This window comes from Notolepis coatsorum, assembly GCF_963971535.1.
Source record: "Notolepis coatsorum genome assembly, chromosome: 1".
In the NCBI taxonomy this organism is placed as follows: Eukaryota; Metazoa; Chordata; class Actinopteri; order Aulopiformes; family Paralepididae; genus Notolepis; species Notolepis coatsorum.
This window is the reverse complement of record NC_140165.1, coordinates 50,717,922-50,862,100: the sequence shown is the minus strand read 5'-3', so window position 1 is coordinate 50,862,100 and position 144,179 is coordinate 50,717,922. Positions and strand designations below refer to the sequence as shown.

At 42.7% G+C, this 144,179-nt stretch overlaps 2 protein-coding genes across 4 annotated transcripts; one reads left to right on the top strand and one right to left on the bottom strand.

The window, feature by feature from the left end:
• Window positions 1-45,692: 45,692 nt before the first annotated feature.
• Window positions 45,693-100,968, bottom strand: LOC311242903 (MSL complex subunit 3-like). Of its 3 annotated transcripts, none has more exons than XM_084331966.1 (14): window positions 100,780-100,968; window positions 97,764-97,846; window positions 95,509-95,604; window positions 89,079-89,212; window positions 87,966-88,063; window positions 86,596-86,724; window positions 85,572-85,732; window positions 84,300-84,458; window positions 80,249-80,511; window positions 79,631-79,723; window positions 75,982-76,091; window positions 75,201-75,300; window positions 70,361-70,445; window positions 45,693-47,832 (listed from the first exon to the last, which is right to left on the bottom strand). In XM_084331966.1, exons 1-14 carry the CDS (start codon window positions 100,876-100,878, stop codon window positions 47,733-47,735), a joined length of 1,710 nt encoding a protein of 569 aa, XP_084188092.1. In that variant the 5' UTR covers window positions 100,879-100,968; the 3' UTR covers window positions 45,693-47,732. The 3 variants fall into 3 exon arrangements, with proteins under 3 accessions (XP_084188092.1, XP_084188093.1, XP_084188094.1); XM_084331967.1 differs by having other exon boundaries at window positions 89,079-89,182; XM_084331968.1 differs by lacking the exon at window positions 45,693-47,832 and having other exon boundaries at window positions 70,414-70,546.
• Window positions 89,423-93,820, top strand: LOC311242892 (uncharacterized protein). Its single transcript, XM_084331956.1, has 6 exons — window positions 89,423-89,469; window positions 89,918-89,953; window positions 90,441-92,331; window positions 92,455-92,514; window positions 92,716-92,787; window positions 93,496-93,820. Exons 3-6 carry the CDS (start codon window positions 90,444-90,446, stop codon window positions 93,696-93,698), a joined length of 2,223 nt encoding a protein of 740 aa, XP_084188082.1. The 5' UTR covers window positions 89,423-89,469; window positions 89,918-89,953; window positions 90,441-90,443; the 3' UTR covers window positions 93,699-93,820.
• Window positions 100,969-144,179: the final 43,211 nt, after the last annotated feature.

Below are 144,179 nucleotides of genomic sequence, written 5' to 3'. Positions count from 1 at the left end.
TAATACAATATTCGTACGTAATACAATTATGTAGATGTAGATTACATTCCTGTCTGCAGCTTCAACACGCTAATATGTAATCTGTAGTGGATTACATTTGAAAAGTACCTCTTCCCAAACTCAACACCACGCTTGCTTAGCGGCTCTGCGGCTAGAGCGAGAGTGGCGGATTAAGGATTGGACAACTGTTCCCTGCGCTCAACTCAAAATGATAATAATAATAGTATTAAATTAGGTCATGTCATCCGGGGCGCATTATAGAATACTATGCAGTATGCACTATTTTTCACACTTTCACTTTGTGTTGAAATATGAGAATGACAAGATAATTCTTACCTATATATATATATATATATATATATATATATATCTGAATAGCTGCATACAATCATTCTAAATTATATACCTATACTGTACTTATACACCTGCATATAACCCATATAACAATATGATCGCATGTACAATAATGCTGTATACTATATATATATATTTATTCTTACCGTATATATTATATATATATACATCCACATCTGTCTGTACATACCTGCATATCATCTTTTTTTACATATCTGTAGAGACTATATATGTCACGATCAGGGCTCGGGCCTTCCTCTGCCCTCATCCTGCCGCGCCCATATACATTTTACATTTACATTTAGTCATTTAGCTGACGCTTTTATCCAACAACGACAAGCCATCAGGAAGGGCACAACTCTATCAGCTGAGCAACAATGTTCATCAAAGTGTTGAGTGCCATATATGGGCAGCTTCCTGCTGGAGCGTTCCCACGCTGCCAGATGAACATCAATCAGCGCGGCTGTGAGGGATTCCCTCATCAGGCAGCTCCTATATCACCTGGCAGATCCTGTCATCCCTCGTCGCAGTGTTAAACTGCCTACCTAGGTACGACCCTTCAGTCCGAAGACCTGCTAGACACTCACATTATTATTCGCTGTTCTAACCTACCTTCTCTTGTGCCCAAGGACCTCCGTTCCAGCGAGCCCGTCTGGACCCCCCCTGGAGCTTGTCTACGGAGTTCCTGCTCTCACCCCCGACACGGCCGGTGTCTACATTCTCCCGTACGGAGTTCCTGCTCTCACCCCCGACACAGCCGGTGTCTACATTCTCCCGTACTGCACAAGGAGTGCACCTGACAGAAAGAACATTCTCCCGTACTGCACAAGGAGTGCACCTGTACTAACCCCAAGAACATTCATATCTGTCTGTCGTACATTTTCTGTATGTAATTTCTGTCTGCTTGGGAAGAACAATTAAAGCACCCTAAACCGCTCCATTCTCTCTGTGTCTGCTATTGGGCTCCGCAAAAACCCCATCTTCACAAAATATCATTACATATCCATTACCTACTCTTACTATTTACGCTACTGGCCAGTATGACTTACTATAGTGTTTTATACCTGTATTAATACTAAAACTCTGTATTAATCTGTTATCCTTAATTATCTGATTAGCACTATTACTCAGTAGTAACACATGTATATTTTATACCCAGTCTAATCACATTAGACACACACACATATACATTGTATATTATTATTGCACTTACTACATACTGTTACATTTGCACTCTGGTTGGATGCCAAAACTTATTTTCGTTGTACTGTACTTATGTGCTGTGTGATGACAATACATTTACATCTAATCTAGTATCACTGACAATATTGTCAAGAAGAATTCGGTTCACCGTCTTGGTGTGAAATGAGCACAAGTAATCATGTACGAATTTACACACCACACAGCACATACAGTGATACACATGCGCATAATGCAGGCAGGCAGACACACACACACAGACACACACACACACACACACACAGAACGCATTCTCTCAGCAGCAGCAGCAGCAGCACACACACACACACACTAAATGCAGTGGGATATTCAGTTACATGGGCGCTCAGCTGACAGGTTGGGGCACCGAAATTAGGCAGAGAGCACAATAACACAGAGAGGGTAAAACACACTCACAAACCACACTGTTCTCCAGCCACACACACACACAGACACAGACACAGAGACACACACACACACACACACACACACACACACACACACACACACACACACACACACACACACACACACACACACACACACACACACACACACACACACACACACACACACACACACACACACACACACACACACACACACACACACACACACACACACACACACACACACACACACACACACACACAGGAAAAGCTGATGAAGTAGTGTATCTTACCTCATAGCTCAGAGCAGCCTCCTGTGCCAGGCTGCCAGGCTGCCAGGCTAACTCCCTCTCTCCTCTCTAATCCTCCAGGCTTCTGCCCAGCGTTCACAGGGGCCACGCTCACGTGGCAACAACCCAACAGCAGCGGCAAAATCACTCTGCGCCCCGGGTCAGCGACAGTTACAGAAAGTTAGGAAAGGGCGGGGGGTTGTTCTGTGAACTGTGAGGCGGGAGGGAGGGAGGGAGGGAGAGAGGGAGGGAGGGAAGAGGAAGTGTGCTGTCCTCTGGAATTGGGGTCTAGGGCCAGGTGATTCAGAGAGCAAGATGGATCGCTAGTGGCAAACATTTATTTGGTGTTTCTCTCTCTCTCTCTCTCTCTCTCTCTCTCTCTCTCTCTCTCTCTCTCTCTCTCTCTCTCTCTCTCTCTCTCTCTCTCTCTCTCTCTCTCTCTCTATTTTTATTAAAAAATATTGCATCACCTTGACGTTCCGAGTCAGCGCTCGCCGGGCCGCCCCAGCGGACCCAATCAGGACTAAGCTTCCCTAGCCGCTCCAGCCAATGGGGTTTAAGCTTTGGCTGCTGGCCACTATAACCCCTTTAGACTTGAAGTACAGCAGAAGATGAACTTGAAACTTGTTTGACCCCTGTGTTTAGAAGCATTACCAACGTAAACAAATATTTTACAACATTAAACCACAAGACAAAAAAATATGTATCTAGTCTAGTGTTGTTTTATTTTTTAAAGTAACCTCCCCTTGCCTGCTAATCATCAATCTACTGCATTTAGATTCCGCTTGGCTTCATTATTCAGTCTGAAAGTGCTTATTAATTCCATTCAACCTGAGTATATATACAATAAAAAATATATATAATATAAACAAATACCAATGTTTCTTATACAACAGGTAGTTCCCACCACGCATTGTGATTGGTCGAGAGTGTTCTAAACAGTGAGTATATTCATGATATACTCACGGTTAAATCACCAAGAATATACAACTGCGCTGGCTTTAGAATGTTGTGGAAAGATTCAACTGCCATTCATCAAACGGAAATTGTGTCAACATGACCTGCTCCTCGGACAACGTTACGTTTTATTTAACGTACTGTACCCGTTAACCAGAAAAGAGTGGATAGATAAAGAAGATGGACCTACGTCTACCCGGTATTCAGAAAAACAGCATTATTAGACATGCCAATCCAACGAAAGACGAGCTGGAGAAAAGCCGCAATGAAATCAAGTTTATTCCAACTCGATATAAATGTGTTAGTCAGTAATCATTTTGAGCTCAGAAGGCCTGTGCATGGAACAACTCCCAGAACTGTCCAATGTGCTGATCCCCCAAGGTGCTGATGACATTCTCCGACTTTCTCTTGCATTAGACTAATACGTCATTAGTTTGCGTTGCCAAGCTTGTTGATAGCCTACTCCATTTGAAATTCCATAGCAACGAGACATCTTTAGGACAAAAAATTCTACGCCAAGTTCACTGAAATCGATATAAAAGACCTTAGAATTGTCTGTATTCATCCTATATTCTTCCCGACGGTGCAACCTGCTGTATAAATGCAATAATACACTGAGACCTTTGATCACTTGGTTTGATGCTCAAGCAGCTGTATCTTGGCGACCATTGGAGGAGAAGTTGGTGTCCCCATATAGACTTCAGGATATTGTGTATACCAACATATCAATTAAACAATGTAAATTAAGATTTGGCCCTTTAATCACACATGTGATCCAAACTTGGCGTGACACTCAGAAAGTGGGTACAAACCGCCATCAATGGCACACGCATTCCCCTCTATTTAATAACAATCTTCTCCTTATTGAACAACAACCCTAGATGGGAAAAGAAAGGTATCCACACATTGGGGGATATCTTTGATAACTCTGGCCTCCGATCTTTCCAGGATATATCCAACGGATATGATCTCCCCGGAACCTCCTTTTTCTTTTATTTACAAATAAGAGCAGCTCTGAAGGCTCATGGTGTGCCATGGGATGCTCCACTAGTGCATCACCGCTTTCACAAGTTCTTTTATGACAAGGAGACATCGAGAAGCTTTGTCTCTGATTTTTATCGCCATTTACTCATGACCTCGTATAAAGAGCTCCCCCTGGATACGATTTGGAGAAAGGATGTTCCGGAGTTGGATGTAGATTTTGATTGGGATGCAGTCTGGGAAAATGTTCGGTTATCCTCACACAACCCAGATCACCAACAGATTCATCTAAATTTTATTCACAGGACTTATTTAACCCCTAGACGATTGAATTCAATGGGTCTCAGACCTGACTCTCTATGTACCTTGTGTCCAAATGGCGCCACAGGTACATTTATGCATATGTACTGGGAATGCCCTCCTGTTGTGATTTTTTGGGAAAATGTTACATATCAGCTCTCAGACATTTTCTCTCTAACCATACCTGTATCTCCTTCTGTATTATTACTGAATGATCTCTCTAAATTACCGACCTCTATACAGGTGAAAAAACTCATTTTGGCCGGCCTCACAGCCGCAAAAAAATTTATTGCCTCACGTTGGTTTCATCCAGATAGACTCTGTCCAAAGGTATGGTTTCTCACCTACCTTGACGTGATCTATTTGGAGATATCCACGGCACGTGTTATAGGGGTTAGGGAATCTGATATCGTAATTTGGTTGGCTACAGTGGCAAAGTTGAGGGAACGCATATAAGTTTGGAAATGTTTGTTTTGATTCTTGTTTTTTTTGCTGAGTGATGTATTGTGATGTATTATGAGTGTGACTCATGTTGAGGTCCTGGGGTGAGCGGGGGGAGGGGGGGGGGGGAGAGAACGAGCGAGTGTCCATGTTAGGATGATCACTGTACAGTTGTATCAGTTGTTGTCTTGTCATGTGGTGTTGAGTTACTGTCTTGGGAAGTCTTTTTATGTATTGTTGTTGTTGTATTGTGATATGTTTTGTTTCATGTTGGAAAAAAGAAAAGAAAATAAAGATATTTGATAAAAAAAAAAAAATACACTCGAAGCCTGTGGTATGTCATGAATATTGCCACGGCTGTGATGCCTACGGGCACAAAAAGATTGGACCTCATGATCGAAAGTGTACGTAACTATCTTCGTAAGTAATTTCATCATAAATCATCAACGCATTAAGTTACTCCTGTGTATCAGTGTTACATCTACTGTATGGCTGCTTGTTCTTTTTCTTCATTATATACTGCTCATATGTTATTCTCCTCTCCTTTGCCTTCTTATACTTAAAAAAAAAAATAATAATAATAATAATAATTGATCTTGTTATTGACTCGTGTCAATCTTCCATGTTTTCGCTACAGTATCTGCCTTATGTCTCTCATCTTGTTTTGAGTTTATTTTCTAGACCATGTTTACATGTATTTCGTTCATATATGTTTATGGACAATGGGATGGGAGTGGAACTTTGTACAAGCCCTTTGGGCTTCGTTCCCTCCTAGCACTGTTTTTTTTTTTTTTTTTTTTTTTTTAATAATGTGCTAAATAAATAAACTAAACTAAACTAAGTAGTTTGTATGAACACATTTATGAAAGTCCTCCTCCGGATGACTGAATGTGTGAAACGGTGTTCGTAAATTACCAGAGTGTTCTCAGCTGAATGAAGAATGTCACTCATTCTTAAACTGAAAGCACGTTCTCGTACACCTGCATTTGCATACAGAAACGCCCCGCCAGCTCCTTATAAGGAGGCAAAGCATTGCACTCTGAGTTGTGCTGACCCCTGTGAGGACCGTGTGCACAGTACCAAGTCCACAGGCAATGCGAAAGCAATTTGGGACTGATCAGAATTGTATTCGATTAGATTCAAATGTATTGTCATTATACAGCACAAGTACAATACAACAAGCATCTAACTAGAGTACAAATGTAACAGTAAAGTGCAATAGTAACATACAATGCACAGGTGATTAAACTGGGTATAAAATATATAAATACTACTGAGTAATAGTGCTCATCAGATGCATGTACAGAGTTGTAGTATTAATATGTACAGTGATACAGGTATAAAGACCCTATAGTAGTAAGTCATACTGTAGAACACGACATCTTAGTGTGACATCTTGTTTAGTAGTGTCAATACGGGTACAAGGCCATACCCAAAAAAAGCGGCATGGGACGAGTTAACAGGTGAAGTTAACGTGGTGTCAGGAGAGCAGGAGGTCCAATATCAATATTTGTAGAAGGGAATCCAAGATCCACATCCTCAAAATGTAGCCAGGTGCAGCAAAATGGCTTTTCATTTCACATTGATCATACACTAAACAGTCTTCATATTTGAGAGATGATAGAGAAAGAGGGGGGGGGAGACAGTCACAGAGGAAGGAGAGAGAAAGAGAGAGAGAGGGAGGGAAGAGAAAGACAGAAAGAGAGTGGGGAGAAAAAGAGAGGGAGGAGAGCGAGAAAGAAAGAGGCAGAGAGACAGAAACAGAGGAAGGATAGATAAAGAGAGGGGGTGAGGGAGGGAGGAGAGAGAGACAGAAAGAGAGGCAGAGAGAGAGGAAGGATAGAGAGTGGGGGGATACAGAAAGAGAGAGGCAAAGAGAGAGAGGAAGGATAGAGAAAAAGAGAGGGGGAGGAGAGAGAGAAAGAAGGGTGTGAGATGTGTTTATATTTCTCTGTGGGTTCTGACATGCTGCTCAGTCACATTGTAATCAGTCAGCATGTTCCAACACATCAGAGGAGAGAGAGGTGATTTAGGGGCGGGTGAATAATAAATTAAAGATGCATGCATGTGTGTGTGTTTGATATATGATCAGACTATGTGTCAAATGTGATGTGTGGATGCTAATGAATCTTTCAAAAAGAAGTGTATGTGTGTGTGTGTGTATTTGTGTGCGATAATCTGAGTATGTGTGATATATGATGTGTGGATTCAAATTAAGTATTTAAAATGTTTGTGTGCATGTGTTTATATATCTGTGAAAGCATGTTTTCATTGGAGATAGTTGACATATATATATTTATTTATTGATATATATTGCATAGTATTTGTATATCGTTTGATATCCCTTGTATATTCCTTGTACATATACACGGAATATCCCTTTAGTCCAGCCCATAATAGTTCATTCTCCTATTGGACAGCGGTCCACCGGCGCCAGGGACCGGCCCCCGGAGCCAAGTTCAAAGTCACCGACACGACATGTCTGTACTTGCCCGGCCCTGCCCAGGGATACGGCGACAGAAATGAGAGTGGCACTATTTTGTGCACCGTGCGTATAAATACGGCGCAGGGGAATGTAGAAGACCCTTAGCCCCTTACCTCCGTACCCTTCGTGCACTTAGCATGTTACCGATAAGTTGAAGCCTCACCCACGATACAACGTGCGGTGAAGTATGGCCTGTTTGGCCTCAGAGTAGAGCATCGAGACCGCGTGCGAATTAGTAACTGAATTGTCAGAGTTTGGCACTATACCGTCGAGTGCGACATATTTCTATTGAGTCTTTAATAGTCTATTTGTGTATAGTGTATCGTGCGGTTAGAATTCTATAGTGACCAGCATCTCCAACGCTTTCTCGTATTAGCTAGAGTTCTTATCCAGGCTGGGCCGACTGCATGGCGCCTTCACCCGAGGAGACCTAGGCGAGAACCGTATGGACATGTACACTGGATTAATCTACCCGACGACTACATAGCCTTTGCGGCTGGAATATATTTGCTTTGGTCCTATGATTTATGGAGCGGATAATCGCCGACGCTGCACGTGTTGGATTTACCCCGAGAGGAGTCAAGTCGAGTCGGCGCTCAGAGAGCCTGAGGCCGCCTAGCTTTCTTCACTGTAGAGCTACAGTCTACCAGAGAACCAAGCTGTATTCGTCTGTGGATCAAGAGACTACTGCACCGGCTTCTGTACCTGAAGTCTCCCTAGTCATCGTTGACCAGACGTCCTACTACCGACAGATCTTCTACCCCCTTGCTGGCTTACAACCAGTGGGAACCCTTTCCAGTATCTCCCGCTATTACTAGTGTACCATAGATATAATTCCCTAAGATTCAGGTTGTATAATTACCTCCTGCGTAACCAGAGAATGGACATTCGTTATTGATTTGCCTACGCTTACTCCTTTGCCTTACAAGTGCATTCAAAGAATAATGTAAAGTATCCTATGTACCTTTTGCTCCATTAAATACTTGATTATACCTTTGACTGGAACCGATTTCATTGTGGGAAGTGTTCATCATATTCATATATCGTGTACTGTATGGCCAGTAATTAAAGTACATAAAGCGGTAGTGGTTTAATGATACCATACTTATCAATACAGTCAGGGAATTGTACCCCTCAGTTACAGTCATGTTGCTCATACTAATGTAAGAACTTGTCGGAGGCGTCGATGGTGATACATGTATGTTTGCCTGAGGGGGGGGGGGGGAGAAGATGGAAGAAACATGGATGAGAAAGAAAGAAAGCTCTAACGTCCATGCTATATAGCACATAAACCTGCCCTCCCGTCGTGAATATTTAGACCAACCAACGACCCACCGAAACAACCAACACACAAACAAATGAAATCAAACAAACCTCCAAAAAAGATAATTTAACGTGAAGAGAATGGCCCTACTCCCAGACCAATACCTCAAACAATTAGAGTGTCCACATCATATCACTCATTCAAGTGCAGGGTTAAGGAATGGCTCATTGAAAACCAGAATTATCAACACTGAGGTGTCTGTGTGTGTATGTGTGTGTGTGTGGATATGGTGCGTTTGTCTATGTCTGGGTCTTCTAATATGTCATGATGTGCTCTGTCCTTGTGTCCATGACTGTATTGTGCCCTGTATCCCTATCGTATGTTCTATGTGCTTTTGTTGTGTTTTTAACTTTTTATTCTAATGTTATTTATCTTGATTTTATTCTGTTTTTATTGCTAACCCTTTTTCACACAGGATTTTAGCCTGTACCTTCTGGCAGGGGGACTGCCAATGGAAATTTGCCTTTTGGCTAAAATTGGGTGCATTTACATTTGTTAAATGTTGTATTAATGTACGCTGTCCCCCTTGATCAAATAAAGTCAACCTAAACATAAACGCCTCATGTGGAGACCTCGCATCCAACCCTAATCTAAAACAGAGATGAAACTTTATTTTGTTTTAGATTAGCACATAAACCTGCCCTCCCGTCGTGAATATTTAGACCAACCAACGACCCACCGAAACAACCAACACACAAACAAATGAAATCAAACAAACCTCCAAAAGAGAGAATCTAACGTGAAGAGAAGGGCCCGACTCCCAGACCACAGGACTCAGGTGTTTGGGTCTCTGGTTCCTAATGGCTCGGATAACTGATATCAGCAGGCCTGGTTTCGAGACGCGGTGATGAACACCCTGGCCCCTGCGGTTCCCCTCCAGGGATTCGGAGATAGTGGTAGTGGTGGTGGTGATCTATGTCCTATCTAAAACGCTGTGGTGTTTGTTTTCTCGCCCCAGACAGCCCTACCGGGAATCGCGGGTTATGCGGGTATATGGAGCTGAGCGCGATTAGAACTCAGATGAGATGGATAAACATTAGTGCCACTGTGCAGTTGTGGGTGTGTCTAAAAACCCTTCCTCTCTTTTCCTCTCCCTTCACTGTCTTGTCTGCCTCCTCCTCATCTCCTCTCTACTAGCAGACAGGAGTAATTGTCACTTTACATTTCATTTCAAACTTTATAAAAAATCGTAAGCTTCTGAGGTTTCCCTTATTTACAGAAATGACGATTGTACAAAATGTAAACAGTACATAATACAAGCAATATTCACAGAAAATTAAACACCAGAGTAAAAATATATATACAGTCAGTGGTGAAAGTATTGGGACAGTGAGCTCAATTTAATTGGGGGGGGGGCTTGAGATAAAGAGGCCAACCAGTAACCAAAAGGTCGCCGGTTCGATCTCTGGCGCCGACAGGAGGGTGTATTCCAGCTGTGAGCTGCTGGCTGAAGGGTAGACAGCAGGGTGTATTCCAGCTGTGATCTGCTGGCTGAAGGGTAGACAGGAGGGTGTATTCGAGCTGTGAGCTGCTGGCTGAAGGGTAGACAGCAGGGTGTATTCCAGCTGTGAGCTGCTGGCTGAAGGGTAGACAGGAGGGTGTATTCCAGCTGTGAGCTGCTGACTGAAGGGTAGACAGGAGGGTGTATTCCAGCTGTGAGCTGCTGGCTGAAGGGTAGACAGGAGGGTGTATTCCAGCTGTGAGCTGCTGACTGAAGGGTAGACAGGAGGGTGTATTCCAGCTGTGAGCTGCTGACTGAAGGGTAGACAGGAGGGTGTATTCCAGCTGTGAGCTGCTGGCTATAAGACTGTTTAATACCCCGCTGATATCCTGTAGTTCCCCGTTTTTCAGTTGTCTTTGAATCTGGCAAACTGGAAGAATTTGTATTATATATATGTTTTACCAGCTGCTATTGCAGCATTGTCCAATTGTCCGAAAAGGGCTAGGGAGCAGCACTAGGCTTGTTGGGCCCTACCCCTGAAGACTTACATTTATTTTCTTTTTGTTTTTTCATTTACATACATACATAGTACATACATGTATATAGTACACATTACAGTACACACATATTGTACACATTACAGTACACATTACAGTATAGTATATAATAGTATACAGCACATATATAATGTGATGTGAAATATATAGTACATGATATATACAATATAGTACCATAATATAATAATATACTGCAAATATAGTTCAATATAATATACAAATGAATTATAATATGATTATATAATGTAATATGATATAACGTACAATACAGTATCATACTTTTTTTTATTATTAATATGCAATTAAAGCTCTTCTTCCCTTCTGTACCTATCAAAAATTGATTTTTTTGTGTCTAGATTTGAATTGATTTATGTTTTCACAATATTTTAGTTCATCCTGTAGCCCATTCCACAGGGTGGCTCCGTAAGAGGATACACATTATTTTCAGGTTGGTTTTCATCACAGGTTTTTTGAAGTTCAATGGTCCTCTGAGGTTGTATCCCCCCTCTTTATCCAGAAATTAGCTTCTTACATTGACCGGTAATTGATTATTTCTTGCTTTGTACATAACTTGCAGAGTTTTAGAGTTTACCATATCAATGAACTTCAAACTGTGTGATTGTAGAAACAGTTTGAGTGTGTGGTCCCGATATCCTGCATTGTTTATTACTCTTATTGCTCTTTTTTGTAGGATAGTCAATGTATTTATGGTTGTTTTGTATGTGTTACCCCATACCTCTGTGCAGTAATGCAGGTAAGGCAAGATCATTGCACATACAGAGTGTGCAATGAGTTGGGATTGAGTACATGTCTCACCTTACTAATAATTGAGATCTCTTTGCCATCTTAGCCCTCACATATTCTATATGGGGTTTCCAGCAGAGTTTCTGGTCTAAAATCACTCCCAGGAATTTATTTTCATATACTCTTTCTATTCTATTATTATCTATTATCAACTGAATGTCTGTTTTTATCCGTTTTTAACGTCTGAATTGTTTTGCAAACAGATGCCTCTTACAGGTTCCAGCTGAGAGGCATTAGCTGTAAAACACAATGGGGCCACAGCCTGAAGTCTTATCTAGTACAGGTCCAAAGTTGATAACAATACCAGAGAGAATTAGTGTTTTACACATGTTTTTCTAATGGTATGTACAGTATAGGTATGTTTATTCAAAATGGCCATTGGCACCAATGAAGTAATGCGTGCAACAGATTTCGAACTATTCTGGACCTTTACACAGAAAGAAAACCATATATATCCTGGGAAAATCCGTCAAGTGAGGTATCCAGAATTATTTTTTTAATTATGTTTTTGGTAGGTTTTTATTGTTTTTACTACCGGGCAGGCCGGTAGAGAGAGAGAGAGAGAGAGAGAGAGAGAGAGAGAGAGAGAGAGAGAGAGAGAGAGAGAGAGAGGAAGAACGGGAGACAGAGCGGGGGAAAGACATTCTGCAAATGACGCCGGGTCCTGGAATCGAACCCGGGTCGGCTGCTTCGCGACGCAGCGCGTTACATGGTTCGCCACTTGGGCGCCCCGGTATCCAGAATTTCATTGGCTACAAACACGGTCAATCATTTTCACCGTCAGAGGTGATTGGTCCGGTCACCGGGAGGCGGTCACTTTTTCAAAACTGGCGCTCGTTGGCCATTTGGTCTTATAACCCGAAATTGGTAGCACGTAATAGGTGTGTTAGGTCACCCTCTCCGAGCACAGCCAACTCTCTGTAGGCTGAGGGGGCGTGGCCTTCTGTTCACTAGACACTATAGATCATAGGTGTCAAACTCACGGCCCGCGGGCCAAATGCGGCCCTGCCACGTCATTTGATGTGGCCCCCCCAAGAGCTCAGGTAAAATTTTTTTTTTTTTTTTTTTTTACATTAATATTGGGTTAAAAAATAGCAGTGTTAAAATAATTGTGGGTTAATGCGTTAATAAAGCTTTAACTTTGACAGCCTTAGTTATTACACATTCTTACACATACATGTATGTTGAACATCTGAGGTATTGATGAAGTAACAAAGGAAAAAAGCCAAAAGCACTTACTCCTCAGACATTCTTTGACAATTTTACAGCCCAAAATACAAAAAAGATCCAGGCGGAATAGGTAACAAAGGGTTGAAGAAATATTGTCTGAACTGTCAGATGCAAACTGGCTGTGTGACATAACCGAGCATCTCGCTCAATTGAATAAGAAGCTGTAGGGACGCAAACAAGTCCCACCCAAAACTTGACCAATATAGTTGTGAACTGAGACAACCCTTATTTTGTTATTTTTGAGTACAGTTCATGCAGACACATAATAGCAATTTCATTACGAATTGAAAATGGGGGACCCTGATGTAAACAAGTCGAAAGTCTTTCTCTGGTCTGCATCCCCTTAACAATTGTGTGTATTGAGCTGTACTGTACTGTACCCATTCTGCAATCTGTTAATTAAAGTTAATTAAACTATCTTCCATTAGTTGGATGTATGGCCTCTGCAAGGTTGTGTGCAGCCATTTGTTTTTGTAACATCTGCTACATCTGTCCCACGTGTTCTTTGCAGCTCACAGTTGTTACTTCTGCCCCTCTTGACTGTGACAAAAAGGTTTTGAACAAACTTGAATGGTTTGATCATTGATTGATGGAGTAATATGGGGTTCTGATAAACTAAAATTATTTGTTAAAATAACATAAGCTAACATATATTTTTACATTTATGCAAATGCATATGCAATATGTATAACTTGAATAAGTAATAAATACAGAAACAACATGTTTAACAATATGTAAATGTGTAGCTACATTTATTTTACATTACATTAACATTTATACGGTCTTTGGCCCTTTGAGGGCAACCATAATGCTGATGTGGCCCTCTGTGAAAATGAGTTTGACACCCCTGCTATAGATGCTTAACTCTCAGTAGGCTGAGGGGGCGTGGCCTTCTGTTCACTAGTGAACTATAGATGCTTAACTCTCAGTAGGCTGAGGGGGCGTGGCCTTCTGTTCACTAGACACTATAGGGTCTGACGTCACTGGTTGTTCCACCCATATAGGGATTTATCATTGGGAAAATGGATTATCGGCTATGTAACAATTCTGCCGCATGAACATTGGCAAGCTTTCCATGGGGGGCATGTAGAGGAGTTTCGGGAACAAGTAAAATGTGCAGGTCCTCTTCTCAGACCTGTGGGGCAAGTAGCCCCTTTCGTGACTGTGATGCACACCAACAAGGTTTGGCCGAGTGTATTCACTCGGCCAAACCTTGTTGGCGTGCATCACAGTCATGAAAGGGGCTATGGGGCTAGCACTGCACGCATCATGCCGGCTAGCAAGCTAGCTAGCTAGCTACACGCCATGGCTTGTTGATACCACGATAGCTAACGTTACAAGCTCAAACCCCTTATAACTACTACTACTACTACTGTTGTGTCCATAAGTTCCCTGGCAGAATACTTTGTTTGTGAGGACAAAGTCAAAGGTATACAAAGAGGAGAGAACCATTTTAAATCGGGGCATGTTAGGAGTTTCGGGAATGCTGGCTAGCAAGCTAGCTAGCTACTAACGTTATAAACTATACACAATATGTACAACGACACAATGATTTACATTAGTATTTACAGTGATTTAATATGCAGCGAAATAACATTATACGATTTAAATTATAAATACAAATATGGTAACGTGGTTGTGGCTTTTACAAATAGTGGTTAGCTTTAGAGATAAATGGCTATGATCACGGAGCACTAGTGTTGGGTGAAACAGATACTAGCCACAGATTCAGGGTCAGTTATTTTCCCATTGTACGAATTGTTAAGCTTATGGAATCTGATCCTATAGGTCTGTGACTAGTAGGCAGGAGGCTACGCTGTGGTGACGTTAGTCAGCAGCGCCAAATAGCAGTGTAGTTTCCCAGCGAACTAAAACACATACGTTGTTATTTTGCTACCTTTACGATTAATTGCGAATATTTTCATGTTGAGCTATAGATTGTTGATAAATACGCATAGAAAGGTACACCATGCCAACGTTAATGCTTTATTTATCTAAAACGAGCCGATTTAGAAATGGTCAATGGGGAAATACATTGCATTCCACAGAGGGTGGAACAGGAAAAAAACGAAAATGATGTAACCACTACACCTCCCTATAGATGCTTAACTCTCAGTAGGCTGAGGGGGCGTGGCCTTCTGTTCACTAGACACTATAGATGCGTAACTCTCAGTAGGCTGAGGGGGCGTGGCCTTCTGTTCACTAGACACTATAGATGCTTGACTGTTAAGCATTGTGTCCTCTCAGCTAGATGTGACTGATGAGCCAATCAGACATAGTGGGGTTGACTGATGGGCCAATCAGAGCAGCTAGAGGTGACTGATGGGCCAATCGGAGTAACTTGTGTGTATTATAGGATATTTCAGAGGAAGCAGACTGGATATCTGCAATGGCTTTGATTCTGTTGATATCCAGGGGGATAGACATCAAAGAGCTTTAGTCATCATTTCATTTTCATTGAACAGTTCTTAATTTTTTATTGGTCTTTTTCCCCCTCCATTTTCCTCCATCCCAATGTTAGTCGTATGCCAATTCCCAGTCCCTTCCTGGTCGCTGCGCACTTACCCCCCACAGTCAGATCATCTGGGAGAGTGGAGGCTACCACGTGCTTCCTCCGACACACGTCCAGCCAATCACCGCTTCTTTTCACCTGGCAGCGCGGATTCTCATCGAGAGGGCGTAGCGTGTGGGAGGACCACACTATCCCCCTCAAGTCCTATCCGCGCTTAGCAGGCGCCCCGACCGAACTGTAGGAGTCGCTGTTTACAACGACCCGGACCCACCCCGCCAGCTTCTCCCACCCTCTAATACAGCCAATTGTATTAGTGCAGACGGCCAGCCAAGCTGGTGACAACCCCGGAGCTGTGAGCTGGATTCGAACTCCGGGGTTGGTGACGAACGCAATCTCCGCTCGGCCACCTAACCGCCAGTTCATTGAACAGTTCTAACATTTTGGGTAATTTTACGTCAACATACCTTCTGTAAAAAGAAAATGCAACAAGATTGAAAAACAATGTTTTTCATCGCAATTAATCTTTAATGGGGTAGGCCCAATGTTATATTCTAAACAAGTGCACTGACCAGAAAGTAATTCTAGATTTGAATAAAGTAATTATAGTCGAGAAACTGCAATGGTGGATAAAAACAATTAAATCAGAGATGAAGAAAAATAATGAGAAAATAGGAGAATCATTTATTCATTAGATTGATTGTTTGGGTCCTGGACCATCATCAGAGCCCTATGATTATAAACAGAATACTGATTTAAAATAAAGTCTATTAAGTATGGCAGTGCAGCAGCAGCAGCTCATATTGACGTTGGCAGCAGCGACAGCAGAAACACATGGATCATTAGTGTCAGCGCTGGGGCGCCTCTCTGTGTGGCAGCTTGGTGAAACCAGGGGAACATTCAAGGGGAACATTCCAGGGGAATATTCCAGGGGATGATTCCAGGGGAAGATTCCAGGGCACACAGCAGCAATATATGGATATCTTCAGAACAATGCAGAGAAAATTATAAATTCCAGTGTAAATAATAATGTTTTATGTATTTGTGTTGTGTGTGTTTGAATGAATGAGTGTCAATTTGATTTTTTTTTTACATTCAGTCATTCAGCTGACAATTTTATCCAAAGTGACTTACAAGTTGTGTACAACAAGTCAGCAGGAAGAGTACAACTCTGGCAGCTAAAAGTAAGTAACATTGTTTGTCGAACAGTGTCGAACTTGAGTGCTACAGACTTGTAGTTTACATAGTAGTATAGTACATTTTACATTTCGATGTGATGTCAGTGTGACACATGCACGCACACGCACGCACAGACACACCATACAGATCTGCAGCTGGGCAGTAAAGAGCATTGGTCTGAGGGAGCAAGCATTGAAAGCCAGCTGGGATTTGGAAGTGAGCCTAGCTGTCGTCCGCCTTGAGCCTGGATCAAGGGGTCCTTGGGAACGGGGCCAGTAGAACCTCTCCAGGGTGAATCTATAGGTCTCATCTGCATCAGCTAATTGCATTGGACTTATCAGGGGGTGTCATCTACATCATTATACGGAGGCCATACAAACACTATGACGAGTCCAGAGCCACGGCGCACTGCTGCTATTCCTAGCATTCTGTCCTTGGAACTATAGGTAAGGGGACCTCAGTGGAAGAAGTTCCTTTACTTAAGTACAAAGTAGAAATACTAAGGTAACTATAGGTATTGTAACTATATTTATTGTAGGGCAAATATAACTGAGAGGGCATACATACCCTCATCTTGCACATTAACCTTTTTACACTGCCTACTTGCCCATATGCACATGTCCAGAGTTAATTATATTGTCATATTGTTTACACTGCCTATTTTTATTCTATTTTTATTTTCACTTCTCCACTGTACTATAATTCTATGACCTGTATCATGTCTTCTACTACCTGTACCTCCCCTCCCCCTCCCCCATGCTGCTATGATGCCTGAATTTCCCCAAGGGGATCAATAAAGGAATATCTTATCTTATCTTAAGGGGGCCTCAGTGGAGGAAGTTCCTTTACTTAAGTACAAAGTAGAAATACTAAGGTAAAATAGAACTCTGGGGAAAGTCAAAGTCAAAATTCGACTTGTGGAGAAGTATTTGATATTGAATGCCAAAGTACAAGTACACGTTATATAATGGTGTTTGTGTATTCCAGTGCTTGGGAATGTTCAAACCTTGACCCGTTGACCTATTTTTTTTTATCCACTTTTTCTCCTCCTGTTTTTCTGTGTTTTTCTCCCATCCCAATTTAGTCGTCATGCCAATTCCCCCCTCCCCTTCCTGGTCGTTGCTCGCATGTGCCCCCCACTGGTCGGTCTAGGGAGGGTTGATAGATACTATCACATGTCCCCTCCGATACATGCAGAGTCAGCCAGCCACTTCTTTTCACCTGCCAGCTCTCATTGGTGAGGTGTAACGTGTGGGAGGCTAACACTACCCTCACCATCTCCCTTCCTCGCTGTGCAGGCGCCCTGACCGATCTGTAGGAGTCGCTGTTTACAACGACCAGATTACCACCCACCAGCTTCCCTCCCGCTGAATCTGCCAATTGAGCCAGTATGACGGCCGGCCAAGCCGGAGGCAACGCTGACAGCCGGATTCGATACCAGTGTCTCTCGCGTTGGTGACAAGCGCTTAGTCCGCTGCGCCACCCAGCCGCCCTACCCGTTGACCTCTAAAGGTTATGTTAAAGTGGTATGTGGTCCAGTTCTGCTGCTTTGATTAATGGTTACAGTATGTTAAAGTGGTGTGTGATCCAGTTCTTCTGCTCTGATGAAAGGTTATGTTAAAGTGGTATGTGGTCCAGTTATATTTCGTATAGCATCGCGTCCCGCTCTGAGCCTTACGAGATACTCTATATCTCCTGTGATACCTAATGTATCTCCCACGAACAAAAAACACATGCACCCCACCTGTATGGGGCCCCGCCCCTTATGGTGGTACCACCCATATAACCATGACTCTGGTCATGAAACACCCTTCCTCTATTTTCGTCCCAGCGTACTGGATGCTTGCACCATACGAGCTAGCGGAATGAAAAGATTAAGGAAGATTAATAATGTTGGAAGCTTACCGGAGGTTGCTGGCCCCTGGCATCTTCGACGCATGTTTTCGGCGACACGACGGGCCTGTGATGTTCCTCGTTTGATGACTGCACATCGAGGTTCAGCTGTACAAGGCTGGCTGTCGGGCCAGCTTGTACTCAGGTAGGCCCTGTGTCTTCAGGCATGGGTATTAGTGTTAGTAATGCTGGTTTGTGTTGTTAACACAACCTTGTTGTGTGTTGGCGCCAGGGGCAAGATGGTTTGGTGAACGTTCTCTGCAGGGAACGGTTTCCAAGCTGTCTTGGGCGTGCTGCTAAAACATCTAAAGCTATGCTAACATGCTATCGCTACTGCCGCATGCTATCACTACTGCTAATTGCTATGCTGTTTTAATGTCTCCGCCGTGAGATGTTGTCACTCTCCCGCCTCTTGCCCGGTTCATCAATGAAGGTCAGTCGGTAGCTGTTGTGGGGTTTTGAGTTCTATTTACCTTTTTCGGGTAAATGGGTTGACAACGGGGTAGGTCGTGGCTAGGTTCTAGCCAGGTATTACCTTGTGTTCCGGCGGGGTTTGTTGAACGGTGTTCCCATCTGGGTTGGCGTCGGGTAGTGGGGCTATGGGTCCAGCCGACATGGTAAACATGTTGCGTGTCTGTGCACAGGCAATTGTTGTCTTGGGTTCCACATTGCCTGGCGTTAGGCGGCAGTAGTGTAAGGGCAGGGCCGCTTGGGAGAAATGTGAGGCCCTGTGCGTTTTTAGACGCGAGGCCCCCCATCTCCTGGGGCGGCCCTGTGTAGGGGGCTATTGTTTCATTTTGTCACTCTGCTATGAGAAGGTCTGTCTTGCTACAAGCTTTCTCTCCTCTCAAACCATTCATACTGACGGTCAATCGGTATACTGGGGGAGTAGTGCGGGGGGGGGGGCTTTGTTTACCTTTTTTGGTAAATGGGCTAAACTAGGGCTGGTGTTCTGTTGTGAATATTTTGAATGAAGACGGGTCTGGTCCGTCTCCCCTTAAACTTTGTGTGTATGGGTTTGCTCATTCTACAGTTTTTGTGGTTTAGCTCTTTTATTCATTTAACCTTTTCATGGTCCACACCACAGTGGAGGGTGCTGTTTGCAATCACCACTGGTGCTCCATGTTAACGTCAGTCCTTTGTTTTTGATATATTGAAACAATGCCCCGCCCGGCCGACACCATGGGTCGGCCTGGCGAGTGGCTGGTGGGCTGTTAAGGCTTGTACCGCCACGGTATGGAATTGGCAACGATTAGAACTGTGTTCGAATTGGTGTTTTTTCTATTACAGAAATGGTGTCTGGTGGAGGGGCCTTGAGGGCCGGCCGACGTCGACACATCGCGCACGGTGTTGGTAAACCACTCCGTCGAGGATGTTGACGTTATTAGCTTTGACCCAGCCGCAAGCTATAACCGCTCAGGGTTCCCCTCTCCGCAGGGGATTTTGGTCTTCTGCTGGAGTGCGGGCGGTATTGTCCTAGGCCCTACACCGCCTCACACCGCGCAGCCAGAAGAAGAGAGAGCACGGCCTCGTCAGCGGCGATGACGGGGCCCTCGACAGGCGGCCATGTTTCCCCCGCCAGTGGTGCCCTGGTTGGAGAATCGACAGGGTATCGCGAGGCCGACAGTCTTGGCGGCCGAGGGATCGGCCATTTTGGGTGATTTCGGTGTTGGTAAACCACTCCGTCGTCATTTTGCCGCGAGCAGCCCGCTCCCCGCTCAGTCCGCTTTCTGTTACCCTCAGAAGCGGGGCTCTGGGTGTGTTCCTTTGGCTGCGGGCCGCGGACCTTCTTGAAGCGTATGCGGCCCCATTCTTCGCTTCTCATGGAGACAGGGGCTGACACCCAGTTGATGGCTGAGCCTGGGTCTGTCCGTGAGAATGTTGTGCTGTCAAGCGGCTCCCACACCTTGAACTGTGTTGGTTGAGCCTGGTGTTACGTCTGTCAACTTAAGTGTTGTCAGCAGGGGGGCTCGAAACCTTTTGAGGCACACAGTGCGGGCTTCCCCGGCCTCGCCTTCGCCAGGCCAGGTATCATGTTGGTGCTCCCACTCCTGGAATATTGGCAAGTGGTCGCAGCTCACATGGTTTGGGGTGGTAGTGATATCACTGCAGGGCTACGGTGTGTAGGAACCCATGGGGGCCTTACACCTTGCATGTCCGGCTGCAGAACAACTCCTTCAGCATGTTCTGGAGGGGTGTTCAGTGGGGGGGCTTTTTTGATCGGAAGCCCCCCGTATCAGACAGGCCCTTTTCTGTCGGGGTTCCCCCTTGGGTGCGATTGCCTCGTGGGTGGTGTCAGGGTCAGGTGTTCCGACACGGAACGCGCTCCTCGCACGATTCCAGGGTTGTCTTCGCACAGCGGGGGGGACCGGGCCAACTATCTACAGTTCCTGGCGGACCTGCGCCACGTGACGGCGGGTGCGTTGGGAGTGTCGTCACATATGACTACGGCAGTACCATATGTCGAGGTAGATGGAGAGAATGGTGAGGCGGGGACTTGTGTTTACACAACCCCACCCGTTTTCAGGTTTGGTACAGACCCTGTTGTCGGGGTCTCCAGCAGGGACAGCTCTGGTCGACGAGATCCAATCTCTGTGGACGAAGCAAGCCATCGTCGTGGCGTTCTCCTCCCGGTGTTCTCTGCCCGAGAAGTCGGGAGGGAGGGGTGTAAGACCCAGGCTGGACCTGTCCCATGGGAAGGTTCAGCATTTTTTGGATCGTCTCCTACCTGTTGAACACTGTCAGGTGGGGGTCTGGTTCTCCTCCATAGACCTGTAGGATGCGTATGCGCATCCCCGATCTTCCATCCTAGGGCTTACCTACGCTTCCTTTGCAGGGTTAGCGTATGAGTACCAGAGGCTGCCGTTCGGTTTTCTCTGGCTCCCCGCATCTTCACCAAGTGCGTGGAGGCCGCACTGGGGCCTCTGCGTCATCCGGGGTTACGAAGTGTTCTGCCCTGATGACGTTCTGGTCCTTCGCGGTCAAGGTGGATCGTCAGGTCTCGTACCAGGCAGGTCTCTACCAGCCTGGGGTTGCTGTAGACTGGATGTAGAGTATTCCTCCTCCCAGTCAACGGTTGGAGGGCTATGGGCATCCATCTCAGAGCGTGTTGTCAACACGCTCGGGAGGTTCCGTCCTAGGACGGTTACGGCGCTGTCTCACGTCGCGTTTTCACCGACGCCTCCCTCGCTGGTGACGCGTCGGGCCAACGCAGTAGGGGGCAGCTGGCAAACCATGCTGCCCGGTCTGCGCTACGTTCAATGTGTTGGTGTTGAAAGCGGTCCTTCTGGTCCACAAATGGTGTTGATCAGGACGGACGATACGACGTCAGTGTCGTGTATCGACAGACAGGGAGGAGTACGCTCCCCCTGTCTGCACCAGGCGGCGGGCGGCTGGCTATGGGCGTCCTCCATCTGCGCGGCCTAAGGGCTCCCCACATCCCCGGCAGGGAGAATGTGGGTGCAGGTGTACTGTCGCGGGGCGGCCCTCATCCTGACGGGTGAGGATTGCGTCTGGACATGGCCAGGCAGGTCTGGGACCGATGCCGTGCCGCCAGGGATTCTTCCCCATACATCTGTTAGGTCAGTTGTTGGGACGGGTACGTTGAGGGGCGCAGGTCCTTGATCCTGATGGTGTTGCCATCTGGAATGCGCATGCTCCCTCCACTGTCGCGCTTACGCGGGCAGATGACGTATGTTCCAAGTGTGGTGCAAGGCGGGGGGCCAGGACTCAGTCTCCTGCCCCCTGGTTGCTGTCCTTAGTTACCTCCAGTCTCTCCTTGATAGACTGTCGGCTTCGACGGTGAGGGTATATGCAGCAGCTATATCCTCCTATCATGAGGGGTTTGAGGGGATGTCTTGTTCAGCCACCCTCTTGTGAAGCGTTTCCTGCTTGGCACTCGACGCGTTAAGCCGGTGCAACGCTCCTTGGCTCCGACTTGGGATCTTCAATTGGTCCTCGGTCGGTTGTCCTTGGCCCCGTTTGAGCCGCTCGAGCGGGCGCCGTTGGGACAGCTGTCCTTCAGGACCGCGTTCCTTCTGGCTGTCACTTCCGCTAAACGCGTAGGTGAGCTCTGTGCTCTCTCGGTACGTCCAGAGTGCCTGTCTTTTCGGACCGATTGCGGTGTCACTCTGCGACCTAATCCTGCTTTCGTGCCTAAGAATATCCGGAGTTCCTTCCGCTCCCGGGATATTGTGGTTCAGGCGTTTCGTCCTCCTCCTCACACTGGTGAGTTAGATGCGGGCCTTCACCTGTCATGTCCAGTCCGTGCTTGGGGATTTACCTCAGCCGTACTCAGGATTTCAGGGTTACCGACCAGCTTTTTGTCTGTTACGGTGGGGCTCGTGCTGGTAAGGCACTGTCGGAGCAGCGCCTGTCCCATTGGTTGTGCGAGGGTGTTACCCTCTGCTACACGCTGGCTGGGCAGGATCCCCCTGGGGGCGTCAGGGCGCACTCCACTCGTGGGGTGGCTGCCTCTGCCGCTCTCCTGGGTGGGGCCTCGGTGGAGGCCATCTGTGCTGCAGCTTCATGGTCCTCACCGGGCCCCTTTGTAAGGTTTTACCTCATGGACATGACCGGGGGTTCTGTCTCCCAGGCGGTTCTGGGGTCTGTGGCCTTTCCTGCTTCCCGTCCTTTGGTCGGGTAGCAGGAGTGTATGGGTATGGGCCGCAGTGTGTTGAGTCACACGTGGTTCCGCCTGTACGGTGTGTTCAAGGGGTTCTGGCTCCCTCTTGTTCGCATTCAGGTGGAGTTGACTGCGCCCCCCCTTCGTTAGGAAGGATGGGGTGACAGGGCTCCCCGCACCCCTTGATGTGGGCTTACGGGTCCTCAGGGGGTACATCTGTCGGGTCTCGCGCCCGCTCTTCCCCATTATCTCGTAAGGCTCAGAGCGGGACGCGATGCTATACGAAATATAACGATAGGTTATGTAGATAACCTAGTTATATTAGTATTGGCTAAGCGTCCCGCTCTGCGCGCCCTGAGTTCCCTCTTGAGGGGTCTTTTCCTGGGACGGGTTTTTGGCGAGGAAGGGTGTTTCATGACCAGAGTCATGGTTATATGGGTGGTACCACCATAAGGGGCGGGGCCCCATACAGGTGGGGTGCATGTGTTTTTTGTTCGTGGGAGATACATTAGGTATCACAGGAGATATAGAGTATCTCGTAAGGCTCAGAGCGGGACGCTTAGCCAATACTAATATAACTAGGTTATCTACATAACCTATCGTTATGCTGCTCAGATTAAAGGTTATGTTAAAGTGGTATGTGGTTCAGGTATGCTGCTCTGATTAAAGGTTATGTTAAAGTGGTATGCGATCCGGTTATGCTGATCTGATTAAAGGTAATTTTAAAGTGGTGTGTGATCCAGTTATGCTGCTCTAATTGTCCTCTTGTGGTCAGTGGTCAGGCTTCATATTTGAAAGTACATAAATATTTTCCATGTTTTCTATGCAAAATCTTTTTCTCCAAGTAACTAACAGACTGATGATAAACTAACAGACTGGTGATAAACTAACAGGTAGTGATGATAAACTAACAGACTAATGATAAACTAACAGACTGAAGATAAACTAACAGACTGGTGATAAACTAACAGACTGATGATAAACTAACAGACCGATGATAAACTAACAGACTGATGATAAACTAACAGACTGATGATAAACTAAAAGGTAGTGATGATAAACTAACAGACTGGTAGTGATGATAAACTAGACTGTTAATGAGCCATAATGAGTCATTATCCAGCGTCACACAGGGCTTCAGAAGCCATTATATTGATCACAGCACAGTAAGCTAAATGTGAACTGTAATGAGAGTGTGTGTGTATGTGTATGTGTATGTGTATGTGTGTGTGTGTGTGTGTGTGTGTGTGTGTGTGTGTGTGTGTGTGTGTGTGTGTGTGTGTGTGTGTGTGTGTGTGTGTGTGTGTGTGTGTGTGTGATTTAATTTGGTTGTGTTGATGTTTCCATTTTTGCAAAATGGGTATATTCTGTTTGGTTTTACGCAATAAGTCTATCGGTGTGTTGTGTGTGTGTAGGGGCAGGTATATATAAGAATGTTTCTTCTTCATGTTCCTTTCGGCCATGGGATTTGGTGAATTATATGAATATGTGGTAATTCCATGTACGAATAAATAAATGATGATGATGATGATGATGATGATGATGATATAAAAAGTAAAAAGTACAATGTTTCCTTTAAAATGTAGTGGAATAAAAGTAGAAGGTTCCCTCAAATCAAAATACTCAAGTAAAGTACAAGTACCTCATGCACAATTCTTGAATACTAATACTTGGTTACTTTCCACCACTGGGGGGTTCATACTGTGAAGCTAAGGTATATACAGAAGGCAAATGGAGGTTATACAGACAGCTCTTTTACAGACTGGCTCCTGCACTGTATGCAACCAGATAATGGCACTCGGTATATCAACGTCAATCACACTTCCACACAACGTCATCTAATGGCTGACTGTTATCTATAGCACCAAGTTACTGACATTCTGAACCTTGTTTAGCTTTTGGTGATTTGGTGATTTGGAGGAGAGGGAGAGAAAGGGCTCAGCCTCTCGCTCGTCCCCAGGGCGTGTTGTGTAACATCTATGACACTGTGTGTGTTTACATTCTCCTAAAGATTCAGAAAACATACACTGCACTTGGTCAAACTTCATTCAGGGCTGCTGCTGCCAGTGACTGGAACAACCTACAGAAAACACTCAAACAGGTCACCTTTATGCCTAAGTCAGCATTCAAGCACTCTCTGATGAACATTCTCACTGATTCCTGCGACTGTTTCTCAACCCAGTAACATCCCCAACCCCCTGTCTGTCATGGTGCCCCTCTCACTGCTATTATTGCTGTATGCCTCCCGCTTGTCTGTCTTAATGCATGGGTGTGTGCTACTCTCTGTTCTCTGTGCTTGTTTCTATTGTTCCGCTTGTTGTCATGAGTAAGTGGAAGATATGCAGCAAATGTTATCTGTATATTGCTTGACTGGTATATTTGGTCATGTTCCTTTGTCCTTTAAGTTTTTAAGATTGTTGTGCTTTTAGTTGGGTTTGTAAAAGTTTGCATTGCGGCTGTTGTTTAGCTACAGTATGTCGGAAATGCTTAACCTGAATTATTTTTCAACCCCCCCCCCCCCCCCACCTCCTCCTTTCAAGAGGCATTGTCTCTTGCCAGGCCATCATTGTAAATAAGAATTTGTTCTTAATTGATTTGCCTGGTTAAATAAAAATAAATAAAATAAAAATGATTCACTGTGTTTTCTCACTCAAACACATGAATGCTCTGTTGATAAGAATTACATCTAGCTGCTTGTTCGGGGGAGTTCGGCGGTCTCGTGGGAGGGGGAGGAGGAAATGTCTTGTCTGTCTTGTCTTTTGTCTTGTCCTTCTTAACTTTAACTGGGGGAATTTTATTGGGGGGGAGCTATTTTGCTATTTTGCTATTTCTTCACTGTTTGGGCACTTTTGCACGGTTCCTGTGAGTCTATGGAACACTCTGTAGGTTTTTGTTTTTCGAAAGGTTCATTGTTTTGTATTTCTGGTCGGGTACTCAGGGGCAGCGTTTTTCTACCTCAGGATCTTAAGCCGTTTTGAGGCTGGGGCCTGGGCTCCAACCACTGTGTGGCCTGGTGACAATTGCCACCTTGTTATGCAGCTGGAAATCTCTGACATCACTGATATGCACGTTTTGAGATGACTCAGTTTGGTGAGGGTGAGGGATGTGAGGGGAATTGGAAGAGTGCACCAATATGAGAATTAGAGACATAAGTCTTATTGATATAGAGCCACACGGCCGGGAAACGGCACTGAATACTGGGAAAGGCCAATTGTAAGATAGTACCCCTTTGAAATGAAAATGTTGTACTCTGTTTTTATAAATTGTTGTTTCTTTTATTATTATTGTTCTGTTATCTCCCTGTGAAGTTCTGTGTATTGTTATTATGGTTATTGTATTGTGTTGTCTTGTTTTCATGTTAAGTAATAATAAAAAATTTGTGCTCGTACAGTGTGCAAGTATATTATTACCATGCAGCATCGAGCGACTGCTCAGTCATGTCTGGGCTGACGTATGGCTCTGTATGCGTGAGGCAGTGTCTCTAGACGTGGTGGATCAATGCAAGAATCTCTTTGTTTACACTACAGAGGATTAAGCTACAGCTCTCTTCAGACGTGTGGAACACAAGAGTTTTACTATTGCAAACACGGCCGTTATGTTCACTGTGCAAGACAGATTCGTTTTCTTTTTTATACATTTGAAGACTTTAAAGGTCGAATTTGTAATGCTGTCACACAGCAACACAGGCCTGCTCTGTATTGTACCTTGTTTACATTTATTTTGTTTAGTAACTTAATATACAACCCATCCCCAACTATAATAATAGCAGTTGTGTAGTCGATCAAAATCATTTTGAGTGTGAATGCAATACCTCAAACCTAGTAAAGTAAAACATAAAATAAAAGCAGAGTGCCACATAAAAGCGGGATGAGTTCAATAATTGAAGCAAATAAAATCGGGCTTTTATGGTATAATATGGTTCCTCGGAAAAGGTTTCATTTGTCAAACGATGTCAGCCCTGCTATTGCACAGGCAGTACCATCCAGCAGCATCCAGACCTACTAGATTTACAGTTTCTCTCCATTACCACACTAAACAACATTCAGTTTACATTAGACTACGCTTTCATTTACATTTAGTCATTTAGCTGACCCTTTTAGTGACTTACAAGTTCTGTGCAACAAGTCAGCAGGAAGGGTGTACAACTCTGGAAGCTATCGTCAAACAGTGTTGAACTTGAGTGCTACAGTCTTGAGTGCATAGGAATATAGATATATTAGCATGGTGGTAGGTAGTAATATAGGCAAAAGTAGATTACTTAGTAGCAGAGTGCATAATAGTAGAAGACAGTACAAAGGTTAGTAATTCTTAAAAAGAAATCTTAATTTAAAGAAATTGGGTGTGTTTCAGCTGTCCTGACTGTGGTGGGAAGTTCGTTCCACCATTATGGAGCGAGCACCGAGAATAGGCTGCAGTTTCATGAACATAACTTTTCACTGCACTGCACATTATTACCAAAACAGAAACAATTGGCAAATTGCTGTGTAAACGTTGTCTGTGATGCGGCAGTCAAGAGTTTGCTTTCGTGTTAAGGCTGCTGACCGACAGTGTCACTCACTCACTCACTCACTCACTCACTCACTCACTCACTCACTCACAGTTAGCCTCTCTATGTTTATGTGACAAGGCTTTGATTTAGGGAAAATGGGAGTTTATTTACAGAGGCGACCTGGGACAAGGGGTGTAAGAAAATATCGACACTTGAGTATCGCGATATTGTGTTTTGTGATACTGTATCGATTTTCAAAAACACTCCTGTCTCTCAGAGGCTGTAGTAAACTTGCTTGTCGGTAAGCAATAACGCTCCAAATTGGGTAAAATCTTGTTGAGGGGTAAAATGGCAGCCATTTTAGAAGGGGTCTCTAGACCTCTCAACCACCTCTCAACTACCTATCAACTACCTATCAACCCGTTTCGTGGTACATAATCATATAGCCAGATCCTTGCCAATACACAGCCCTACCGTGGCCCTCTAGTGGTCAGAAAATAGTTATGGGCATAGTGGCATTAACCCTTTCACTACCACACTACAGAAGGTTAAGGTTAAGTGAAAGGGTTAACCTTCTGTATTGTCACAGTGACCATTTGGTACCGTGGTAGTGAAAGGGTTAAACAAAATCACAAAGTTGAAACCGTCCGAACCGAACGTTATTCACTCGTCTACTTACACGTGCTGCTTGGTAACCGTAGCTGTACTCACACGTGCTGCTTGGTAACCGTAGCTGTACTCACACGTGCTGCTTGGTAACCGTAGCTGTATTCACACGTGCGGCTTGGTAACCGTAGCTGTACTCACACGTGCTGCTTGGTAACCGTAGCTGTACTCACACGTGCTGCTTGGTAACCGTAGCTGTACTCACACGTGCTGCTTGGTAACCGTAGCTGTATTCACACGTGCGGCTTGGTAACCGTAGCTGAACTCACACGTGCAGCTTGGTAACCGTAGCTGTACTCACACGTACTGCTTGGTAACCGTAGCTGTACTCACACGTGCTGCTTGGTAACCGTAGCTGTACTCACACGTGCTGCTTGGTAACCGTAGCTGTACTCACACGTGCTGCTTGGTAACCGTAGCTGTACTCACACGTGCTGCTTGGTAACCGTAGCTGTACTCACACGTGCTGCTTGGTAACCGTAGCTGAACTCACACGTGCAGCTTGGTAACCGTAGCTGTACTCACACGTGCTGCTTGGTAACCGTAGCTGTACTCACACGTGCTGCTTGGTAACCGTAGCTGTACTCACACGTGCTGCTTGGTAACCGTAGCTGTACTCACACTTGTTGCTTGGTAACCGTAGCCGTCTCTTGTGGTTCGGCGTCCGAAGCCGAGGCGTTGGCGGAGGCGTAGGCGGGCCGCTTCTCCGGAGCCCGGTGCAGGTCCACTTTGACTTTGGCGGCCCTCGGCAGACGAGGCGGAGAGGTCGTGACCGATGGCGGTGTGACCATTTGGTTAGTGCGGTCTGATCCTTGGTCGGCACTGAGGGGAAGGTTCGACCAGTAAAAGTCGGTGAAGAAGCCGTCGTCCATGTTGTCCTCCATCATGTCAACGAGGTCCATGATGCAGGTGTAACAACACATGGGGGGAGGAGAGGAGCGGACAAGAGGATGCGGGACAGAGAGAAGAAGAAAATGGGGGTTGTGGGGAAAGAGTGGATGAAGAGAGAGAGAGGGGGATGGAGATGAAGAGATAGAGAGGAAGAATGGAGAAAGTGTGAACCGAATGGGGAAAAAGGGGGGATTTAAACAGAGGTGAAGAATGGAGAGAATTCAGGGGAAAAGAGTGGAGGAGGAACAAGGGAGATGTGGACGAAGAGAGGGAGGGAGTGAAAGTGACGGAAGTTTAGACGCAGAGAATATGCGATGAGAGAAGTTGGAGGGGAAGAGATGGAGAGGAGGGAAGGAGACAGAGAGTGAGTGAGAAAGAGAGAGCACAACAGAGTAGAGAAAGAGCTGTGGATGAAGAGAGAAAAAGCCTGAGATGAAGAGACAGATGCGATGGACGAAGAGACAAAACCAGCGAAGTGGGAGAGAAGGCGCTCAGGATTGAGATGAGACGGGAGGCTGAGACACAAATGGAGAGGTTGAAAGAAAACAAAAGAGAGAGAGAGAGTTGTGGAATCGGGTGAAAGGTGCAGGCGGCGCCACTTTCCATGGTTGATATCCCCCCCCCCCCCCATCTGATTACATCACATCCTTCCCTCGAATTGAATCAGGTGGTAAGTGGACAGGGAGAGTGCTGGCCGGGGGAAATGGATTTACCTCGGGCCCGGGGAGAAGAGAGGCTCCGGACAGACTTCAGCTGGTTGCTCCTGTGGCTACGCGATAGGAGGCTGAAGTGTGCGCTCTCAGGTTGCAGTGATAAGTGGTTAATTACTGGGAGATTGTCTAAATTGCGTTAGTGCTTATCACTAAAAACCCATTACTAGGGCTACCTAGTCTAGAGGTGTGAACATGACTCTTTGATACAGTGGGTCTGTATCAGTGGACTGGACGATTGAAACTCAGTTATATGGCAACTTCCAGGATATTACTGGGGGCATTGATCTACTCCCAATTTTCTCCAAAAACTCATCATGTCCAGCCCGAGGCCTCCTTTGCCAAACAAGAGTTTTTAGTCCGTAATGAATTGTTTGTTCATCTGCGCACTTGAATTATACCCTCCCCCAACAACACGGTCGACATCGAGCGTTTTAGGCAGGATGTCTTCGAGGTGTGCATGCGCCACATTAAGCAGAAGCGTGTGATCACGAAAGCGCCAACTAGTTCAAATGATCTACAAGGACTATGTAATAATATAGTACTACTCCGCCATAAATCAAATCAAATCAAATCAAATGTATTTGTAAGGTCCGACAACACATGTTAACCTCTTATCTTGACTTACTGTGTTACCATGTATTTCTTTCTTCTTGACTTGTTTAAAGAAGACGTGTCTCTGTTAAGCACTTTGAGCTGCACTCCGTGTATGAAAGGTGCTATATAAATGAAGATTATTATTATTATTAACAATCGCCCCTGTTAACACTTTGATTGCCTATTTGTCTATGGAGAAGTTCCCCTTCTTTGCAGGGCTATAACTTTTTAAATTCTATTGCTAAATTGCCATTATTAGGGCCCATTCAAGGTCCTATATGTATTGTTCATTGTGTAGCAACGTTAAACTTTTTCATTCACATATTCATAGTAAAATATGGTCTAAAGTATAAGTATGTTTTCATCTCTTTCTGCAGCTTTCTCCAGAACATGATTTATAGCCCCAAATGCATTATATTGATGATGAAATACAGTTTGGTAGGAATCTGTGCGAGATAAAAAATTTCAATTGGACGTACTTCTAGAAGTTTCTACGTATGATCTGATGATGACCGGATGGGCGGGGGATCGTTTATAATTCCGTGGGCAGCGTTATATCATTCATCTAGTGTGGGTGATATGATCATCAGAGCAGTTTATATCGAACACGTTCAAAAATAACACTGAATCTTACCGTATCTTCCTCGCGCCGTTGGACGATGAGCGTGGAACTGAAATATTCCTATTATGGGATGTAGAAATACGTGATCTGACTTCCGGTTACGCTACAACATGTAGCACACGCATTTTGCAATTGCTCCGCTCCCACTAACGCTAATTTCGTTTAAAAACATTATTTGGACAGTAAAGAAAGAGAATAGACCACATCGTATGTATTGTTAAGACCCTCTACTAACCATATCAAAAGACAATATGGTTAAAGGTGGAAAGAAGGCAGAGAAAATAACTACGGCAACTTCAACGGCGCAGGACGTAAAAAAACGAGATAGACGCGTCCTAACCGTCGCTGGTTCTGAGCCGACGGCGACAAGCTCCGAGGAGGAGAAGGAAGAGGACAACGTACCGGGATCATCGATTACGGTCCCCGAAAGAGAGTCAATAGAGACCAACATAAAAGAAGGTACAGATTCAAGCTCCGTGAGAGGGAGAGCAGCCAGATTTATGGATTCCAACGTCACTGCATCTATCTACCATATGCCGTCAACTGGAGAAAGCAGAAATCCACCCGATTTCAACACATTGTCTAACCTGATGGTAGAACAGTCTAACCTGATGAAAGAACAGTTAGAACAGTCTAACCTGATGAAAGAACAGATGGTAGAACAGTCTAACCTGATGAAAGAACAGATGGTAGAACAGTCTAACCTGATGAAAGAACAGATGGTAGAACAGTCTAACCTGCAGATTACACACATCAAGGCGCTCGAGGCAAACGTCGAGGCTAAATTCGATCGCATCGAGGCTAAATTCGATCACATCGATGAGAAATTAGAAGAAGTCAAGAAAGCGTTCGATGCACAGTCAGAGCGAATCACGACAGTGGAGATTTCGGTGACAGAAAACACAAAAGCAGTCAAGGCGAACGAAGGTATCATGACAGAGATGGGAGAAGAGATGGAAAAAGTTAAAGATGAATACCGGAGGGAAATAAAATTGCTTAAAAACGAAGTGATGGAGAGGCAACTAGAAACCCATCGTTACCACAGGCGGAATAACATCCGCATTGTGGGGCTTGATGAATCAGTGAACTGCGATGACATCAACTTTCCAAACGAGTTATCAACGATTTTGAATAACTCCGATCCAAACAAAGTGCCAGAAGTGGAACAAGTTTACAGAATTGGTTCCCAGGGGCAAAATATCAACGGGCCGAGAGTCATCATTGTCACTCTGCGGAAAACTACAACAAGGGATGAAATCATCAAATATGCTCGCAACCAACGTGGGAAGCTGAAGTATGGTGATAAACCAATATTTATCTACGAAGATTTGAGCAGAGAGGCCATCATCCGACGTCAACCATACAAAGTTGTGATGCAAAAGCTGTACACAGCCGGCCACAAGCCAAGGCTAGCATATCCGGCGCTGTTATCATTCTTGGACAATAACGGCCGCAGGTCAGGTCCATTTACACCCTTTGATGCTGAGGATTTCCTGATTCAAAATGCAGCAAATAACCCAAAGCATGACGGAAATGCCGGAATCAGTTAAGCCTCTCTCTAAATATATACCAGTGTTGGAATGACTTTATTGTGTTCATCAATGAGGTCATTCCACCAGTGTTGGAATAACATTGCTGTGTTCATCAAAGTAGCAAACGATATGCAAGTCGTCTATAACAATGTGTACTGTGTATAATACGATTCATAATACATTATAATTTCAGTCTCTGGTCTCTGAGGGGACAAATAAATATCAATGCAAAAAGATCTATCTGGAATATTCTGGGTTTATCGCTCAAATGCCCTGGGTCTCTTAGATCATTCTGGAATGTAAAATAGTCTAGGCACTAGTATATTCTACAACCTTCTAGAATATAAGGCACCATGACAACGAAGCATACAACTCTAACAATAACATTCGGTGTGCATACACATAGCATATATAAATTAAATGAAGTGCAATCAGCCCTTAATAATACTTTAAAATTATCCACACATAAACGTATGAGCACAGCAAGGTTATTCTAACAATTTAAGTAATCACTCCATTAAAGGCACATTGAAGCGCTAAAAGGCGCTGCTTTTCTATCTTATCTAATCAGTTAAATCGGTTCTAGTGGCTTCTCCACGTTGATAATTATTTATCTCTTATTCCTTATCTATATCTTTCCATTGATTTTTATTTTATCAAATTTTTTCTTCTCATCACCCTATATTTTTTAAATATAATTTAACTTACATTGTTCTTTTCCAATGTTCTTCACATTAAGGTGTCAATATTACTATATATTTTTTAAATATATTGTAACTTACATTATTCTTTTCCAATGTTCTTCACATTAAGTGTCAATACTGATCTACAATCTTTTCCTTTTTTTTTTTCCCTCACACGTTGGTGGAGGGTTCAAAGGAATATGTCGATAAAGGTTTATTCTCTTTTTATTTTATTTTTTATTTTTATCTTTAGGTTATTTATCACAATACTTCATTACAGTAAGGGAAGGTGCAAGACCAAAAGCGACATTCTATTGCAATAGAATGGAAATGTTAGATCCTATGGCAATGAGCATAGGAAAATTAGGATTACAATGCTCAGGTTGGGCAATCCGGTGGACCATGGGAGAAAGTCAATCGCGGAGGATGTGTTCTTGGAACACAGGCATGTTCGACTTTCTGGGAGAGGGGAAAATAGGGGATTTTTATTTGTATATATATATGTTTTTAAGCTCAGCTCTCAACGGGACCTCATTAATTGGATGTGCATCTATTGTAGCTTCATACTCCAGAAACATTACCAAAAACTACACGAAAACATGCATAGACTATGGCTAGTTTGAATATAATGGTATGGAACACCGGTGGGATAAACAAACAACACAAGCGCAAAAGCGTGCTTACACTGATGAAAAAAGAACATGTGGACGTGGCACTATTAAGCGAAACGCACATTTTAGAGGGAGACATAAATACGTTAGCGGATAACATATACCATAATATTGGTCACTCTTCTTTTGCTACGAGAACTAGAGGGGTAGCCATAGTCGTCAGACGCAAATTAAATATCGAATTGAAAGGGGTATGGTCGGATGCTGAGGGGCGCATAACTATAGCTAGGATTATACACAATAACAGGAAAATTGCATTGGCAGCGGTATATGCCCCGAATTTGTACGAAGTGGGTTTCTTCACTTCACTAACAGGAGAAATGTTAAACCATCCCGAGTACTCATACATAATAGGTGCGGATTTTAATGCCATTTGGAACCCAAGGATGGACAAAACTTACCTTTCCTTCTCCAGCGAACAAAAGAATTCATCTAAAGCATTAAAAGATTGGTCGAAATCAACAGGAGTAACTGATTTATGGCGTTCACTTAACCCCATGACCCGCAAGTACTCCTGTCGTTCGGCGAGACACAACACACTATCCAGAATTGATTACGTCTTTGCATCCCCGAGAATATTTGATAAATACGAAGTGGAAATGACACCCAATGCGCTATCAGATCACTGCTACTTAATCCTGAAAGCAACATTTGGTACATTATCTACCCGGGCCCCAAGATGGCGTTTTAATTCGATGCTGCTTAACAACAAGGAATTCATTACACAAATTAAAGAAGCTCTCACAGTATTCCTACAAGTTAATGCTAACTCGGTGCAAGATCCCAGAATATTATGGATGTCGGTAAAGAGTATGATCAAGGATTTCTCGGATAGATTTACCTCCATATTGCGCAAAAATCAAAACACAAAACTGTCTGAAATGGAAACGCTTTACTCAACGCTTTTTAATTCTTTAAAATACAACAACTCTACTAGACTAGATAACCAAGTTAACATTCTAAAGACCGAGATCAAAGCAATGTACAGACAAAAATCGGAATTGCAAATACGCAGCACTAGACAACAGCAGTACTTCCAAGGTTCTAAACCTAGTCACCTATTAGCCATGCGACTAAGAATTAATGCAAAATTTGCAGATATAACTGCCATTAGGAAACAACAAGCTCTAGTAACAGAACCCAAAATAATAAACGATACATTCAAAGAATTCTACTCCGATTTATATAACTCAGAAACGACCTTTGATCAAGACAAATTAGACACATATCTTAATCAAATTACTCTCCCTAAACTTACGGATGAAGACGCTAAACAGTTAGAAGTACCGATCACATTAGAAGAACTCAAGAAGGCCATATCCGGAATGAAAAACGGCAAAGCTCCGGGAATTGACGGTATCCCATCAGAAATGTACATTTCTTGCTGGGACATATTTGGACCCTTATTACTAAATATGATCTTATACTCAGTCAAAGAGGGAAGCTTCATCGAACACCAAAATACCGCACTCATTTCAGTTCTTCACAAAAAAGACAAAGACCCCACTGAATGCGGTAGTTACCGTCCTTTAAGCCTCCTCGGAACCGATGTCAAACTGTACTCTAAGATATTAGCCATCAGATTGCAAAAGCATATGACGTCTTTAGTTCATACGGACCAAACAGGCTTCATAAAAGGTCGCCTGATCAATGATAACATAAGGCGAATACTGCACGTACTAGATACAGACAAAGAGGACATCACACCTAAGGCGATACTATCCCTGGATGCTATGAAAGCATTTGACAGGTTGGAATGGTCGTTTCTATGGGCAGTATTGGAAAGGATGGGGTTAGGAAAAGGTTTCATTGATATGATTAAAGTACTATACAAGGACCCATCGGCCATGATTACAACAGGCACAATCATCTCCAAAATCTTTCCGGTATCACGCTCTGCCAGACAGGGTTGCCCTCTTAGTCCCGGACTATTCAATTTATCATTAGAGCCTTTAGCACAATATATAAGACAATCCCAATCCATAGAACCAATCGTAATCAAGGGCACACAACAAAAAATTAGTTTATATGCGGACGACGTAATATTGTTCATGCAAAACCCCAACACCACATTGCCTCATCTGCTCAAGTTGATTGAGAACTTTGGTGATTTATCGGGATTTAAGATAAATTGGCCGAAGTCGGCTTTCCTTCCACTTAACACCCCTGCAAAAAAAGATATAACCCTCCCAGGTGCGATACCGATGGTAAAACATTTCAGATGCTTGGGAGTGGAAATATTCCCCACCATAAGACAAACGGTGAAGCACAATTACACAAAAATACAGAACAAAATCAAGGACGACCTGGACAGGTGGGCAAAACTTAAAAACTCAGTACAGGCAAGGGTATCAATAGTTAAGATGGATGTATTACCAAGAATCAATTTCTTCAGCTCAATGCTTCCGTTACCTCCTCCAGAGGGCTACTGGAAAAGATTACAAACCTCCACATACAAATTTATTTGGAATAACAAACCACCTCGCATAAAAAGATCCACCGCACAGAGAAGTAAAGCAGACGGTGGCATGGCAGTCCCAGATTTTTTACAATATTTTAATGCCTTCACATTAAGACCATTGAAGAAGATATGGTTTGACCCCGAGGCTTTGGTATCTTGGAGAAAATTAGAAGAAAACATAGTAGCCCCACAGAGATTGAAAGACATAGCATACACTAAACTTTCAATCAAGCATTGTGAGCGAGAATTTGGCCCAATAATAACCCATGCAATCAGGACATGGCGGGAAACTCAAAGGAAATTTCCTAACAGTCAAGTATGGCATAATCACACTCCCATATTCAATAACAATGCTCTCTTAATGGGAAAACGACCTATAAGATTCCCTGTATGGGAAGAAAGAGGCATACACTCATTAGGGGATATTTTTAATAACAAGGGCCTCTGTAGTTATGTCGAAATATGCATAAAGTTTAACCTCACCGAGTCCACATGGCTTTTTTACATACAGTTACGACTTTGTATGAGATCTCACGGTGTTCCATTACACATACCAATTGAACACCACAGATACCACAAATTTTTCTATGACAGAGATACATTGGGAGGTTTTGTATCAGGTTTTTATTCACAATTACTAACGTCCTCATACGAAACCCTTCAACTAGACAATGTCTGGAGGAGGGATATACCAGACCTGGAAAATGACTTTGATTGGCAAGGAGCCTGGGCAAATGTCCGACTTACATCAAGGAACCCGGATCATCAACAAATCAATCTGAACTATATTCACAGGACATACTTGACTCCTATAAGGCTGTGCAAAATGGGGCTTATACAAGACTCCAAATGCTCCCAATGTACAAATGGGGACGAAGGAACATTTATGCACATGTATTGGGACTGCCCACCAGTTAAGGCATTCTGGGAAGATGTGTCCCAACAATTATCAATACTCGTATTTTGGAATATACCTGTACACCCCGCGGTATTGCTATTGAATGATGTTTTTGAGTTTGCAGTGAACCCACAACTAAAAAGATTGGTTTTATCGGGTATCACAGTAGCTAAAAAACTGATTGCATCACGTTGGTTTCAACCGGAAAAAATGTGCCGGAAAGTGTGGTTTCTTACATATCTTGATGTGATATATCAAGAAATATCAACAGCAAGAATTCTAGGGCTCAATGAATCCAAAATGTTAATGTGGTTAGAAGTGGTGGAGAGAATAAAAGCTAGCCTATAATGGTGATGTCTGGTTAGGAGTGAGGGATAATGGAGGTACTATCCAAGAGGGGGTCCGGGAGGGGGGGATTTGAGCTGGAGCATATGTGTGTAGGGTTTTAGAAAATAGGTATTCGGGGTATATTATATACTAACATTTATATAATTGTAACTTCGCTGGATATACACGGTATACGGTTAAAATGTTATTATTGACTATTTTTGTTTTATCCTGTTTCTGTACTTGCATATATTTTAACCACCTTTACTGAAAGTTTCATTATACATTGTGTGTTGAGTACTGACTTTTAATAAGTTTTGTTTTGCAATAATAAAAAAAATTAAAAAAAAAAAAAAAAAGAAATACGCGATCTATTTCCAGGTTGTATAATAGTATATACGTCCAAATCATGTTGTTTATCGAGTTATTGGCAACGGATCGCTATGTATTGTGTCGAGATTGAGTCCCGGGACCTATAGAGAGTGCCCAGAAGTAATATGGACGATCAGCACTTCATCCACATAACTTCCTGTTTGGCGCTTCTGCCGATCTGCCACCAGATGGCGCTCTTGAACCGCTAGAGGATTGAGAGGAGCTCAGAACTGTGTGTGAAGGCTGCAGATGGAAAATATGATTCCGATCACAGATTTTTGAAATATTGATATTAAAGACGAGTTACGGCGTCCTCGGCAACTTGAGCATGGCGGGGAAGGACGCCTAAACACGTTTTCGGCACTTAAAGTGTTAACAGAACTCGCTTTAGGGCGTCAATAATGTGGTCAAGAGACATGGATTCTATCTTGTGCCTGAACTGGCTTGGCTTCTTTTATTCACACATGAGCAATAGTTATACAACACTCTACTCTCTTTGAGAGCCGTTGGAGGAGAGAAAGAAAGGGGTGGGGACCTTCCCTTTTATAGTCGCCCCTAAGGTAGAATACCTGGGTAGCTACGCCCAGAGCGCCCTCCAGTGGAGACAGATATATATGCACCAATGGCAATCTCTGGTGGAGACAATGATCTACACAGGTAAACAGCTACAAGTGTAAACAGTCATATGTACAGTTGGACAGTCACTAACAGCCCATACAGTCTCTTATCTCAACAGCCCCCAAAAGTGGTAATTTTCGTTTTCGGACTGCATACTTTTATACTATACTTTATACTTATAGCACATGCATGAGCCTGGTTTCTTTTGAAAGATAACATTCTGAAGTTTCTGATACAATAAAGAATATTCAATGTTAGTGCTAATGAAATAGAGTAGCATAGGCCTGACCTTGAGTTGTAGAAAAACTTGTTACTCATGTTTTTCTGTAGTAGTTAGTAGTCCAGAAGTAGTATTTCCCCAAAAATTGGTATGGCTGAAAAGTCCATAGCCTGAAGTCTTGTGTAGTACATGTCCAAATTTCATAGAAATCCGTTCAGAGGACGCTCTAGTAGCACACCATGTAATGCGCTGCGTCGCGAAATGGCTGACCCGGGTTCGACTCCCGGACCCGGCGTCCTTTGTATAGTCCTTCCTCTCTCTCTCTCTCGCTCTCCTGGATTGCCCGGTAGTAAAAAATAATAAAAAATAAAATAAAAAATAAGAAATCCGTTCAGAAATGAGTGATTAGGAGCGATTTTGGTCAACTGTGTAGCGTTCCTGGTTTCCTTTTCCTCATAGACTTCAATTTATTCTGTGTTTTTTCTCTTCCTGTTTTGGCTTGTGACTTTTCACCTAGATCCCTGATTCGTACTAGAGCCCCGGGAGTCGGGAGTGGTATTTGCGCAATACCGTGTACTTCGGCGCACGCAATCACATATTGGCTTGTAACTTGAGAACCGCTGAACAGATTTTGTCACCTGAAATGGCTATCGACAGGCAACAAATAGGGCTTTAATTCGATATATAAAGTGTATTACAAATATGCACAACCAAGCCACTAGAGGTCGCCAAATTGCCTGTGGGAAAATCATCCTCAAGAGGGCCCACATGTAGGCCGTTGCATGTTTAATGGGCCACTACGGACACGTCTTCTTTAAACAAGTCAAGAAGAAACATCACAATAAATCAAGAACAAAACAAAAACACCATGAAGTTCAAAATAAAATGTAAAATACATTTTTTTATAAATTAATGCAACACTCCCAGACATACCCCACGATGGCGAAACAGTTGGTAAGCATGTACATATACTGTACGTGTAATGAAACACAAAGTACATGCAATAGTGAAGATGTAAGCAGACAAACCAACAAAATAGGTCTCATGACTAGGGACGGGTACTGAACCGAACCGAATTAAGGGTACTGACCGAATCACGTCGGTACTACCGAGTACCGATTCACGTGAGATCCACCGGTGCCACATTTCGGTACTGTTCACGTCAACGTTCAGGCGCACAATACCTAGGATTTTACTTGATTCAACAACAAAGCAGTCTGGGCAATGGCAAGCCGAAAACGGTCGCAAATGTTGTTACTTTACAAAGCTAGATGCAGACAACGCTCGCTGCAATATTATATACAGTATATATTAACAAATTATTCTAAATAAATAATAATGATAATAAATTATTTGAAGTTTGGAATATATTTTTTTCTTTTACAACTTCATCATCATTAGGTGGCTTCTTCGTTCCGAAGGTTGCCTATCACTCTCCAACCCATTCTGTCCCCACTTCTTCTCTCCAACTCCGTGACTCCGCCTCTCACTCCGCTCCAATCACAGACATCGTCTACCCAGCCTCTTCTTGGTCTTCCACTTCCTCTCTTTCCATCCACCTTCCCCATCACCACCTTCTTGAACATCTCCCCGCTGGATCCTCTCAGAACATGCCCGCACAACTCCATCTTTCTCTTTTTCAACCTCTCCAGCAGCTGTCCTCCTTGCATATCCGCTCTTCTCAGTACCTCCTCATTCTTGATCTTATCCTTCCATGTTATCTTCAGCATCTTCCTCAGCGTCCACATTTCAAAAGAGTCTATCATCCTCTTTGCCTCTTCATTCAGCGTCCATGCTTCTGCTCCATATGAAAAGACTGACATAACATACGTTTCCAAAATCCTGGTCTTCGTTTTCCAACTTATGTTTCTTCTCAATAATTCCTTATGGTTCCAGAATGCGCCCTTTGTCCATGTTAGCTCTTCCACCTTCACTGATCCAGCTTCCAAGGTACATGTACTCCTTCACTTGTTCAAGTTTTTCTCCATCCACCTGTATTTTACAAACAGTTCCTGGTGTTTTTTCAATGATCATTGAAAGTTTTCTTTGTGTTTAGCGACATTCCATAGTTTTTGCATTCGACATTCAGCTTATTCATCATGTCCTGTAGATCTTCTTGACAGACTATAGCAGTGTCATCCGCGTATCTTATATTGGTGATGTTTTCTTCGCCAAGTTTTACTCCTTTCCCTCCTCTCAGACCTTTTTTCATCAGTGATTCACTGTACATATTAAAGAGTAAAGGGGACAAGATGCATCCTTGTCTTACACCCTTCTCCACCGGGAAGTCTCTTGATTTCTCCTTTCCTATTCTAACATTAGCCTTCTGCCTCCAGTATAAGTTGGCAATTATTCTTCGGTCAGAAACTGGTATTTTGAATTCTTCCATTGTTCTCATCAATGTTGTATGTTCAACTCTGTCGAAGGCCTTTGTGAAATCGATGAAGCAAATATACAGCTTCTTCTGTTGGTTTATCGATTTTTCACCAATGATTCTGAGTTGGCAGATTACATCTCTTGTTCCTTTTCCTTTGCGAAAACCCATTTGGCTATCCGAGAGCTGATGTTCAATTATGGGTTCTATTCTGTTCTTGATGATTTTCAGGAGTACTTTTGATGCATGAGATATCAAACTGATAGTCCTGTAATTGTTGCATTCTGTGGCTCTTCCGGTCTTTGGGATCGGAATGAACATTGATTTTAGGAAGGTAGGTAGGTAGATTACATTTTTAGAGACTAAAGTATCGAAAAAAAGGTACCATTGGGTACCGGTATCGATTCATATGTGAAAGGTACCCAACCCTACTCATGACGCAGTCTTTAATACATCTCAAGAAGTTTGTTATAAAAGGCTCTCAGGGCAACTTCTGCCCCACTAGATTTCTACGGTGAAGAGATGCAAGGAATAGGAGACGACAAGGCAATTGGGCTAGATGTGAAACCTCAATGTCACAAAGAGGTGACGTATGCCCAGTTCTTCCAGATGAAGTCAGGATGAAGCCAAATGCACCGTTGTTTTTTTGGAACAACGAATCCCCCCCGAGGACATTTTCAGTACAGCGCTTAATTGGGAAGGGCCTAATTGGCCTTCTTCGCCGCTGCCAAAAAAAAAAGAAACGTCCCCTGCATCTGTTCAAGACAGCGGGTCCACAGAAACTCATCCATCTTCTTCGGAGACGTGGGTCCATCGATCTTGACCTGGTGGGGGGGGGCAGGCATGCCTAGTGGTATTCTGACGATGAAAAACAAGGCGATACAAGCTAAATGTACGAAAAAGACAAGTCTTTATTCAAACACTGGGTCAACGAATGGGCTTAAACTTTCCAAAGTGTGGAGAATACACAAAAGACTACTGAAAGTCACAATGTCAGTCGTAGCTACAATCTAAAAGTGGTCAAGATTTTAAACTACGGAAACTCATTGTACTACCTTTAGCATCAACAATATATGGAACTTGGATAACCAACTAGTTTTGTCCCAATTCAAGGGGTTTACAGATGGCATTTTTTGCACTGCCGTTACAAATTCTGAGTCATAAGAACATTACATATCAGTTGATATGGAGTACCGATTATGATCCATTACTTTTACTAACAGCAAAGTGCAGACCCTGGGTTTGAGGTCACTGGATTAAACTGATTTGAGATACAGGACATGTTTCTAAATTCAGGAGATCTAACATGCTTCTGTGTGTCTAAGCTGTGTGACTAAGGTACCCATGTACATGTCAAAATACTTCCCAAAGGTCAGTGAATACCACGACCACAACACCAGAGAAAGCTCAACAAATCATGTTAAACCCAGATTCGGCTCAAACAAGGGACTAAACACGTGACGTTTCGCAATTATGCCACATCAATGTGGAACGCCCTACCCAAAGCTGTAAAGGAATGTGAATCCCTGCCCACATTCAAAACCGCTCTAAAAGAGCACCTACGGGAGGCTGCAATTCGAAACTGGCCACCGTAAATGTCCAAACCCCCCCACCCCCTCCTAATAGACAGTCTCCTCCCCACCATATGTATATTTCTCTCCCACCCACCCACCCCCTCCTAATGTACAGTCTCCTCCCCACCGTATGTATATTTCTCTCCCACCCACCCCCTCCTAATGTAGTCTCCTCCCCATCATATGTATATACTCTGTCAGGATCTATGGGTAACAGTACTGTATATTTGCATATCATATATGTCACAAATGTAACAGTACTATATACCTGTATGTCATGATGTCATGCATGTTGTGTATGTCATAAATGTCACTATGAATTGAAAATGGGGGACCCTGATGTAAACAAGACAAACGTCTTTCTCTGGTCTGCATCCCCTTAACAATTGTGTGCATTGAGCCGTACTGTATTGTACCCATTCTGCAATCTGTTCATTAAAGTTTTCATTCATTCATGTCAAGAATGTAGCAAATCAAGTCGCTTTTCATTGACTGGAAAATGAAAACCTCTGATACATATACCATATACTAGAAGTTCTCTCTCAGTTCACACACACCACTCCTGATATCAGCACCAATACACAATACCAGTATTGGCATCAGTGCATCGATAAATAAAATATACATCAGATATGGATACATAACATCAGACCCGGCCCAAGCCTTTATGGGGCCCTAAGCAGATTTTGAGTTGGGGGCCCCCCATTGCCTTGGCGCTGCCAATACTATTGACTATTGTCAATGCCTGATCATTCACACACCTACAGCTCCCAAGCTTCTGTGTGTGTGCCTTGTTTTGCTTGTATCCTGTTAATTGTATAGATTTCTGTAAACCATATCACAAAAAAACATTTCAAGCCCTCTTGGGGGCCCTCTGGTGGCCCTAATGAGGTGCTTATGCCTTTATACTCTGATGTCAAAGTGGTTGCAAAGGTTGCGGTGAGCCTGCAGAGGTCCCGCAAGCCTACCGGCGACACCTACATGCAGCTGGCCAATAATGTAACTGCGTATCAGATCGACGCAAGCTGACGTGGACAGCGCAGAGCTGTGATTGGCCACTGCCGTGGCCCGGTATACTTCCGTATTTACCATTCATCATCTCGGCAGTTTGGTCGGAGCATTCCGTTATCGATCGTGATTAATAACTACATCAGATCATGGCTACAGACCTCTCAACACGTTTCGACGAGCCCCAGTGCCCAATGGTGACAATTAACAATGTTTTCCTTTCCCGTTTACCAGTGATTTTGTCCTTGATGCTGCATGTGGGGTTAATGGGGAAATTGCACCTCACCAAAAGGAATTTATGTTTTGTTAACATTCCATTTACAAGCCAAATTGCTAACACTACATGACCGGATGTTGCAGAGAATACACTGGGCGCTGGTGACCTGATCTGCAATGCTAAGCAGTAAGCTATAGTTTTGGCTAGCAAGGTTAACTGCCGCATCAAAATGGCCTCATTAGAGAGAAATGTATATTATAAGGCCTTGTTCACGGGACCACAGCCTGCATGAACAGAGAAGCTAGGAGTGATTTATTAATAGTCCATTCATTTTCCTATAACTGCAGCAAAGACTGAGATGGGAGCAGCTGTAAATAAGTCCCCTGTGAGAGGTCTATTTACTAGAAATGACAGTTCTATTGCCCATTTATACATTACAACAGACCATAACAAATTGTAACAGAGTTGGGTTACTATTTGACCAATAATCAATCTGAACAGTGGGCTATTTCACGAACCAGGATTAGCAAATTAGCTGGATAACTTTGAACAAAAAGATGTACATCTGTAAAACCTGGGAATTTTAGGTTTGGGAATGCGAACAAATTTGCAATAGCTGCAACCTATTTGTGATAAGCCACTCCCATTGCCATGACCCCTTTTAGCCACTTGGCATGAACACACACACTTGACCTCCATGCCCGGTGTCAGCCTCCTACAGTGAAACACGGGGCAGCGAGGATTTTAGCCTGGGAATGCGTTTCAGTGAGTCATATTGATTATGAACAAAATGTCAGAAGTTATTCAGTGATGTTTTTGGAAAATCACCTGGCTAACTGCTTAATCCTACTTTGTAAATATCCACTGAGCCTGGTATTACTGCTAAGATTGGGTTTGGACCTGGTCCTCAGAAAAATAAACCATTGAGAGTGAAAAACTGTTCAAACCACTTGTGTGCTTTCTCTTTTGCAGAATAAGTAATAGGGCTGGAATAGGGCTGGACGATAAAACATAAATTTATAGATACGGACATTATTAATCCCATACCGACCACATTTGACCCACATTGTTACATTTCATTCTGTGCCAGTTTAATTCAACTGAATGTACAACAACCAATCCCACATTGAATGAATCCAATGGAGAACGTGGTATATTTGTGCAGGTCCCATCAGCAAATCTTAATGAGTAGTATTAACAATTAAAAGGTCCACTATGCAGTTTCAGAGGGTGGGGGTGTGTTTACAGAGCCTGCGAAAGGCATTTACTGTAATTCTTAGCATATATCTTGTGTTATAAATTAAAACAAAATAATCTTTAGGCACTGTGAAGCAAACGGAAGCCTAAAATGCGTTTCTTTTTTACAAAATTGAGAGCCCTGCCATTGTAAACGAAATAGTAACTTTTCAGGAAGCTTTCTAGCTTTAAACAGTGTTCCAAGGATCCAATTTTCCTCTGATGACAGTTTGTTTATTCAGTTACAAAAATATACCTTAGAAATTATTCACTTCTCTGACTTTCACAAAACGTACATAGAGCACCTTTAATTAACCCTTTCACTGCCGCACTACCAAAACGGTTAACCCTTTCACCGCAACAATACACAGAAGGTTAATAACCCTTTCACTGCCACACGACAGCCGGCAACCATCGGTTGTGTGATAGTAAAGGGTTAACCTTCTGTCGTGTGGCAGTGAAAGGGTTAAATATATAAATGTATCTGGTGAATCTAATAACACTGTAGTAGTGGAACCGAGGGAGCCTCCATTTAAAATGGTACAAACCGTCTCAAGGAGAAGCTTTAATACTAATCTAATGAGCATCTAATAACCAATTCAGCTTGTTCAGAGTACATTGGATTGTACACTGTATGACTAAGTATTAGGTGCTATAGATAACACTAGTATGTAGATTAGTCATTTAAAAAATAATAATACATCCACAGAGCTTTTAGAAAGGTGCGGAATAAAATAATTGCTTTCCACCCCCCCCAAAAAAACATTATTGATTAATGAATTTATCATTTAAAAAATGTTGGCGGGTCAAAAATGAATTGTTGTTTACTTCCCATTTCCTCATGTGGAATGCACCTGAATGGAATGACACGATGGTGCTCTAGGGTGACATCTAGTGGCTGAATGTTATCTATAGCACCTTTAACAAGAGGATGCAATGGGCCTAGAAGTGGCAGGGAGATGAACAATTTATTTTTTCCAGTGTTTTGTTTTTTATCAACATCCTCATCCAGACTTTTTTAGTCACAATTTACAATGCCACACATAAATCTAAGAACAAAAAAAATAAAGATTTCCAAAACCAGGAACAACTTTGTTCCATTGTAAACCAACTTCAAAAGAATAGTCATAGAGCTACCGTTTTTTTTTGTGTGATTTAAAAGTTTAAAGTAAGTTTGTATATTTAACATACAAATTCAACTCTGGTATGTAGAGAGATACCCAATAACAGACAGACATGTAGTTTGGAGTAGCAAGAGAGGGGGGGGGGGGGGTGTTGATGCTTTCTCTCCAACAGTCATACACACGGCACTCATACAGTGTGGCATATAGTCAGTCATCATCCCTTGTTCATTCTCTCATTTCTTTTCATCCTTTCGGGCCAGAAAAGAGTGGACGGAGTGAGAGAGGGAAAGGCAGGAAAAGACAGAAGTAGCTGGAAAGAGAAACGCAGGTCTTTAGAGCAGAGGGAGTTTCTAAGAGTTAGTGGCTGTAGAGAAGCGTGACACAAAGCGAGGAAGCGTCCATGTCACCTGACCAGGGGGGGGGAAGTGGATCCGGGGACGAGACGTCCTAATGGCCGTAGGGAGGAGCTTTGCCTCGTGCGCCTAGCAGCAGCACAGAGGATGGGTTAGGAAAGCAATCAGGAAGGTTGATTGGCAGGGCAACAAGCAAGGGGGGGGGGGGCTTTTCATGAACCCACTACCGGCCAGAGTGGTCTGAGACATGTTGAGCTTGAGTTTGGCAAAGCCTGACTGCTGTGTGGGCTTTGAGGGTCCTCAGAGAGAGAGAGTGAGAGTGAGAGAGAGAGGGGGGAGAGAGAGAGAGGGGGGGAAGAGAGAGTGTGACACAGAGTCAGATGGCCGGGGGGGGGATGGGTTGCCAGGCAGCTTTTTCTTTTGCCCATTATTGAGGTTGGGGCTGCGCAGATAGGAGCCAGAACGTTAATTGTGAGAGTAGGAGCTTGGAAGCAGCTCTCTCTCTCTCCACGGAACAGGGGTTAAATCAAGGTGGTGGGAGGAAGGGGGGGAGAGGAGGGGGGTCAGCATGGGAAATCCAGGGTAAAGCTCAAGAGGAGGAACAAGGAGGGGACCATGATCCTTCACAGCCACTCAGGAGCGGTGGATACAACACATGCAAATTGAGAACCTCCTGATATCCAGCCCGCTGACATCACTGTCCCAATGTGTCATGTCCCCAGTTCTGATTGGCTGTGATGACATGGTCTCCGTTCTCGCTCCTCCTCCTCCTCCTCCTCCTGGCGGGGGAGGTTGAGCTATGATGGCGTAGCGTCGTTTAACTCCAGGGTGCATATGGTCCAAACGCATGGAGCGAAGATTTTTCCAAATAATTTTTTATTATTCCATCGTAAACCCAGGATTAATAGGGAAAAGCAGGGAATAACAGCAGGGAAGGCAGGAAAGTGGGAATCTCCATAAGAAATTAACATAGGGTAAAAAGAAAAATCCTGAAACATCACAGGTCTGTCTAAATCCATCCGAGCGAGGAGAGGTAGGCCAGGTTAGCGTGGGGGGGAGGTCAGAGGTCAGAGTACATGGCACGGTGGAGGAGGTAACATGTCCATGTGGACTTCAGTAGATCGGTCGAGGGTATTTCATGTTGTAGTACGCCTCCGATGACGACACGTATGCAGACTCAGGGAAGAAGTCCTCGTGGAACTCAGCCAGGAACCTGGGAAACCAAGAGGGAGAGAGAGAGAGATAATATGTATCTATTAGATCAGATATGGTAATAGTTTAGATTGCAGTTCTATTGCCCATTTCGACATTACAAACAGACATTAACTAATTGTAACATGGTAAATGGACTGCATTTATATATAGATTTGACCCAAAGAGCTTTTACAACTCACCCGTTCACTCACGGAGATAACCAAGCAAGGTGCCAACCCGCTGATTGGGAGAAGTTAGGGGTTAAGTGTCTTTTTGCTCAAGGACACTTCAACACGCTGCTGGGAGGAACCGAAATCGAACCGGGAACCTTCCGATTAACAGACGGCCGTTCTACCTCCTGAGCCACCGTCACCCCATGTTGGTTCTGTTGCTAAACCATTTGGCCATAATATCCTCTGAGAACAGTGGGGCTACTTCATGAAGCAGGATTAGCGAGTTGACCAGGTAACTATTGCTGTATGGGACTGCGATTCAGTCAGACATATTGCTAATTATGAACAAAAAATATCAAAGTTATTAATGGTTTTTTTCAGTTTCTTATCTTTTTATTATGTGACTAGCTGCTTAATCCTACTGTGTAAATATCCCCTGAGCCTGGTATTATTGGTAAGACTGTTGGGTTTCGTGTGCTTTCTTCGTGCAGTTTAAGTGGCTGAGCGATGAACTGAAGATTTACAGAGAGCGACATCTGAATGAATCTCTTACCGACATGTTGACAGAGGGCCAACAAAACCATGGAGAGGGAGAGAGAGAGAGAGAGAGAGAGAGAGAGAGAGAGAGAGAGAGAGAGAGAGAGAGAGCGAGAGTGCTATGTGGAATATATGAAGGCTATTTGTGTGTGTGTGTGTGTGTGTGTGTGTGTGTGTGTGTGTGTGTGTGTGTGTGTGTGTGTGTGCGCGTGTGCATGTGATAGAAAGACAGGGTATCTATAAGTTCAATTGAAGACATTTTAAGACCTTTTTAATACCACTTAGAGCAAATTGTATACAGATTTCACGATCATACTAGCAAAAAAAACCTAAAAACACATAGCGACACTGAACTGACGGCTGCACTTGTGCGGCAATTTAAATTCTTGCACGTTCCATACAAGCTCTCGCCAGACGCACCAAGCTCCCGGTAGCCCCGCAAAAACAATGACTTGAATACAAAATCATCCCCCGACAGCCGGCAGCCCCTCCAAAAAATGTAATGCTGTGCAAATGAAATGTAAGACCTTTTAAAACCATAAGGCCTTAAATTGAGAATTATGAATTTAATACTTTTTAAAACTTTTTAAGACCTTTTAATACCCTGCATATACCCTGAAAGAGAGAGGGCGAGGGGGATGAGTGATTGCTATAGATAGAAATCTTTATTGATAATGAACATAGGTATATACAAGTATACATATAGAGGCCCACCATTATCAAAAGGATAGAAACTAGGGCGGTCAAAGTTAATGCTTTAATTTAGGAGATTCATACAAATTATTTAAAGCATTTAAAAAAAATTATCTAGATTAATCGATAGAGTGAAAAATGGTCAACGTTCTGAACTTTCAGCAGTATCTTTGCTTGTTCTTTTTTTGCATAGACTCATGCACTTTTTTGAAAGGATGGAACACATTTTTGTCGTTAATATGATTTATATTACTGGTAGTTCATACAAGAAATGATCGTCCTCTAAGCCAATCTGCACTTTAACATAGGTCTGGGTTGTTTTTATTTCTGTTAGCGCCACTTTAAAGCTGAGTCAATGTTGATGGTTTTGTTGAACATTTGTATTTCACAGGAGAGAAACTGTATTCAAAGATCAAAGAAAGCTATAAAAATAGTCTTTGAATCTAAATATACTTTCTTTGTGTTGATTCTACATTAATTCCATGATTTTACTCAAGTAAATATGTTACAAGCTTCGGTCTTAAGTAGAGAATTGTGCGATTAATCGTGATAAATGTATTGATAAATTAATCTAGATTAAATACAAAAAATTGTGCGATTAATTAGTTAAATTTTTTTAATCTAGTGACAGCACTAATAAAAACGCAAGAAAGCTTACAGCTTATTTCCATTGCGGTCCTTCAGATTTCTGTGAGTAATATGTACTGGTGAGTGTATGCCTGGATGTGTGTAGGTGTATGAGAGTAAGAGTGCATGATACAACATGCTATGTATCATGTGTGTGTGCATTAGAAAGAGAGAGAGAAGTGTGTTGCTAAATGTCCCTGTGTCCGACCTCACGCCCTGCCAAAATGGCCCATTGGACATCATGCAGTATATACAGAGTTAGTCCGTCACATCAGGTCACAACCACTTCCCCATTCAGTAGCCAAATGACGAGGAACACAAGGGACGACCTTGTGGTAGACCGCGGGCTCATGTGGTTATCAGATACTGAGCAGATACCAGGCAAAAATAGGGCGTCGAGGAATTTACGCAAAATACAAAAATCCGACACCAAGATACAAGATAGTTTAAATGCCACACAACGATGGTTGGTGGTAATTGTTTGCGGTACAGTTTGTTAAAAGCACTGGGACATCAACATGAAACATCAGACACCCCATCGCATCTCCCAATCCCCACAATAAATACATATATACATAAATACATACAGGACAGTCACATGCAACAGTGCCAGTGTGTAACGTGTCAGAGATTAATCCAAAGCCACTTGATTCTCTGGCCTGTTTCAAACTTGGAACAACCGCGCAGCTCTCCGATGGAGAACAATGGATTGTATCTTTATCGTTTCCCCCCCCGCCCCCCCCAGAACGACTCAGAACAAACGGTCCGGGTATATATCGCTGTCGTATAGTAGCGAGTGGCGTTGGTACCGTCATCAATCAATACGTACAGTTTAGCGGTGAGAACTGGGCCAGTATTGGCAGTGAAAAAGTGGTATCGATGCGTCCTTAATCGAAGCTGAGTCATACGGTATGGACTGCAGGCTGCTCTAACTACATTGATTCTTGGTGTGAAATGTTAATTAAGTGCACTGTCCCTTTAACCTCGTGGTGAGATATATATTACGGTATTTCACCGTAGCCTTTTCTCACCAGTGACTCTGCTGAGGATGCAATAGCACCGAAATTTTAAGTCACTGCACCCCAAATAGAAGAAAATACCACCGTCAGACGATATATATATCCGCCAAATTTTGCTCATCGGAGCGATGCTGATAAATAAAGAAGAATCAACGTTAATCCTCGACACAGACATGGTCACAGACATACCATGCATCCCTGAAATGAAGTGGAACCGATTTGCAAGTGTTACGTCGACGCACACATGGCCATTAGTCAAAACGTATTCTGGTTTTCCTCGAAATCACCAGCTAGACTCTGGTAAACTCCCTACCAGAGAGAGAGAGAGAGAGAGAGAGAGATAGAGAGAGAGAGAGAGATAATGCACACGAGAAAGGAAATAGACAGAATGAGAGAAAGAGCATAAACACATACTGTATGACACAATCAACTAGAAGAAGAGAGAATGATGGAAAGAGAGAGGGAGAGACCAGAGAGAGAGAGAGAAATCACCCTCCCCCTCCTCATCTAATCAGTAACAGGGAGGACTAATCCAGGATCTTCTCAGTATCCGCTACTCGGCCAAATCCTCTAAATCTTGCCATCTCATCCGAGCTCCACTGGCCTCCTAATCTCAACGCACACACAAATTATCCTCATCAGAGGGGACATTAAGGCCTTGTCCAGACTAAAACGATTTTGATCTGTTTCGTTCTCGTTTCGTTTTAAGGTTTCCGTAAAAACTAAAACTACTCAAGATAATAAGTGCATGCCACAAATTTACTAAATAAATGTCTTTCCTGTTTCTTTTATTTTGAAAACCCCAGACCGGAAGTGTTATAGTGTCTATTGCTAACAGCTTAACTTGTCGGCCGGTTCTGTGCTTTTCGAGCTAACATAACGTCATTAGTTTCCAAAGGAGAGGAGAGAAAGACTGCGGCTCACATGCAGCTCAAACTACCTGTTGGAATAAATTAATTGATTGATGTTTAACTTGTCCCTGTGTGTGTCCAGTCATTTTTAGACTAGCAAACGTTGTCATAACGTTACCTCAGGATACCACTGTCTATTGTATTTAGTTGGTTAGCTATTTAGCCAACAGCTTTATTTACTAAATTATGGAGGCTTTTTAATCGTCAAGGTAAGAGAGGATTTGTCATGATCAACTGAAGGCGTATGCTATGGAACAATATGTGCTTTAATTTTCAGAAAAAAAGGCCAGCTATGTGACGCTAATCTCTAGTTCGCTTAAGTTTAAGTCTAGCTTCTGTAACACAAATGCAACTACTCTGATGCCATTGTTGTTTAATAATAACTCCCGGTGTTTAATAAACACTTCTAGCCAGGACATATAAGACATATATGTATCATGTTTATTTTTTTTGTCTGGGTTTGTATGCGGATTAAGGGAGATGCGTCATCGGTTCAGGAGAAGACGCGTATCGCTTGTAAAGATGGTGACGCAATGGGGGGCGTCTTCAGAATTGCGCACTCTGGGAGCTGGTATCAGAAAGTATCGTCTTCAGGCTGCCAGAAGGCAGTTCCGTGTGGCAGAACGGTGGAAACGGTCAAATACTTTGCCTAAAATGACCAAAATCGTTTTAGTCTGGACATGGCCTAAGAACGCTTCCAAACGACCCCACAACGAGACGGCGGCCCACTGGCCGTCACGTCGGTAGTGTGATAGTAAAGGGTTAACCTTCTGTGTATTGTCGCAGTGAAAGGGTTAACCTTTTGGTAGTGTGGGAGTGAAAGGGTTAAGATTTGAATCATGTTAAACTGGACGAATCACTACCAAACCTACCCTAACTAAACTTACTGTCATGCACTTGTCCTAATATACTAACCTACACTGTAGCACTCAACACTTTGATGCACATCGTTACTCAGCTGATAGAGTTGTACCCTTCCTGCCGTCTTGTTGTACAAAACTTGTAAGTCGCTTTGGATAAAAGAGTCAGCTAAATGACTAAATGTAAAAAAATAAATTATGTACCAAACTTCAGCTGCCACAGCAGGGAAAACAAGATCCTGGACCTGCTGTACAACGTCAAGGAGGCAGCTCCTCTCTCCACTACCACAGCTGGGCCGGTCAACCACAACATGGTTCACCTCAACCCCCGTTATGTGCCTCTGGTCAAAAGACAGCCTGCAGGGGCGGCTAGGTGGCGCAGTGGACTAAGCGCTCGTCACCAACGCGAGAGACACTGGTATCGAATCCGGCTGTCAGCGTTGCCTCCGGCCTGGCCGGCCGTCATACTGGCTCAATTGGCACAGTCAGCGGGAGGGAAGCCGGTGGGTGGTAATCTGGTTGTTGTAAACAGCGACTCCTACAGGTCGGTCAGGGCACCTGCACAGCGAGGTAGGGAGATGGTGAGGGTAGTGTGACCTCCCACACGTTACACCTCACCAATGAGAGTCCGCGCTGGCAGGTGAAAAGATGCTGCTGGCTGTCTCCTATGTCTCGGAGGAAGCATCTGATAGACTTCAGGGCTCCCTAGACCGACCAGTGGGGGGCACATGTGAGCAACGACCAGGAAGGGGAGGGGGGAATTGGCATAACGACTAAATTGGGATGGGAGAAGAAAAAAAAACAGAACAGGAGAAAAAGTGGGTTAAAAAAGAAAAAGAAAATCAGCCTGCGACCAATAACAATGAGAAGATGGTCTGAGGAGGCCCAAGAGTCACTACAGGGCTGTTTTGAGGTTACCGACTGGCAGGCACTCTATGAGCCCCATGGAGAGGACGTCGACAATTATATTGAAAGAAATCCTAGTTCAATGTTTCTGGAAGCGGTAGATGAAAATGAAATTATAGAAACTACTAATAAATGTAAAAACAAGACATCTACAGACTGTAATGAAATAGATATGAAAATAGTAAAACATTTCATTAGTGGGATTTCAAAACCACTCACGCACATCTGCAATTTATCATTCAAAACTGGTCGATTTCCGAATAAAATGAAAATAGCAAAAGTCATACCTCTGTTCAAGACTGGAGATAAACACCACTTCACAAATTATGTTTCTCTACTTCCTCAGGTTTAAAAAAATATTAGAAAAACTCTTCAACAACAGATTAGATAAATTCATTGATAAACATAATTTACTCACCGATAGCCAGTATGGATTCAGAACACACAACACACCGGTCAACATCACTAGCATTAACACTTTCAGAGCCCAAGCTTAATCTTGGTTTACCGCTTGAATGCCCACCATCCACTTCAATGTTAGAGTTAATAATGCCTAATCTATGTTTTAAATTATGGCTATGTGTCTAATCTGCCCGTCGCTTACCAATGACTCGTTTTCCAGTCAACATTGTCGAAGCGGATCGTTTTTTTATCGGTTCATTTTCGTTTTATAGCATTTTGAAAAGCCCTCGTTTTCAAGGAAAATATAAATATTCCATGATAATCGCCCTTTACCGGAATATTCTAGAATACACAAAAACGTTGTAATTTTTCGGCCTTTTTATGAATCATTTTCAAATAAACGCTAGATTATCGATAGTATATGTGTACGTATGCACGCTATATAGGCGATCTGAAAAATCGATTCTCTGATTTCCTCAAAGCGATCGCCCACACACACACACGTAGGGCGAATGCTGAGATCTCAGAAAATACAACTCTGAGTATCCCAAGACTTGTAAAATAGATTCCTTACCTCAGATCAGATGTTCTCCAAAAAGATCATTCCAATTCCTGATCGCCATTCCAAAAATCGATCGCTTTTATTGATCCAATACTACATACTGTACATACCGGTATGTATTCCACGCTGTTCTGAGGCTCCACAATGAATCCAATCCGATCGGCTCGGGTTACATGCCTGAGAAGTAAAATGTGGATTCCGGATTTTTCTTTTCTCATTTTCATTGAGTCCATTCCAAAAGGGTGCATTACCATCTGGGAGACGATAGGGGGCGGTTTTTTTCCACATCTGAGCTCCTACAGGGGCTGCATACCAACGGGAGACTCGGTTGATGAAATATGAATTCAGATCGCTAATAAACAAATTAAACGATAATTGTCGTCGTGGGCATTCAGGCATTGGGCTGATAAAACGTCTTATCACGTTTTGGGCATTGAAAGTGTTAATAGAACTCATTGAAAAAAATCACAAATTCCATAGATAAAAGAAATATGTAGCTGGAGTATTCATTGATCTAAAAAAAGCATTTGATACTATTAATCATGATATATTAATCAGGAAATTGGAAAGTTATGGGATCAGGGGGGTAGTATTGGACTGGGTGAGAAACTATCTAAATAAAAAACAATTTGTGACGATGAGAGATTATTAGGGATGTCCGATATTATCGGCCTACCGATATTATCGGCCGATATCGGCATTAAAATGTGATATCGGAAAATATCGGTATGGTTTTTTTTTATTTTTTACATTTCTATAACCTTTATTTACCCAGGCAAGCAAGTAAGAACAAATTCTGATTTTATTTATTGTCAAAAGTATGCATAATGTTGTGTTAATTCCACAACAAGAGATATGAAATGTTAATTACCTGAAATACCTGCATATATCGGTATCGGTTGATATCGGTATCGGAAATTAAGAGTTGGACAATATCGGTATAGGTAAAAAAGCCAATATCGAGCATCACTAGAGATTATAAATCTGAACGTTTGGACATTGCTTGTGGTGTCCCCCAGGGGTCAGTGTTGGGTCCAAAACTGTTCATCTTGTACATTAACGATATATGTAAAGTATCCAATATATGTATTAATGTATAAAGCAAAAGGTCATGTACTTCCAGGAAACATTCAGGAACTGTTCTTTGATAGGGAGGGGGGTTATAATCTGAGGAGAGAACTCAATTAAAAAGTTCTAAATGTACGCACTACCATGAGAAGACACTGCATCTCAATATGTGGAGTGAAACTGTGGAACAGTCTAAATGTCCAAAGCAATGTCCAAACATGAGACAATTCAAACTGATGTATAAGGAAATGATGTTCACGAGGTACAGGGATGAGGAAGGGACTTGATATTCACGGGTGTTTACATTTTATTTTATTTCTTTCATGTTTTATATAGTTTTTTTTGTTTGTTTTGCATATATATATATATATATATATATTTTTTTTTTTTATATTTTAAATTAGTACACTCATTTGAGTAGTGGAAAAGGGGTAGGATTAAAATAAGTGTATACTTCTTCCTACTCCTTTCCGAACATGTAAATTGAGTTATGTTTTGCTTTTGTTTAGTTATTTATTTTGTTTGTATTCATTTACATGTTCGAAATAAAGATAAAAAAATTTAAAAAATTTAAATCAGAGTGCATCAAGGACTACATCAACTTTTGTGTGGACTCCAATGTTCCACCAAGGACTGTTACCTGCTACCCAAATAACAAGCCATGGGTCACTAAAGACATCAAAGCCCTACTGAATGATAGGGGTGGGGGGAAAAATCGATACGTAGTAGTATCGCGATACTTTGTGTGGCGATACTGTATCGATACAGGGACGCCAAGTATCGATATTTAATTATTCATAAAAAAAGTAGTCCACACACACATGTGCATTCAGTTAAGTTGGAATATGACTAATACAAACAGTTCAGTTTGTCAGGTACATGCAACACAGATTACAGTATTTACATCTGTCTGCTTGAGAAAATACCATGTTCTGCAATACAAATTATTGAAGTGAGATGAACAGACTGAACTTTATTTTATTAGATAAAACATGTTGACAAAGTTGTACTTTGCAGTTGAAAAAAGGTAATAAATAAAATGTGATAAAAAAATAAATTAAAAAATCTTTTTTGCAATACTCAGCGTATCGCGATATATTTAGTATTGCGATACTATCGTATCGTGACGCAAGTATCGCGATAGTATCGTATCATGAGGTCTCTGGCGATTCCCACCCCTACTGAATGACAAGAAGGGGGCCTTCAACGCAGGTAACAGAGAGGAGGTGAAAAGAGTTCAGGGGCTGCTGAAAATCAACCTTAGAGAGGCCAAGGATAATTAAAAAAGGAAACTGGAAGAGCAGAATTTAATACAAATGTCACAACCATTACTAGCCAAATAAAAAACACATAGCAACACTTTAAGACTTTGTAATACCCTGCTTACATTGAGAGTGAACACAATTTTTTTAATTTTTTTTATTATTGTGGTCCCTTATGGCTCATTATGTTGTGGCAAGGCTGGGGGGATCTTTTCTGTGTGCGCCACAGAATAATTAAACGTCCATCCCCATGGACTGGGACAGTGCAATCATACCAAAAGCTGTAAGGTGAAACTGACTTTTTAAGAGAGCACATGGATACATTTGTCTGAACTTTAAAAAGGAACACTCTAAACACTTTGGGAGATACACTTATTTGCCATCTTCCCCAGAGTCGGACGAGAAGATTGATGTCAATTTCATCTCTGTGTGTCAGTTTTGGATCCGTTGGAAGTTGTATTTATTCACTTTTGTCGGAGGCTGAGCTAGTGGACCCCTCCGTCTTACTGGACACACAGCGATGAAACTTCTATACATGTTCTTGTCCGACTCTGGGGGAGATGGCAAATAAGCGTTTCCAAAAATGTCAGGGAGAGTTATTGAGCTGTACTGTATTGTACCCATTCTGCAATCTGTTAATAACATTTTCAATCAATCAATCAATCTTTAACACCCAAATGAGCTCTATATTAACTCATTCAACGCCAGTCACGATGATAGTCGGGTTAACTCGCCATCGCTTGAGCGCCAATCACGAGTATAGTCGGGTTTTAATCGTTATTTCTTTTATTAGCGATATCATTTTCATCCATCCAGCCTTATGTTATCGTTGGGAATGGGTCTGAGCTCGCAAAAGGGCAAATACCGCAGCCTATCGTCTCCCGGATGGTAATGCACATCATTGGATTGGATTGGGTGAGCATGTGCCTCAGAAAAAAAGTCAGGTCCGGGGTTTTCCCTTCTTTGGCAAGCAGTATCGTGTTATCACATTCACTGGCGAGGCTCGGAGCAGCGTCGATTATGTGTTTTGGTGCTATAACGTTGGATCAATAAACGCGATCAATATTTGGAATGGCGATCAGGAATTGGATTAATCTTTTTGCAGAACATCTGATGTGAGGACTCTATTTTACCAGTATTGGGTTAATCAATGTTTTTTTTGCATTCCACTAAAGAGCTATTATCGCGGAATTTCTCTGGAATTACTAGAACTCTCCAAAACTATACTCGTATTCAAAACGGTATAAAATGGAAATGTACCAGTGAAAAAACAATCCGTTTCGTACATGTTGACTGCAAGCAAGTCATTGATAAGCGAGGGGTGTTTTAGACCCATAGCCATAATTTAAGATATAGTTTAAGCCTTCGCAAATTTCCCCGACCTCCCATTGACTTCAGTGCTGGCACTCTAGCCCATATATGGTCAAAGGGGCGTGGCACTCAATGTGTTAATGTACCCATTGTAAAAAAAAAAACTTTAAAAAAAGTGCTTTTCAGCTACTACGCCCCAAAACTTTGGAACGCTCTCCTGCAGGTCATTAGGACAGCAGACTCAAGTTGACACAAAAAACACAAAAACTGCTCAAAACGTACCTTTTTAAACTAGCTTTTAAATTAATTAATATCTTTATGGTCTTATTTAATATGGATAACATTTTGAGGACATGATTATTGTACTGCATTATTTGTGTCCAGTCTATCGTATGCAGTGGTGCTTGGGGGTGTGTGGGTCCCTTTGGGGTGGTCAGTTTTTCAGGTGTTTCACACATTGGTCTTCGTTGCATCTTCATCTGGGATGCAGTTTCTGGTGGGGCGTGTCGTGGTTGGAGGAGGGGGACGTGGGTAGTTTGAGTGTACTTGGATTGTTTGCTGGGTACGGTGATTGAGCCACCATTGTGGCACTGTGCCTGTCATTGTGCATGGTGATGGGGGTGTTGTTTCTGTGGGACGCTTCGTTGCCTCTGAACACCCTCAGACTGGGCTCTAGTCTATGACAAAATACCCTGCTGGAATAGCACTCGGGTAAAAAAAAGTAAGTCATCCATTTGATTCAACATTCTACTTAATGTCGAAAGTATGCGGTCCGGAACGTATCTTAAGCTGCTTGACACAAGAGAGGGAAAGTGGTTACGTAAGCGTTCTATATGGTAGTTAGATGGAATAAAACCATGCAGGGCAGCCTCATGGGAACATATGGGTTGATGACCACTATAACCTTGACTTTAAGGATGGATGGATGGACACACACACACACAAACACTTAATCTCAATCATTCTTGCAGAGAAAAGAGAGTAAAAGTGAGCGAGAGAGAGAGATCAGCTCTGTGTCCAATCCCAGAATGCACTGCACCTCTCCTCTCTCTCCCGCTCTCTTAAAGCATCAATCAGTTTTTCGCCCACTGTGCACAATCTCACAATTTGCCCCCGATATGGTACTGATCCAAAAAGCGCGGGACGGGTGAAAGTGAAGTCCTTATCACAAGCTTTCACCTATCCTGAATGTTGAAAAGCCAATCAGATGAAGTGAGTGGAGACTACTCTAGTAGGAGGGGGATCGTTACAGCGATATATTGCAATATATCAATTATATATGCGATATATAGCGATATATGCATATATAAATGAGTACTACTGAGTAATAGTGATAATCAGATGTATGTACAGAGTTGTAGTACTAATATGTACAGTGATACAGGTATAAAGACACTATGGTAGTAGTCATACTGGCCAGCAGCGTAACTAGTAAGAGTAGGTAAGGGTATAGTGATGCACGATATATCGGCCGCCGATATAATATCGGCCGATATGGCGTTTTTTTTACACATCGGTATCGGTCCGATATCAAGAATAGGGCCGATATGGGCTGATATATATAAAAAAATAAAAATAAAAAATATTTAAAAGAAAATATATATATACATGTTTTGGCCTTAAATAGTTTCAAAATATCAGTCATTTCTGAAAATAAGTTACAAAAGTAAAGAAAAATAATAAAAAATGCGTTTTGGAAAATAGCTCTATTTGATTATCATAAAAAGTGTTTTCTATACAGATATATAGACATCGGTAAATATCGGTATCGGCCAGAACAGCAATATTAATATCGGTATCTGCCACAATTTTCACATCGGTGCATCACTATAAGGGTATATAGATATAGTATCAACAGATATGTAAAAATTATTATATACAGGTATGTAGACAGATGTGGATATACATATACACTACAGTAAGAATATATATATATATATATATTCGGTATATACAGCATTATGATGTCCTTGTATGAGAAGAACTGATCTTCAAAATGTATGTTGGATTATAATTTCTACAAGCTATTTCTAATGCAGGCACATTTTAGTTTCATATAAATTTCTTCCAGAGTACCATTACATTGGGAGTATTTCTACTTTTAATTAATTAATTGAAACCCTCATTGATATTAGTTTATTTTTAAAGCCCTTGTTTGTAAACTTCCGTCTTACATCACAACACCGTTGGAATGGAATCTTGGAACCTATTCTACACGTTTAAATGACAAATTCTAATGCTTTGCTCTGAACTAGGAAAAACTGCTTTTTCCTTTGATGCTTCAAACACCTGGAATGCCCTCTGACTGACTCTGAAGGTTCTTCCTCCTCTTGCTGCATTCAAAAGTATGATCTCCGACCACTGTGTGTCGACTTGTAACCGTCTCAGCAGATTTTTTATCGTTTATTCTTATTTATTGTGCCTATATGTATGAAATTGCTGATAAACTGTGTCTTGCTTTGTAAGCTCATAAATGAGGGTAACATCAGTGTCTTAAGAGTTGAAATAAAGGTTTGAAATTAAGTACAATTTGGCATAGATAGATCTATGCAGTGTTTCACAAGTATGCAGTGTACATAAATCTGTGAGGAGACTGTCAGTTTGGACTCATTCCGGGCTCCTTAGCAAAGATATAGCCGGGGTGGAGGGGCCAAATCATCCTGCATTAACTTTTACTTCAGTAAAAAGGAATGGTGTTAATCTGCCATCACTATTTATTATGCAGTAAGTGCTTTCTGGAGTGGGTTATCTGCATGTACAGATCATCCTCAGCCCTCAGATTCAACAAGAGCATATGGGAAAGTACTTCATGTTCAGAATTTAGTGCTCTGAATTTTTGCACCGCCCCCCCCCCCCCCCCCCCCCCCCTTGGGACACTCTCCTACCCCAGTCTGTAGACATGAGTCATCTCACTAATCTACGCAGTTTGCAGGGAAAATTTTACCCATTAGGAAAAAGATTTAAAATTAAAATTCAGCACAGTCTGGCACCAGCGTTTGCTAAAAAACAAAGACAAATGGCCAATTAAGAGTCAATATATCATGACATAAGTATCCAATTAAGAGCCGCTGCCACGGCAACAGGTCCTGGAACAGACCCAGGTGTGAAGGTTTTCCAGAAACGAAGCTAGTCAAAACTAAACTATCCATCTATCCAGCCATCAATCAATCAATCAATCTATTCAGCTATCCATCTATCTATCCCATCCATCTATCCCATCTATCCATCCCATCCATCCATCCATCCATCCATCCATCCATCCATCCATCCATCCATCCAACTAACTAACTAACTAACTAACTAACTAACTAACTAACTAACTAACCATCTATCCATCTATCCATGTTGCTCCACAGTGACCCTCTGTGGCCGGGTGAGGTACTGCGTGTGTTTGATTACAGAGCGAGGGGACCTAAATCCCCTAGGGTTTGGTAGCAGCTGAACTGAAGATCGCTGGGTGGGATTTAAAGATTAGAGTCCCTGGCATTGTGTAACACCCACACATCTCCCTCCCTTTCGACGCCCTTTCTCTCACTCTCTCTCTTTCTCTTCTCCCCCCCCCCCTTTTCTCAATGCTCCACTCACTGTCTCTTCTTCTTCCTCCTCCCTCCCTTTATTCACTCATTTTCCACGGTCACTTCCTTTTAATCCTTCAATTAACGTCTCTCTCTCTCTCTCTCTCACTTTCTCTCTCTCTCTCACTATATTTTTCTCCCTCTATCCCTCACTTTCGCTCTCGCTCTCTGTCACACAGCAAAGGAAATCGGACTCTCGGAACAGATAACACCTCAATCCATCAGCCCACTCGCACGCACAGACACACACACACACACACACACACTTGCATGCACAGACACACACATGCACACAGACACACACTCGCATGCACGGACACACACACAGACACACCCATGCACATGGAGGGGACAGTGGATGCTTTTCCTATTCACTGGGTTGTACAACAATACAATATTGCAACTAGTGAGCATGACAACTCAATTAACTGTCAGGGACAATGAAGTAAGATATACCTTAACAATCTAATAAGCTTCACCCTCAGCCGAGCCACTCAGCCAGTGCTCCATTAAACCCAGAGGTTCCCTACACGTACAACGTATGTATTGCCAACTCATCATCTTCTCTCAATCATTTCAGACCTAGATCGGGGGTCAGCCTGATGAATCAAGCCATCAACTTGCCTCCACCTTAATGTAGCTATACTCCCCCAGGCTGATATGAGTGTTTTACAAGACATGGATGTGATTGCTATTTTAACAAGGGTGAGTGTGTGTATGTGGGCAAGTATCAGTGTGTGTGTGTGTGTGTGTGTGTGTGTGTGTGTGTGTGTGTGTGTGTGTGTGTGTGTGTTTTACAAGACACAGATATGTTAGACAATAACAAGTGTTTGTATTTGGGGAAGTGTGTGTGTGCCTTTTACAAGACATATTTTATAGACAAGGCTGTGTGTGTATGTTGTAAATGTCAGTGTTTTACAAAACCGATATGATTTTGTTAGTTGAATAAGGTTGTGAGTATGTACAGTGTCACCATGTATGTGTGACAAGATAGATGCGTTTTTAGTGTGTGTACTGTAAGGTGTCAGCATTGTGTGTGTGTGTGCTTTTTTAAGTGTGTGTGAATGCGTTTTTGATTGATTGATGTCTTTATTGAAGCAATAAAACAAGGATTGTGCAATACAATAGAGATATTGATCAAAATGATAAAAACACAATAAAGGCCTAGAGCTCGTTTCCATTGTGGTCCTTGCAACGTTGTCTATATGCGTGTACAGTTGACGTTATTTTCGTGATTATATCTCACGGGTCGGGAGACAAACCTGAACGCTATTGCCATAAAATACAACATATATCGCGTCTTACCTTTCTGTGAAAAAAAAAACACGTCGCAATTTGGTGAAAATCGCGGCAGTAGATTTCATTCACGTTCTTTGCTGCCCTGTAACGTGAGCCTGGTGGTACTAAATCCAGATTTAACTCTGCCATTGGAAAGAGGAGATTTGACCCGATCCATAGATGTATGACCATATTAATAATATTTTTCATTCAATCAATCACCGTGCAGATTGATTGATTGAATGAATGAACGTTTTATTAACAGATTGCAGAATGGGTACAATACAGTACGGCTCAATACACACAATTGTTAAGGGGATGCAGACCAGAGAAAGACTTTCGTCTTGTTTACATCAGGGTCCCCCATTTTCAATTCATAATGAATTATAAGTAAGGGTGCAACTTGCTCCGTGCAATCCATTCTTTGTGGATCTAGCCCATTGTCTGCCATGCAGTTTGCCCATCTTATACCACTCTCTGCCAGTGCTGTAACCCTATGGAGTCGCTCACCTTCTTTGCAGGGCTATAACTTTTTAAATATTATATCTATATCGACATTACTATGGCCCATTCAACATCGGGTATCTATCGTTCCGGATGTGGGAACGTTATATTTTTCCATTCATACATTGTCGTGTTAGTACCGTCATGAATATAAGTATGTTTTTAGAGTGTAGAGCAGTAATTCCTAGAACGCGAGTTATAGGCCCTGACGCATATTATACATAATCGATTGGCGTTTCGTTCCTATACACGCTATATAAAAAAATTCAAATGCATATGATCGCTATACATTATGCTCCATCATGCGTGAAGGAAAGGGGGGGGGGGGGGGGGGTCGTTTATGATTCCTTGATCGTCAGTAACGGCTTTTTTTAGTACGACATCATACGTTGATCGGATGGATTGCAATGAAATAAATGCACAATCGAGCTGGAATTAACGTTAGATTCCTCTTACCTGTGGCCGATGAGCCTGGAGAAAAAAAATTCCAATTATTTGATTTCGATCTGCTAGATCCATTTTCCGTTTGTACGACGCAATAAACGCCGAAAGCATATTGATTCTTGCGTCTCAAAAGCGATCCAATGCACTCGAGTTTGTTTGGATCCACGTAACAAGATAGCTCTGCCGGAGCTTTTTCCCCGATGCACAGAGCGCCACATCCAGTTTAGAGTGGAGTGCAACTCGCCCGAAATCCACCAGGCGGCGGTATTGAGGCATTGCAATATCAGACTGAGTCCAGCTGGCTTGCGGAGCCTTCCTGGATGAATTATGAATGCCAACAGCGAATAAAGGAAATAACGATCATAAAAACTAGTAAACTCGTTATTGGCGTTATTAGATTGGCGGGCAATAACGAGTAAACTCGTTTTTGGCACAGGATGTGTTAAAGAAACACGCCAACTTTTTGGGAAATTTGCTTATTTGCCATTTACCCTGGAGTTAGACAAGCAGATACATACCCCTTTCTTCTCTATGCATGCAGTAGGCTTAGAGAACAGATGCACCGTTAGCCTAGCATAGCGTCACTGGAAGTAGGTGTGCCAGTGTAGCCTAGTTCCCAACAGTCACGAAATACACTCCAAAACTTCATCACCTCAAAAGCCCTGTTGCTTTTTGAAACATGGGACTTTTGAAGTGATGAAATCACTGCACCCAGGCAGCAGTGGTTCGGCAAAAAAAGATTCATTGTATATATCGGCTTAGAAAATAAAATTTTAAAAATGTTCCCCCTCCACGTGGTAAATACACAGGTCACAACATGTTTACAGGAACGTTTGAGTTGTATTTGGAGTGTATTTCGTGACTGTTGGGAACTAGGCTACACTGGCACACCTACTTCCAGTGAATGACGCTAAGATAGGCTAACGGTACGGCTGTTCCCTAAGCCTAATGCAATAATGCATGCACAGAGAAGAAAAGGGTATGTATCGGCTTGTCTAACTCCAGGGTAGATGGCAAATAAGCTAATTTCCCAAAAAGTTGGCGTGTTCCTAGAGGTTATGTGCAGACTCAGAGCTTTAATTTGAGGGTATTTACATCAAAATCAAAATGTGCCCCCCCCCCTTTTGTAAGGGACCAAAAGTAATACAATTGGCTGCTCAGCTGTTCCATGATCAGGTGTGTGTTATTCCCTCATTATTTCATTTACAAGGAGCAGATAAAAACTCTAGAGTTCATTTCAAGTGAGGTATTTGCATGAGGTCCAACGAGCTGTCACTATCAGTGAAGCAAGCCATCATTAGGCTGAATAAACAAAACAAACCCATCAGAGAGATAGCAAAAACATTACGTGTGGCCAAATCAACTGTTATTCCCAAAAAGAAAGAACACACTGAGCTCAGCAACACCGAAAGACCCAGAAGACCATGGAAAACAACTGTGACAGAAGAATGGGTCTGATGAAGAAAAACCCCTTCACAAGGCTGGCCAGATCAACAACACTCTCCAGGAGGTAGCCGTATCCGTGTCAAAGTCAACAATCAAAAGAAGACTTCACCAGAGTGAATACAGAGGGGTCACGACAAGATGCAAACCATTGGCGAGCGTCAAAAACAGGAAGACCAGATTAGTTTGCCAAAATAAATCTCACTTGAGATGTAATTTGACCAACTGTTCAACTTCTGACAGAATGTTTAGAATCTTTCTTCCAGCAAGGCAGCATGTAACCATGGAATCCACTCCCCAGCATTCCAAGCAAGGCAGCACACTCAGCAGTTTATTGTTTATTAGACTCCGTATATCATTCAGCCATTAGATTTATCACCAGTGATGGTTATGGTGCTCAACATTGTGACCTGTATAGTAGGGCTGGATGGTCCTATTAGCACAGACGAGAGCTGCATTGGCATCTGTTTCTATACAAAGCCATAATTGGAGATTGCCCAAATAATATTACTTCACTATCGGAGTGGACGTCTGCACCCTGTGGTACACGTCCCAATGATTGTTTTAAGACATTTAAAGCGACCTAGAGTTTGTACTGCACTTGGGAAATGTGCTTTTAGCTTCTGTGCTCCCGACACATCATACTCTAAAACTCAATACGTCGGTATCCTTTGGTCAGTAATAAATAAAATCCTTAATCCCCAACCATTCCACCATAATCTGTAATTGTTTTGATTTATTGTACACATTCTATCGTGATTGCATTTATTGTATATGTATTGTATTTATCATTATATTTATTATGTACAGTCAGGTCCATAAATATTTGGACATTGACACAATTATGGCTCTGTAGTCTGTACAGCACCACAATGGACTTGAAACAATCAAGGTGTGCTTTAAGTGCAGACTTTCAGCTTTAAGTTGAGGGTATTTACATCCAAATCAGGTGAACAGTGTATGAATTACATCAGTTTCTACATGTGCCCCCCCCCCCGCTTTTCCCCCCCAAATCCATTGTGGTGGTGTACAGAGTCAAAATTATGAAAATTGCGTTGATGTCCACATAATAGATATAATTTTCGAGTTGAAATAAAGATTGCCCAGGTGCTTCCCAGGGTGGATGAGGACGGGTCAAAAGCAGAGGAATCATTTCCCCCACGGGGACAATAAAAGGACAACTGTCTCTCTCTTAATTCATCTGCGGACAAATCAAACAATGGCAGTGAATTCAACGATGGCAGTTAAAGCAACCTGATGAAGGCAGCTTGAAGCTAGGGGTGGGGGATATGGCCAAACATTTGATCACAATAACATTTTTCATATCACTCGATATCGATAATTATCTCGATATACATGAAATCATTATTTCTGTCAAGTTTAAAGGCTCTTTTTGCTTCTGAATGAAAGATGAAGAAACCAGAACAGAAGGTTAATTGTGGTTCAGAATATTATTTATTGTCAGAACATGACAAACTAGGCCTACTTGCCAAACCACAAATCTGAGGTAGAACATGAACTGTATAACAATAAAACTTTTATAACTGGCATTAATAATGAAAAATAAATTAAATCTCAAGTCTGATTAGCACACATAGCCTACTGTGTACAGACGGTTTCAACCTGTATTTAAAATTAGAAAGCAAACAGAATAAATGGACAAGAGAAAAATAAATCTCAATTTGGTCAGTATTGTCATTTGGACAAGCAAAGCCATTACTTTAAGTTGCAGGCAAGAAAGACAAGTCTGTCCACTGTTTCTGGTTTTAAAGCTGCCCTGTTGCAGGTCACAATAAAAAAAAATATATATATATATTATAATTTTTTTTTAAACTACGTTTCATATTTATATTGAGGAAAAATATATCGCGATAATTATCATTATTGTTTTATCGCCCAGCCCTACTTGAAGCTATTGTATCGTTTATTTTTACAAAATTGCAGATATAATGTTGCTTGTATCAAAGCCTTTACAGCATTCCCACACATCTTCCAGACTAATTCGTAAACTAGACTTTAAGGTCCCAACCCAATTCCCTCCCCTTGGCCCTACCCCTAGTTTTGGAGCGCCCTCGACTGAGTAGTGGCATTTCAGGAGCTACAAGGGGAAGGGGTTGAAATCTTTACCTAGGAAATGAGACACTCCTTGTTACCTCACCAGTAGTAAAAATAATAAATATTTTGTACGCATCAGCTTACCGGTATTTGGTTTTTGAGATTACGTTAATTGTGTGCCTTTTTTATTTTTATTTTACTGAAATGTCAGGAACTTAAATGTTTGGAATGGTGTGCGTCTGGATAGAAAGGAGAGCACAAGAGAACACAATTCACAATTTTTCCTCAACATCTCGGCAACACCTGCAAGCTATAAAACACCACCGGTTCTCTGTAACCGGATGGGTCTTCTCCTACATTTTGACATGGAACTGGCATTCTATACGACCGTGGCTGCGGAGAAAACTAATCTGGAATGAGGAGCGGTACTGCCAGGTTCATCCGGTGTTGCTGTATCAGATTGTTGAACTAACATAACCATCAACAAGTTGTCAAACAATATATATATGTCCATACATTTTTTCTAGACTTGGAGCAGTGTAAATAGTTATAATCATTTTTGGAATGGTGTGTGTCTGGAGAAAAGGGAGATCGGGAAAAAAGCAACACGCGGTTCAGTATATTTCCTCCAAGGGAAATGTGTTGTGCAAAACCCAAATAGGCCGATACGTACAAAATAAGGCCCTCCATAACTTAGCCCCACCTTATCTTACAGAACTTCTTCAGTCTTACGCTCCCTCTCGGTTACTCAGATCCTCCTCTTCCTTCCAACTTGTCACTCCCCATTCCCGTCTGACTACCATGGGATCCAGAGCCTTCTCCCGCTGTGCCCCCCCGCCTCTGGAATTCCCTACCACAAGACATCCACGCGATAGACAACCTCCCCACCTTTGTTTGCCGTCTCAAAACACATTTGTTCATTCTGGCATATTCACTTTCATTTGAAGTTTATTAGAACTGCTCCCCTATGTGTAAATTTGTAATATTGTGTTTTTACTGTGTGTAATGTTTTTAACCCTGTATGGCGACCTTGGGTGCTTTGAAAGGCACCTTCAAATAAAATGCATTATTATTATTAAATATACTGATCATGTACATGAAGAATTTACATATTAATACAGAAATGTAAGTCCTTAACACTTTGAATGCCCAACCCGAGTTTTCTCGGGTTTACCCCCCGCGGGGGGGTATTTTTTATTAGCGATCTGAATTCATATTTCATCAACCGAGTCTACCGTTGGTAAATCAGCCACACCAGGCGCTCAGATGTGAAAAAAGCGCCCCCTATCGTCTCCCAGATGGTAATTCACCCTTTTGGATTGGACTCAATGAAAATGCATGGGGGAAAAAAACCCGGACTCCACATTTTACTTCTCACGCATGTAACCGGGGCCGATCAGCTTCATGTTGGACCCTCAGCACAGCGTGTATACGCTGTTTTACAGTATACACGTGGGATCAATAAAAGGATCGATTTTTGGAATGGTCGATCAGGAATTGGAATAATCCATTTGGATACCATCTGATCTCAGGTAAGGAATCTATTTTACCAGTATTAGGATAATCAGACCTTTTTTCACAGAGATATAAGCTTTCCCCCTATATGTGATATGGCTGTTTTGACTGTGCGAGTGATCAGGAAATACACATATACTATCGATAATCTAGCGTTTATTTGAAAACTATTCATAAATAGGCCGAACAATGACAACATTCTAGAATATTACAGTACATCAGCGTTTATCAGGGATTTTTTCTTCTTCTTGAAAACGAGGGCTTTTCAAAATGCTATAAAACGGAAATGAACCGATAAAAAAACAATCCGCTTCGACAATGTTGACTGGAAATGGGTCATTGATAATGCGACGGGCAGATTAGACACATAGCCATAATTTTATACATAGATTAGGCGATATTAACGTTAACATTGAAGCGGATGGTGGGCATTCAAGCACTAAATGTATTCAAAGTGTTAATGTTCTCTACCCCTCATTTTGAATCAGCATCTCTCAAAACACTTTGTTTGGAGGAGCAGTTGGAGAGCTACATGGCCACTACTACCCCTAGATCCACAAAAGAATCGGAACACCCTACACTACACAGCCTTGCTCAAAACAGAGAGGTAGCGCCAAGGGGGGGGGGGGGAGGATTGGGAGTGGGACTTTTTCATTGACTTCAGTGTTCTATATGAGGTATCCTGACAGCGGCTGGACTATCTGATGGTCAATCAGGTAATATTACTCCATAGCCGACCATTATTCTTCACAGCAAATATATACTTTACTGGACTTTCTCAAGAGGCAACATTAAGTCAATTGGGCTACAGAGAGCCTGGCGCCCAGATGGCAAGAGTCTGTGCTAATCGGACCAGAGATGCACTAAATGCATGTCAAAGTGTCCTTGAGCAAGACACTTAACTGCTCCCGATGAGCAGGTTGGCACCTCGCATGGTTGCCTCCGCCGTCTGTGTGTATGTGTGAGTGAATGGGCGAATGCGAGGCCTAAGTTGTAAAGCGATTTGGATAAAAGCGCTATATAAATGCAGTCCATTTACCATCTCAGTCTACACATATTCCGTAAACAGTAAAGTACACTGTTCAGTAAAAGCGATGGATGGGATGGGTACTCAGTATCGACCAATGGGTGAAGTGAAAGGGTCATCGGTGCATCACTAGCAGGGATGGGCACTCAGTATCGACCAATGGGTGAAGTGAAAGAGTCATCGGTGCATGACTAGTAGGGATGGGCAGTCAGTATCGACCAATGGGTAAAGTGAAAGAGTCATCGGTGCATCACTAGTAGGGATGGGCACTCAGTATCGACCAATGGGTGAAGTGAAAGAGTCATCGGTGCATCACTAGTAAGGATGGGCACTCAGTATCGACCAATGGGTGAAGTGAAAGGGTCAAGGGTTTACCTGAGGAACTGCTCCAGGTGTTTGACGAGGGCTCGGAGGTTCCTGTCCGGGATGTGCATCTTCCCGAGGATCTCTGGGAGTTTCACTGGACAGAGGGCAAGACCAGAGATGGAGGGGAGGGAGGGAGGGAGAGAGAGAGAGAGAGACAGACACGGAGGGAGAGAGATTTCAGAGCACGAAACCAACCTGTAAGACAATAAGATCGAGCTGTAGGAACGGCCTGAGAGGGTGTTACATAAGTAGAGATATCAATGTTTCCAAAGTGGATTTATTTGTGGCAGCCCACCACAATATTAGACAGACCCACAGCAATGTATTTTAGCTAAACTGATTCATTAACACATCACGATGCTAGTTGCGTTCATAAGCAATTGTTTTCTCTCCTCCACTCTGCGTCTCTTGCCACAAATAAACTAAGAACGCTGGAAATTGTGATGTCCTCGACTTCAAAAAAGAAGAATTCTGTCCTTCTGTGAGTGAATGCAGTCATGCAGAAAGATATAGTGCCCGTAAAAAAGATCAAAGCATATTCATCGATAATTTATTCAGCGTGAAATAAACGCAAAGAACACAAAAAAACAAACAAAAAGTCTTCAGCTGAGAAGACTAATAGTCTAAGGTCCTAACGTGATTAGTCTACTAACTAGTAACCTAAGATCATTACGGTGATTAGTCTACTAACTAGAAGCCTAAGATCATTACGGTGATTAGTCTACTAACTAGTAACCTAAGATCCTTACGACAATTAGTCTACTAACTAGTAACCTAAGATCCTTACTTGATTAGTCTACTAACTAGTAACCTAAGATCCTTATGTGATTAGTCTACTAACTAGTAACCTAAGATCCTTACTTGATTAGTCTACTAACTAGTAACCTAAGATCCTTATGTGATTAGTCACTAACTAGTAACCTAAGATCCTTACGGTGATTAGTCTACTAACTAGTAACCTAAGATCCTTACTTGATTAGTCTACTAACTAGTAACCTAAGATCCTTACGGTGATTAGTCTACTAACTAGCAAACTAAGATCCTGGACCTTAGTTATTAGTCTACTAACTAGTAACCTAAGATCATTACGTGATTAGTCTACTAACTAGTAACCTAAGATCCTTACGGTGATTAGTCTACTAACTAGTAACCTAAGATCCTTACGGTGATTAGTCTACTAACTAGTAACCTAAGACCCTTACTTGATTAGTCTACTAACTAGTAACCTAAGATCCTTACTTGATTAGTCTATTAACTAGTAAGCTAAGATCCTTACGGTGATTAGTCTACTAACTAGTAACCTAAGATCCTTACGGTGATTAGTCTACTAACTAGTAACCTAAGATCATTACGTGATTAGTCTACCAACTAGTAAGCTAAGATCCTTACTGTGATTAGTCTACTAACTAGTAACCTAAGATCATTACGTGATTAGTCTACCAACTAGTAAGCTAAGATCATTACGTGATTAGTCTACTAACTAGTAACCTAAGATCATTATGTGATTAGTCTACTAACTAGTAACCTAAGATCCTTACGTGATTAGTCTACCAACTAGTAACCTAAGATCCTTACGGTGATTAGTCTACTAACTAGTAACCTAAAATCCTTACTTGATTAGTCTACTAACTAGTAACCTAAGATCATTACGTGATTAGTCTACCAACTAGTAACCTAAGATCCTTACAGCGATTAGTCTACTAACTAGTAACCTAAGATCCTTACTTGATTAGTCTACTAACTAGTAACCTAAGATCCTTACTTGATTAGTCTACTAACTAGTACCCTAAGATCCTTACTTGATTAGTCTACTAACTAGTAAGCTAAGATCCTTACGGTGATTAGTCTACTAACTAGTAACCTAAGATCCTTACGGTGATTAGTCTACTAACTAGTAACCTAAGATCATTACGTGATTAGTCTACCAACTAGTAAGCTAAGATCCTTACTGTGATTAGTCTACTAACTAGTAACCTAAGATCATTACGTGATTAGTCTACCAACTAGTAAGCTAAGATCCTTACGGTGATTAGTCTACTAACTAGTAACCTAAGATCATTATGTGATTAGTCTACTAACTAGTAACCTAAGATCCTTACGTGATTAGTCTACCAACTAGTAACCTAAGATCCTTACGGTGATTAGTCTACTAACTAGTAACCTAAGATCCTTACTTGATTAGTCTACTAACTAGTAACCTAAGACCCTTACTTGATTAGTCTACTAACTAGTAACCTAAGATCCTTACTTGATTAGTCTATTAACTAGTAAGCTAAGATCCTTACGGTGATTAGTCTACTAACTAGTAACCTAAGATCCTTACGGTGATTAGTCTACTAACTAGTAACCTAAGATCATTACGTGATTAGTCTACCAACTAGTAAGCTAAGATCCTTACTGTGATTAGTCTACTAACTAGTAACCTAAGATCATTACGTGATTAGTCTACCAACTAGTAAGCTAAGATCATTACGTGATTAGTCTACTAACTAGTAACCTAAGATCATTATGTGATTAGTCTACTAACTAGTAACCTAAGATCCTTACGTGATTAGTCTACCAACTAGTAACCTAAGATCCTTACGGTGATTAGTCTACTAACTAGTAACCTAAAATCCTTACTTGATTAGTCTACTAACTAGTAACCTAAGATCATTACGTGATTAGTCTACCAACTAGTAACCTAAGATCCTTACAGCGATTAGTCTACTAACTAGTAACCTAAGATCCTTACTTGATTAGTCTACTAACTAGTAACCTAAGATCCTTACTTGATTAGTCTACTAACTAGTACCCTAAGATCCTTACTTGATTAGTCTACTAACTAGTAAGCTAAGATCCTTACGGTGATTAGTCTACTAACTAGTAACCTAAGATCCTTACGGTGATTAGTCTACTAACTAGTAACCTAAGATCATTACGTGATTAGTCTACCAACTAGTAAGCTAAGATCCTTACTGTGATTAGTCTACTAACTAGTAACCTAAGATCATTACGTGATTAGTCTACCAACTAGTAAGCTAAGATCCTTACGGTGATTAGTCTACTAACTAGTAACCTAAGATCATTATGTGATTAGTCTACTAACTAGTAACCTAAGATCCTTACGTGATTAGTCTACCAACTAGTAACCTAAGATCCTTACGGTGATTAGTCTACTAACTAGTAACCTAAGATCCTTACTTGATTAGTCTACTAACTAGTAACCTAAGATCCTTACGGTGATTAGTCTAGTAACCTAATATCCTTAGGGCGATTAGTCTACTAACTAGTAACCTAAGATCCTTACGGCAATTAGTCTACTAACTAGTAACCTAAGATCCTTACTTGATTAGTCTACTAACTAGTAACCTAAGATCCTTATGTGATTAGTCTACTAACTAGTAACCTAAGATCCTTACTTGATTAGTCTACTAACTAGTAACCTAAGATCCTTATGTGATTAGTCTACTAACTAGTAACCTAAGATCCTTACGGTGATTAGTCTACTAACTAGTAACCTAAGATCATTACGTGATTAGTCTACCAACTAGTAACCTAAGATCCTTATGGTGATTAGTCTACTAACTAGTAACCTAAGATCCTTACTTGATTAGTCTACTAACTAGTAACCTAAGATCCTTACTTGATTAGTCTATTAACTAGTAAGCTAAGATCCTTACGGTGATTAGTCTACTAACTAGTAACCTAAGATCATTACGTGATTAGTCTACCAACTAGTAAGCTAAGATCCTTACTGTGATTAGTCTACTAACTAGTAACCTAAGATCATTACGTGATTAGTCTACCAACTAGTAAGCTAAGATCATTACGTGATTAGTCTACTAACTAGTAACCTAAGATCATTATGTGATTAGTCTACTAACTAGTAACCTAAGATCCTTACGTGATTAGTCTACCAACTAGTAACCTAAGATCCTTACGGTGATTAGTCTACTAACTAGTAACCTAGGATCATTACGTGATTAGTCTACCAACTAGTAACCTAAGATCCTTACTTGATTAGTCTACTAACTAGTAACCTAAGATCATTATGTGATTAGTCTACTAACTAGTAACCTAAGATCCTTACGTGATTAGTCTACCAACTAGTAACCTAAGATCATTACGTGATTAGTCTACCAACTAGTAAGCTAAGATCCTTACTGTGATTAGTCTACTAACTAGTAACCTAAGATCATTACGTGATTAGTCTACCAACTAGTAAGCTAAGATCATTACGTGATTAGTCTACTAACTAGTAACCTAAGATCATTATGTGATTAGTCTACTAACTAGTAACCTAAGATCCTTACGTGATTAGTCTACCAACTAGTAACCTAAGATCCTTACTTGATTAGTCTACTAACTAGTAACCTAGGATCATTACGTGATTAGTCTACCAACTAGTAACCTAAGATCCTTACTTGATTAGTCTACTAACTAGTAACCTAAGATCATTATGTGATTAGTCTACTAACTAGTAACCTAAGATCCTTACGTGATTAGTCTACCAACTAGTAACCTAAGATCCTTACGGTGATTAGTCTACTAACTAGTAACCTAAGATCCTTACTTGATTAGTCTACTAACTAGTAACCTAAGATCCTTACCGTGATTAGTCTAGTAACCTAAGATCCTTACGGCGATTAGTCTACTAACTAGTAACCTAAGATCCTTACTTGATTAGTCTACTAACTAGTAACCTAAGATCCTTACGTGATTAGTCTACTAACTAGTAACCTAAGATCCTTACGTTGATTAGTCTACTAACTAGTAACCTAAGATCCTTACGGTGATTAGTCTACTAACTAGTAACCTAAGATCATTATGTGATTAGACTACTAACTAGTAACCTAGAGGAACTAACCAAAGAGGCGTAGCAGATGCTGTGATCCATACAGGTAGGAGGCGGGAGGGGGCTGGTCACTCAGAGGGTAGTTATCAGGAGTCAGCTTCCAGCTCAGGACCTGCTCAGGGGAGATGTGAAAAATAAGTTTATTATTGATGACTTCAACTATATTACCAATTTAAATATAAATTCAAGGATATAAGTTTGTTGTAAAAAAAATAACTACTTGTGTTACTCCATTATAGATATCATCAAGGATTTTACAAGTACTTTCTAACCAAGGTCCACATTGTCCACATCAGTCTTTTGTCCCCATAACACAAAAGATAGGGCTGCCCTGACTTTGTTGATTAATCAGTCCGTTTGTTTAGTTGACCAAGACTTTCGTAGTTGGTCGCTAAACCTTTATGCTGAATGACTTATTTCCTGAAAGATGATAAGCACATCTCTGGTAAGCACTACGTTTTAAAAGAGGTCCTTCCCTATTATTGCACGTGGGAAATTCTAAATGTATGGAGGAGTTGTTGATGAAATCGATAATTATTAGTCAACAAAGAAGTTCTCCCTGATTACAAAAGCCCTTCTGCAAATGAATACAAGAACCTCTACTAGAAAAACAAAGATTATTATTATCTCCGTCGCAACCTCACTGTAGTGGGAAAAAGGACGTAAAACGAAGATGATGATGATGATCCCTCCACTGTATGTTATCATATAAAAACTGAAATAAAAACAATATAATCAAAATAATTATAGAATAAAAATAATAAAATCACATTTGATAAATAGAAGTACTGACCTCGTTGAGTTCGTTGTTCCGGCGGCTCTCCAGGCCAGAGAAGGGCCCGGCGCCCTCCTTGCTGGGGGTGAGGGGCAGCGGGGACGAGGAGCCACTGTGCACCGGGGTCTCTGGGGACGCAACAGAACCATTAACATGAGGGGCAGCGGGGACGAGGAGCCACTGTGCACCGGGGTCTCTGGGGACGCAACAGAACCATTAACATGAGGGGCAGCGGGGACGAGGAGCCACTGTGCACCGGGGTCTCTGGGGACGCAACAGAACCATTAACATGAGGGGCAGCGGGGACGAGGAGCCACTGTGCACCGGGGTCTCTGGGGACGCAACAGAACCATCAACATGAGGGGCAGCGGGGACGAGGAGCCACTGTGCACCGGGGTCTCTGGGGACGCAACAGAACCATCAACATGAGGGGCAGCGGGGACGAGGAGCCACTGTGCACCGGGGTCTCTGGGGACGCAACAGAACCATCAACATGAGGGGCAGCGGGGACGAGGAGCCACTGTGCACCGGGGTCTCTGGGGACGCAACAGAACCATTAACGTCATCACACTAGGACCAGTAGACCCCATACACCAGGTCAAGTCATGTATTTATATAGCTAATTTAAAAGCTCAAAGAGCCGACCAAAGTGCTGCACAGTAACCACAAGATTAAAAACTGTAGACATAAGTCACACAGTGGAATAATTTACCCAAATACATCAAACTGAGTAAACATGTGGCACAATTTAAAAAGCAGCTAAAAAAATACACATTAGAAAAATACAGAAATGAGTATTGAGGATAAACAAAGTTATGTTATATTGTGTATGTAGTGCTGTACTATATTCACTGCTGTCAAGTGAATCAAGTTTTTTCTTTTAATATAAGTAAAAGTATATTCTATATTGTAATATACTAAATTATGTTATATCTAGTAAAATTAATGTAAGAACAAATATAAATGTAAGGGGGTAGGGATCAATAAGCTTAGCTTCCCTCTACTCCTATTTTGGACATGTCTGCTAACCAAACACATTGCTCTTGACCTTTTGTTTATAATTCCTTTTTTTTCTTTTTTTTTATGTTTTTTAATTTGTTGTTATGATTGTTTGGTTTGACGGAACAAGATACCGTGAGTTGTTTGGAGAAATATGGAGAATAACATGTTCAAAAATAAATTCATTCATTCAGTGTAACGGAGGACAATACAACATGACAGAAGACAGTCGATACAGTAGGACCACAAGACACTAGGAATATAGAACAGACGATACACGATGACATAGGACAGTAGACAATACGTTATGACAGACTATACAGCAGACAATATAGTGAGACATAGGAGACTAGACGATATGTTAAGTATTAACATGTGATCTGTATCTGGGGTATCTTATATCGATTGGATAATTAAAAATGCATGTTAGGTCTTAGATATTATGCTTCATACATGACTAACATTTCAAAGATGGTAAGATATCAGACGTCTTCAAGGAAACCAATGACGGTTGAGTGCATTTATCTAGACTAGACTTTCTTATGTCGGTTAAGTCATTGACAAAAAAACATTTCTCACATGACCGCTGTATTCCGAATGCCTACATGAAAAGAGGATCATAAACAAACTAAAACCTTCAAAATATCTAATGTAGTCTCAATCTGCACTAAAGTGAGAATAGAGTAATGATGTTATACTATGAAAAGAGATAGTGACATCTACAGGGCATGGGTGGTAATTACAACAACAGAAACCATGTGCGACACCATGCCTCACCAAATAATGACTTGTTATAGATACCAGTGTGAAGAAGATATATATACAAATAAGGTAAATAAATACAACTCACAAGCTATGTTACTCCATTATAGATATGATCAAGAGATTTGTTTTTTATGGCATTTATGCTATTTATTATTATTATTATTATTTTTATTAATAATTTTCCATTAGACAGTACGGTGAGTGACAGGTACATGTACCGCTACGCTTTGCTTGCTTCATATCACAGCCGAGCAAATTAACAGAGACTGAAATTCACTTTTAATCTCCTGGGTCGACGGTATGTAATGTAATTTTATTTTACTTACTCAGAAGTCTGTGTTGCATAGTATGTAAATTCTATGGTGGTTTTTGTTCTGGATCTATTGTGGTGTTTCTTTTTGACTTGTAAATCTCGGGCTATACAAATACATTTGATTTGATATGACCCGACGATAAAAAACAGGCCACTTATTTATCAAACACCCCGTTTGTTGTTGAAACGTATAAGAATTTCTATAAAGAGTCTTTCTGTTTGAATAAAATGCTTCTGAGTGAGTGCAATAAAAGTACATGACATACCATCACCTGGGAGATCAAAAGTAAAATTCAGTCTAGTTCGTTTTCCCAGCTGTGATATGAAGCGGGCGAAGCGTAGCGGTACATATACAGACGGGAACCAGGCAGGGGAGAGACATTAAAAAAATCATAAATAGTCATTCCATGGACAAAAGGAGCAGGAAGAAGAATAAATCTTATAGTTATATAGCTACCTGCCCCTTATTCCTAAACTAACATGTATTTTCTTAATGGTCGGCGTATAACCTTATTTACACAAATAATCATTTATACCATATATATATATGTGTGAGTGTGAGTGTGAGTGTGAGTGTGAGTGAGTGAGTGAGTGAGTGAGTGAGTGAGTGAGTGAGTGAGAGAGAGAGAGAGAGAGAGAGAGAGAGAGAGAGAGAGAGAGAGCTATGTGGAATATATGAAGGCTATTTGTGTGTGTGTGCCCCTCCCTCTCTCTTCTTTTTTTTCTTTCTATCACTCTCCCGTTCGGAGGTGTGTGTCGCGCGGACCTCCGTGCGGCAGGTCCCCCCCCCCCCAAGTGCCCCCTCTCTCTCCCTCCCTCCTTCTCTCTTCCTTTCTCTCCTTTCTCTCCCACTCGGCTCTCGCTGATGAGACGAGGCAACTTTTTTCTTTTCTTTCTTTCAATCTCCCGTGTGGCGCGCGGCCGGCAGGTTGTTTCCACATCTATGTAAATGTGCCAGAATTAGCTAATCAGCTAGTTTTCATCTGTAGTCCCTGCCTACCATGCATGTCTTTATGGTGTGGGAGGAAACCCACGCGAACACAGGGAGAACATGCAAACTCCACACAGAATGGCCCCCTGCTGGGGTTCGAACCACTGTGCCACCATGCTGCCCTTGTGTAACGTCTTAGGCCAGAGTTGAACCCAGGACGTTGTGATTACATGTGATGGTGAGCCACCGGGACGCCTCAAACATGACGTTATAGGGAGGTGTAGTCCAACGTCACTTTGGACCGCCCGCGAGGTCCACCTGTATAGGGATTTTCATTGGATTATCGGCTATTGTAACAATTCTGCCTCATGAACATTGAAAAGCTTTCCATTTTTGCACAAAATGAGTTCCCTTCTATTGCTAACATTATTGTTTAAGCATTTTTGGTTGAAATAAAATGTGCCGATTTTTTTTTACGATTAATTGCAAATATTTTCATGTTGAGCTATAGATTGTGGATGAATGCTTTATTTGTTTTAAACGAGACGATTTAGAAATGGACAATGGGGAAATACGTTGCAATTTTGCGAGGTGGACCGGCCGGAAACAGCAATGACGTAACCACTACACCTCCCTATTGTGAATGAATGTGAGCTTACTCCGGTCCAGGTTGAGGAAGAACTTGGGAAGCTGAGACGAGGCGTCAGCCAGGCGCCGCTTGGGCTGCGGGGATGCTGTAGCACTGCCCCCACCTGAGTGAAGACATAAACACAAGATCAATACTACACATATAAAGACACATACAACAAAGATTCCAGAGATTTATTTATTACAAAATGTATACAAATAATTTTGTATAGAATGGTTATAGTATAAAAGTACGTGCAATAAAAAAAATTTAAACAACGCAGATTGCAAATATTCTAGCGTCTTTGGACATTTTAAACTAGAGCCTGACAGATACTGGATTTTTGGGGCCGATAGCAATGTTGGGTAGTAAAAATATTCCAATATCGATATATCAGCCTAAATGTAAATGTATATTATTAAAAATATATATATATATATAAATTACATACATAAACTGATTTTATCTTTATATTTAGGTATTATATAAAAGAGGTATAAAAACAAAAGGTATTTTATATTTAGGTCCTGAGTGAGGGAGTGACCTGAACGTGCCACTGTTAGCAGACAACCCTGCACTCTGCGCACACACACACAAAATGCGGGAAAAAAAAAAAAAAAAAAGAGAATGAGAAAAGAAAAGTAAGAACCTCCGCTGCCTCCCTCGGTCCCCGACGTGTGCCTGGTGGAGCGCCTCAGCGACTGGGGCTGGCCGTCCGTGTCGGGCTGCCGTCTGCGTTTGGGGGTGGTGGTGGTGGTGGTGGTGTTGGTGGTGTTGGTGGTGTTAGTGGTGGTGGTGGTGGTGTTGGTGGTGTTGGTGGTGGCTACGGACACTTCGCTGGGCTGGCTGTCCGTCGACTGGGGCGTGGGGGGGTTGTGGCCGAACGGGCTGGGAGAGCGCTCGCGCTGGGTTCTGGGGAGGGAGGAGGGAGGGAGAGAGGGTCACATGTAGGGGTGTAACGATGCATTGATTAATCGAAATAAATCGATTCTAATGTGTTTGATTCAATGCATCGATTTAAATATGTTAGAATCGATTATAATCGACATACATTTTTTTTTTGTGTATTGTTTTTATTGACCTATAGTCCATTCATGCCGAGTGAATCAGTTCCCCCAGCCACATTTGTGTATTCAACATTTTTGGGGGAAATAACTGATAGAAAATGTATAAAAAATGTATAGAAAATGAATCGAATCGTGGTCAAATGAAGAGATTTCATGATGCATTGAATCGTTGCCTGAAGAATCGTAATCGAATCGAATCGTTGCGAGGTTGAATCGTTACACCCCTAGTCACATGATTAACAGCGACCTCTGGGGGAAAGAAAGTGCACTTGAATTTATTGCACTTTGTTTACATTTCTTTTGTTTTAGTCTGATGTGTGGGTTGGAGTTGGGTGGGGATAGTGGAGGGGTTGCTGTTGCTGGCCAGACCTCAGACTCTGCCAAGAGAGGTCTGGAGAAATTCACACTAATAAATTACTATATAGATATAATATATATATTATATAATATAATCTTGGAGCCGTTTTGGGGTTCGGTGGCTTGGTCATGGGCACGTGAGCAGAGATGGTGGGCACTGTAGAATCCCCCCCAGACAACCTTGAGGAAAGGCTTGGAATATACTGTGGCGAAAAATGAGTCGCATGCATGGCCAGTGGTTCTCACCAGAAAAATGGGGAAGAAAGAAATCTAATAGATGGTCAAATGTGATTTTTTGTTTTCATCAGCCGGGGGTGCCATAATCCACTCCTTAGCTGCAATAATTAATATTACAAATGCTATGAAAAGTCATATTTATCTGTGACACAGACAATATAACTCACTTCGCCCACTTAAATAACTGACAAGTAAGCTAGCTTGCAAATACATAACGTTTATTGGTCAGTTTACCATTGCAAATTACTTCAAGGGAATGATCCACACTTAATATAAACCATTTAATGTAACGTTATGTTTGGCTAATGTTATCGCCACAGTCGAGGAACCAGCCGGCCGGAGTGAGTTGAGGGAATGAGGGATAAGGCCGCGGGTGAAGGCGAGGGGAGCGAATCCAGTGCCATGATTGAGGGAACTCCTCTTCTTCTTTTGCTTTTGTTTTAAATCTTTTAATTTTCATGAGGTTTCACATTCAATCAACAGATCTATAGAATGTTCAGTGCCACTCTCATGAACAAATCATGAACAAACACTGTGCTCCCCACTCAATCCATTCTCCCATCTCTCACTCACGCTTGCACACACTGGGACATACACGCACACACACGCGCATACAGGCATACAGGCACGCACACAAATAAACAAACAAACAAACAAAGAAGACAATAACTAAATCATAAGTAAATAAGTAATAAGAAATAAAAGTGCAAATGTCGGTATTGTAAACAGTGACAGGTTATAGCACCCGGTTGCTCACACCCGCTTCTTATACTTTTAAGCTCGTAGACTTGAGTAGACTGGGATAACATTACTGCACAATTGGCCAAAGTCACTTTAACCCTCGTGGCTTCCTGGTCATGAAAACTACTTTCTTGTGTGTGTGTGTGTGTGTGTGTGTGTGTGTGTGTGTGTGTGTGTGAGCACAGCGGTGTCTGTGTTTATTATTATTTCATGAAATTGGGAAAATATCTTCATTTTACATACATGTTCATTATGTCAAAGGCTTATAATTTGAAACTCTAAAAAAAAGTTATAGTGGTTAGAACCAACGGTGGGCCTGGTCATGTTTTCATCTCCAACCGCTCCCATGTTAAAAAGGCATTTTTAATCTGCTCTCATTCGTTAAATTCTAGATAGAATTACCAAATGTAGGGGTGGACAGTATAAACGGTATACGGTATAAACGGTATGAATTTGCTCTACGGTATGGATTTTGACTATACCGTGTAACCGGTAGTGCAGCTCTAAAATAGCAATGACGTCATGTAACCACAGCGCGACTATTTCACTCGCATTTGCCCCTAAAAATAGATAGAATTAGTCATAGATAATAGATATGTGCGAACTGGAAAAAGTTATTTAGGAGGCTTCGCGCAGTGGGCGTGCCAGCCCCTACCGCACGCATGTAAACACGGGTCTAGTAGTCTAGTGGGACGGGACACGGGAGCTGTCAGGAGGACGGCGGCGTCTCCCTGAGCTAACGTTAGCTTAGCTACCGTTACAAAATGACCCAGTCAACTATTCACTTTTAGTTTAATACATGATGGGGCATTGTCTAACCGAACGGTATCTAGTCGGCCAGCTACCGATAGCTCCTGACATCAACAAACGCTCCACAAAGTCTAGTACTAGAGACGTGTATGCTACCTGTTAGCTCACGTTAACGCAAGTTAGTTCACCGTTCAAAACGAAATGTCCCATTGAACTAAATAATTCACTGAGGCGTTGTATTAACGTTATATATGCAGTAGCTACAGATAGCTCCTGATATCAATGTCTTATAACACTGATTCGATGCGTATTCGAGCTGAGGGCTTGCTAACGTTATACCAATACAATAGGGTCCAGGTGCAGCGCCGGAGAATCCTGGCCGTAGCTCTGCTCGAGGCTACTCGAGTATAGGTCCAGGTGCAGCTCCGGAGAATCCTGGCCATAGCTGGAGGCTACTAGAGTACACACAGACAGTGGAGCTTGTTGCGTGGTGGCGATGTCTCGCAGATAATACAAGTACAAGTCTAATTATATAATATATATATTTTATATAAAAAAAAAAAAAAATCAAAAACGATGATACCGTGATATATACCGTTACCGTCTATGCTTCAAATTATACCAAATGCATTGCATAATTCACAACCTCAGGACTCGGTCGAATTTTAAAATGTGCTGTTACCGATGTAAAACACAAGGTGGCGTAATTCCTCTACAGCTCACTTTGCCACAACTCAGGGGAAGGTGGGAGGTGCTCAAGCCGGCCAAAGTGGCTGAATGTGGGGATATAGGCAATCGGCGCGGGGGGGGGGGGGGGGTGCGAGCGAATTTTCAACACAAGTGCACCATGAGAACCACCTCTGATCCACTCCCCCTGGTATATAGGGGGAACACGAGCCCCCCTGGCCCGCCTCGCTTCTATGAAGAAGTACATTTCACGGAGGAGCTGTGGTCGTCTGCCGACCAGCGACCAGTGTTCAACATTCTACCGGGAGATTTACTAATGATCGCCCGCAAGACTTTCTGGTAATAATAAGCGCCTACTAACGTTTAGCGTCTCCGCTATTTCTGACCGAATTAGTCAACCTTTCTTCTTTCTAATGGCAGATTCTTATTCAGAGGTATTTTGTCGAGTTTACATACGCTGTAATGTGGTATCAGAAATGTATAGAAATATGATAAATATGGCTATTTATCCAGGTTTTTTTCGATAAAAACGGACGTGGTATCAAACAAACACAGATTTGTTCCGAAATATATGTAATTTGTTACAGATATATTGAGATTAGGCTATTACTGTTAATCATGGGGAATTTTTTTTTTTTAAATAGTAAACAGTTAAAGTTATATGGCTTTGATCCAAGGCCCATTTTTGTCAAAATCCTTCAAAATCCTTAGGGAGTTACAAGGGTTAAGTGACAAAGCGCACCAGTGTACTTTGATACCTAGTATGCAAAATGCATAGAGAGGCTGGCAGGTCTGCAGCGACCTTACAGTCTGCCTCGAGGCCATCCTCACCCCTCTCATCTTTACTCGCGGGATACGTACTTGCTAGAGCTGGCGGTGGCGTCCTTGATGGGCAGGAAGAGCCGCGAGGAGCTGACTTTCTTGAACTGAGACTGTTCGCTGGGGTAGAGGAGGATCATGGGGAGGGAGAAGTCGAAGGTGATCCTAAGGCCGTCCACCATTTCCTTACAGAGCTCCTCACTGGAGAGAAGACGGAGCAGGGACACGGTCAGGACGACGAGGGGGGTGAGCTTAACCCTTTCACTGCCTATTGTGTGATAGTAAAGGGTTAACCTTCTGTCGTGTGGCAAGTGAAAGGGTTAAGCTACACACTGTACCAGCTAAATATACGACTGTGCACAGTTTAGGCTATGCATATTATACCATCTAAATATATCACTGTGCACAACTTCGGCTACACATATTGTACCAGCTAAATATATGAATATGCACAGTTTAGGCTACACATATTGTACCATCTAAATATATGAATATGCACAGTTTAGGCTACACATATTGTACCATCTAAATATATGAATATGCACAGTTTAGGCTACACATATTGTACCATCTAAATATATGAATATGCACAGTTTAGGCTACACATATTGTACCATCTACCGTACTTTTCGGACTATAAGCCGCGCCTTTTCCCCCCATTTTTCGACCCTGCGGCTTATATAACGGTGCGGCTTATATGTGACTCGACGTGACCAAACCCGAAAATGTAAAAATCTAAATATTGCTTTTTTGACTGCATTGAAATGTTATTCATCTGTTTCCTTATTTGCTAAACTTAATACAACTTGTAAATGAGTTAATTCTTGTTATTTGTCCGACAGTATTGTGTCCCAATGCTAATTACATATGGTAATTAAACATTAAAACACCTGCGGCTTATAGTCCAGTGCGGCTTATATATGTACACATCATTCAATTTAGCTGCTGCGGCTTATAGTCAGGTGCGGCTTATAGTGCGAAAAGTACGGTAAATATATGACTGTGCATAGTTTAGGCTACACATATTGTACCATCTAAATATATGACTGTGCATAGTTTAGGCTACACATATTGTACCATCTAAATATATGACTGTGCATAGTTTAGGCTACACATACTGTACCATCAAAATATACGACTATGCACAGTTTTGTGTTATTGTGGCGACGTTGAAGTACGCCATTTTTCACGATGAACAGTACACTCAACATTTCAGGTCCAAGAGGACTACTGAGAAAAAAACAACAACAACAACAACAACAACAACAACAACATAGAAATCACATCAATGCCTCCTGGTGTCTACAGACTCACTTCTTCTCCGGAGGGACGTAGTGGGGGTTGAGGTTGGACTGGGCGGGGCTCTGGTGGTGTCTGTACCTCTCGTTGGCCGAGAAGGCAGCGTTGATGGCGAAGTGCTTCACATAGGACTCGAGGATGTTCACTATGTTCATCTGACAGGGAAGCATCACCAGCTACAAGAGTCAAAGAAAGTCATCAAAGTGAAATAAAATAAAGACGTATAGACAAGAGTCCTCTTCATTAGGCGTATACACAGTGCCACCGATTTGAATGGAGATGAGGCTGGGGTGGGAAAGACCAGAAGAACCACATTGACTCCCATGTTACAACTACAAGTCTCGTTAAACATGGCTAATTCTGGCATTAACAAGAGGTGGGGGGGGGGGGATCGATACAGCAATATGTCACCATTGTTACACTTGAGTGTTTCACACATAGCCAGACCTCTCTCCACACTACGTTAGTGCTGTGCTAGCAGAGGCAACCTGAAGTGCTGCTAACGTTGCAAGTTGTGATAGCCAACTATATCTGTCCACCGTTGAAAGCGGTGCACACATGACCAGTGATGTAACGTGAGGTCCAGACCAGAGACTCTGCTTTGCTAACACAAACGCATAACGTGAGGTCAGAGCAACAGGTTGTGCGGGCTGAAAAACTCTTCGGATTGACGATTCAGACAAGTCAAGTCACCCAAATTGACATGGAAAAAGCAGCATGGCGCCCAAAGAAGAGCCGTTTGCATCGCCGAACTTGAAAACATAAACACTCCGAATGGACCCAAGTTTATGTCCTGTTGCAGTGTTTGCTAATATAATAGCCGACAATAACTTGGGTCCAAGTTGTCCCCCCTAGCAATACAATTCCACTGGAACCGTTCTATACCGTTCAGGTGTGCTTTTTTGGGGGGCATGTTTTGTTAGAATTCTATCTCAGAATTGACCTGATCTCAAACCCGCCCTCTTTCGTCCAACCACATTATGTTTTCGTTTACTCCTGAAAAGTTCACAACACTGTGGCACTGTTGGCCGACGAGTACCTTCTTCCTCTTGTTGACGTAGAAGCAGTCATCCTCCAGCTTCCTCTTCAGGATGTCGGGGATGTCGATGTCGATGGTGACGGCCCTGTCCTCGCTCTCCCTCCTGGTGTGGGCGTCCTGCTCCTCCTTCTAGAAACACACACACAGACATGCAAACCTGTGGTTAGTTTTCAGATACAAGGACAGCCACTGAGACGGCAAACTGAAAATGACTTCTCTTCCGTCTGTGATATAATCATAACCCATAATGAAGCAGACCTCATTTGAGTTACAGATTTAAGGGGTTAAACAACTACTACTACTGTTACTATTACTATCACTTAAAGGTGGACGGTATAAACGGTATGAATTTGCACTACGGTATGGATTTTGACTATACCTTCATACCTTGTGACCGGTAGACTAGAGCAGCTACCGGTAGTCACAGCAGTAGCAATGACGTTAATGTTACTTGACGATTCACTCGACGTTTGCAGTGGTCGTTGCATAGTGTTTAATTGTACTGAGTTTTTCTCCACTTGCTCATGGACCTTGCCATATAGTTTGGGCATTTCAATTTGGCTAAGGAGGCTGAGAGGAGACTTGCTTTAGCGCTCTAACGTGACTCTGCGGCACCAGTTTTACCCCTTCAGAAGCATTTATATAGACATTTTAAGATAAATTAATATACCGTGATATATACCGTTACCGTCTATGCTTAAAATTATACCGTGATATACATTTTAGACCATACCGTCCAGCCCTGCTATCACTACAACTACTACTGTTACTATTGCCATCACTACAACTACTATTGTTACCATCACTACTACTACTGTTACCATCACTACTACTACTACTGTTACTATTACTACTACTACTACTAATGTTACTATCACTACTACTACTACTGTTACCATTACTATCACTACTACTGTTACTATTACTATCACTACTACTAATGTTACTATTACCATCACTACTACTGTTACTATTACTACTACAACCGTTACCATTACTATCACTACTACTGTTACTATTACTAATACTACAACTGTTACTATTACTACCACTACTACTACTGCTACTATTACTATCACTACTATTACTATCACTACTACATGTTGTTGTCTTTATTGTTATCCAATTTATTTTACATTATAACAAATATTGTTGTTTTTTTCTGGATATACAACGACAAAATTATAATCTTTCAATTAGTCAAGATATTTTATATATTTTATCATATAGTATCAGCGTGTATATTATATCAATACAAATGTCAATAAAAATGGTAAATTAAAAAAATGAAAGGAAAAAAAGCACTTGTCATGCTTTATCCAAGTATTCAAAATGTATTTAAATGTATATGTATGTGCGTTTCAAGTTACCATTTTGTCAAGATCTTCGGAGGAGTCACTCTCCTCGCTCTTTAAAGATTCAGGGTCAGAGTCGTCCTCGTCACTGTTGTCCGACGACGAAATCAAACCTGGAAGAGTCAGATGAAAGGTTTAATAGGGGAAAGGGGGGGAGAGAGAGAGTGACAGAAATAAAAAGAAAGACAGACAGAGACAGAAAGGACAAAGAAAGACAGAAATAAAGAGATTGGTATCCAATAGCTTCGTTTTAATTCAGATATTCTTAAAATCCCAAGATCGATATTTTGATTTGATATCTTTATTTCGAACATGCAAATGAATACAAACAAACAAATAACTAAACAAAAGCAAAACACAACTCAATCTACATGTTCGAAAAGGAGTAGGAAGAAGTATACACTTATTTAATCCTACCCCTTTTCCACTACTCAATGAGTGTACTATTTTAAAACATACAAAAATAAATATATATATATATATATATATGCAAAACAAAAAAACTAAAACTATATATGTAAAACATGAAAGAAATAAAATAAAAATGTAATAAAATAAAAATGTAAACACCCGTGAATATCAAGTCCCTTCCTCATCCCTGTACCTCGTGAACATAATTTCCTTATACATCAGTTTGAATTGTCTCATGTTTGGACATTGCTTTAGCACCACATTTAGACTGTTCCATAGTTTCACTCCACATATTGAGATGCAGTGTCTTCTCATGGTAGTGCGTACATTTACAACATTTAAATTGAGTTCTCCCCTCAGATTATAACCCCCCTCCCTATCAAAGAACAGTTCTTGAATGTTTCCTGGAAGTACATGACCTTTTGCTTTATACATTAATTGTGCCGTTTTAAATTCCACAAGATAATTTAACTTTAATGTTTTTTACTTTAAAAATAATACGCATAGATTAATAATTTAATCTATGCATTTTTGCTGTGGATATGTGAAAATGTTTGCTAAACGGTTTTTCTAGCGTTGTGTGCCGACGCCTGGCCCCGCGTGACACAGCAACATGAGGACACTATGAAGGACACCTTGGGAGACAAAGACAGAGACAGACACCCAGGGACTGATAGGAGAGGAGGAGAGGAGAAGAGGACAGGAGGGGTGTCTCACATGCGTCGTCACTCTCATCCTGGTCCTCCTCAGGGAGAGTCTTCAGAGCAGCGGAGTCAACACCCGGAAGACGGCGGCGTCGCTTCCCCCATCCCTTTCTCCTCCTGTCAACAGGGGGAGAGAGCAAACGCACCCTGCCTCAGCATCAGTGCCATCATTCATGGATTACAATGAAACCCTTTCCAAATTACACTTGGCCTGGTCTGAAGAGGAATTAATGTGGTTGTATATGAATTCAGCCTTTTTTCATTCACCATCAATTAACGGAACGTAAACCAATCCCGGTCACCCTCTTTATCTGGGAACGCCCAAACCCAACTTCGGTCACGCCCCATCTTGCGCGGCATTCTGGATCTTTCCTCACAGCCCCACCAGATTTTCACGTCGAAAGGTAGGTGATATGAAATCATACTTATTTTAGAGTATATATATCAAATTTCATGAGTATTCATCTATATTTAGTCATCTAAAGACTACTAGATGTGAACGTTTGTACCACTGCAACGTTATAATTGTTCGAATGTGTTCGGGGCGACGCTGATTTCCAAGTAAAAGTAGCTTCCTGTTCCTTAAACACGAACTCCCACTCGCCCCAAGATGAAGTCAGATTGTTTGGTTATGTTGCTAGCATATATAGCCAGTGTTTTGTCCGACGAAATGTGTTGTACATTTGTAATCTTAATAAGAGATCTAAGTTTGTCTGAACGAGTGATGAACTGAGGTTGCGCGAAAATAATCGAAGGGAGAACAATAATTTTCGCGGGGAAAATAATGAACTGGTTTTCTCTCTCCCTCTCTCTCTCTCTCAATCTCTGTATAAAAAAACATCTGAAGCATAGACAGTGACAAAGTCCAGAGACAGCACAGCAGACACGGTAGGTTTGTGTGTGCTTGTTTGTTTCTCTACAGGTGAATGGAGGTGTGTGTGTGTGTGTGTGAGGCTGCCATGCTGAACTGGGTGAAGGTAAGGTTGTGTGTGTGTTTGCATGTCTGGTAATATTTCAGCATAATCATTTTAGTTTCATGCTCATTCATATTCAAGTTCATTAACAAAAGGCAAGATGTTCTTGATACCTTCCATTGTTCTGCATCTTTTCATCAGAATTTCACTCATATCCAACAAACCATAGCAATAAACTAAATTCATCATTGAGGTCAACAACCTCCTTATCCATATTCAAAAAAACAATTCAAATCTAATTTAATTTCATCATAAATCACTCACATAAGTTCCCTCCTAGCACTGTTTTTTTTAAATAATGTGCTAAATAAATCAAATAAAATAAACTTGTCAGTCGTACAATAATAATAAAGTTCATATTATTTTACTTTCTTGTTTAAAATATTTTTGTGTGTTTGCAGAGCATGCCTAATATCCGGCAAATGCGGAAGAGGGAGAGGAAGGTGCGTCTGTGGACCCAGGAGGCCATGGATCAGGCCATTGCAGAGGTCAGAGCAGGCAGGTGGAGTGCGAGGCGGGCAGCCACGTTGTTCGAGGTCCCTAAGTCCAGCCTGATCGACCGACTCAGCGGAAAGGTGTCTCTGGCCTGCAACATCGGCCGGGGCACCTATCTGACCCCTGAAGATGAGAGTTCCCTGGTGGAGTACTGCTTGTACTCTGCCAGTTATGGGTTTCCGCTGACGAGGTCGCAGGTCCTGGCCCACGCCCTGGCCATCTATAACCTCCGTCACCCAGGGAACCTAAAAACATCCCTTGGCCAGGGGTGGTGGATCAATTTTAGGGAGAGGCAACACCATCGCCTCACGATCCGGATCCCGGACACCATTGACCGTGGGAGGGCAGCCTGCGCTAAGAGGGGGGCCATAGAAGAATACTTCAAGCTCCTCACCAGCACCATGGAGGAGCACGGGCTGAGGGAGAAACCCCGTCATATTTACAACTGTGACGAGACGGGGTTTCAGATGGACTCCAACCGGAGGAAGGTCGTTGTGCCCCGTGGGACGAAGCACGCCTACAGGCAGGCCCAGGGAACCAGGGAACACATCACGGTCCTGGCCTGCCTCAACGCGGCTGGGGAGGACGTCCCCCCTTTTATTATTTATAAGGGGGGCTACCCAGGAGGGCCCTACAATAGGGAGGGAGTCCCCAATGCCCTCTACGGGAAGTCGCCAGCGGGGTACATTGACTCAGAGCTTTTTAGGAAGTGGTTCACCGACCACTTCCTGAAGTATGCCACGGAGGAGCGCCCGCTGCTGCTTGTGATGGACGGTCACCAGTCCCACCTGGATCCAGAGCTGGTCCGGACGGCACAGAGGGAGAGGGTCATTCTCCTGTGCCTACCGCCACACACCTCTCACATCCTTCAGCCTCTGGATGTGAGTTTCTTTGCACCCTTGAAGGCAGATTTCTCCGGGCTTGTGGGAGATCTGTCGGCAGTTAGCCACTCCTTCATGATTTCTAAAAAGGAGTTTTCAAGGGTGTTCAGAGACACCTACCAGAGGCAGAAAGATCGGAGGGTGGTGGTGGCTGGCTTCAGGAGGTGTGGCCTCTACCCTCTGGACCCTGCGGCTATTGATTGGTCGAGGGTCATGCCGTCTGCCCCTCCCCCTGCATCTCCTGGTGCCAACCCTGCTGTTACCCCCCAGCCCAGCCCCCCACCCAGCCCCCGTGCTCCTAGCCCCCGACCCAGCCCCCGTGCTCCTAGCCCCCCACCCAGCCCCCGTGCTCCTAGCCCCCCTCCCAGCCCCCCACCCAGCCCCCGTGCTCTAGTCCAGGACTCACCCCCCAACCCCTACCTCAACCACCCCCTTGTAACAGCAGGGAGGATCACAGCGGACCTGGGACAACTCCTGGCCCAGATAGAGTTCACAAGAAGATCTGGAAAGGTCAGGAGGAACACCACCAAGGCCCGCCTGCTCACCGCCCAGGAGATGACGGATGCCATCGATGAGACAGAGGACCGCGCCGCCCGCGCCGAGGCAGGAGCTCTGGCCAGGGCAGACCGACAGCGGCAGCGGGCTGAAACTTTAAGGACTCCCACAACCTCCTCCCGTACCCCGCGTGGTGGCTCTCTCCCCAGCCGCAGAAGAGGAGTGTCCCCCGGGGCCGCTCCCACCACCAGCTCCGGTCTTTCCATCGCCGGTCCCTCAGCCTCAGCCTCCATGCCCCCCTCTTCTGCCTCCCACAGTCTGCTGCCCGCCTCTAGCCTCCACACCAGCACTCGCCTGCCTGCTTTGAGAGGGGAAGATCACCACCCCTCCACCTCTTCCTCCCCAACAGCCATAATGGATGGTATTTATTTATTTGTTTTCTTTTAACAGTTATTTGGGAGACAACATTCTCAGTTAGCAAAAAAGTATAAATTTTTTTATGAATAAATAATCATGTTTTATTGTTTCTTAACCATTTTCTCAGAGCCGGCAGTCCCACCGCAGTCCCACCGGGTGTCCCAGCCAACTTCCTCTCCCTCCCACCGTAAGCTTTTTCAAACAACTGTGAAAAAAACACGATCTACAAATGTCCATGGCCAAAAGGAACAGGAAGAAAAACTCTTATTGTACCTGCCCCTACGGCCTACACACACACACAGTACACTGATAGACTGTTCATAGCGCAATATTTACCAAACCAAACAAAATAATTTTTTTGAGTGGTGCTCCCTTTTTGTGTCTGCAGCCTCCTGTATTCCTGGACCAACAGGAGCATCGACATCCTCCTCCTCCCACGCCAGACCCACGACACCCATCGGCATGTTACTTATGTTTTTTGAGTTTGTCAGGGCAAACTTATGAATTGTTATTTATTTTGTAAAAAATTTGCTGATTTTATACAAATTGCTGTGGGGCACTTTGAACTGTGGTCCATGTGTGAAAAGTACTATATAGATAGTTATTCATATTTATTACATGGCGTTTTCACATTCGCCGAAATGCTTGCTTGTGATTGGTCAATAGCCCGTGTCAGAGGTCCGTTATCACACAATAATGACCGCTGTGGGACAATAATGACCGCTGTGCGCAGCTGTTCGCAATCAAGCCCACTACAACACTGTATCAGTGCTGCTCAGCATATGCACAGCTGCACTCAGTCATGCAATCAGACCAGAGACCTGCCGGCTGCCGATAATAATAATCACTTTATTTGGGCTGACAGAGCCACAGAACAACTGCGTCTTCATTTGATCTAGTCTTGTCGATGAATTAGGTATATTGTTAGTAAGTTAGCCATGTAATAAGCGGGATAATGTATAGCTTTACTCGATCATTGTCGCAAAATAATTGACCTTCACTGACGTTTAAAACACCTCAGCGCTGCGCCTCGGTATTTTAAACTCCGTGTCGGTCAATTATTTTGCGACAATGACCTCGTAGCTATACATTATCCCTTACTTATTATTGGACCTTGGTATATTGTAATCAAGCAGCGTCATAATAATAAATTTCTTTTTAACTGCAGGTCACACCACCAAGAGGCAGAAGCTGGGGATCTGGCGGTGTGGCCGGTGTAAAAAGGCGAACCCCCCTGTGGACTCTGAGGGTTTGGTGTCGTGGGTCCAGTGTGACAACTGTCACAAATGGTTCCACACCATGTGTGTCCAGTGGGAGGAGGAGGAGGACGAAGATGCTAGTTTCTGGTGTTACTGGTGTTTGGATGAATGAGTGTATGAATGAGTGAGCGAATGAAAAAATTTATAAATATGTATGGTGTGCTGTAAATAGTTATTGTTCTAAGTTATGTTTATTGTATTTTTTATATAATGTTTATAAAATTTTATGAAGTGCTGGCTGTTGTGTTAAATTTGTCATATTTTTGTTGAAAACACATGTACTCACAAATGTTAATGTGACAAGTGATTGTGATTAATATTTTGTTTGTTAGACAAATAAAATGGGGATGTTGTTTGCTCCTGAGATGAGATGGTAGACAAACGACACTACCTTCCAGCTGACAGTAGATGGCAGCATTGATTTTAAAGGATGAAAACAGGTTCAAACAAAAGAACTCCATTTTCCAAGACCTTTTTTCACAGTTCACAGGTCAGCAGGTCGGTAAAAGTTGATGAAAATGCGATCTGAACACAGGAGCGTTAAACTATGAATGCGCCCTCACGTCACCTCAGTACAGTGACCGTGAATGGCCACCTAATTATCATAATTAAAGTGCATCATTAGCATTATGTTTGTTGTCTAAAGGGAACTAAAATGGTAAAATTTAAGTTTTTAAATGATATCCGCATATATAGGACAAATAAAACAGCGTTGTTTTGTAAAAAACTCCAATGAAAACGGCGCAAGGTACGTAATATTCGCTATTGTTATGCAAATGTGATAGAATCCTATAAAAAGGTGGACGCACTTGGGCACTGTGACGTACCCGACTCGTCCTAAACAATGGTATAGGGGCGCGGCGCTACTATGACAACGCGCCAGCACCACCACGTGTTTTTATGCAGTGAAAGCTTGGTGCCAGCTTAGAAACAGACACATCATTGTCTAATACGGGATTGCTCTGTCCTTGGTTCCTCTGTTCCACGGTGTGTGCAGATGTGCGTGTGTTTAATGATTAAAGTATTGTGCAACCTTATAAACTGTACTTAAATAAATAACTTATTTGGAATGTGTTTGCCATTTTATTTGCAGGAAATTATAGCTTTCTTTATTGCATATTTTTTTGCCTCGCGGACAGGGGGGCACAGCGCCCCTCCGGACCACCCCCTGGTTGCGACTCAGCACCATCTTGTTTTAAAATCCTGGAGAAAGCAGTGGCAATTTTAAATCATACCCGGGACGTCGTGAGGGGGACGTCCTTACTTTCAGGCCCTGGTCTAGGGCTGGGCGATATGGCCTAAAAATAAAATCTCAGATTTTTCTTTTTTTAATCCGATTTACATCTATTTTTATTTGACACAAACAAATTCTCAAACCAAGATGAATTTCCCTATTGGGATTGAAGTGCAAACCTAACTTTCACCAATCTTCACTTAAAATAATAATAATATATACCGGTACATAGATATATATATATATAAAAGGTTACTCTTGATCAAACAAAGATGAATGTCCCTATTGGGATTAATAGTGCAATAACTTGCTTTTTCACCAAACTTCACTTAAAACAAATAAAAGGTGCCTCTTGATCATCAAACAAGAATGAATTTCCCTATTGGGATTAATAAAGTGCAAATCTAACTTTCACCAAACATAACTTTTTGTAAAATAAAAGGTGACTCTTAAAAAAAAGTTTTTAATTTTTTTTTGAAAATCGATTTTAATTGTTCAAAATTGTCCTAAATCATTAATTCGAATTAATAGATAAAATAGATTAATCGCCCAGCCCTACCCTGGTCCCATCGAAATAACAATTTGATAATCCTACTGCAGCTTGCATATACTATCGACACACTCTGTGATGGTATGGTACACTGAACTTGCATGAGTCGCGACGGAGCGGTGATGGGTTTGAACTTACATGCGAGCCACAGCTTTGCGTGCCAGTTTACGCTGTAATTTGCGGTTCTCAACGGTTTCCCTGAGAACATGATCCTCCGCTGCCCAGCGGTCCCAGCTGAAATACAGAACAGAGGCCACACACACGTTATTACACAAATATCATCCCACCACACACAGTCAGATTTATAGGCACATCCTAAAAAGGAGAAACACTACACCGCCAGCTAGGGGCTGGGCAATATTGTCAATGTAGTAGAAAAGACTCACGCACATCCCAAGTATAGTCACGGGTGCTCGACTCAAATAGATATGTAAGGTTGTGGAAAAAAAGTCAGCACACCGTCTGCCGTGTTCCCAAGTTTAATATACTTTAACACACTTTAACGTTGTGTTAAATTATATTAAACTTGGGAACACGGCAGACAGTGTGCTGACTTTTTTCCACAATATTGTCAATGTACCAGTATATTGAATATTGTTTAAAGGAACACACCCAACATTTTGGGAAATTAGCTTATCGTCTTCTCCAGAGAGAGACAAGAAGATAGATACCAGTTTCCTCGCTGTTGCGTTTAGCAGAAATCTATCTGGCTGCATGTTAGCCTAGCTTAGCACAATGAATGGAAGCAGGCGGTGCCGGTTAGCCTTCGGGAGAGGTGTTAGTTGGACAATGCCTAGGCTAACCGGCACTGTCCGCTTCCATTCATTGTGCTAAGCTAGGCTAACGTGCAGCCAGATTGCTTTCTACTGAATGCACAGAGAGGTACTGGTATCCATCTTCTGTATTTTATTTTTTTATAATTTTTTAAACAAACACATAAACAAACATGACAACACACGATAAGATATACAAGCATTAATTGTCAGAGCACATCCAATGAAATCACATTTTAGTTAATTGTCTTATATAAGATATACCCCTAATACCTGTTATCTAAAAACCTACACACATATGCTCCAGCTCGAACCCCCCCCCCTCCCGGACCCCACCCTGGGTAGTACCTCCATTATCCCTCGCACCTAACCAGACACTACCATTATAAGCTAGCTTTTATTCTCTCCACCACTTCTAACCACATTGACATTTTGGATTCATTGAGACCCAGAATTCTTGCTGTAGATATTTCTTGATAAATCACATCGAGATATGTAAGAAACCAAACTTTCCGGCACATTTTTTCCGGTTGAAACCAGCGTGATGCGATCAGCTTTTTAGCTACTGTGATACCCGATAAAACCAATCTCTTTAGCTGTGGATTTACTGCAAACTCAAAAACATCATTCAATAGTAATACCGAGGGGTGTACTGGTATATTCCAAGATACGAGTTTTGATAATTGTTGGGTCACATCTTTCCAGAATGTCTTAACTGGTGGGCAGTCCCAATACATGTGCACATGTGGTATCCATCTTCTAAGCTAAGACAGTAAGCCAATTTCCCAAAATGTTGGCGTGTTCTTTTAACTGCAATATTGTATCATGTTTTTAAATAGAATTTTAATAATAATTAAATAGTATGTCATATTTTTCACAAAATGATTTCTCAAATGTTTGTCAATGTCAAGTGAAAATGACAGTTTCAGAGGATTGTATCACTTTCCATTACCATGCAGCAGACCAAATCTGGAATATCTAACACATTATTTTCCAAGTGTGATATACATGATGATGTTAATGTTGAAAAAAGGGCTTCTGAATATCATGATTTTTCCCATACCGCCCAGTCCTACCTTCAGCCTGTTGCTATTAAAGGAACATGCCAACATTATGCTATTGCGCTTACCGTCTTCTCCATAAAACTATCCGGCTGCAGGCTAGCCTAGCTTAGCACAAATTAGCAGAGTTTTAAGCTAGGCTAGTGGTCCATATCTGCTTCCATTAATTTGTGCTAAGATAGGCTGCCTGGCAACTGGATCGCTTTCTACTGAATGTGCAGAGAGGAAATTGGTATCCATCTTCTTGTCTGAATCTGAAGAAGACGGTAAGTGCATTTCCCATAATGTTGCCATGTTCCTTTAACCCCTTCACTGCTGCACTACCAAACGGTTAACCCTTTAACTGCGACAATACACAGAAGCTTAACCCTTTCACTGCCACACAACAGCAGGTTAACCCTTTCACTGCCACACTACAGCAGGTTACCGTCTGTAGTGTGATAGTAAAGGGTTAACCTTCTGTAGTGTGGCAGTGAAAGGGTTAAGTTACAGAAATGCAATGGTAACTCGTCACTCCACTTGGCAGTAATCGGGCCGCTAAGCTAAGTCACATTATTACCTCACATTCCAGCCGTTGAAGTGAATTAGGTACTTTGGGAGTCTCCTTCCACGCTCATCACTGCCTAACACAACATCAACGACCTGGGTGTGAGAAAACACGGAAACCACACACACAAAGACATCTATTATACATCTTTTCATAAACATTCTATTTTAGGACAAGTTTATTTCCTGTTGTAGGGCAAGGAAACTATAAAAGAAGGACGGTCATCACGTCACTGACTGTGTGTGTAGTATGTGTGAACGCACATTGGTGCCAAGTGTGGAAACTTTCAGTTTGACCCGACATTGAGTTGAATGGGATCAACCTCGTTTATGACCTCTCATTTAAACAGGTTAATTACCTTGGATGTCAGAATCATCTGCAATTTGTTGATGTATATTTCCTCAGATAGTTGGTATATTTAGAATTTAACACAGGCTTCAATAGAATTGGCACCAAAGTCTAGCACCAAGCAGAGCATAGAATGGTGGTATTCTGATGTGATGATGACCCTTACTTATTTTAGTTTCCTTGTGGTAGGGTTTGCCAATTAGCTGACAGTAAATATACAATATGGCCCAAGCTCACTATGAATTGAAAATGGGGGACCCTGATGTAAACAAGACAAACGTCTTTCTCTGGTCGAGCCGTACTGTATTGTACCCATTCTGCAATCATTAATTTAATTCAGCTGCTTCCCTAGCAACGGCATTCTTCTGAAAAGGTCTATAGTGTATATTATTGATCACACTATGAGGAAAGTCACAGCAGTATAATTAGGCTGCTAAAGCTAAGTGACATTATTTAGGCTAGTTAGCAGAGATGAGTGTGATAATAAAGGTCAACATCAAAAAGCCATGGAATAATAATAATAGTGTATAACGGATAGAGTTAGACCTGTCAGGAATGAAGGGGAGGGTTGTAGGAACAAAAAAAACAGGATATCATCCAAACTTACAAAAGTCAACATTATAATAGTAAACCAGGGGTTATTATTCCATCCTTTTCAACCCAGACCGCTATATAGCATATAACGTTAGCTATTCGTGCCTGTATGTGTGAGACAGTCAGTCTGCAAGATGTGTGCTGGGTATCTGTGTGTCTCCCAACCATCACTGGGATGAATGAATGAAAACTTTATTTAACAGATTGCAGAATGGGTACAATAATACAGTACGGCTCAATACATACAATTGTTAAGGGAATGCAGACCAGAGAAAGACTTTCGTCTTGTTTACATCAGGGTCCCCCATTTTCAATTCATCATAACATACACGACATACAGATAGACAGTACTGCTACATCTATACATTTATGACATACCAGATTTACAAATACAGTACTGTTTGTGATACAAAAAGAGTCTAGAAAAGAGAGTATATACATTTGACGTAGAAACTGTACATTATGACAAGCCCTCACGTCGTCCTCCACCATCAGATGAAACACTTCTCAACATGGATCATCAGGGTCACAGCCACGATGTAAACAAACCAGTCTCGTTCACACAGCAGCTCACTTTATAGCTCATCACCACTTAGCTACCGTTAGCTCACCGGCTAGCTAGCTAGTTATAGCCACCATGGCAGCGTCAACCGGTGAAAACGTTTAATTCGTAAAATACACTCGTTTGCACAGCGAGTTCGAGTAGAAATGGAACTTACTGTGTCGCTATATCAGTTCACGGTTGTCAAATTACACAACACACAGTTTGGCCGAGCGTGTTGCCATCACGGCCAACCTGGTGTTAGGTTAGTTAGCTGAATGCTAGGTGCGTTTGTTTATCTACACAGTGACGTGCTGCTTGACTTTGGCCCAGTTGATATGAGCGGGGTCTGTAACATGTTCAAGTTTCTCAACTTTCTTTATTATTTGTCATACAGAAATACAGAACACTTTGCCATGAAATGTTTCTCTGTTTGGCTCCTGAGAGTGTGCTAGATAATAACGAGATAGTATAAACAAGTATAATAAGTATAAAATAGAATGTCAAGAAGTCAAGTAAAAACAAGTGTAACACAACAATTGTTCAGTATTACCTCTATATACATATATATGAATATGTAGCATGAAAACTCTTATCGCTCACTATTTAACTCATCTGTATGTTTTAGGAAATCCCTGAACATGAGATTGCATTGGATTGTGATAGATTATTAGTTACTGGGTATTTCAAAGTACCTCATATTTGGTACCATTTTGAAGCTACCAACTAGGGCTTTCCAATGATATAAAATAAGTGTATGATTATCATCATAATGTTATTATTATGGTCCTGTAGTTGCACTTGAACTTGTTGAAATTAAACTTCATTAAATTAATTTAAGCACTTTCCTTGCTTATTTTAGATGTGTGTAATGAATGAAATATGTTTTAAATAGCATAACGTTAAATTGGGGGGGGGGGGTGTACGTTCGCGTTTTCTTGTGGCGCCTAAACAAGCACCACTCAATGAACTCCAATGTACAGTTTCTACGTCAAATGTATATACTCTCTTTTCTGGACTCTTTTTGTATCACAAACAGTACTGTATTTGCAAATCTGGTATGTCATACATGTATAGATGTAGCAGTACTGTCCATCTGTATGTCATATATGTTATGATGAATTGAAAATGGAGGACCCTGATGTAAACCAGACGAAAGTCTTTCTCTGGTCTGCATTCCCTTAACAATTGTATGTATTGAGCCGTACTGTATTACTGTACCCATTCTGCAATCTGTCAATCAAAACCACTCAATGAACTGCACCCCATAACGCCGCTCTTCCGAGACGAGGCAGTGGGGTAAGAATGAAGCGTACCCCGGAAGTAACCCATGCAGTAAACCCACTCTGTATGGAGCTAGCTGGGGCTAACGTTAGCTAAGCCGAGCCGAACCAGTGCGCCTTCCGTGGCCTAGTAGTAACGGGACAAAACAACCAGTGTCCCAATTCCACACATTCAAGTAGAGCCCGAGCTGAAGCCGACATTCTTTAATTCGCGCGCATGAGCAGCGACATCGTGCAACAACAAAACGAATAACAACGTTACCTTCGCGTCATACAGCACCTTGGCTTTGGTCGGGTCGGGTTCAAAACACAGAACTTTTTCTCCTTTGTGAAATTGAAATCTAACTCCCCGCGAATTCATTTGTTCATGGCGGCCGCCGCCGGACCCCTACCTACTTAATTAACCCCTTCCTTGCCGAGCTGTACCCGGCTGTGGGGTCTTCCTCTACAAAAAAACTGTACGGAGGGAGGGCGGCGCTGTTGCTGTTGCGGCGTAGAGCTGTAACCATAGTAGTAATGTAGTACCACACACTGACCGAGAGAGGGCGCCAGTCGCACACGAAGATAACAGCAAATGTCTTTTTGATTCTTCTTCTTCTTCTTCTTCTTCTTCAATGGTTTAATGGCAGATCGCAACCACTAAAGGCGCATGCCGCCACATACTGAACAATCCATTTCAACCATATCCTCTTCCTCCTTCTCTTGGGATTTGATGGCGCATACCGCCACCTACTGTACAACCCAGCAACTGGAGCAGATCAAGCTAGAACCCGATAAAGAAAGGAAAACAACAATAACCAAACAATTTTTAATTAAATATAATTCAAATCAAATCCTACCCCCCAAACCAATTGAAAACACAAACCCCAAAACCAAATCCCGCACCACTTTACTGCCCACCTCATCCCTCAACAATCTGCCCAACGTAAACTCTGCACCCCCCCTCTCCCTCACCTGATCCCGCAAGATCCCCCTCTCCCTCTCATACCGAACACAATGAAGCATCACATGTTCAACTGTTTCCAGCTCCCCACAAGCAGGACAACCCCCAGTCTCATGCCTCCCCACCCTAAATAACGAGGAATTAAGCCCTGAGTGCCCCAACCTCAATCTGGCCCACACAACCTCTCTCCTCCTATCCAGCCCCCCCACCGTCGACCTGAACAGAGGCTTGACTCGCATACAGATGCCGCCCCCTCACCTCCCTATCCCACTGCCTTTGCCACTCCACCGCAGTTGCGGCCCTGATGAGGGCTTTCGCCTCCCCTTTACCCAACGGCACAACTAGCTCCCCCCCCACCATCCCAAGCGCCCGTTTCGCCAATCCATCAGCCACTTCATTTCCCCTCACCCCCATATGTGCCGGCACCCAACAAAACCTGACCCTAACACCCATCCTATCCAGCCTATAAACCGCTATATGTACTTCAGTAACCAGGTCCTCCCTACATGACACAGGGCCGGACAAACCCTGCAGGGCAGACGCAGAGTCCGAACATACGACCACCCTATCCGGCCTAACCTCCTCAACCCACTGCAAGGCCATGATTATGGCCACCATCTCTGCAGTAAAAACAGACAGGTTATCAGTCAACCTCTTGGACAACCTAACCCCAAACACTGGCACATACACGCCCGACCCCACCCGACCTGTAACCGGATCCTTGGCCCCATCCGTAAACACAGGGATAAACTCCCAAAACTGCCGACCCACATAATCATCCACCCACACACCAACATTACCAATCCCTGCCCCTTTCCTACTCTCCATCAGCCCCAAGTCCACCTCAGGTGTCAGAAAAAGCCACGGTGGGACCTGAGGCACCACTATGGTCGGCCCAAACACAATTTTATCCATACCAAACTCCCTCGCCTTCCCATTCACCGTCCACCCAAATCCCCAACCTGGCTTCACAGCATATTCCCAACATTCTCTCAGGACAGCTACAGTCAAATGACTATCCAAATGCCCTTTCAGTGTCACCCAATAGGACAACGATAGTTTGTCCCTCCTTAACCCTAACGGCAACTCCCCCACCTCAACCAGAAGTGCACACACCGGCGTAGACCTAAAAGCCCCACAACACAGCCTCAAGGCCCTCGCTTGTATTACGTCCAATCGTTTCAGTGTGGTCGGTGCCGCTGAGCTATACACCATGCAGCCATAATCCAATGCCGACCTAACCAGCGCACAATATATAGCCAACATGGAGGACCTATCAGACCCCCATTCAAACCCCGAAAGACACCTCATCACATTAAACACCCGCTTACATTTCTCCACCACCTGGCCTATGTGCACACTCCACGTTAGCCTTGAGTCAAACCATAGCCCCAAATACTTAAAAACCCCTACCCTTTCCACTGGCTGACCATACAAAAACAGCCCCCCATCCCCACCCACACGTCTCTTTGAAAAATGCACACATTTGGTCTTCGCCACGGAAAACCGGAGACCCCACTCCTTTGACCACTCCTCCACCACCAAGATAGCCCCCTGGACCTTCCTAACGACATGCGACAGGTTCCGCCCCCGCCTCCAGATTGCCCCATCGTCAGCATAAAGTGCCACTTCCACATTCTTATCCACATTCGCAAAAACATCATTAATCATTACATTAAACAAAAGAGGACTTATAACACTACCCTGCGGAGTACCATTCTCCACCACATATGCTGCCGACAGCTCCACCCCTACCCGAACCTGAATCGAACGGCCACTCAGAAAGGACCTAATCCAATTATACAACCTCCCCGCCACCCCCAATCTATCCAACTTCAACAACAATCCCTCCCTCCACAACGTATCATATGCCTTCTCAATATCAAAGAACACTGCCACCAACACCTCTTTCATCACCTGAGCCTTCTTAATGTCAGTCTCCAGCCTCACCAATGCATCCAAAGTAGAACGTCCCCTCCTAAAACCACTCTGGACCGGCGACAGCAGGCCCCTCCCTTCCAAAAGGTAAGTAAGCCTCCCCACCACCATCCTCTCCATCAATTTACACAAATTGGAAGTCAGCGCAATAGGCCTATAACTAGAGGCACTAGTAGGGTCCTTCCCAGGCTTCACTATCGGAACTATTACTGCCCTCTTCTTTTTGATTGATTGAACATTTTATTAAGACCTATCTCAAACCCTGCCCCTTTTCTTGATCCTCCAATCACAGCTGTCGCTTAGCGAGCGACAGCTGTGATTGGAGGATCAAGAAAAGGGGCAGGGTTTGAGATACAAATTTTATTAAGACCTATCTCAAACCCTGCCCCTTTTCTTGATCCTCCAATCACAGCTGTCGCTACTGGGCATGGGGGCGTGGGACTTGTTGAGGTAAGGTCCAATTTGTAAGTCTAAAAGCTAAATGACTAAATGTAAATGTATTATAAGGAAAGGTTAACCTTCTGTAGTGTGGTAGTGAAAGGGTTAACCGTCTGTAGTGTGGTAGTGAAAGGTTTGTTGGAAGCCTCACATAAGCCATGTAATGTTGGGGGTCAAGGTATTGGCTGAAGGAAAGGCTACATCAATAAGCATTTAGATGTTTAGATTTAAAGGTTAACCTTCTGTAGTGTGGCAGTGAAAGGGTTAACCTTCTGTAGCTGTGAGAGAATTGTTGAATAGATACACAAATGTTCTAGAATGTTTGATTATGACATCATACTGTGACATCACAAATGTTTTCGGGCATTCATAACATTATTTTCTACGATGAATTGAAAATGGGGGATCCTGATGTAAACAAGATGAAAGTCTTTCTCTGGTCTGCATCCCCTTAACAATTGTGTTGATTGAGCTGTACTGTATTGTACCACCCATTCTGCAATCTGTTAATAAAGTTTTCAATCAATCAATTAAGTTAACCTTCTGTAGTGTGGCAGTGAAAGGGTTAACCTTCTGTAGTGTGGTAGTGAAAGGTTAACCTTCTGTAGTGTGGCAGTGAAAGGGTTAACCTTCTGTAGTGTGGCAGTGAAAGGGTTAACCTTCTGTAGTGTGGTAGTGAAAGGTTAACCTTCTGTTAACTCACTAAACCTCACAAACACCAGCAAGGAAAGGCTGCATCAAAATAACTGTTTTGTTTCGTAGCTGCGTTTCTGCCACTCTTCACAAGCAAAGAGACTGTTCTGTATCGTTAGTGGCTTAGCTTGGCATCACTACTGCACTATCTCGCGTACGTGCACGCGTACTGAATAAACCACAAATGTACCTCTAATACCAGTATTAGTCTGACCACACCCCTCATCAGCTTACCTTCATAAGCAGGTGTGTGGTCACCTGCTCTCCTCCTTCTCGCTTTCACCACAAGGAAGAAGTGCCTCGGTAGATCCCCACACTTGACACCATGATGGAAGAAATTGGATTAGGAACAGCTTTGGGAAACAAGGATACGTTGACATCATATCTTTATTTTCTCTCTCACTATTTTTGAGAAAATACGGCGATATTGTCTTCGTACTGGAGGGTCTGGAAGATGATGATCATTCTAAAAACCCTCCACCGGTTTTCGTATTGGGAGCACGCCGCTGCATGCTTCTCAACTGCAGTTCCTTGCTGTGTTTGTTGGGGTGAAACCTGTCAGGCCACAGCTGAACTGTCGGACATGCCGCTGTTGTGAGAAGCGGTGCGTTCCAGGTTGGGTGAGTAGTGTTTGCTGGCGGGCTCCACTTGTCTGTTAGTGCTATGGGGGCTACTTGACAAAGTTTATGGAAACCGGCCCCAGACTAGGGTCCTTTGTTCAGCCACCTAGGCGACAGAAGGCCTTGGTCTGGAGACCATTATAGTTTTAACTAGTGGGCCGCGACCATTGACACTGGTGATCCCTGTGTGTTCTGGACGAGTGGATTCTCTCTGTCACCGTGTTAAGGCCCCATCTTTCATATCCAAATGAGAGTATTCCTTCACGAGGGGATATGTGCATGTAATGTGCGATAGCGGCAGATTCATGTTCAATGTCAGCTACACAGGCCAGTTGGTACTGTGCTGATCCGTCGGATGTGGTAATGTCACCGTTGTGAAGCGGTGTGGACATCTTGTTTTCTCTTTTCTCTTAAAAAGTGAGGAGAGGTTCAGAACGGCGGCCTGTCTGGGTGAGTGTTATGTCATTGTTTACATGTTCATAGCTTACGGTTAGCCGGTCAGCTGTTAACTGCTGCGTTAGCCTGCTGGATCGCTGCATGGCCTGCTTAAGGCCTACTATTAGCCAGTCAGCTGTTAGCTGCGGGGCTAGCATGTCGTGGTCGCTAGGTGACGTTAGCTTGCTGCTATGGCCATGGCCTGGCGCGGGGTAGCTTAGCTTCTCGCGCGCCGCCGGGAGCTCGCTTCTGATCGCGTGCGTCGTTAGATTGGCGTCTCGCGAGCAGAAGCAATAGCACCCGAACGGTTGGAGCAGCCGTTAGCTTGATGCTATTCTGTTGAACGTGCTTTGATTTTAACATGTTTTACACTCTTGACCACGACGTCATCCTTGACAGGGGATGTTCGTCGACCCTGCCCTGAGCCTGGACGGGGATTGCGTCAACAAAGAGGACTGTAGCGACTGGTTGGAGCGGCGACGCTGCCCGGATTGAACAACACAGGACGGCTGTGTTCTACGGTGTCTTGTGACTGCACTTCGCTGATCTGCGTTCCGGGTAGGTACGGGGTTGGCCAGACCTCATAACACGTCTTCTGGTTTTACTTTGCTAAATGTATTGTGAATAACGGTGTTTTCCCAAAACGTGTGTTGGTACAATGCATTTAGGATACGTTGCGGGTTATGTGTGAGCTGTTTTTGTCACTGGCAGTTAGCTTCTCCGTGCAAACGGGATGTAATGATCTGGTTGTTGTGTGAGTAACACGACCGTGTACTCACAACTAAGGTAACTCCTGGTCCCACGGCCTGGTATATTGGGCGTGTGCACCGCAGGAATTCCCCCGCCATAGAGTACGTCACCGTGCGCGTCTCTGTTGGTAGGACTTCCGTGTGCTGTTCAGGTCCATGTGATGGATCTGTTTTCAGGGGGGGTGGTCAGGGCTCCTCCTCACCAAGCGCCTATTCAGGCCTTCTGTGAGTTCGGACTCCTTCTTCCATGTGAGGAAGCCTCCATCGGAGTACAGAGCCTTCCTCCTCAGATTGTCAAAGTGAGTGGACCCTCTAGAAGGGTCCTTTTCTATTGTATGTATATTCGATTCAATTCGTTTATTGAGTGTGTATGGGTTCAGTGCCTCTTCCCCGGAGGCCCTAAAACCAGTTTTTTACATGGCTCAAGGTGCAATATATTCTTTTCAATCTGTACAGCTCGCGTGGGAAGTCTCTCTGGGGATCCCCGTCTCTTCCTATGGGAGGGTGGAGGGATGTAAAAATGTGAACATTTTTTACCCCGGCTGTGTAGACTGGGATACATACTGTTGATGCTTCCTTCTTTCTATTCCAGAAGTGTTGGAGTTAGGGAGTGTCACACCCCTCTTGTCGTTCCCCTGGGCGCCTTGGGGATTCAATGACAGGTCTAAATAGCCTGTTCATTGATGGGGGTGTGTCCCGACGCACGTATAGTGCTAGCTCGCTGTAAACAGGCGATTGACTGGCACGCCTTGGTTGCTTGTGGTTGAAACAGCGTTTTTATAAAGCAACTGAGATGGGGGTTTTTTCCTCTTCCGACGACCACATCCCATGACCTGGGTGGGTTGTCGACGGATTCTCGTTCATGTCTGGGGGATGATGACGGGATGGATCTGAACATATGTAGTGGGGTCTCACGCCCTTGGGGTGGGCCACCAGGCGCGGTTCGTCCGAACGTCTGGGTGGCGCCTTCTTTTCATGTTAAGATCAACACGCATATCTGCCCTTCTCCTGGAGTAGGCATGTCGGCGTGGTTAGGGCACGGGACTGGTTCTGGTCACGCTGGTCCAGATCAGTTGAACCCGTTGTCCGCCGGGGATGCAGATCTGCTGTTCTGGTACCCTGAGGGACTTGGGCTTTTTTCAGGGGGAAAAATGCCGGGTCGGTCTGGGTGTCACAGGGTTAAGCGCTATGGAGACCCTGGTTGGGTATGTTTTTACTCAGCACTGTCGTCATGGCTTACAGCCATGCCATTCTGTACGCGCTCGATCTCGTCGGATCTCGGCCGCTACACAGGTTGGTCCTGGTTAGTACTTGGTTGGGAGACCGCCGGGGAATACCAGGTACGGTGTGCTTAGGGGCTGGTTCTCCATTATTTTTCGCTCCTCTCTCACGCATGGCGAAGAGGGGCCTGTGGGGGTGGTTTTTTGACCTCCTCTGGTGACCCTGTGCTTCCCGTACCGCCAGGCCCGGTCCGAAGTGATGTTTGCGACCCGTAGGCCTGGGTTAACCCTTTTTGGAAACTGAAACACTTGTACTGCGGTATAGCCGGTGTATGCCCGCAGGTGTGTTTTCGAGTTTTTTCTTGAGGGGTTATAGGAACAACCACCGCATTGGGTAACACCGAGGTGGTTGATTCCCTGGTGTGTTGGAGCAGTGTCAACTCCCGGGTTCACCGTTTGAGGGTGCCCCTGCACGTTCATGACGTCTGCCAATCGTGTCAGCCTTCTCTGCCTCGACCCCTCTGGGTGGGGGTTTTTAAATGGAGGCTTGGTCATGCAACACCGCCAGCTTACGCTCCTTCCGCCGGGGCGGCTGTGTTCAGCTGTCCCCTCTGGCGCCTGTCTCGTCCGCAGTCTCCAGGCTAGGGTTAACAGCCTGTTGCCTGGTTTTTTCCCCGGTGCGCTGCCTGCTTCCGTTGGTTAACCTTTTTGTGTGCTTACGGCCATGCTGACTGCCTGTTCTGCAGGGTCAGTGTGCCAGGCGGTGTACTATTGGGGGGACGGGGCCCGCTCGGCTTACGGCCATACCAACCTGAACACGCCCGATCTCGTCCGATCTCGGAAGCTAAGCAGGTTCTGGCCTGGTTAGTACTTGGATGGGATTCCGCCTGGGAATACCAGGTGCAGTAACTGAGGGGCCTTTGTCCGAATACGCTGGCGATGTGGGGGGCGGGGCACTACGTGCCCACCTGGTGGGGTCTTGATGCTGGCATCATGGACTTCTCCGGGCCCCCATTCCAGGGAGTCCAGTCCTTTTGGTGGGTCTGGGTCTTCCTTCGCGCTCCGCTGCTACGGCCTTGCCACGGGGTTGGGTTTGCCCTTGGCCCCGTGATTCTGGGGGCAGTAACGAGGTTGTTCCTCCGTTCGTTCCCGGGTGGCATGCGGGTTGTGCGTGTGTGTAGTCGTGGGGTCAGGCCACGGTCTGCTCACCCTGTGCGTTAAGTTGCTTGAGTGCCTCTTCGCACGGTCGGGTCCGTCGCCTTCCCGTGAAGCCTCTAATAGGGGGGATACCCTCCATTAGGGGGGGTCGGGGGGGCTCGGCCCTCCCTGTTCTGATGGTTTTGGGGGGCTGTCAGCGGGGTGTATTTGTCAGCCAAGTGGCTCCGCTTGGCCTCCCTTGTGCAGTAGTGATGCCAAGCTAAGCCACTAACGATACAGAACGATAGGTTATGACTATAACCAAGTTCTGTTAGTTAGGGGCGATGCTTGGCATCAGACGGCCGCTGCAGCCCTTGTCCTCACCTTGTGGTGAAAGCTTGGGAAGGAGGAGAGCAGGTGACCACACACCTGCTTATGAAGGTAAGCTGATGAGGGGTGTGGTCAGACTAATACTGGTATTAGAGGTACATTTGTGGTTTATTCAGTACGCGTGCACGTACGCGAGATAGTGCAGTAGTGATGCCAAGCATCGCCCCTAACTAACAGAACTTGGTTATAGTCATAACCTATCGTTTCCATTCCGTGAAAACCCGCCCTACTCTGCTCTGATTCGCAGACTGTGGGTGGGGGGGGGGGGGGAGAAACGCTGAATGTGATTGGATCAGAGTAGCCAGACAGACAGGCAGAGCAGCCAGCCGGACAGTGGAGCACTGAGAGAGAGGAAACAGCGGAGGATTTAACGAGGCGCGTTAATACAATTTTGTTTATCTGGCTTATTGCTGCGGATTCAAGCCAAGTTGCAATAATACAGTACAGCTCAATACACACAATTGTTAAGGGGATGCAGACCCAGAAAGACGTTTGTCTTGTCATCAAATGAATTGCCAGCGCGCGTTCGTCTACAACAACAACCAATGCGTCCTATAATGATAATAAGTTGTTTGTTATTTTCTTTGAGTTTCCCTATTGAATGAATTTACTTCTTATACCATTAGGTTGCAATAAATTCACTCGAATGAAATTCGTTCGCTCATCAAATTCGTGACATTCTAAATGTGTTTTAATGTTGTTTAATTTAATGACAATACACCCGGCGGACTCGCGTTTTTTTTTTATCTTTTTTATATGGACAGGACACTGCGTTTGTTGCGTTGCTATAACTTATAACATTAAGATAAAGTGTATAAACATTGTTCTTCTCCCTGCTAAGAAAGGAGAGCGTTTGGCTGTGTGTGTTTCAACACCTCTTAAGTACCTGTTAAGCTGACAGACCCACACCGTAAATACCCTCGCCTGTAGTTTTTCCACAGTATTGAGAGACAATACTGTCGAACTATATAACAATAATTACCTCATTTACAAGTTGTATTTAAGTTTGCAAATAAGGGCAAATAAGGAAACACATTATTGACATTTCAAAGATGTAAAAAAAAAAACAGATTTCGATTTTTTTCGATTTTCTGAAGAGCAAGACAATTGTTCCTTTTCTGGCACTTGTTTCTCACCGGATCAAATCGGGTTTGGTCACGTCGAGTCATGCCCAGCTACTACTATGGTTCAATCTCAAACCCTGCCCCTTTTCTTGATCCTCCAATCACAGCTGTCGCTAAGCGACAGCTGTGATTGGAGGATCAAGAAAAGAGGGCAGGGTTTGAGATAGGTCCATTGGGTACAATACAGTACAGCTCAATACACACAATTGTTAAGGGGATGCAGACCAGAGAAAGACTTTCGTCTTGTTTACATCAGGGTCGCCCATTTTAAATTCATCATAACATAATGACATACATGACATACAGATAGACAGTACTGCTGTCTCTGTTAGTGTTAGTGGAGAATTCACTCCCGTTTCTAAAGACGCTTGACAGACAGGCTCCTTGCAAAACTCGTTTGTTTCTGAAATGTTGTCTCAACTTTTGCATTTGGTCATTTACGTGAAAGATACTATTTTCATGTGTTTTCTACGTGTTGGGGTCACATAATGATTCATATGCGTTCATCAAAGAAAACTACTAATCAAAACATGTATTTAACCAAATTAATCACATAGTGGTAGCCTTTTGTTTTAGTTTTTTATTATGTTTTTTTCCCACAGTGAAATTCACCTCAATTGAATTATGTCAGAACTTCAACACATAGGCCACACTGTAAATATGTGTGTAGTGGTATATCATAAGATAAGATGATCCTTTATTAATCCCCTTGGGGAAATTTGGGGTCAAAGCAACTTGGGGGTGGGGGGGTACAGAGCTTCACAGTCCTATACAGTCCAGTATCTATATACACTATAGATACAATATAAAATACAATATACAATATAATATAAAAAAAAAAGTACAAATACAAGATATAGTCCAGTGATATGAGTCTCTAGTTCTCAAGTCCAGAGTTCTGACAACGATAGTTCTGGCAGCAGAGCCGGCCGTCCGAGCCCTTTGTATAGAGCCTGATGGCTGCCGGTATAAAGGACCGGCCCATGCGGTTGTGGTGTGTCAGGGGGGGATGAGTCTTTGGCTGAACATACTCTTCATTCTGGCTAGCTCCTCATAGATATCATGTTGTATAAAAGATGCCTCTCCTTAGAAGACGATGGTGCACATAGGGGTCAGGGGCCCTTGCTCAAGGGCACTGCAGCAGCTTTTGACGATGTTAGTTCCAGGGATCAAATCGGCACCTCTTTGACTCTATGCTGTCACCCTAAACCGCTGGCTGTAGGCTGTTATAAGCCTATACAAAAATACCTACCGCACTGTAAGTAGAATCAAATACATTTTTTAATCACACTATGTCTTTATTAAAGGTGCTGTAAGTGGTATTTTGTTGTTAAAATACGTGTTCCACATTCCACCAGTCATCACTGATATAGTTTGATCAGTAACATGGGTCTCCCAGTCCCTCCGCTCTGCAGTAAACAGAAAATACATTTCCTGGTATCCCCTCCCACTTGATCAAATCAGGAGAGAGATATTTTTACTTATTTCAAGAAATCTTATCAAGCCCATAATATTTGCTTAGAACAGAAGTTAGAACTAGTTTTTATTTCTTGTTTTTGTCAGACCATTTTTGCAGTGTGGAGTTCTCTCTACTGATCGGATAAAATGGGATCAGAATACCAGAAAATCTATTTTCTGTATAGCCTACTGCAGAGCATGACTGCAAACACGATATCAGTTGTCAGGATGTGGAGCTATTATTTTAACATGTAGACCAGTTATTTTAACGAAAAAAGAACTCGTACAGCACCTTTAAAGGAAAACTCCAACATTTTGAGAAATTAGCTTATTTGGCATCTACCCTGGAGTTAGACAAGAAGATACATACCCTTTTTCTTCTCTGTGCATGCAGTAGGAGTAGGAAGACGTGCACCGTTAGCCTAGCTTAGCGTCAGTCACTGGAAGTAGGTTCCTCCATTAGCTTAGTTCCAAACGTCTTCCTACTCCTACTGCATGCACAGAGAAGAAAAAGGTATGCATCTTCTTGTCTAACTCCAGGGTTCCCAAAATGTTGGAGTGTTAAGATACATACCTTTTTCTTCTCTGTGCATGCAGTAGGAGTAGGAAGACGTGCACCGTTAGCCTAGCTTAGCGTCAGTCACTGGAAGTAGGTTCCTCCATTAGCCTAGTTCCCAACGTCTTCCTACTCCTACTGCATGCACAGAGAAGAACAATGTATGTATCTTCTTGTCTAACTCCAGGGTAGATGGCAAATAAGCTAATTTCCCAAAATGTTGGAGTTTTCCTTTAAGTCACAAGTGATTTAAAATCAGCAAAACATGTATTCCTTTTGTGTTTTGTTCGCTTGTCCTCAAGTGTTGAATGGAGTTACTGACAAACTCTTTGCCCTGAGGCAAATTAAGCTATACAGTAAACGGCAAATTCAGCATGCACCATAATCTAATCATTCTCAATTGAAACAATATGGTGGCTTAAAAAAAGTGTGTGTGTGTGTGTGTGTGTGTGTGTGTGTGTGTGTGTGTGTGTGTGTGTGTGTGTGTGTGTGTGTGTGTGTGTGTGTGAGGAACACATGTGATGAGGTCATCGATGGCTTCGTACATGGCCCGTGGGCGTGTGTTGGATTGTGATGCAGGGTCTTTGACTTCAGAGGACATTCCAAACCCTGCGACCCGCTTCAGTCACGATGTCCGTTGTTATTATGCTTAAGAGTAAACAGGACGGGGCAGAGAGAGGCAGGCGAAGGCCAAGTGCTGAGAGTTTGTGTTTCGTTGACAGTTTCTGTGATGTCAAAAAGGATTTTTATTTGTGACTGCAGACGTTCCTTTTTTATTATGCTATTATTGTTGGTGATAAGTGGTCGTTGTTGCTGTGTTTTATTTTATTATTGATGCTAAGTGGTCATTGTTGCTGTGTTTTATTATTATTGATGATAAGTGGTAATTGTTGCTGTGTTTTCTTATTATTGGTGATAAGTGGCCATTGTTGCTGTGTTTTCTTATTATTGGTGATAAGTGGTCATTGTTGCTGTGTTTTCTTATTATCGATGATAAGTGGCCATTGTTGCTGTGTTTTCTTATTATCGGTGATAAGTGGTCATTGTTGCTGTGTTTTCTATTATTATTGATGATAAGTGATCATTGTTGCTGTGTTTTCTTATTATTGGTGATAAGTGATCATTGTTGCTGTGTTTTCTTATTATCAGATAAGTGGTCATTGTTAATACTAGCTGCAGAGTTTTGAATGAGCTGAAGTCACTCATGTTTTCTTTCAGGGGGCCAGTAAAGAGTCGATTGCAGTAATCGGGTCGGCTTGAAATAAAGTCACAGATAATTCTTTTCAGCGTCCTTTTAATTTATAAATAGTCATATGTTTCTAAGGAATAATGATGTTTTTGTCACCTTGTTAATGTGGGACTTAAAGCTTAGATCTCAGTCTACAATAACACCAAGACTTGTAACTTTGGGTTTAATCCAAGGTGTACATTTCCCCATATCGTTCAGCAGCATTTTACTTTTGCACTTGGGACAGAGGTTGAGTGTGTCTCTAGCTTCACATTCCTGGGTGTCCATATCTCCGAGGACCTCTTTTGGACCCTCAACACCTCATCACTGGTCAAAAAGGCTCACCAGGCTCACCTCTTCTTCCCGAGGAGGAAAGCCCACCTGTCTCTTCCAGAGTTCTACCGGTGCGCCATAGAAAACATACTCACCAACTGCATCACAGTCTGGTACGGCAACTGCACTGCCTCAGACTGGAAAGCAGTGCAGCGGGTGGTGAAAACCGCCCAACACATCGCCGGTACGTCAACACTGATTGACAAAGGTTGGAGCTCATGGTTTTAAACTCCGCAACAGAAGGGAGAATCTCAAGCTTTAAGGACGTTGGAGTTCATTCCGGGGCATCATAGCAAAATGCAGATTTACCCTGTTCAGAGCAAACTCGAGGGACCTTAAGGACCAGCCAGTCACTAGAACGGGTTCCATTCCAATAATGATGTAGTATGAGGAGGTAGCGTACCAATAAGGGCCTTAAAAATTAACAAATACCAGTGTTTGTTGCACCTCTCCATCAGCGAGGACCAACCAACCTTCTCACAAAGGACATAGTGAGTGATGAGTGTCGTATCTATCATTAGTGATGAATCTGAGGGCTGAAAAAATCTAAATATTTTCAATACTGTATATCAAATGCAAATGGGTTGGGTGGGTGGGGGGGGGACTGTACATTGGAGGTGGTTGGGTGGGTGGGGGGGTTGGGTAGGAGGGGTGGGTGGGGGACACTACAAGCAAAACTGTACATTGGAATATTGACAAAACCATACTTGGTCATTTACTGTACATTGGAGGGGGTTGGGTTAGGACATTTACAGGGGCCAGTTTCGAATTGCAGTCTCCCGTAGGTGTTCTTTGAGAGTGGTTTTGAAAGTGGGTAGTGATTCACATTCCTTTACAGCTTTGGGTAGGGCGTACCAGAGCCGTATAATAAGAGTTGCGACACACTTTGATCTCACCGACAGGATATCACGTGGCTCACGTAGCTACCTTTAGTTCCAATTTGGTCTTCCTGTCAACTTGATTTCAGCGGGACAGAACGGCAGAACTAATTATACGGCTCTGCTACTACTGTTACAGCAATTTTTGGTACTTATTAATACAATGTGCATTGATCACTGTTGCGATATATCATTTACATATCAGCTACTTTAATATTTACATTATATCACTAGGCGATGACGGCAATTTCGAACGTTAAATGCTAGCTGTGCTAGCTGACTTATTTTACATTAGCCATATCACCAGTTGTTACACAATCAAGCATCATTGTATTAATCAGCCCACATTATATGTGGGCTATTTATATTCAATATATATAATAGCATTTCAGGGGAGTGGCAGAGAGACTTGTGCTTCTACATTCATACATGCACATGTGAAAATGCAGTGAATATCATATCTCAAGCTGTTTACTCTGCATTTCTTAGCATTTACATTTCATACTGTAACCATTGATACTACTCAATTAAGCCAAGAAAGAAGTTTGGTCAACAGTAGAAAAAATACAAGGCAAGCAATTGCATTCCACAAATTTTTTATTATTATAGGCCTATAATATGTCCAGGTAGAGGGTCCAGTCTTCCACTCCTGTTGTTGGTAGTGCTATAGTCGGGCCTTGCTGCTTACCATGGTCGGCTGTGCAGCATTCGGGTGCACCAATCGGTCAGAGAAAGGGATCCATATGTATCCAAAGGACACAGACAGGAGAAGAAAATGGTTGGCCAAAGTCAGCAGAAGCAACCTGACCATCACACGAAATTACAATAGTAGAAAACTGTGTGCGGTAAGTTACATTTCTACTCCACATTTGGACATTTCACTTGTGGATTAAGGTTCAATTTATTTTACTGTAATATGTACATGACTACAATGAAATTGTGATTAGCAACACAGATACATCAGGCTGAGGTTGAGAATCGCAGCAAAGCACATCCGGGCTGAAAGAAAAACAGTGCTGTCTGACGATGGGCATCTTGGGAGTAAAAGCCAGACAAAAGGGGCAAAGAAGGACCAGCAAAGCCAAGCAACATCTAGGCCTACAACAAGCAGGCCCCCAACAAACACCTTGATCGTTGCCATGGACGTGTTTGGTCTGACCGTTGCTCCTACAAATGTCCCACCACCTAGCGTGGCTGTCCATCGCCCCACTAGCCTCTCCATCGCTCCACCAGCCTCTCCATCCCTCCACCAGTCTCTCCATCCCTCCACCAGCCTCTCCATCCTAACAGACAGACCCTCTTCAATCCCACGCCTATCTGATCCCACTGATCCAGGGACTGTAGCCAGACCCTGTTCAATCCCACGCCTATAGATTGTGGGCCACGCAATCGTTGGCCGGCCCTCTTAAGATTTGCATGCAACACTTTCGAGGGTTAAAATCGTATTGGTCGGATGTGTTGTTTTTTAATCAACACGGCTAGCACAATTAACCCCTTTAATCCAGAAAGCCTGCAGAGATTTGAGTTATCTTGGCAGGCTTGCACATGGAAAGAAGTCAGAGACATTTGTGCCTCGAATGCAAATGGTTATCTTCTAATCTATAAAAAAAAAAAACATATATATAAAACATATATATTTTCAGTATATATATATATATATTTATTTATATATACTGTATTTCAGAATAAGGGAAAATATGTTTAATATGCCCTTGTGCCATGAGATAAAATGTCGCTCAACACAAAATTTTATTAGATTAGATTAAAATGCATTGTCATTATACAGCACAAGTACAGTACAACGGAAATAAGTTTGGCATCCAACCGGAGTGCAAATATAGCAGTAAAGTGCAATAGCAATATTCAATGTACAGGTGATTAGACTGGATACAAAATATATAAAGAGTACTACTGAGTAATAATTATAACCAGATGTACAGTATGTACGGTGTTATAGTATTATTATCTACAGTGATACAGGTTTAAAGACACTATGGTAGTAAGTCATACTGGCCAGCAGTGTAACTAGTAAGAGTACGTAAGGGATATGTACAGATACAGATATAGATATAGTAACTACAGGTATGAAAAAAGGATTATATGCAGGTATATACCGACAAATGTGTATAAATATATATACGGTAAATATAAATATATGTATACGGTATTTACAGCATTATTGATATCATACAGAGTTGTATGGGTTATATGCAGGTGTAGTAGTAATATGGTAGGCATATTCACCTTATCAGTCTTCTAGTTGAACCTGGAATGATGTGACAAATAAACCTCTTGATTCTTGGTTGTAATCAGATGTACTAATACGAATACGATCGAAACTAGTGTTGCTCACTTTACCAACGTCAGTATGGTTTTGAATTGATTGATTGAACACTTTATTAACAGATTGCAGAATGGGTACAGTACAGTACAGCTCAATACATACAATTGTTAAGGGGATGCAGACCAGAGAAAGACTTTCGTCTTGTTTACATCAGGGTCCCCCATTTTCAATTCATCAGGACATATATGACACACACGACATACAGATATACAGTACTGCTACATCTATACATTTATGACATACCAGATTTGCAAATACAGTACTGTTTGTGATACAAAAAGTGTCCAGAAAAAGAGTGTATATACATTTAACGTTACATATACATGGTAACGTTATCTAACTGCATTTAGAATCTAACAAGCTATTAACTTATGATAAACATAAACTAAAGATTGCTACATAAAATACCACTATTGACTACATCCATGAGTGGTCTGCTAATGCGTTAAAATGTAAAAAAAAATGCAGTAAGTAAGTAAAGTAAAGTAAACTTACCAGCGAGTGCCACTCGGCAACAATGAAATGAATGGCGATGAGCTGAAAGCTTGAACTACGGACCCCCCCTGAGGCGCTTTACTTCCGCATTCCACGATAACAACCAAGTGGGTGGGAGTGTCGGAACTCTTAATTATACGGCTCTGGGTAGGGCGTTCCACATTGATGTGGCATAATTGCTAAACGTGTTTAGTCCCTTGTTTCAGCCGAATCTGGGTTTAACATGATTTGTGGAGCTCCCTCTGGTGTTGTGATCGTGGTATTACCATTAGGGGACTAAATTGTTCTCTTCAAAAACGCCATAAAAATATTATATGTTAAAATAATTTTCCACTTTTTCTTTCATAAATATTTTACTCAACTTCAGCCCTGATCATAACCACCACATATTCAATACATTTCATTCAATTTAAACCATTTAAATGCCAGTGTGTGTGATGGCATCACAAATTATTGTAAAAAAAAAAACACACACACAAAAAGTGAAATATTTTCAATATATCAAATGCAAAGTAGATTATTCTGGGGGGGGGGGAGGTATTACAGGCTAGCATGTGTCAATGATTAGCAACAGCACTGATTTTGATGGATTTTTTGTAATATGAGATTTAACAACAACTCTTTTCAGAAAAGTGGGAGTAGTTCTTTTTTAATCTGACATTACAAAAAACTAAAACATCTAAAACAAAAAATGGTTATGATCAGGGCTGAAGTTGAATAAAAGATTTATGAAAGAAAAAGTGGAAAAGTATTTCTACATATAATATTTTTGTGGCATTTTTGAAGAGGACAATTTTGTCCCCTAATGGTAAGAGTGTAACACTTTAGTTTTCAGACACAAGGGTTAAATGATTGATTGTCCAGTTTCTTGGCAACTTTAACATTGAGCTTTTGACAGGGGACGATGATGATGCATGGTAACGTTATATGTTAGCTAGCTAGCATGTTTATTTTGATCACTGAGTAACCTGGTGGTCCCGTGGTGCAAGAAATCAATTTTGCCGCATTTAGCGGCATCTCCTGCAAGGACCTTTCTTTTTTTCTCTCTCTCCCTCTCTGCTCCACTGTCCACCTTCAAGTGCAGGTTATGCTTTAATTTTTTTTCTTTCGCTCTGTCTCTCCCTTCTGCAGAAGTGCCATCTGCCATTCCATTTTCCGTCTCCGCTGTCAATCACTTTTATGGCCTGGTCCCGCCTCCACCAATCACATGCGGCTCCCTTTGAGCGAGAGAGAGAGAGATAGTTCTCCAACTTGTGTGCGTTTAGACTGCGTTACCCTCTGTCACCGTGATCTCCTGGTTGTTCCCCACCTAGGTTATCTAACTAGAAACACTGACCTGGCCTTCTTCTAAGTTCAGTGGCCTGACTGCGGGCAAAAAAAAAGATATATATAATCTTTTCTTTTTTTACGCAGGCCAGGCCACGTGCTCCCGATGGCCAGTCCGGGCCTGGAGTCAGCAATACAATACACAACAGTATCATCTGCATACAGATGGGCTTGACATCCATTGAGCTAAGACACAATATCATTAATATAAATAGGGAAGAGGACAGGACCTAGAAACAAACTGTGGTGTCTGAGGAAGGCAAGCCGTATTGTCAAGGACACCTCTCACCCCAATCACAGACGGTTTGCCCTCCTTCCCTCTGGGAGGCGCTATAGTAATCTCTGTTCCAAATCAAGCAGGTTCAGAAACAGCTTCTTCCCCTCGGCTGTCATCGCTCTGAACTTTGTACCATGGTGACCTATACTTATCTGCTGTCTTCACTGCCTACAACTGCCTTATACTGTAATCATAACTACCTCAGAGGTGGGCAACCGTGTCTTCTCTACCAGTCAATCTCAAGGCGCCTCTGAGTCAATCGTTGGACAAGCAGTTGGAAAGTTGGAAAACTCAAACAGACACGTTTTCGTCAGTCATCCAATCACATTCAGACTTGCCGGTTTAAATTTGAATCTCAGCGAATCCCTGTCCTCATGTGTGGCTCTTTGGCCTGCCTTCTTTTTTCGCCGGCTTTCACTGGGTCCCCTTTGTGCATTTGCATGCTTAACACTGCGTCACAAATAGCCCTGGGGACTCGTATGTAGGTATAAGACAGGTGTGTAGTGTAGCCTCTTACAAGCGCAAAGTATCAAGAATCAAGAATCAAGAGGTTTATTTGTCACATACATACCAGGGCACACAGTGAAATGCGGCTGGTCATGCCCGCATTGATTGTGCAAAATACAATAATAAAAATAGGCATAGAAAAAAATAATAAACATAGAAAAAATAAAATAGGTAAGACACAAGATATGCATGGTAAAAAAAAAAGACATGCTAAGTTCCTGAGAAACTGGTTCCTATACACTACTATACAATATACAATTTACAATTGTAACTCTTAATGTATCTAAACTATGCTATTAGTACCTCCTTCCTTTAAAGTGACATTTTGTTTACATGGTTGTTTTAGCGGTTGCCGCATGAGTGTTGTGTGTGGGTGTGTGTGTGTGTGCGTGTGTGTGTGTGTGTGTGTGTGTGTGTGTGTGTGTGTGTGTGTGTGTGTGTGTGTGTGTGTGTGTGTGTGTGTGTGTGTGTGTGTGTGTGTGTGTGTGTGTGTGTGTGTGTGTCTGTGTGTGTCTCTGTGTGTGCTCATGTGTACTTGTGAGTGGAGAGTTCAGTGTTCAGTGTTCTGATGGCCTGGGGGAAGAAGCTGAGCCGGAGTCTCTCTGGTACCAGACTGTGAAACCACAATTAAGGACGGTTAGGCTATAGACCACTGCACTTCTGCGTTACATTGAGCTCATGGGAGAGAAGAAGAAGAAGTCTTTATTCATGCAGCTTTAACACACACACATGCGATGGGCGACCCACAGGAACACACACACACACATGCACTGAGACGCTGATGAAATGTTCTCTGCACTTCCCATCCCGTCGTCCTTCCCCCCAAGGGCAGCCGGTTCTCCCCGCTCTCTCTCTCTCTCCCATCATTTCAGAATACCGGAAGTGTTGCGGTGGTCTATATAGGATGAGACGCCAAGAGACAGCGACCTACACAGAATGGGAAGAGGATATTCTTTTTCGTAATTTCGTTCAATAAAGATATTGAACGTGAAGGATGTGATGGACGTTCTATTTGGCCACAAATAGGAGAGGAGGCTGTCCTAGCGCTCTTGGAGGAGAGGAAAGGTTGCCTGTAAAATAAGCAAAATGTTTTCTTCATGAGTCATCACTGAGCGCCACTTACCCTGCATTAGGCCTACTTGAGTAAGAACATGTTGTGTACAGACGAGGCGTCTTGATAACGTGGGAAGAATCGAGACGAGCGCAGCCGCTCACCCATCTCTCAGCCGAATCCTTTCATCTCTCCCTGTCTCTGAAGCACTGTTGCTGCCTTATGCAGGAATCATAACTGGTTTGTAATCATAAGTTGTTACTAGAGAGCAAAGGGTTGCTAAAAAAAACCTGAAGCATCATCAATCTCTCTCCTTCCGTTTCTGGCTTATCTGTTGTGTGTGTGTGCTCACCAGTGTTGTGCTAGTTACTGAAAAATAGTAACTCAGTTACTTTACCAGTTACTCATTTCAAAAGTAACTCCGTTACGTTACTAGTTACTTACACCCAAAAGTAATGCGTTACTGTGAAAAGTAACTATTTAGTTACTTGAAGAAGAAAAAAATTGCTCCCATGCAGATACAGATACTCAAAATCGGTTGATCAACTTGACAGTTTCCATTCACATCACTGAACTCTGCTAAGCAATGTGGTCTAGAATAGATACAAACACAAATCTGACACAAACACAAATGTCCCGACGTAATAAGAAATGCACCGTGCCTAATTGCTCTGGGAGGTTGAGCGCAGGCACGTTTAGGTTGCGCGCATGCACGTTTAGGTTCTAGGTTGAAAATAAGTGCTTGAGGAACAGCCTTGATATCTGTCGCCGGAGCGTTTCATTATAACCGTCTTGCAACGTTGTTTAAGATATCAATCGTGCATTGCAACGTTAGAATAGTTAGGATATCAATTGTGCATGAAAGGACTATATTTATATTGTTTGATTAGTATTGATGAGATTCCCTGGCAGATTTGTAGTCAAAATGCGTTGATCAACTTGAGTTTCCATTCATTTACATTCTCATCACTGCACTCACCAGTGTCGAGATGTAACGTTAGTCCAGCAGCCCCTTAAACATTTTCTTTATCTCATTTCCATGTTGTACTGTATATTCTCTCTCCAAGTAGTTTGAAAAAGTTTTCCGTCCCATTTGCTGTGTGTCGCCTGGTATCATTCTATGCGGGTGGCGAGTGGATTTGGATGAGTCCTGGTAGTTAACGTTAGACTCCAGTATCTTTGAGCCAAAACACAAATGACATAACTAAAACATTATTTTCTTTTCGCTCGACAAAAGAGAAATACGCGAGTAGCTGGGCCGCGCTCTGCCATTAACAGTCAGGATCAGGAATAGTAAACAAAACACACCCCCAGCATAGCGTTTCCCTGCAGCCAGAGACAGGATATGAGGATAATAATAATAATAATAATAATAATAATAATAATAATAATAATAATAATAATAATAATAATAATAATAATAATAATAATAATAATAATAATAATAATAATAATAATAATCACTACCGCTCGCTATCAATCTACGCCGTATATAACGCAAATAACGCAGTGACGAACCATTCAGTAACGTAAGTAGCGTTACTGAATTTCAAAAGTAATGCGTTAGAGTACTAGTTATCGCCAAAAGTAACTTTGTTACTGTAACGCGTTACACGCGTTCGTCCCAACACTGGTGCTCACACTGTTGTCATGTTGGCTGTTGCACAATAGGCTACACTGGCACACCTACTTCCAGTGAATGACGCTAAGCTAGGCTAATGGTGCGGCTGTTCCCTAAGCCTAATGCATGCACAGAGAAGAAAAGGGTATGTATCTGCTTGTCTAACTCCAGGGTAGATGGCAAATAAGCGAATTTCCCAAAACGTTGGCGTGTTCGTGGCTGGTGTTTTCACTCTGTCTACTTGGCTGGTGATGGTACACCTGTCCAGCCTTGGAAAATAGAAAAGTAGATCTCATGCCCAAAAAGCTTGCCCCCCACGACACACCACAAACCATCTCGGCCAGTCCTTCGTGCCAGTAGCCATCAGGCTCCACAACAACCATGGGCACAGACTGCTGCCATTTGCTGGAGAACTAACAGCTGGTGAACTGTTAGGACTATCTGACTCTTAACACTTTAATCGCCGGGAACGCCGTAACTCGTCTTTGCTCGCCATGCTCATTCTGCCGAAGACGCCGTAACTCGTCTTTGATATCAATATTTCAAAAATCTGTGATCGAAATCATATTTCTCCTCCGGAGACATGATATGTAATGGTGAGCTCCACTCAACTGTCTAACGGTTCAAGAGCGCCATCTGGTGGCCGATCGGCAGATCGGCCAACAGGAAGTGACGCGCCAAACAGGAAGTGCTCATCCATATTTCGTCCGGGCACTCGCGATCGTTAGCCGGACTCCATCTCAACACACTGGATAATCAATTGCTCGCCCTAACTCAATAAACAACGTTATTTGGACGTATATAGTATTATACAACCTGGAAATGGTTCATCTAAATCAACATCCCATAATCGAAAACTGTCTACTCCAAGCTGATCGTCCAACGGCGTGAGGAAGATACGGTAAGATACAGCGTTATTTTCTAACGTGTTCCATATAAACTGCTCTGATGACCATATGACCCACACTAGACGAATGATATAACGTTGCCCACGGAATTATAAACGACCCCCCGCCCATCCGGTCAATATCAGATGATACGTAGTAATTTCTAGAAGTACCTACAGTTAAAAATTTTTATCTGGCACCGATCGCTACCAAATGCATTTGGGGCTATAAATCAAGTTCTGGAGAAAGCTGCAGAAAACGATAAAAACATACTTATACTTTAGACCATATTTTAGTATGAATATGTGAATGAAAAAGTATAACGTTGCTACACCCTGAACAATGGATATAGGACATTGAATGGGCCATAATAATGTCAATTTAGCAATAGAATTTAAAAAGTTATAGCCCTGCAAAGAAGGGGAACTTCTCCATAGACAAATAGAGCTGGCTAGGGATGGTAAATTATGAATTTAACCATGGCGATCAAAGTGTTAATGATAAACACTGGTGTATCACATCATCACTGGTGTTACCACGGTTTCAACCAAGTCTAGTATATACCATCATCACTATTACTACTGTCTGGTTGAATTATTATTACTACCTGTCCTACCTGCTTTACTCAGTAGCTTTGTTATATATATATTCCATTTAATTACTTGTTACACCGTACTGTATATATACACTGTATATTACACACCTGTCCCTGTATATTGTTGATGCACTTTACTGTTACATTTGCAATCTGGTTAGATGCCAAGTTATTTCCTTTGTACTGTAGCCCTACTTGTGCTGTATAATGACAATACATTTGAATCTAATCTAATCTAGTTGATTTAATCAACAAAACTGTGACATTTTAAATGTAGTGCTTACCATAGATGTGCTTAATGATTATTCAGGAATTAACTCATTAAACATGGAAAAGCGGCAAGGCTACCAGCGAGGCCTACATGCAGCTGGCCAAAAATCTAACTGTGCGTCAAATTGACACAAGTTGACGTGGACAGCGCAGGGCTGTGATTCCATTATCGATCGTGACTAACTACATTACACACATGGACCGACTCAAAGAAAGACTGACTGAGGAAGTGCGAAAAATATAGGCATTTGAAGAACACAACGCAGCACGGCCTAGTGGTTCAGCGTTGTACTGTGCTTCTCTCTCTCTCTCTCTCTCTCTCTCTCTCTCTCTCTCTGCAAAAGACCAAAGCAGACTACAAAGAGTGACACGTTCAGCCGAACGCACAATTGGAGGGGGGCTCCCCACCCTCCAGAACATTTACTACAAGCGTTGCAAGGGGAAGGCTAAGAGAATTATTAAGGACTCGAGCCACCCGAACAACTGCCTCTTTGAACTGCTGCCGTCAGGCAAGCGATACAGGAGTCTCAAGGCGAGCACAGAAAGACTCAGAAGTAGCTTCTATCCCCAGGCCATCAGGCTGCTAAACGAACAATGAATGAACACTACACAACAACAACCACCAAACACACATAGCACACACATCCACACGCACACACTCACTTTAAACAAACACACTGTAGCACCCACTACACACACTTTATAGCACACACCCACTTTAAACAAACACACTGTAGCACCCACTCCCCACACTTTATATTTATGGATGAAGGATTGCACTACAACTCGTACACCTTACTGTAAATTGTACCTAAAATTGTACCTCATCCCATTTCTGCTTTGCACTAGATAGTACTGTACATTAGTACACTGCATAGTTGTGTATTGTATATTATATGGTAACTCAGAACATTGTACATATGTCTATACCGAACAACTGTGACCTCATTTTCTTCTTCTAAATTCATGCTATATTATGTTATTATGTTATTTGATACTATCTTGTCTAGCACAGTCTCTGGAGCGTAACAGTAAGAAGCATTTTGTATGAAAGTATTCTGTACTTCTGTATGACAACTATTAAAGAACTTGAACTTGAACTCTCTCTCTCTCTCTGTCTCCTCTCTCTTTCTTTCAGTGTCTCCTCTCTCTCATGTTCTCCCTCATCACTTATCTCTCTAATTTTCTCATGTTCTCTCTCTTATGTTCTCTCTCTCATGTTCTCTCCCTCATCACTCATCTCATGTTCTCTCTCTCTCTCTCAAGTTCTCTCCCTCATCACTTCTCTCTCTCTCATGTTCTCTCCCTCATCACTTCTCTCTCTCATGTTCTCTCTCTCTCTCATGTTCTCTCCCTCATCACTTCTCTCTCATGTTCTCTCTCTCTCATGTTCTCTCCCTCATCACTTCTCTCTCATGTTCTCTCCCTCATCACTTCTCTCTCTCTCATGTTATCTCCCTCATCACTTCTCTCTCATGTTCTCTCCCTCATCACTTCTCTCTCATGTTATCTCCCTCATCACTTCTCTCTCTCATGTTATCTCCCTCATCACTTCTCTCTCATGTTCTCTCCCTCATCACTTCTCTCTCATGTTATCTCCCTCATCACTTCTCTCTCATGTTCTCTCCCTCATCACTTCTCTCTCTCATGTTCTCTCCCTCATCACTTCTCTCTCATGTTCTCTCCCTCATCACTTCTCTCTCATGTTCTCTCCCTCATCACTTCTCTCTCTCATGTTCTCTCCCTCATCACTTCTCTATCTCTCTCTCGCTCTCTCTCTCTCATGTTCTATCTCATCACTTTTCTCTCATCACCTCTCTCCTGTTCTCTTTCTCTCGCACATTATATCCCTCATCACTTCTCTCTCTCTCATGTTATAGGGGGTCTAAGACCAGGGACATGCTGCTGGTCTGTTGACGTTATGGGGGGGGGTCTAAGACCAGGGACATGCTGCTGGTCTGTTGATGTTATGGGGGGGGGGGGGGGTCTAAGACCAGGGACATGCTGCTGGTCTGTTTATGTTATGGGGGGGGGGGGGGGGGGTTAGGTCTAAGACCAGGGACATGCTGCTGGTCTGTTTATGTTATGGGGGGGGGGGGGGGTCTAAGACCAGGGACATGCTGCTGGTCTGTTGATGTTATGGGGGGGGGGGGGGGGGGGGGGTCTAAGACCAGGGACATGCTGCTGGTCTGTTGATGTTATGGGGGGGGGGGGTCTAAGACCAGGGACATGCTGCTGGTCTGTTGATGTTATGGGGGGGGGGGGTCTAAGACCAGGGACATGCTGCTGGTCTGTTGATGTTATGGGGGGGGGGGGGGGGGGGTCTAAGACCAGGGACATGCTGCTGGTCTGTTGACTTTATCCAACTGCTTACTCTTGTGTATTCCTACCAACCAGATATACGAGTGCTTGTCCAAACACTTTGTTTACACGCTGGTGGTGGTACTGGACATCAATGTGTCAACAAACATCTCTCTCACTCTGTTCCCCTGTGCTTCTCTCTCTCTCTCTCTCTCTCTCTCTCTCTCTCTCTCTCTCTCTCTCTCTCTCTCTCTCTCTCTCTCTCTCTCTCTCTCAATGTCTCCTCTCTCTCATGTTCTCTCCCTGATCACTTATCTCTCTCATGTCTGTCCCCCTCTCTCTCATGTTCCCTCTCTCCCTGATCACTTCTCTCTCTCTCATGTTCTTTCTCTCTCCCTGATCACTTCTCTCTCTCATGTTCTCTCTCTCCCCCGATCACTTCTCTCTCTCATGTTATCTCTCTCCCGATCTCTTCTCTCTCTCATGTTCTCTCTCTCCCCGATCACTTCTCTCTCATGTTCTCTCTCTCCCTGATCACTTCTCTCTCTCATGTTCTTTCTCTCCCGATCACTTCTCTCTCTCATGTTCTCTGTTTATCTTCTAGTCTGTTTTTAGGCGGACCAAACATGGCTGTGCTGTTATCAGTGTGTTGTGTGTGTGTGTGTGTATGTGTGTGCACTGTGCATGCTCCGGTGTTCTCTCTCTCTCTCCTTGTCTCTCTTTCTTGCCCTCTCTCAATCTGCGTGTGCGTGTGTGGTGTATATGTATTGTGTGTATGTATGTGCGCATGCTGCTCACTCATCTTAGGTGATCTCTCTCTCTCTCCCTTCCTCTCATGCCCTCTCTCTCATCCTCTGCCTGTTTGTGGATACATGTGTTTGTGCATGTGTGTCCGTGCATGTATGTGCATGTGCGTGTGCATGGTATGTCACGCAGCTCAACAGCAACATGAGGTCTTTTATCAGCAGGCCTGACACCTCCCTCCCACACACTGCTGCTGCCTTCATTTGTCCCATACTTTCACACTCGCTTACCCCCTCCACACACACACACACACACACACACACACACACACACACACACACACACACACACACACACACACACACACACACACACACACACACACACACACGCACACACGCACACACGTTTACATAAGATAAGATAAAATAAGATATTCCTTTATTGATCCCCTTGGGGAAATTCTGGTGTGATACCAGCATGGGAGAGAGGGGGGAGTACAGGTATGGGCAGGGTAATAGTAGAAATACATAAATATAGGCAATACAATTTGATCTGAATATAAAAATATGAGAACAATAAACAGTGTAAACAAAGGTGCAGAGTCTGTATGCCATCGGTTAAGGTAAGACACATACACAATGTTAGTTAAAGGTACACTCTGTAATGCCATCAAACAGCAATCTCTAGGGCAAAGGAGTTCCCCTTGGTAATGCAACTTTGTTTAAAAAAACATTAGACATCATTATGGATTCTACCTTTAATTCAGATAGCTACACTCTGCCGTGTGCAAACATCGATAATGAGTTTGATCCATACAGCACGATAACACCCAGTCCGTTTTCAAGGATGTAAACGCACACACACACAAACAAACACACAAATGTGCGCGCACACACAGACACACACACATCCTGAACATTTGACCACATTAAAATGCCAGAGCTTATCTAAAGGCATCTAGTCCGCCAACAAATGTCTGGCCTGTGCAGCCTTGTTATAATTGAGCGTTTGACCCTCTACTAAGGATTATTTCTTATTGCCCATGGCTAATTATAGCAAGTTCAAGTTCAAGTTTGTTTTTATTTGTCAGAACAAAATACACAATACTTTATAATGAAATGCTTGTTTCTTATGAGCCCCTGAGAGTGTGCTACATACAGTAAAGAGAAAGTAAGTCAAACAAATTAAGAAGTAAAAAGTAGGTAAGAAACAGACAATAGGCTTTACAGATATAGCCCCATTAGGGGGGTGGATAAATGTGAACAGGATTAATAGCCCAGCATGGGTTTCATCGCCATGGGTAATAGTTTGTATATAGCCTAACTATGTCGGACTGTCTGTCAGTCAATCTCTAGTCTAGTGTGTAGCTGTCTGCTTTTCTAACTGACTGCCTGTCTGATTAACTACTGTAACTAAATCTCTGTCTGACTAACTAACTAGTCTAGTAGATAGAGGGGGGTATCATGCACCCCCCGGAAATATACTTCTAACCAGACTTTCTAGAATGAAAAAAAGGTGAAAAAAAAATGATAGGCTATGTTAACAAGTTGTCAGTGTCCCATGTATCATTTATATGTAAATTAAGGACGCTGTAACTGAGGGGTACAATTCCCTGACTGTATTGTTAGATATGATACTTACTACCACTACCTCTTGTACTTTAGACTCTGGCCACCCAGTACTAGGTATGAATAATTATGATAAACACTCCCACCTGATGAAACGGATCCAACACAAATGTACCAAGTCGAAAGTCTGCGTTTAATAATAATACATAGCAAAAGGTATGTACAACGATCACTTAATTACATTTATGATTTGAAATAGTATGCACTTTTATGGCAAATGAGTATTCGTAGGTAGATCAATATCGAATGTCCAATCTCTGATTGCGCAGGAAGTAAATATACAACCTGGAATATTTAGGGAACAATAGCAATGATACTTGAATGATTATATAGCTGGATACACTAGGGGAAGGTTCCGACTGCTTGTAGGACAGCTGGAGGGGGGGGGGTAGAGTCTGGCTGTATCCCGTCTGGCCGAGGGTATCCTGGGAGAGCCCACAGTCGTGCGACCCGGTGCCCAGCGATCCTCGATCCACAGATGAAAGCAGTTGGACTCTCTGTGGCCGGCGTCCTCCGGTCCACGATGGAGAGACGTGAGGCGACCTCGTCGTGTAGAGCGTCTTCTCACCTGTCGTCCTCTCCGGGGGGGGTATTTCCAACACACCGCAGTGTTGGCCTTTATCCATAGAATAATCAAAGTACTCAAAGCATAATCCAAGCCGTGGAAGGCTAGCCGTCGTCGGTAGAATAATCCAATATACAGGTCCACTCGCTCTTTGGCCTGGAGCTCCTCGGGTGCAGCTTCACGTGGGGTCAACCACCCTGGATAAGCGTCCAGCTGATGCCCGAAACGATGGGGGTGCTGATTACTATAGAACTCTTACCGCACGAGGCACTATATATGAATAGACTATTATTAGCTTAATAGAATACGTCCAACTCGACGATATAGTGCCAAATATGACTATTCAAATATTAATATACACGATGTCTCAATGCCGATACTGGGCCGAATTGGCCTTACTGCCCACACGTGGTTCGCGGGGAGGCTTTTGCGTCTGTCACTCTGTTGGAGGGTAAGGAACTGGACTAAAAGGAAAGCTCTACTTTAATAGCGCAGTATATATACGCACTATGAACAAATAGTACCATTAGTGGTGCGGTAGACATATTCCTACGCGGAACTAGGACTTGTCCATACATGTTGAGCGGTACGATTGAACCTGGTCTGAGGGGTATGGCGACCTGGCACCAAGGTCTCGTCCAATGGTAGAATGGAGACTATTATGGGATGTTCAGTAGACTAGAAGGGATATTCAATGCATATTGTACAAGGAATATACAAGGGATATCAGGGGATATACAAATACAATTAAATATATATATATAAATAAATATATATATTCGGTTTAATCTGATCCTTCAGAACAGACGCGATTATCAAGAAATCGCAAAAAAAATCTGTTTCATATATCTCAGCCAATATTGCAGATAACTGAACAAATGAGGTGTCTAGACCCATGTTTTGAGGGTCAAAGATCCCAATAACACTATCCCTAGAGTGATCACATGTTTCTATGTAATTTTGCCCATGCAAATCTGTGCCGTCAATACAAAATAATCACATTTTTACTAATTAGTTGAGTAGGAAAGCGGATACTATCATGCACCCCCTGGAAATATATTGTTAACCAGTGTTTCTAGATAGGAAACAATTTGTAGAAAATGATAGGCTATGTTAAAAATCTGTCAGAATGTCCCATGTATCATTTATATGCAAATTAATGACGCCATCATCAAAAAAATTATGTCGCTATTTCAGCCAATATTGCAAATAACTGAACAAGTAGGTTGTCTAGATCCATATTTTGAGGGTAAAAACTATTTCCAGAATGATCACCTGTTTGTGGCGAGCTAGTATGCAAATTGTGGCACCTTTACAAAGAATAAAGCATTTTTACCAATAAAGACACATCATATTGTAGATGACTGAACAAAAAAAGATGTGGACTTTGAGGGTTAAAGATGGTAATAACATTTCTGAAGTGGTCACATATATCTCTGGCATGCTTATATACAAGAGTGCTGCTTTCACTGCCATTTCTTACATAGGTCTACATGTATGTAATACGGTAAATATGTCCTCTGTTCTGGATATCTTCTTTGTTGACACAACATTCAAGTATTTTTTTCTATTTGTATTTTGTGCCCTAAACTACTAATCATCATCATTACTAAAACAATTGTCTTTTTTTTTTTATCCACTTTTTCTCCCATTTTTCAATATTTTCTCCCATCCCAATTTCGTATCATCCAATTCAACCCTCCCCTGTCACGGACGCTGTTTCTTGCCTGCCACAAGCCGGCTGCAATGTGGACTAAGTCATACATAGCACAAGTCCCCTCCGGTACTTGAGGTAACAGCAGTCGCATCTTTTCACCTGCGCAGCTCGATCTCTCAGTGGCGAGGAGTAACGCATGGGAGGCTCACGCTGCCCCCGACACTTCCTGATTCTACTGCGCAGGCGCACCAACCGACCTGTAGGAGTCGCTGTCCACAACGCCCGATCCCCACCCATCAGTTTCCCACCCCCTAATACGGCCAATGTGTATTAGTACGGACAACCAGCTAAACTGAAAGCAAATGTGGAGCGCTGGGCTCGAACTGACGAGCCCAGCGTCTCCAGCATTTCGTGGCGAGTGCCTTGCCCACTACGCCACGTAGCCGCCCTATTACTAAAACAATTGTCAAAGTCTATCTCTTCTATCTCCATCTCTTCCTCCGCCTCATCACACTCGTACTCTCCATTCTCCTCATCCATGTTATTTTTTGCATAATCTGCCTCCTTATCAAGAGCTTCTTGCTCTTCTTACTCCACTTTCTGGGCCAGTACCTCAACAAGAGAAGGACGGAGGATGGGTCCAACCGTCCAGACAGGTTCTAACACCTCCTCTTCCATTGTTTTTCCCAGTCCATACGTTGATCATTGTGAGGGCTGGCCCAGTACTGCGCGCTTCCAGGTGCCAATTGCCATCACGCACCTGAGAGGAGTTACCAATCAGCTCGAAGGGAGCCCTCTTATACACAGTTTGCTGAGCATTCAGTGTCGGGTCGTTTTGGTCACCACCAGCTACTGCTTGTGCCTCTTGTGTGTTTTCTCCAGTACGCCCTTGGACATTGCTGCTGTTTCCTCTCTCTGCCTCCGTGGACCCGTGCCTCGTATTTACACTTTTCCCTTGGTGAGTTTTTGGATTTCTATTTTTGATGAACTAATATCCTCGTTTTATCCTGGACTCAATACCTCCATCTGTTTTTGTGTGTTCCTTAACACTGAAGACAATACCTTCATCTGTTTTTGTGTGTTCCTTAACACTGAAGAATTGTCACTTTGTTTTGTTACCAGACTCTGTCTTGTTACTGGACTCTGCCTTGTAGATTTCTACGTTTCCATTACTGACATTCTCCGTTTTCTTTTTCTCCATGAGTGGATTATTATCAAGCTGCAGAGCCGCAGAGCCCTACTCGGCTAAAGGATTCTCCTCGGATGGATTTACTTTATTGTTGCCCATTTCTGTTGTGAAATAAATACGCCCATCGTTTTTGGCTAACTCTGAACTACCTGTCTGTGTCGTGCTGTTGGGGTTGTTTACAAACCACAACAATCATAGGCTTTGGGCCTCTTGAATATTGGCTGTTCTGCTCTTTTGTAGCAGGCGACTCTGAAGTTGGCTTGCTGTACATGTGGGATGAGACAGACCTTGGGAGGAGGCATGCGTTCAAGGTCTACTTTGGAGTTTGCATCCAGGGCCCTCATTTATCAACGTTGCGTACGCACAGATATGTGCGTAACCCGTGCGTACGATCATTTCTAAGCAAAGAGTGGGATTTATCAATTTGAACTTGTGCTTGACTTTGTGCGTATATCTACGCACAGCTCGGAGCATGCGTAGCTGGCGCCCGGTGGTAGAATATGAATATTACAATGCGGAAATAAGCTTCTGTGCATTAGTTTCAACACTGGCGTGTTCTGTATGGCCCGTAATTCATTATAGTTCATTGTAAAATAGCAACAGTAGTGTAATTATGGTCAACCCTATAAATAGCATTTGGAATAATAGGTCTTTCTCTCCGAATGAATGCAGCATGGTTTATATATAGCGTTATCGGAATATACAGGGTGTACTGACTGCGCTCCGCGTAACTCAACTCGTTATTATTTTGTGCATAGATTGCAGAAATACGGGAACGTTTTGATTATATTTTAAAGGCTTTGCCATTGTTAAACGAAACAAGTGGAATTTCGAAGCTGTAAGCAGAATACAAGTCATATGAACACCCACGATATAGTGTTCTTCCCCCTTCTAGAAAGAATAAAAAACGCATTGCAACGAGAACAGAGGTTATTTGTTGAGTGTAGTATGTGTATACAAAACCCTTGCAATAAATGTGTATTAAATGAATGAAAAGCATACATGCTCTGGATACAGAGCATATATCGTGTGGGTGATATGACTTGTATTCTGCTTACAGAATTCCACTTATTTAGTTTTACAATGTCAAAGCCTTTTAAATATAAATCAAAACGCTCCCGCATTTCTGCAATCTATGCGCAAAATAATAACGTTGAGTTCTAACAAAGAACGTATTACATGCTGGGTAGGCTGATAGAGTCAACTGTAAATGAAATAGCCTATAACAGTCATTATAAACAGGGGTGCAGTCGTAATATCAGAACTGCCTGGACGCCACATGCACGCGCATACATGTTCCCTCGCGTGTGCACAGACCAGCTCAAGCAAACCCCCCACAGGGCTTGTATTTTGGTCTTGCACATCCCTTTCCTTGTTATGCTATGCAAAGACTAGGTGATAAGTGCCGGGTACTTGCACAGCGTGACAGTAGTGTGAAAGTTGTGAATGCATTTTTGTGTGCGCGCGCGTGCACATCCGTGCGCGCACTTCTGCTCAGCGAACTGCTAGGACGGCGTGGTACCGAGTGGTACCACCACTGCATCACTGATTATAAAGGATGGGCTATCATAGCAGGGTCTTCCCAACCTTTATTCGCCAGAGCCCCACGATTCCTGGGAGACATAGGAATATGATATGATATAAGGTATACTGGTCCGTCAGCAAGGATAGCGAGGAGTCGGATAGCCATTAAATGCCATTTGAGAATATAGGCTATTAATGCAAAGCGACGGCCTATAGCCTATACATATTATTTAATGTTTTCATAAGCGTAAAGATACAACAGCTAGATTAATGATCAAGTTAGTTTACTGTTGTGCAGGGTTCGCAGGGCTGTGCCATGTGCTATTATATATGCGCAAGTTAAGTTGCATAATGTAGGCCAGGGGTGGGCAACTTTGTATATGGTGAGGGCCACAAAATTTCCACAATCAATCTGGGGGGCCGCATTGTTTATCGGCAGTCCCGCCAGTAGTACCCCATCACTCAAATAGCCCATAATAGTCACAGATGTGATAAATAAGGTATATAAACAATTATAATTTGTTGTAACTTTGTTTTTATTCCATTTCAAATGCATTTAGTAATGCAATTTCAACTTTATGAATTTATAAACAGCTGCATTTAAAAGTATTGCTGTGTAACCCCAAATATATACAAAAATGATCAATTATAATTAAGCCTTCTAATAAAATAAATTTATGAACTTAAAGCCCACTGCTCAACAAACACAAAGCAGCATTCCTGCTGCATTTCACTAACAGTAAATCAAAAGTGCAATAATAAATGATTTTGTTAAATGTATAAACTTTTATCCTGCTACTAAACAAAACATTATAACACTGAAATGCATGTTATGGATATGAAGCACTCAGGAATGTTTTGTTTAGTAGCAGGATAAAAGTTTATACATTTAACAAAATAATTTATTATTGCACTTTTGATTTACTGTTGTAGTGAAATGCAGCAGGAATGCTTGTTTGTGTTATAGTGTTATCTGAACACTACAAAAGTAAACAAGTAAAGTGCAAGTAAAGTAAAGTGCAATACTACATGCCTCCCATTGACCCTTTATCAAACTGGCATGACATTCACCCTCGCCCCACAGTGGGTCAATAATGGTTATAATAATAATAATAATAATAATAATAATAATAATAATAATAATAATAATAATAATAATAATAATAATAATAATAATGGTCCCCTCTCTACACCTCTTCATCATCTCCTTCCCCCCCTCTACACCTCTTCATCATCTCCCCCCCCTGTCTTTAATGAGACACTTGTTGTCTCTCTTGTTGGCGCACAATAGCAGGAATGTCAACTTCAATGTTTGTGCATGCGATCTGCATCAGATGAAATAATGTTTCATCTGACAGCCTGTTTCTCTCCTTTGACTTGATGTGCTTCATGTTTGAGAAATTGCTCTCACATATGTATGTGCTCCCAAACATACTGGCCATAGAGAGGGCAAAGTCCCTGAGGAGTGGGAAGCGGGGCTCAGGTAGCAGTTTCCAAAACAAAATTCCCCTCTCATTTCTCTTAGCTCGCACAGTTCAAGCTGCAGTTTAAGGTGCGAAGTGATATCCGTGAGGAAGGCCATGTCACAGAGAAACGCTGTATCTCTGAGTTTAGTGCAGTATGGGCTTGTGTCGCTCGTCAGTTGCTCATCCAAGAATGTGGGGATTTCTTTACGCAGCGCAAAAAACCTCTCCAAGCACTTCCCACGGCTCAGCCATCGGATTTCTGTGTGTAGCTGCAAGTCGCCATAATCAGTGTCCATCTCTTCCAAAAAGGAGACAAACTTTCTATGGTTTAGTGACCTGTTGCCTCCACAAATTAGATTGGTAACCTTGGTAACCAAATCCATAACATGGCTGTAGTCAAGCTTCTTGGCACAGAGAGCCTCCTATATCAGATAAAAAATTAAAAAAAAAACGATTTAACGACTCGCATATAATTTGACTACACTCGACTCGCATTGGTCATTATTAGTGACCCACAATAGATGGAAATTATGTTAGCGAACTTACCTGATGTATAATGCAGTGCAGCATTGGACACTCAACGCCACTCTGCCTTAGAAGCCCGGCGAATCCTGTGCGTTTTCCTTTCATTGCCGGTGCTCCATCGGTAACAACAGCCGACAGTTTATCAAAACCCCCATATTGCTGCGGCACTTTCAACAGCGTTGAATATGTCCACACTAGGGCTGACCCCTATTAGTCAAATAGTCGACTAATCGATCGAAAGGAGCCATAGTCGACTGCCAACTCTTCTTAGTCGAATAAAAAAAAAAATTATAATTATATATATATTTTTATATATTGGCCTGGGGCCGCATGGAACGTCGGTGAGGGCCGCATGCGGCCCGCGGGCCGCCAGTTGCCCCTCCCTGATGTAGGCTATGGCTGCTATTATATGTAATTCATATAGGCTACCTAATACCGACAACAAAATAGATTGTATCATATGCCTCTACAAATCATATTATACCCGGTAGCCAATCGAACTACACGAATAAAGGCATTCATATTCCAGCATGGTTATAATAATGACACACCAACGCCAAACAGTGGTTAACGAACGGTCTTTATTAGTATTTTGAGCTGTCCAGGCAGAATTGCAGCAATGGTCTTAGGGAGCCGTTGATATCTGACATCACCATGTACAAGTCCGCCAGCCTTTTATTTATCCCATAACACGGGTTGTGTCTTCTTGGTTCGGCAGCGCCTCCGCTCCGTGAACAATCTTGCTCGTGGAGTTTCTCATAGTTTGCTCGGGTCAGTCCATTATTTCACATCCCATGAGGGTGTTTCATTACCATATATGGATAATCGTGCACGAGCATTGACGGTAGAACAAAGAGGTATTTATCAACACGGAGTGTGCGTAGGACCCGTGTACGCACGGTTGATAAATCCCAATATTTCTGTGCGTACACATATTCTAAATTCTGTGCTTACGTACGAAAATAGAACACTTTCTAAGAATTGTTGATAAATGAGGGCCCTAGGTGTGCAGCTGGAGCCAGGGGTAACAGGACTCGGTTCATCCCCGTCCCGGTCCCAAACAGTGGGAACAGGAAGCCGGGGTAGGAGCGGGCTCACCTGGATGATACATGAAACACACCGGCAAGATGGTTAAAGAAAGACAGAAATCAAAGCAGGAAAACATTTGTGACCGGGCCCAGCAATTCGTGGCACAATTCTCCCTCGTCTTTTTTCTGATTTTTTACAGATTATGAAAGTAGAAGAATGTAAGCTTATAAAATGAAAATATTTTAAGAAGATATGCTATTTGAATCTAGTTAAACCTCGTCTAAGAGGAAAACAGAAAATCAAAAATATTTTATTTATTTTTTACAAACAGCTTTTTTAAACAAAGGTTTTGACTATTTAGAGATACTATAACTGTTAGCTGTTACAATGAATATGTTCTTAAACATTCATAATATGAAAAAAGTCTCATGAGTCTCTTCCCGCTGGGCCCGGTCACATTATGTTACAGTGGATGTTCAGGGGATACCAACTTCAGTTCGCCTACCCGAGAGAGAGAAGTAGGATCCTACTCCTGTCAGACCATATATGGCAAGTTTGATTGATTGTAGCCACGCCCCCTTTGAGATGATTTATGACCCTAAGCCCCGCCCCCTTTCCTGATTGGCGGGACTTCCGGTTTCGGAGGGGAGGGACATCCGGTTTTGGAAGGGGCGGAGTTATAGGGGGAGGGCCTTCCGGTTTGTGTGTGTGTGTGTGTGTGTGTGTGTGTGTGTGTTTTCTTAAAGCCAAATGCGTGTGTGTTTTCTTAAAGCCAAATGCGAGAGAGTGTTTAGACACTTGTGTTCAGAAAAATACAATGTGTCTATAAAGTGTAGAATGTCACAATCTTTAAGCAATTGTGTTCAGAAAATGGTTTCATGGAGAATGCCCCATGGAAGAGTTTGTTTAAGCAAATCTGTCTAGTGCTCTCAGTTTGCATTTTTCCATGCCCATGTGGCCTGCATCTCCCCTCTGAAGGCTGTCAGTTTGCTGTTTCTGAAACTGACAGTCCCCCTTCGCTATGACCGTCACAGGAGGAGGAGGATGAGCTCAGCGAATCAGGGGACTCTAAAACTTCTGTCAGAACCCTGGTGAGTATTGATTTACAACTTGAAGGGCAAACCTGAAAAAAGAGTTCAGCGAATCAGGAAGCCTGAAACTTCTGTCAAGCTGGGGTGTGTATTGATTTACGACCATGTCCGACTTCCCCTTTTCTGGGGAAACCTGAAAACTTCTGTCACTGTCCCTATAAGGGGGATAGTTCTTGAATGATTTATGGCCCCTAAGGTGTGTGTGTGTGTGTGTGTGTGTGTGTGTGTGTGTGTGTGTGTGTATGTGTGTGTGTGTGTGTGTGTTTTCTTGGATAAAGCCAAATGCATGAGAATGTGTATGGGAATATTTTTGTTATATTGATGTAATATGTCTATGTTCAGAAAATATATGGGTGTTTCAGATCATGGCTACCAATCTGAAACCTAATGATGTTTCTTCATGACTTGCCCGGTCCGGTGGTCACAACGAGGGGATAGTTGTTAAAAGCAGTCAGAGGTGTGACCACACCAGATAATCTTCCTTGCGAATATCTGTCACAACACAGCGTTATTATCTTAGTTATAAAAGAGGAAGTAAATGACCATTAGCTGAATGGTTAGATGGGGTACCTACCTCTTACCTACAGAAAGAAGGAGTTACCATTAAATGTTTAAAAGCCCACCAGTTATAAATACCCCAGATGTATAAGAGAGTTCTATGTGTAGACTCTGCATTTCAAGCATCAACAATGGCTTATGAAAACGGTATACATGGAGGGCTGTGTTTTTAAAACAATACAATTATGAAACTCAAGATTGCAATTACATCAACTATAATTTCTTTATGTTATAGATTCCTACCCTAAGCTCTGGGATGAAAGTTTACTGCCCATTGGTAAGTACAAATTAACAAATGCAAGTCTATTTTAAACCTAATTAAAACCTATTCTTTGTATGTTGCTGTTTCTAACATATTGTTTTTTTTTTATCTTGCTTTTTAACGCCAGAGGGGCCTTTCTGACAGGCCGTGAAACGGTGCGCTGGTTGGATGGTGTTACACAGGGTACGTTTTTATACATAGAGAATATAATTTCTGAATTAATATTACAAAAGGATTTATGCTAATAGAACTAATATTTTTAAAACTCTTCAGATGGAGATGCATCGACGGATTTTCGTGATGTTAGCGACACAGATATCATGGGACAGCTTGAGGACTTTGACAAATGTGGTACGTACATAACGATTATAATGGTAGATCATGATTAGCTATGTCTTGATTCTTTAACACTTTCCGTGCCACTCACGAGATTTCTCTGGTTTTTTTATAGGTGGTTGCTAGCCACTCACGAGATTTCTCTGAATTTTTTATTTTTTATTTTTTTAGCGATCTGAAAAATTATTGCATCACCCGAGTATAGCCGAGGGGCGCCGGCGATCACTGTGGAAAAAAGCGCCCCCTGTCGTCTCCCAGATGACATAAGTGATTTTGGAATGGACTCAATGAAAATGAATGGGGAAAAAAATCCGGTACTCCACATTTTCCAGTTCACTGATCCAGCCGGGGTTACCACAGTTCATTCTGGAACCTCAGATCCCCGTTGATCATGGAGATCTACAGTATCGCGTTGGATCCATACACGTATCGATTTTTTTGAATGGTGATCAGGAATTGGAATATACCAGTTGGATACCATCTGATGTCAGGTAAGGACTCTATGTTATCAGTGTTAGGATAATCAGAGTACGTTTGATGAAGTTATAAGCTGTTTTGTGAAATGTCCTCTTTCGGTTTCACTGTAAAAGTCTGTGAGGAAATCAACGGAGCGATTATCAGTGCGCGGCCGTAATGTGCTTGCGTGCACGTATAATATTGATCATCTAGCGTTTATTTGAAAACGATTCATAAAAAGGCCGACGAATATCAACGTTGTGGAATATTCCACTAAAAGACGATTTTCATAGAATGCTCCAGAATGAGCTGTTTTTTATATCAAAACGGGGGCTTTTCTAACTGCTCTGAAACGGAAACGACGCGATAAAAAAACAATCTGCCTTGACAGCACTGACTGGAAAATAGTCTTTGATAATGCGATGGGCAGATTAGACACATAGCCATAATTTAAAACATAGATTAGGCGATATTAACGTTAACATATTATGTTATTATGTTATTTGATACTATCTTGTCTAGCACAGTCTCTGGAGCGTAACAGTAAGAAGCATTTTGTATGAAAGTATTCTGTACTTCTGTATGACAACTATTAAAGAACTTGAACTTGAACTTGAACTTGAACATTGGCGCCGATGGTGGCATTCAGCCGGTAAAACGGAAAACCAGGCGTGGCGCTCAAAGTGTTAAAGATGCTAATTATGACCTTTTTTTATTCGTTTCTACATAGCTCGTGACATAGAAACTGAATGGGACCCTGCCACTATAAGCGAACTAGATATCTTCGATAAGCAGGCTATCGAAGATTTACTCCGGGCTCTACACCCTGAATCGTCTGTCATCCAACAAGATTTTAATGACGAATGGGGACTTGACATATTGACCCAGATTGATTGCTTTGACAAGACAGGTACGTACAAAACGAACCTAGTGCTAGATCATAAATGTTATTTCAAAACATTTATTCTTTTATTCTTGATATACACAGCTCCTGTCATAGATGATGAATGGGATCCAGCAATGCTAGAGGAATTAAACATCCTTGATAAACAGGCTATCGAAGATCTAATCGCCCTCCAGAAGCCAGAGGGCTTCGTTCAAGATCTACCCCTTGGCCCTGATGTGTGTCAGCCACACTTCAAGAAGTACAAACGTATAGTACTATCATCTCATGCGAGACTCCACGGGGCATTACCCTATAACAATGAAAATATTCATCAGAAATGCAGATACCTGAGGATGTAATTAGATAGAGGATGGTCTTTTTTCTTTTTCTTTTCTTTTTCTTTTTGTAAACACCTATAGCTAATTATGGATGAAGATATGACCGCTACAGAAATACAGGAAGTCCTCAGTAGACTGGATAACTCTATACCTGATCCTACTGAACTTGAAACGTATCTGTTCTCTAATGACTCTATCGATGGGTTATTTAACATATCTCTAGATACACCACATGATATGATTGACGCTAACACAAATACCCTTGTAGATAACCCGATAGACTTGGAAGAATATCTTCTTTCAACAGAGATGAATAATGCAATTACAGCGTTGAATAATTCTGTACAAATTACCCCTGTAACTGAAATCTTAGAAGAGGTTCAGTCAGGGTCGTCCCCTGCTCAGGTCAACAATGATTCATTACTCATAGCTATACAAGAGACTGAGTCTAATCTTCTAAATATAGGCATTTTCATGAATGGTCATGATGATAACCCTCCAGAAGATTCAACTGCGCTAGACGAGCTCTTTGCAGAATTATAAGATTTACAAACAGCAGTCCCACCGTGCATGCACATTCAACCCCCTGCACACATCGTAAATCACGCCCCATCAGTAACACCTCTAACAACCACTTCGACACCTCTCTCAACTGATGAGAGCCGTATACCAACAGTCCCTTTGACACCTTTATCATCCTCATCATCTCCTCACTCAAGCGCGGACAGCCCTCCTGCGAGTCCTGTACATACAGGTCGTGGCATGGCAGGAGTACATAACAGAGAATCTTTTAATAATACAGAGATAAGAGAGTACTTCAACTTACAACCAACGAATGGCGTACCAGACTTCCGTATATTCCACGATAATGTCGTGGCCACCATGGAGCGTATGTTAACAAGACTCCAAAGTGATACAAATGATAAGGACATCATACAGATATCCTTAACAGGAGAGGGTGTGGGAGACGAGGTCTATAAACTCTTACGAAACGGCCGTGAGAATCTTAATGATTTTTACCAGATACTCGAACATTTAGTGCAATCAAATCAAGCACTGCTCGCTGATACGTCTTTACAACTAGTAGCCCAGATCATGCGCTGCCCTACGGGGGAGGGGGTCAAAAGAAAAATCGAGGGTCTATTAACTAGTGAAGTCCTCCCTAAGAAGAGACGTTTCTTAAACATCATAAGTAACCCAAACGATCAACAATGCTTCGCAACGAATGTGGCAATGCTCCTAGATCCATCTATAAATCAGGATGTGGCTTACCTGCGAGGCAGAGATTTACATAAACTTGCAAATGTAGCTGAAGGGGCTGTGGGTTTCACCGATATACAACACTTCGAGAGGGCTCTAAATCATCCTATAGTTGTATTCTTCCGAAATGCTAAAGGTTTGTCGCATTATAAATCGGGGTTTGAAGGACCAGAACCTACCTTGCATCTACTGCTGCACTGTGAACATTACTACGGTATAACCAAACTAAATTCATTTTTGGGTACATCATACATGTGTCCTGGATGTTTTGCTGGGTACACTAGAAAGGGAGCGCACAGTTGTAAGACTACCTGCAGTATTTGTCATAACGTTCAATGTCACACCAAACCAAAAGCGTTACAGAAATGTAAGGACTGTAATCGGATTTGTCATTCGTCTTTCTGTTATGATGAACATAAAGCAAAGCGCTCAAACGTTCTAAAACAATGAAGTGTTTGTGAAGCCAACAAAAAATTTGAAAAATGTGGTGATATGGTCTACATCGCGGCCTGTAAACCCAAAGAACACAAGTGCAAGGTGCCTATCTGCCATACGTGTAAGGAGCCTTTAGCTGACGAGGCAGCCAGACGCGATCATAAATGTTATTTCAAAACAGTACCCGTCGACACGAAGCCTAAAGCCGACATAGTGTTTTATGACATTGAGTCATTTGTGGATGGTAACAACAAACATGTACCTTATCTCATATGTACTCAGACTAATAATCGAAAAGAATCATGGAAAGGACCCGACTGTGTTAAACGCTTCCTTAAACATTTTCGAAGACCACGCTATAATGGTTTCACGTTCATTGCCCACAATATCCGCGGTTTCGATAGTTATCTGGTGTTAAATCCGATGGTTAAAGACGGATTAACCCCAGAGCTAATCACACAAGGTAGTAAAATCCTATGTTTCGACGATAAAACATATCGACAGCGATATATTGACTCAGTGTCCTTTTTACCCATGAAGTTAGGTAAATTACCTCAAGCCATGGTGTTGTGAAGGATCAGATTAAACCGAATATATATATTTATTTATGGATATATATTTAATAGTATTTGTATATCGTTTGATATCCCTTGTATATTCCTTGTACATATACACTGAATATCCCTTTAGTCTACTAACAGCCCATAATAGTTTCATTCTCTCATTGGACAAGAACCTGGCGCCAGCAGCCAAGCCCCTTGGTTCAAGTTCAATCGTGCCGACGAACATGTCGTTACTAGCCCGGTTCCGCGTAGGAATACGTCTGGCGAAATATGAATGGTACTATTTGTTCACAGCACATATATATATGGCGCAAGTAAAGTAGAACTTTCTTTTAGTCCCTTAGCCCTTAGTTCTTTACCCTCCAACCTAGTGGCAAGACGTTAAGCCTCACCCACGATACACGTGTGGTGCAGTATGGTCAACTTGGCCTCAGAATGGCATTGAGACATTGTGTGGATTAATAGTTGAATTGTCATAGTTTGGCACTATACCGTCGAGTGGGACGTATTTCTATTAAGTTAATAATAGTCTATTATGTATGGTGCATCGTTCGGTTAGAGTTATAAAGTGAGCAGTACCCCCATCGTTCCTCGCGTTATCTAGAGTCTTAACCAGGCTGGGCAGACCACGTGTGGTGCTTTCATCCGAGGAGTTCTGGGCCAGGACGAGTGGACCTGCACATTGGATTACCTTACCCGGACGACGGCGAGCCCTACACGGCTTGGATTATCTACTTGCTTTGGGTGCTTTGATTATGCCATGGATAACAGCCAACACTGGTAAGTGTTGGAACTACCCCCGAGAGGAGCCCAGGTGAGACGGCGCTCTACCCCGAGTGAGGTCGCCTCACGTCTCTTCGTTGTGGACCGGCAGCTACCGTCTACAAGAGGGCCCAACGGTATTCATCTGTGGACCAAGGTTCTGTGGGCACCGTGTTCAGCACTCTGAATTCTCCCAAGAAATCGTTGGCCAGATGGGATATCGCCGGCGGCTCTCATAACCCCCCCCCCCTCTACTGACTTACAACCAGCAGGACCCCCCTTTAGTGTATCCAGCTATAATCATTTAAGTACCATCGCTATAGTTCCCTAAAGAACCAGGTTGTATACTTGCTTCCTGCGTAACCAGAGATTGGACATTCAATGTTGATTTGCCTACGAATACTCATTTGCCTTACAAGTGCATTCAAATCATAAATGTCATTAAGTGAACGTTGTATATACCCTTTGCTATATAAAATATTCGATTTATACATTTGTGTGGACTTGGTTTCATGGTGGGAAAGTGTTCATCATATCTATATCATGTACTGTGTGGCCAGTAGTTAAAGTA

Excerpts from the sequence above, each read along its gene's own strand:
- LOC311242903 (XM_084331966.1), bottom strand. The coding sequence starts at position 100,878 with ATGAATTCGCGGGGAGTTAGATTTCAATTTCACAAAGGAGAAAAAGTT. Across the intron at positions 79,724-80,248 it reads GACCGAGGGAGGCAGCGGAG|GTGGGGGCAGTGCTACAGCA; the intron begins GTTCTTACTTTT and ends GTCTTCACTCAG. Across the intron at positions 76,092-79,630 it reads CTTCCTCAACCTGGACCGGA|AGACCCCGGTGCACAGTGGC; the intron begins GTAAGCTCACAT and ends TTGCGTCCCCAG.
- LOC311242892 (XM_084331956.1), top strand. The coding sequence starts at position 90,444 with ATGCCTAATATCCGGCAAATGCGGAAGAGGGAGAGGAAGGTGCGTCTG. Across the intron at positions 92,332-92,454 it reads CCCAACAGCCATAATGGATG|AGCCGGCAGTCCCACCGCAG; the intron begins GTATTTATTTAT and ends CCATTTTCTCAG. Across the intron at positions 92,788-93,495 it reads CAGACCCACGACACCCATCG|GTCACACCACCAAGAGGCAG; the intron begins GCATGTTACTTA and ends TTTTAACTGCAG.